This window comes from Mytilus trossulus, chromosome 4 (genome assembly GCF_036588685.1).
Source record: "Mytilus trossulus isolate FHL-02 chromosome 4, PNRI_Mtr1.1.1.hap1, whole genome shotgun sequence".
In the NCBI taxonomy this organism is placed as follows: domain Eukaryota; kingdom Metazoa; phylum Mollusca; class Bivalvia; order Mytilida; family Mytilidae; genus Mytilus; species Mytilus trossulus.
This window is the reverse complement of record NC_086376.1, coordinates 19,782,376-19,913,175: the sequence shown is the minus strand read 5'-3', so window position 1 is coordinate 19,913,175 and position 130,800 is coordinate 19,782,376. Positions and strand designations below refer to the sequence as shown.

Here is a 130,800-nt window from a genome sequence, read left to right as displayed (position 1 = left end):
ATATGTGTTTACATATTTAGACTTGACCCAGTATGACCCGTACCTTGTAGGTCGCCGCCGTCGTTTAAACACTTGACTACAGTCGTGTATAAGCTAGACAATAAAAAGCTTAAGCCTGTACTATTTGTGTGAAGTAAATGTGTTTGTTCTGTACATTTAAATTGTTTTACCTGATAGCAAGAACGTATATCTATCCGTTTCCTTCTCAATTCACTTTGTCAAATTCTTCGAGCTTCTTCAAAACATACGTATTACTGCGCGCGCCCGGAAGTGAAAAAAATATGAGAAATCCTCGTAAAATAATGCTATTTTCAATTTTGTGGAATCCATTTTGTTAAATTAATTATACAAAGATATAAAAAGTTACGATTAATTATGAATTTGCATATTATTATACGGAACGTTTATGGACTATTTTTTAAGTCGGTCATTTTGGCGGTAAATCATGTACACATACACACGTAGATTGGCTGGTACCCGATTGTAATGTTACACATCAAATATATCAAATAGCTAATACCCGGAACGTAGTACCGGGAACCAGGATAATACGTAGATAACATACATAACTAATACCGAAATTGAAAACGCTTTACGGTTTCTCGTTCATAAACCGAATTCCGCTTTGAATTATAGAAGATGCAATATTAATCATGTTCAGTCGACTTTTCATTGTTATATCAACGTCTGAACTAATTAAAGAATCTTTAGATGTCAGATAACACTTGAAATTGACCCGACCTCTTTCCACACGGAATATACAACTATTGATAGTTTGTAGTCAGGTTGACTGCTTATAATGCAAAATACACACTTATAACAAGTTCTATAAAACGAACAATACACACTGATCGTTTCTTTAGTCCCCAATGTAAATGAAAGAAACAAAAACCATATCATACCATAAAAAGAAGAGGAGAAATTCGAACATTTCCGGATCTATTTCTGGCCAAAAGACCCCCAGCATGGATTGCGTATGAAAAGATGAACCTCATGACTTAAAAGTCAGGCCTTAAAGCACTGCCTTTAAAAAAATGACTATGAAATTCAAATAAAATTCAAGTAATTAAGTTTACACCAAAACTTGAGCCTTGTATAAACTCCTGCAAGGCGAAGTTTAAATGGATTGTTATGCCCCTTACTGACGTAAATAGTTGTTTTTTTTCAGTTTCCGGATGACATTGATTTTACAGCTTGACCAATTCTTAGAAAATTGAACACTATAAATGTTTGACACTTGTGTTTAAAACACCTATCAATAGGTAGGGCATAGTAATTCTGTATTGGTAAAACGTTGTGGTTCACAAGTGTTTCTCGATTTCATAGATTGGACCGTTGGTTTTCCTGTTTGAATTGTTCTACACCACTCAATGCAGGGTCCTCTATATCGGCGTGAGCCAGTGCTCTGTGTTGAAGGCTGAACTTTGACCTAGTTTACTTTTCACACTGTGACATTTATGGAGAGTTGTCTCATTGGTACTCATACCACATCTTTTTTTATTTCTAACTTTTTGTAAACTATCTATAAATTTAACATGAGCTTTGTTTTGTCTTGAGTATGTACCTGTTTATAAATAAAGTCAACAGAAGTTTACCGCTGATCAAAAGTCATAAATCAATTAAGAAAAACAAATCTTACAAACTAAAACAAAGGGAAACACATCAACTATAAGAGAAAAACAACGGAACAACACAAACACTGAACTGCAACAAAAAGAAACACAAACATACATAGACTATTAGATAACAACTACCAAATTCCTGACTAGGTACAGGACATTTTAAGAAAATATGAAGGGCTGGACCTGGTTTTATGGCTAGACAAACCTCCTGCTTATAATTCACTGTTAAATTACATTTGATTTCCTTCTGTACAAGTGATTGTTTGTTCTGTATGCTAACATGTTTTCAACTCGGAAATAAAAGCCATAATTAATCTCTTCTGGTTTTCTCTCAAAATGGATCAGGTATTCCATCTTCTACTTGACAGACAATGGGACAATGAAGTATTAATAGATGCCTAACAAAGTATATATACATATACTGTTCAAATAAAGGATCGCATGGCTTGCAAAAACTCAAAGCAGAACAATACTTATACAAATCATTTAATAACTGATTAAACTGCATGGAATTCATTATATCACTTTATAAATCAATCATATATATAACTTTCAAAACAATATTACCCAAACCCTTAAACATATACCATTCTGTCTAAATTTAAGTAATACTACAAAAACACATCACTGTATTTTCTACATTAACATTAACAAATCTATTAAGCAGCAAGACATATTCCACTTATGTTCTCTTTGTCACTCAGCCTTGCATCTCAATTTCTCATGCATTGATTGCTATGCAAAATCTAGTTTACACTTGTAATTACACAAATCTATGTCCATTCATAATATGTCCAATATTGTTTATTAAAATAGCTGCAAAGTGTACTCTCAAGAAATTGCATACCATCACATCCTTTCTATTCACATTTAAAATCAAAAGCTGTGATTTGATTGAAGTGTTTACTGACAATCCTACACTTCAGTTTTATAACCTTTCCGAAATGAGGTTTTTAAAAAATCTTTTTGTAGGTCAACTAATTTTATATACAAAAACATGGATAATGTTCCAAGGAGTCTAAATCATTCAATTGGCATATTTGTGTTATAATAGTGTTTCTGTGAGAGCTTGTAGAATAATGTCAATGAATAGAGATTAGAGTTAACTGCAATAAAATAATTTCACCAAAACATCAACATAGAATATGTTGTGCATCTGTCTATCTGATATTCCTTCATCTACAAGCCTTTAATATTGTTTTATATTATAAGGTTAATGATACAGTCATATAATGTGTTAGTAATAAACATTATCAAATTAAAATTTATTAAAATATGTATATATGTGTGCGTGTTTGTGTGTGTATATATGTGTACAGTCATTCAAATGGCAAACAAATCAGACACATGCAAGCAGATAAATAAAAAAATCAAATCATCTTCAATAAAATGAGCAGCTATCAATGATACAAAATAAACAATTATACACTTAAGTCTCAAGAAATTAATACCTCTCATATGTCAGTCACTATGCATGTCTAACTTTAGATTTGTATATGGTATTCACAATGCAATCTTTTAAAGATACCGTACTTAGTCAAGTTCCTTAATAATACAATGATTAAAACAATGAAAACAAACAAATATGGCAAATTATACAAGTATTTAGTATACATCAATTTTGAGTTCAGGGTCTTCTTTTTTTTTTACCGAGATTGACCTCAATTTTGCACCAGTTGTCCTTAAGATGTAATAAAAAAATAACTGTTCATATGTAACATAAAATTATTTCTGTTGAGAAGCAAAAAAATATTTGGCAGAAGATTTAAATTGCATGCAATGGCAGGACACTTGTCCATTTGTCCAGTTCTGGAATATTGCTGATATCCTTCACCTTTGTGAAGACTGTTTCTAACTTGCAAAATATATAATACAGCAGCAACACAGTATAACAATTTAAATTGTAAGGTTTATACTTATCTACAATCTCAACTCTGGTAGTCTCAAAATTGTCTTCCTTTATTTAAGAAGCTAAGTTCAAATATATCAGCAAGGTTATAAGTTGTCTTCCGAATAGAAATTCACTTTAAAATAAATAAGGAAATAGAAGATTTTGAGCAATGAAAAAAGTGCAAGTTATATCTTTTAAAATTTTTCAAATTAGGTGAGTAGCCATACACTAATGAAAAATTTATAACTTGCATTTTAAAAATAGTACAAAGATTGCAAATTAGGCTTCTTCACAACAAAACTATAAATCAAACAACATGCGTCATATATTTCAATACGACAGCAACCCAGTGATACAAATAACCTAACAACACATAACTGGAGGTAAGGGAGTCAAAAACACCAATATTAAAATCATGTAATCCAACCATTAAATATAAAACCACAATGAACAACATAAGATTATAAAAACAAGGTTTTAAGTTAATGGTTGTCCCCATTACCTTTGAATTCTATTTCTAATTTAGGCAAGGCTTTTATAATTTCATGGTTTACAGATCATCTGACCCAACTACCTAACTTTAAGAAAAGATTTTTTCTTTAAATTTGATGATTTTGTTATTATTGCCAACATTTAATTCATTATCTCTAAAATATAAACAGAAACTTATCTTGGGGCGTACTGAAGCATGTACCAACAGATAAGGATAAAACTTAATACCCCTTCACTACATTACTCCTGTTTATACACAACACAATTCCGCTTCACAGGTGGAAGGGTTGTTTTAGTGCAGCGTATTTCAAATTTTTTACTCATGCTTTTCTGTTTGATGTTCATGTGCATATACATTAAAAGCTATGTGTACCTTTTTTTCATGCATTGTTTAACTAAAAATTAAGTAATAAAGTCAAAAGGTATGGGCACAACTATGGTAATTAAGCTTGAGTACACTGAAATTATATATATATCTATGTCATTTAAGATACTTTTTTTTATTTTTTATTGAACGACCAACCAACCAATCCAAATCTTCCAAATAAAAAATATGTAAACCTCCAAATAAAAATATTAAACCAACTGCAGCTTCTATCAAATCAGTATATATTTCCTACCAGTTATTTCCATTCTTAATTTTACCAAATGTAAACCAGATGCTCCGCAGGGCGAAGCTTTATACGACCGCAGAGGTTGAACCCTGAACGGTTGGGGCAAGTATGGACACAACATTCAAGCTGGATTCCGCTCTAAATTTGGATTGTGATTAAATAGTTGACACAGCATAGGTTTCTGACACAGAATGAATGTATTCAAATGAACTTAAAATTTTTGTTTTCTCTTAGAGCAATTCACTATGCTGTTGAATATTAATCCTCTCAAAAAAATGTTTGAAGAAATTTTCTTTTTATTTATGAAATTTCAAATGAGAAAAATTGAACCCAATTTTTTATTCAGATCCCCCTTTCCCTTATTCCAAAACTAATTTCAATTAAAATATTCTAATGGAGTTTGCAACAATTACTACTCATTTAAATACATCATAAAATATTAAGATGTAAAAAAACTGCTTGTTATCACTGAATGGTAAAGATGTTTAAATTTATCAGTTGGTAGTAAAAAATGAATATACATTGTATATTGTATATAACAAAGATTTAAGTTGATTCTGGACAAAGAAAGATAACTCCAATTAAAAAAAATTCTTGCAGATATTTCTTGCTTACTATACTGGACAAAGAAAGATAACTCTTAATTGAAAAAAAATTTGCTATTTCACAATATTGTGAATTTAGATATTTCTTGCCATTGCACAATACTGTGCAATTGAAAAGACTTGCTATTGCACAATACTTAATATAATAATTTTAGATCCTGATTTGGACCAACTTGAAAACTGGGCCCATAATCAAAAATCTAAGTACATGTTTAGATTCAGCATATCAAAGAGGCCCAAGAATTTAATTTTTGTTAAAATCAAACTTAGTTTAATTTTGGACCCTTTGCACTTTAATTTAGACCAATTTTAAAACTGGGCCAAAAATTAAGAATCTACATACACAGTTAGATTTGGCATATCAAAGAACCCCAATTATTCAATTTTTGATGAAATCAAACAATGTTTAATTTTGGACCTCGATTTGGGCCAACTTGAAAACTGGGCCAATAATCAAAAATCTAAGTACATTTTTAGATTCAGCATATCAAAGAACCCCAAGGTTTCAATTTTTGTTAAAATCAAACTAAGTTTAATTTTGGACCCTTTGGACCTTAATGTAGACCAATTTGAAAACGGGACCAAAAAATAAGAATCTACATACACAGTTAGATTCGGCATATTAAAGAACCCCAATTATTCAATTTTGATGAAATCAAACAAAGTTTAATTTTGGACCTTTTGGGCCCCTTTTTCCTTAACTGTTGGGACCAAAACTCCCAAAATCAATACCAACCTTCCTTTTATAGTCATAACCCTTATGTTTAAATTTCATAGATTTCTATTTACTTATACTAACGCTATGGTGCGAAAACCAAGACAAATGCTTATTTGGGTCTCTTTTTGGCCCCTAATTCCTAAACTGTTGGGACCGAAACTCCCAAAATCAATACCAACCTTCCTTTTGTGGTCATAAACATTGTGTTTAAATTTCATTGATTTCTATTCACTTTAACTAAAGTTATTGTGCGAAAACCAAGAATAATGCTTATTTGGGCCCTTTTTTGGCCCCTAATTCCTAAACTGTTGAAACCAAAACTCCCAAAATCAATCCCAACCTTTCTTTTGTGGTCATAAACCTTGTGTCAAAATTTCATAGATTTCTATTAACTTAAACTAAAGTTATAGTGCGAAAACCAAGAAAATGCTTATTTGGGCCCTTTTTGGCCCCTAATTCCTAAAATGTTGGGACCAAAACTCCCAAAATCAATACCAGCCTTCCTTTTATGGTCATAAACCTTGTGTTAAAATTTCATAGATTTCTATTCACTTTTACTAAAGTTAGAGTGCGAAAACTAAAAGTATTCGGACGACGACGACGACGACGACGCCAACGTGATAGCAATATACGACGAAAATTTTGAAGTCGTATAAAAACCTACCGTTACAAGACTAAAGTTACAATGACTTTTAGAACTATTAACACTTATTTATATAGTTAGGACATAATTATACAGTAACAAACATTTTTTAATATTGTAAACATAGATGACAATCATCCAGCACCAAACATTCGTATTGAACAATTTTCTGATATTATAGCACTAGATAAAACATACAATTTAGAATTTGAAGGCAATTGAAAGTAATTAAAAAACATAAGACTTTATACAAGATAGGCATCCATATAAGAAAGTCACAATATATTAACTATATAAACATTTGTAATACCATACTGTGGATTCATTTATTTTCGTGGGTACCAATTTTTTGTGGTTTGAGGAAAACTTGCATATTCGTCGATATTTAATTTCGTGGTTTTGGCAAAGTATACATACATTCCTTTAGAAAATTTGTAATTTGTTGAGTACTGAAATTCGTGGTTCCCCTGTATCCATGAAAGCCACGAAAATTGGTATCCAACGAATATTAATGAATTCACAGTAACTGACCACAGTGGATTCATTTTTATTTATTGGTTACCAATTGTTGTTGATTTTGTGAATACAGGTGAACAACTAAATTAAACTCAATGAATAACAAACTTTCAACAGGCTTGTATCCAGACTTTGGCAAAACAATGAAATCAAAATATCCATGAACATGTTAGTTTTCAATTATCCCAAAAATTGGTACCAACAAAAAGTAATTAAATTTACAGTATATCAAGTCTGGTTTTGTAGAATTGAAATGTCACCCAACTCCAGCAAAAAATAACCATTATTTTTTTTATTTTTCCTTCATACAAATAAAACAAATTAGGTTAAAAAACATGTAGTCCTATGTGAAAGTAAGGTATATAATATATCTGCTAAAAGCTATTTTATTGAATTGAGAAGTTACTCAGAAGCTCTATGAATGATATTTTAAAATACAACATTATTAGTGCATTGCCACAATATTAAACAAACATTTGATTTAACTAAAGTACCCCCCCCCCCCCCCTGCACTAAATTAGATCTTTTGAATAGTTTAAGGGAAGTTACCATAAATTGCCCCTTTTTTTTATCCATATTCTGCTACCCAAGTATTTTTAATAATTTCTACCTTATGTACAATTTCAATTATATATTTATCAACCTTATCATGACCTATTTCACAACTTGAAGAATTAATCAATGAACGTATTTCCCACCTTAAGTTTGGTTATTTTTCTTATATTAATTTGAACTGGATTTAAAAAATGTTATGGTTTTCCAAATTTTAATGAAAACCAAAATATTATGACTTGCATTTTTTCACAATTACAAAATCTTGTGGTAATATATAGTTAAAATCCACAATGATAACACTGAATCCAACTATAAAAACATTCAGATGAATCTTAAAACAAATGATGGTGAGTTGATCAGGACTATTCCAAAAGTGAGAAATGTTTCATATGTATTTATGTATGTAAAACATGACAAATTTGAGAAAATATGTCAACATATATATGTTTATGCCAAATTTGGAAAATAAATTTCTAAAATTACGATTTTTTAGAAGTAAATAAACTTAATGGAATAGCCCTGAGGAAAGTTGTAAATAATTTACAATGTCTGATTATTGACAGCTTGAGAAGTACAATGATATCAGTAAAATCGTTTTCTTGAATAATCTTGATTTTTATTAAATATGATAAATCCTACTATGGCACAAACACCTAATCCAATGATTGCTAAAATGATCACTGCTAATAGTTTCCATCCTGATAAACCAGCTCCTCTTTTTTCATCTGATATATGCTCTGAAAAAAAGATATAGTAGATCTTGTATTAGTTTATATTTCAAAATGTTGTTTAACTGAAGTTTTTTCCTTATGTATAAAACTTATAAACATAATATATACTTAAAAAAAATATGATAAAAGACAATTTTGTACAACATCAAAAAAGAACTGTGGTCAATTTCAAGCAAAGTATACTCCTATTTGCCATGTTTGCTGCATTTAAAAAAAAATTGACACAGAAATTCAAAGAATCTTTAAGCAACTGGACATTGCACAGCGATCTGAAATCAATTAAACTCAACATATTTAGTGACAAGTCAAATTAGAATATCATATTTTAAAATTAAAAAAAACCAGGCTATTATCTGAACTTGGAATTATTTTTAATTATGGAATTTGCATAATTTCTTGTGTTTGAAATTTTTAATAAATTCCATGTTTATTTGGTATTATTATCTTTTGAGCTGTTAATAAAACTTTCCATACAATGTACTTTGGTTAGATAGTGTTGTGCGTGGCACAGTACATTCTATTGAAAATATACTATTTTCTTTGTAAAGGAACGTGTTGTGCGCAGCACAGAACATTTCAGTACAGAATAAACATGGAATTTATAAAAAATTTCAATAACAAGAAATCAAGCAATTTCCATAATTAAAAATAATTCCAAGTTCAAATAATAGGCTGTTAAAAGCAGAATTATGTCTTGATTAACCCTTTCTATGCTACACAAAAAAATAGAAAAATGGCTGCTGCTGCTGCATTTTTTTTGTGTTCATTCATTAGAACAGTAAATTCCTTTTCAGACTGCTGTATCCTTTTTATTATAAGAGATACAGAGAAAGTTATTGCATGAAAAATGCTCAGGAGAGTATGAACTGTAATGTTATTTCCATAAAACTTTTATCAGGTTAACTGCATTTTCAGGTAATTAACAGGTAAAAGGTGTAATTTATTACATTTGTGTTGCATTTTGAATAAAAACTACTTTTAGTCTGCATCTATTTTGTTGTTTTATCTGCCATTTAATAAAGAGAACACCAATTGCTCGATTCCGTAACATATTGCACCATACACAACGTATAATGTAATTGTGGCACAAATCAGTGGCTCCGTCCTCAAAATTTTCAGTCAACCTCCGTTTTCCCCCCTTTTCTACATCTCGTAATGATCGATCAAATCATATTTCCCATACGAATTGAATGTAATAAACACATTCAGATAACCAAAAACCTTTTACCTAATCCTTGTTGTCAGTTTCACCATAAAAATGCTGAAATATTTCCATATTTACAGCTTTGTTTCCGATTTCTGCCATTTGCATTTGTCAAAATATTTGTTTTTATTTTCCATCAATTTCCTTTTACTGCATGATTTTACAATGAAAATTGCCAGGATTTCAAGCGCAAATGAGACCTTGTATATCCTCGTATTACACAAGAACAAATTAGAGAGGACCTGAATGAAAACTGTATGGTTTAAGAGTCCTTATGAAAAATCCGTTGTCATCGCGGCATATGCCGAGAATAGCAGTGGCGGACGGCGTATGTCATTGGGGCACTTCCGTGTATAGCGTTGAAAGGGTTAATGAAAGTTATGAATATACAGAGTGATTCCAGTACACTATCCACTGTGACTGGGGATACAAAATGTAGAGTTTATGGCTGTAAATTGGTTCTCCTAACATTCAAACCAATAACTAAATTATTAAACAGAAGTATGATATTTCCCTGTTTACAGATTTAAGTACAGCTCTTTGTAAGAACCAGGCAGCGTGCGATACATGAAGGTTTCAGATTTTTTCTATAATTGGTCTAGTAGAAGCATTAAATGAAAAATGCTCAAAAAATAATTTTGAGTGTGAAAATATGAGTGGTTGCCATGGTAACGGACACACAATTTTTTGGTTGTTAAGCATGATAAAATCTTTCAAAAATCAGCTAAATCACCTCATTTCAGAGCCTGATTATGAATCAAATCGTGCATTTTTCATTGATTTTCATATGAAACATTGATAGAACTTGGTTTAAGCTTCATTTTGGTGAAGATTGCATGTCAACCAAATTTGTAACTTTTTTGTAAAATTTTGTAAAAAAATGCATATTTTCAACTTTTCTGAAAATGGGATTTTTGCTGAATTACCACATTTTCTCTGGTGTTTTTCAGAAAAGTGCAAATGTGTACAGAATAGTTAGCACTGTAGTTATGAAGTTTGGATACTAATTTACCAAATTATTACTTGGGTTTAGCTCCAGAGGTTAGTTAAGGTATATTGCAGTTTGCTTGTCAGGGTTTTTGATTTTTTGTCAGATTTTCGGAAACCTCAGGTTTTATTCATTTGAATACCAAAAAAATGGCATTGACCCCCACTTATCTTTTTATAAATCTTTTACATGTATAATGATATTAAGCAATCTGTAAAAGTCTTATAAAATTCAAATTATTCTTTGATAGTTTTGAGAATGTAAACTTGCCAATGAAACAGCTATGAAAAGTCAAGAGAATATTTTCCAGCCAAAATTTCAATGGCTAATATCTGGAAATCAAGCACATTGATCTCTATATTTTTTTACTCTTTTGATTCCTTTATTAATCCCCTTATATTTAAATTGAAAGATTCAAAATAATGTCATACAATTGTGAAACTCCAAGTCAAATTTTTCTTTCTGCTTTAAAATGATTTTTTAATAAGGAAACATTTTTTTTTGAATCTCAGAATATGATCAAGATTCTTTGATAGAAAGTCATTGAATTTTCATTTCAATATAATGAAGTGTTTTTAAGATGCTTGGTTAGCAATTTAAATAGTGAGAACATAATTTTATTAATAAAACATCTCCATTCTTTATATATTTCTTGCCAACCTACTTTACACAAACAAGAGCTTACTTTGGTAGTATATTTATATTGGGTTATAGCTATATTAGCAGAGTTGATGTTTTGGTTTTCCGTATAACCGCAATTTACTCAATTTTCTTTGTAATATATTTATATACTAGTAGTAACAAGGATATCGTTTCTGGGGAGGGGGGGCTTTATAGTTTGTTGTTCATGCAGTGTAAGCTAATGCTCCGTGTTGAAAACCGTACTTTGGCCTATGATGGTTTACTTTTAGGAATAGTGACTTAGATAAAGAGTTTTCTTATTGGCATTCATACCACATTTTCTTATATTATTCTGCTCATTATTGAAGTCAATGATATATGATCTAATTATTCAATGATTTTATTTTGCAATGACTACAATAGTGATACATTTTGATATATACAGTCTCCTATATTAATAACAACTGTTTCCTTTGAATCTTAAATAAGAAATAAGATAAAACAAAGGTTTGCATTATTTTGCAAAGGTTTGCATTGTAATGCAAACATTGGAAGAAAAATGTTAAAAATGTGTGGCGCTTATATGTTTCCGTAGATTTTAAGAAAGGAAGTGCATATGTTAGTTAAGAATCAGTGCTCACCCATTACATTAAGAATTGAAAAATTGTAATGTACAGCTGATAGAGTTGAGGATGATTGTCGAATGCTCACTTCATAACAATTTGAGAGAGGAACTCTTTCAGCACATTTCTAGCACATCTCGATGTTAACACAAGAAAACTTGACTATTATGGGGGATACTGACGATTGTATTGTTAAAAAATAGTTCTTTTGAATTATGTAGTACATGTCTTCATACTGACTGTTATTTGAAAAAAACATGGTTGGGTTTTGTCCTATTTTGTTTTGGCTCAGATTGTGACTGAGGCTTATGGTGCTATTAAGATAATTATATCATATTATTATTGTTGTAAAGTCTTTATTTTGTTCCAATCATTATACCGCCGCTTCAAAAAAAGTGTGGCATACTGTTTTTCCTCTGTCTGTCTGTCCGTCCTTCCAACCGTCCAGTTCATCCCTCCGTTCCATGAATATTTTCGTTGAATTTTTTCATGAACTACATTACAAGGATTTCTGAAAGGTTTATTGAAGTCGGCAATATAGTGTGATAAGTTTTCAGATTCATCACTCAACCACTTCCTGTTTAACGAACACTTTTCACATGACAGCCAAGTTAAAAAAAATCGTCATATTTTTCAGAAGAACTACAATTTAATACAAAGATTTCTGAAAATTGGTTTCGGGGTTTATATTATTCAGCTATACTGTGTGACGCTTTTTTCAGATTCAAAACTCAACAACGAAATATTTGGGCGAAGTATCATCAGTAGTTTGCATCATCATTGGTTGTTTATATGCTATTTATAGACCCTTTAATTTGGAAAAATGAAATATTCTGTTCTGTTTTATTCTATATACAGATTTCGAATTGTGTATATAGAAAGTATTGGAACTACCTTAGCCTGATGTTATATATACGGAGTTATTTCTTTAAAAACATGTTTTTATATCTAATAATACAGACAGACATTTTTTTTATCCTGTTACCTGTATGCTTGACTTGATAAGTGTTGGACTTATGGATTGTGGGAGTATTGGGCTGTCGGAGCAATGGATTGTCGGACTATTGGGTAGTTGTACTAATGGGTTGTCAGACTAATGGATTGTCGGACCAATGGGCTGTCGGAATAATGGCATGTAACCTATACGGCCTGGTTAACTAAAGAAAATTATTAAAATTTACCATTTGATCTAAGGAGAACCTTTCTAGAGCCCTCTTTTCGTCATACATACACTACTATATTGTTCGACTTTCATATAGATTTTTTTTTTATCTTTTCTGTTAATTTAAAAAAGAAGATGTGGTATAATTGTTGATGAGACAGTTACATGCCATTATTCCGAAAAGATAAAAAAAAAATCCACATGAAAGTCGAAAAATATAGTAGTGTATGTAGAAATGTCTTTAGTTAACCAGGCCATATAAGGCAAATTATACAGTTAACAGTGACACCAATAACATTCAAACTTGATCTCTGTGTATACATGTTTCATAAGATTTGATTAAGGTAAACAAAAATTATAAAATAGAAACCAACTTTGTGACAACTATTAATGTACTTACAAACATGAGTTAAACCTACTACAACTCCTCCCCTAAAAAAATGCGGCACAAAAGTGTTTATTTTAGTTTTTGCCCTTGTACCTTGAATCGATCAAATGTGTGCATAGAGAGTGGGACATTGGAAATTTACTTTTTTTTTTTATTTCACATGGGACACGTAAGTCTTGTGTTCAAGAATGTTTACAACTTGTTGGGACTAGAAAACATTGATAATTACAAAGAACAATAAGAAATGTATGTACTGCGCTGTTTCTAGTGTTGCAGTTAATTGAATGTGTGGAATTTGTATTTAAATTATTACTGTTATTAATCTTGTATTTAGGCAGACATTGTCAGCTTAGTGGTTCCATTCCAAGTCTCGGGATTAATGCAGTCTTTTGTAAAGGTTACAGAGTCAAATACAGAAAATAAGGGCGTAATTCATGTAAAGGTTTAAAAAAACGTTGAGAATAGCAACAATTCCAACCTAGCAGATGTATTCTATTTGTATTTCTCGGAGATCATGAATTTCATTTGCGGGATAGTAGTACAACAAAGCAGTTATTAATGATATGTTAATAGCTACATGTATATATTCCATGAATGATTAAAATCTGTTCAAACTTTTGAGATTTTTGTAAAAAATGATAATAATATTTACCTCTAGGAGCCTCCATGTTATCTGCAGAAGGTAACCCTGAATATGCAGCTGGTTCATATTTCTAAAATAATAAACTTAAAATTAATTCAAACAGAATATAAACTCATTTATACTGAAAAGATAAAAACCTTTCATTTTAAATACATGTACACATTAATAAGTCAATTTGTGATGCCTTTTTCCCCATTCATCCTTATATAAGCCTGACATATAGCACCTTCTTCAATATTCCTATAGTATGCATAGACAAAGAGCTGATGTTTTAAATGTAGTTTTATATTATAAAATTTATAACTGATTTACTGCACTTTTCTTTAAATCTTTATACCTAGTGAGCTGTATTTTGGTTCCCTAGTTTATAAAGGGGCGTTTCAGGTCAGGTTTGCATTTCATACAGGATGACCTAATTGGTGAAGAAGTATTTATTCCTTTGTCTCTAGGCTGGCCATTCCTACTTCTCTGGTTGTTATCACAATAGAGCTTGAGTGTTGTAACCATCATATAATCCCCTTGCCTATTGCATTTCTAAAGCCATTAATCAAGGTCAATGTGACCTACTTCTATTATTGACATTCTTTATTTTACATGATGATGTAATTTCTATGATTTGCAGTTGCTCACACTCTAATTTAATGCAAAACTTAACCAATGCCATTCATACACAATTCAAGGTCAAATAATTAAGATCTTTAATTCTAAACAGGATGCATCAACTGACAAAATATCACTCATATATTATTTGCAATAGCTCATATCTGGACCTTAGCTTATAATAAACAAACTAAAATTATCCATCCATGTACATGATGTATCAATTGAATGTCAAGATCACCTAATTTAAGTGTGGACCTTTATGATCATCACTAAACAGAATAATAAATCAACTGAAAAATGTAATTGCTCTTATTATTTGATTTTAAGTATTGATTAGATCTGACCTTGCACTGACATGCAAATAAAGTTTATTGAGTTACAGATAACTAAAATTACTCATACTTAGGCAAAACATGGATGACAGATACATAAATGTTTAGTGTGATTTACAACAACATATGTTTATTCCCCCCTTTAAAACATGAAATAACCAGGTGCTCGGTAGGGTGCAGCTTTATACAACCGCAGTGGTAGAACCCTGACCTAGCAACTTTGGTCACAATTTTAAAGCTTAATACTATCTGAATTTGGATAATGCGAACAAATCTTTGACATAATATAAGTTTTTGTCACAAAATAAATGTAGTCAAATATCTAACAAATCTATTGCACAATGTTGTGCAATTGAGGATTTCTTCTTGAAACTTTTCAAAATTTGAAATTTAAAATTTAAAAAAAAAAGGTATCCCTAAAAAAATTGTAAACCCCCCCCCCCCCATTAATGACACCCTTGGGGGTAATAACCCATTAAACTCAATCCCATCCTTTCCTTTGAAGTATAGAACCTTGTTGTACAATTTCAGAGAGATCCCTACACTTGAACACTAGTTATTGTTTGGAAACTAGAAACATGTTTCTTTTTGGCCCCTCATTCCTACATATTTTGGGAATTTAACCCAAATGATAATCCCAGCATCCCCTTTGTTATATGAAACAATGTGGTACAATTTCAGAGAGATCCATACAAGTTATTGCCTGGAAACTAAAATATTTGATTGTTTTTTGCCCCTTAATTCCTAAACTTTGGCCCCATAACCCCTGTTATGAATCTAAACCATCTACTTGGTTTTTTAAACAGTGTGGTACAATTTCAGAGTAATCAAAAAAACTTATACACAAGTTATTATCCTGAAACTTGAAAAATGCTTGTTTTGGGCCCCTTTTGGAGACTTTGTTCCTTAAAGGTTGGGACCATCATCCCCAAATTGATCCCAATCTTCCTTTTTTGGTATTGAACCTTCAGAAAAAAAAATCATAAAGATCTATTCACTTGAACTTAAGTTATTGTCTGGAAACCAATGTGTCTTTGAACGACATCATACCATTATACTATCCCCCAATTTTTTTTGCAGTCGTATAAAATCAGATTATGTATATTATATGTTATTCAGGTCTCAGACAGGGTATATACTGTGACATTCCCGGCTTAGAGTTTATATCCCCTGAGCCGAAGGCAGGGGAACACAGTATATACCCTTTCTGAGACCTGAATTACACACATATTACGGATTACCCCTTACTTAATGTTATTTTCCACTGCAGGTATTTGTTGACAACACATATATTAGTTGGAAAACACAACCTGATATGTTCGGCATACGTGAAGGATTGTCTAATTTGCTGTGAACATGCTTTTATCGTGCATGTTATAATTTATAAAAACGCTTTTTACATTAAATTTAGTATTAAAAGTGTTAATTGCGTGATTTTGTATCAAAAATGTATTATTGACTGAAGCACACCATTTTTTCCCTCTGTGAGCCTCTGACAGTTTAATAGCTTTTGACTACGTCACATAGTAACCGTGTTATGATGACATTTTTTTGAGGTTCCAATTGGGGATAAAAACGTATATACCCCGGCAGTTTCCTGAATATACACTGACATCTCTGTGTTGTTATCCAATCACAAACCTTGACATTTTTGTAATCCGTAATATACAATATAATGAATATTTTATTGATTATATCATCTCTCATCATAATCATAATCATAAACTTTGACAAACAACTTACAGCTGGTGCATTTGTATCTAGCTGGTAAACCTTCATTGATATAATGTCATGATTATCTACAATTAAAATAATACTCATGTACATGTAGTTAATTCCCTCTGTTGAAAATATCATTCTCATCAACATATATTTACCATTAACTGATACAATCATTTAATAACTTATCATAAAACTAACAGAAATTTATTCCAAGATTATAATATTATCAAATAAATATTATAAAATAATTGTATTTTAGAAAAGTAGTTATACTATTTACCTGCCATGACTATATCAGGTGAAATATCTCAACTCACCCTAATAGGCTCGTCTAGATATTCCACATGATATATATACTGTAAATTCAGAAATTATTGCGAGGTTTTTATTATTGCGAAAAATGCAACAGAATTGTAAACGCATTAATTTAAACTCGCATTTTGAAATATTTTATATGAATTCAACAGAATTTTTCTCAAAATTGTAAAAAAAAAATTCGCATTTAAGTCTAAAATTACAAAATCGCAATAATAAATGCACGCAATAATTTCTGAATTTACAGTAGTCAGTATCAAAAACGAAACTACCTATAATTCTATATGTATGTGTAGGAATGAAAAGAGATAATGTGTACACATTTAACAATAACACTACTGCTTATACTTCTGCTTTCACGTAATCCAGAACTGATCAATACCTTTGAAGACAAACCAGAATGTTGGATGTTTTTTAGTATAGGTAAATAACAGCTATAAACACAGATCGAACAGGCCTCACGGTCATAAATCTTTCGAGCATGATTTTTGGACTCGAAAATCAACCAATCAAATTGCTGGATTTCATGTTTCGAACATGATTTTTGTGCTCAGAGCAGCTACTGAGCAAAGTTTTATGCCTTCAAGGCCAGATCTTGTTTGATTGCAAATGTATGGTCTAAACAGCACTGAATTTGTCACACTGAATTAGTCAGAAAATAAACTGAAAGAATGAACAAGAATGTATTGTTCAGTCTTTACATATCGAAATGGTCATTTTAGTTCAAAAATTGTAAAATAGTGACATGCTTATGCTTTGAAATTAACAAAAAAACATTCATACTTGTACAAATGCCATATCTACATGTGACTTGCATACATATACAAGTGAAAATCTTACCTGCTAGTTCACCTGTTGCTGCTGTGGCACCAAAGAAGTAACCCAATGGTAACTTAACACCATGAACAGAAAAACATTCTTTCCAAGCATTTTTACCATCAACGTCTAATGAAACCTAGAAATAGAGAATTGTTATTATAAAACTGATTAGTGTGTAATAAATCGGAGACAAATACACATTATCATGATTATATTGCTTTAAACTGATTAATCAAAATAAAAATGTTTAAAGACGACATAAATATCAAATACAAGAATTCTTTTTTTTTCTATTGTCTTTCAGTTGGAGTAAATTAACCCTACTTTTGCAAGCATTCAGGAACTATAATAAAGTTTGTTATTTTTTAACCTCCTCAAATCAACCTCCAACCGATCTTACAATGCTTTTCATCAAAATTTCTGGCAAGTCTTCAAACTCCACATAATGCATAAAAGGTCAGATATATAGACTTGAGTTTTATTGATATTCCTTTTTTTTTCTAAATCTCAAACCTCAAATCTTGTATAAAACAATCACTAACCTTAAGTTCATTATCTTGGTATCTGATCGCAATAAATGTATCGTAATCTTTATTTCTAAATTTAGCTTCACATCCTGAGACCATTGTATGTGTTCCGTCTCTGTCATGGTCATAATGTAACGTTCCATTGTTAACCATTGCTGATATGTAGGGATGTTCATGCTAAAATGGATAATTTACAATAGTCATGATCATCATGATAGTGAAGTTTATTTATTTTTTACATTTTTTTAATATTTCAAGTATGTAACTTAACAATAAATTTAACTACAGTGGAATCGGCCAAAATATTACCTCCGTGGAGAATTGATAGATGTTTAAATGTCAATGGCAATCAGCAACATTTGATACATAGTGGGGAAGTGGATTGCATTTGGCTATTATTAAGCTGATATTATTATTAAGCTGCTATTTCAAAGACATGTCCTTGGCTTTTTACTAGTACCTTTTTTCCAAAATGGAAAATCCAGGCAGATATGAGAATTTATTACCATTTTCTTGTTACCAAATTTAATATCTGTTTATTTGACATTACAAGTCCCATTATCAGTCAGGGGCATTACTCAAACAAGTAACATTTAAAATTACCTATACAAGTAATGTTGAAAACAAGGCTATTTTAAATATTACTTATACATGTATAAGTTACTTTTCTAAATATTATTTTTATAGGTGTCTGACTATACAGATCTTACTAGCTTTAACAAATTTTGGCAGTCATCTGGTTATTTTCCCCATGAAATAAGAAATCTAATCTTTCTGAAACACTAATTGACTTTCTGACCCACTTATCTTTCATATCAATGCTTTTGGGTCAAAGATTGGTATCTTGGAACTATTAAAAAAACTATTAACAAAATATCATTTTCTCAACAATCTTGAAGGTAGACAGATATAAATAGATAGAAACTTGTGAATTAATTTAGACTTGAAGTTATTTATAATTTGTAACCCAAAACAATTACAAATGTTCCTTGAATAAGTGTTATTACTTATTCTTTCAAAGATGTATAAAATAACTTATTCAAGTAATATTTTTGTAATTATTTTTAAAGTAACCCTTAATCTCTATACTCCTCTTAAATCTAATAAGTTTTTCATTTTATCATATAATATGCTTTAAAAATTCATAAAAAATACATTTAGTCCAGGCTTCTATTGAAATTTAAAATAACTCTATTGAGTTATTTTATATTTTTTTTAAACAAAAATTACCTATATAAGTAACTAAAAATAAATACTTGTTTAAGTAACGCCCCCGACTGATTATACTTTATAGTTCATTGTAAATCAGTTGTCATCAACTAACAAAATATTCTTACATTATGTGGTCCATTTTGATTTGCATATGTATCAAGGTAAATAGCCAATCCAGTGTAAAAATCCCTATTTCCAAATACTGGGCCTGTAAAATAAAAAACACAAATATTGAGGCATGATTAAATCATAAAATGGATCAAGTAAAACTTAATCAAGAGATGTTTAAAACATGGTAAATAACAAATAATGCAAATACTGAAAAATGCTTTATTTATGAAATTGTATCTTAATTTGTTTTTGCTAAAAAAAAATCTTGTTTACAAACAACCATCATGACCATAGATCATTTAAGGATGTATTCTTCTGACATTTCAGTCTCGTTCAGTCTCGTTGAAATCTCGTTCTGGAATTATGTCTAAAACATGAGATACAAGTTTAAAATATGAATGAATTTAAAAAATGTAATAATCAAACTCAACTCTGTAAAAAAATTGGGTATTTCCAATGAGTAGTTTTTGAGTAATACATTTTTCAAATTTTATTACCAATCGAGTCAGTCTTTTTAGCCAAAATATCGAGAAAATAGGTGAGGGATACAAAAAATGATTTTACCAGAAACATGTACATCCCACATCCCTTTTTTCTTTTCAAATTTCTTAGATATGTATGTTTTCAATCATTTATAACAAAGAAGTTGAAAAAATATGCAATTTGTACTTAAAACGGAGAAAAATCACAAATTTACAAAATTGACAACATGGTAAATTTGACACAAAAAAGCAAAAAAATATGATAAAACTTTCTTATATTAACACCTACCTATAATTTTTTTTCCTATTTTTTTGCATTTAAAATGATGTTGTGGAATGTACCAGATTATGATGTTTTAGATAATATTACCTAGCTGGTTTCTGTCTCTTGTATACCATATTGCAAATCCATCCCCAAATAAGTTTTTGCCTGAACCATGAACTTTGAACTGTACATGTATTTCCCAATTTTTCATGTGACATGGCTAAAATAATAAATTAACGATAGTAGTTAAATTATGTTGATTCAAAAATAAATGCAGTAGTCTTTCTGATATCGTTTAACATCTCGCCTTTTATTTATTTTATTTATTTTGTATTTACATTGTGTCACAGATCCAATTTATTTTTTCAGTGAATGTTGACTTGTTTGTGTTTTATGTATTTTGATTGAGTTAAGACATTTCAATTGATATTTTATATGTTTATAGTGTGTCTTTCTATGTTGTCACATTAAGTCATTTCAATTGATATTTTATAGTGTGTCTTTCTATGTTGTCACATTAAGTCATTTCAATTGATATTTTATAGTGTGTCTTTCTATGTTGTCACATTAAGTCATTTCAATTGATATTTTATAGTGTGTCTTTCTATGTTGTGATGTCACGTTAAGCCATTTCAATTGATATTTTATAGTGTGTCTTTCTATGTTGTGATGTCACGTTAAGTCATTTCAATTGATATTTTATAGTGTGTCTTTCTATGTTGTGAGGTTACACTACTGTTACAAGTGAGGGTGAAGGTTGGTTACCTATTTAAACTTTAAAACCTGCAGCATTTGTTTGCACTGGTCCTCGGTCAGGAACCTGATGTTAAGTGGATGTCATTCATTAATTTGGTTCATAAGTGTACTTGTTTTTTTTATGTAGATTAGACTGTTGATTTTCCTGTTTGAATGGTTTTACAATACTGGTAGTCAGTTTTGGGGCCGTTTACAGATTGCTGTTTTGTGCGAGACGAGGCTATGTGTTGAAGACAGTTCTTTGACCTATAATGGTTTACTTTAACTAATTGTGACTTGGATGGAGTGTTGTCTCGTTGGCACTCATACCACATCTTTATATATCTATGGTCTGTTGTACAAGGCATACATTTAGTATCACCACAATATACATGTATGGGTTTTCGCTGATGAAGCGTAAAGCAAACATCAATCAAACAATAAAATATAAACATTTAGTACACAAGGCTACTGTACACTGCATGTATCTAATATGTTAGATTTATTAACAACTTTATTGGATCTTCAAAATGAAGCTATAAGGGACTTTGAACTTGATATATCTATATAATATACATTTGTACATGTACATGATATATAGATGTTCAGGGATTTCTGTGTTGTTTTGTTTGTTTTTTCATTGATGATTACTCCACATGTACACCACTGTTCATTCATAAATACAGAAAATTTGACAAAATATCCATTTAATGCTAAATAGGCCAATAAATCACAATATGATCATATGATATTAACACTTTAGAAATTTTGATAAATAGTGACATGTGCTAATTGTAGAAGAATGAATTATTCCCAATACAATGTATGTGTTCTGTAGAATTTTATCAGTATTCATAAAACTCCTATATGTTTCATGCTTATACATGACGATGATAGGGATGTTATAGAAGTTGTATTATTATCCTACCTGTGTATTCCATATTCCTCCCTGTCTACTCTGGTGATCTGATGTAAGTCTAACGTAACTATTAGTTACCAATGTACTACCAACAAAATCCCATAATGGCATTGAAGCACCAGATCCTGCAGAAATAAAAGTATGGTCATAATTGTGTATAAGATTAAAAAAAATTGGATGATGCAAACTGAAGTTAGACAATGGGGGGAAAAAACAGCAATTTTTCCTTTGGCAAAGGAGCATAATTCTCCATCCAAATTTAAACTTTATATGTGCATTATGGTAAAGCTGGTTATAAGCATTATGTACAAATAATAAGCATTATGTTTTTAGCCTGGCTGATATTTATGCTGGCCTTGTAATTTGCAAAGTAAAAATATTCTACCAGACCCAGTACAACATGTACATGTATCATATAGTCATTCAGTTGATCCCTTATACATCATGTACATGTATTATAGCTTGTTAAAATGCCCAAATCGAGTTCCTTTTGGTTAATAAGAATTCATGAGAGTTGTGGTTGCATAATTCAAATGGTCCCTTGTTCATGTTGTTTAAAATTACCTAATCAGGAGAAGGTTCAAATTTTTTGAAAACTGTATCTATTAATTACAATGTACAAAAAATGTATCAGGAAATGAATCTGATAGGTTTTTCAGTTTAATATTGATATTACAAATGAAGGACTTACATGTAAACAACTTTTCGAGATTTATAGATTTGAAAGTAACATCTAACAGAAGAACTATTGGAACTGTTCAATAATTTAACCACATAATTCTAATTGTATAAGTGTCATTATAAAGCAGATATATTTTGTCTTGTAAAATGTCCAAAATATGTGTGGTTTATTTGATGTTACGTATTTTATAATGGTTTGGGAATTTCATTCTGTACACTTCTGTGATCTTGGTGATGAAATAAATGTGATTATACATTTGTAACATTTTTTAAGTGACAAGAGTCACAGCTTACATTTCCATAAAGTGGCATCATATTAAAACTCGGTTTGTTTGATCATATTGACTATTGTACACTGTTGCAGTTTTATTGTCAGATCTGACGATGAAATTGGCTACAATATAAATAGGTCGTATCAAGGCCCCTTAAAATATATGTTCCCAGTGTTCTCCCCAGGATTTTTTTAAGGCGCAAAATTCAAGGGCATCTAACTCTTTTTTTAGAGTGAACTTTTGTGATCTTAAGCAATAAGTCATAAATCATGACATGTGATATAAATTTTAATGCATTGTGTTATGTGTTTAATAATGCAGAGTACTAATGAATTACAAGAATATATGAAATGAATTGATTTTAAACACAAAAGTTATTTATATTCAGTCAATTAAAGAAGTCAAAATATAAATATTCATCTCTGTACTCTCTGCTCCTTTTAGGGTTATTGGTTCAAGATAGTGTTATTTTGTTGGACAATCTGTTCCTCAACATTGTCTTTATCCTCTTTAGGGTTGAAAACCTCCTCTCATAATAACTTTTGCTTATACCCCTTTTAACATTTCTAAGCCATGAAAACTCAGTGAGACACTTGTCACTGAAACCAGAAACATGGTGCTTGCTGTTATCACTTGCTAAAACTTAAGCTTGGTTGGGATTGGGAGAAGCAATTGCTATCTGCTTATAATACTGACGGTGTAAACGGAGCTGTATATGTATTCCCCTTTTCATTAGAAAAACAAAACTTTTACTTCCATCATCAGCCTTTTGCTTAGAAGTCACCCTTTGTTATTTGCAGAGAACATGTTTATTCAGAATTATTAAAATCGAATATGGTTTAGATATTTGGTATACAACTTTTTAAATAAAAAAGTTTTTATTAAAATATTTTAATGAACAGCTCACAGTTTCCGTAGTTTGACATTACCGTCTTCCGTGTGTATTATTGTTAAAACGAATTATAGTTATCCCGTACCATTGTAAACTCGTACCAACGTCAACTCGCACCACTTTACAAAAACTCGTACCATTGCAAACTCGTACCACTGCTAACTCGTACCAACTTATTTAAATGCATTTAAATGGTGTTTTATGATGTATGTAATTTACTTTCACTCAATACCTCTCAAGTCTGTAAAATGTATATAATTTGAAAGTACAATGACCAATTTGTAGCTAATGTTCCCTGTCTATAAAAATTTGGATAGAAAATACCATGGCAGATTTGCTTTGTTGTCTCTTATGAAAAGACTTTTTTAAACTTTTACTGATAATTATTGAGTTTAATTTTTAATCATTCCAAAGTAATTTTTCATGAATGAAATTCTTACTTTTTATAAATAGCAAGTTACAATGAAATGTAACCGTTTCCTGTTCCTGAATTTTCCCGCCAAAAAGCACATGGCTTTCAACAATTGTAAACAAAGCATTCAATGTGTGATCATGGATTACAGCATTAATTAATTTAATTTGGATATAGATATTCAACTTAAGGTACAGTTAAAGCAATTTTTTTTCTTTCTTCTGGATTATAACTACTTTGAAAGATCAGCTTAAAAAATAAAGCTTTTTAGAGAAAAAAAATCTTATTTTTGTCTATAAAATCCAGTATAAAATTCAAGTAATTCAACATTAGTTTTATTAAGTTTACAAAAAATATTCTTAATATTTTATATATTTTTGATGGTACGAGTTTGCAGTGGTACGACTTTCCTGTGTTACGAGTTAACTTTTTTGGTACGAGTTAACATGGTACGAGTTTCCGTTGGTACGAGTTAACTTGCTTCCGTTAAAACCTATCTTTGACAGGTAGACAATGGTAGATATAAACGAAACTTTACAAATTCGTTAAAGTTAAGACCATTGAAATTATTTACTTATGACATTAAACAGAAGCTGCGGCAATTCTACCCGTGTTGATTGGATTGTCACATATTTCCCGACGGACGGATTTGCGATCGATGTTCAATGATCATTTTATTTCTAAAAACATGACAGTTTGAGACGATTTGAGCTTGCAATCAACATTTTTTCACTTTCTATTAATTTAAATCACTCCTCTTTATTCAAAGTTTATTTTAATTTTTTCAACTACAAATACTCTCATTCATAATTTTCATCGTAAATATCTTTAGCAATGTGTATTCAAATTTATCACGTGTATTCAATACGTTCATTGATCATGTATAAATAGATTCTTCTTCTCGACCAATGAAAAAAATCATCATTTAAATGGTCAAGTAATCCCAAACACGATGTGTAATTACAATGTATTTGCGATCTATTTCTTCAATTTCTGCACTGAAGTTTTTAATTTTTTTAATTCTCTTCTGAAAATACCGATTTTCTTGATGATCATTTACGCTATTACATGATAACATAGTCCGTTAAGGCTGAGATAAGCGTGGCTCAGGTAAAACTAATTATCAGTTATTGCGTAACACTGACCGACCTCTCAGCGGTGATCAGCAACTTGACAATTTTAACCAACATTTATAATGAAAATGTGAAAATTAACATGCTGCGGGATCAAGTATTAAGGGACAGCGGCCAATTAAGACGCTGCGGGATCTACGAAAATATTATGAAGGCGCTGCGGCACCGCAGCGTCATATCGGCCTTGGGAGAACACTGGTTCCTGCTGAAAAGAACTATGATGCTGGTCTGTAATATTCTGTAAATTCTGAGCAAAATGAATGGATTTGCAATACAAACAAAATTACCCACTGTGGCCATGGTCATTCATCATGTTCATAGAAAAAAAGTTTAAAAAAAAACTGTTTCATATGGCCTTTATAAGAAAACATTATTTCTTGGAAATATATTCAATAACAGTTTGGCTTCAACTTCCTCATCATCATGACATCAACTCATTATTATTTAGAGTCATTTCCTGAAAATCTGTTCTGTACTGTTTATCGAAATTATTTACAGAATTTAGATGAAGATCCTATCAGTTAAGGCCTTATTGTTAAATATGATAGATGATCCCTAAATTTATTGGAGCAAGTGAAGAGTTACAACAAAGGAAATCCAGAGAACATGCAGACGAAAATTCTTTGAGGGCACATTTGACGCAGCAAACCCATGCGTTAACCATGCATGTCAAGAGCTCTGTCTCACCTTGATACGGTTTCACAAGGGTGTGTTCTCGCTTCAGGTAATCTTCTGTGTTCCATTCTCCTAGAACCTGCACGAAATTAATTAAATATACAAAGATAAATGCTGACCAACTGAACGCTGCCATTTTTCACACGAAGAACAACCACTTCCGGTTGGGAGAATCTATAAGGTAGATAACTCGAGTATATTTTTATTGAAACCTTGGAACAGTATATATATCTAAATGTCTTTTTAAAATAATGAAAAAAATACATACACATGTTTAGTTTAGTTCATTAGGGGGCCATGATTTGTCAAGACCAGTAAATTCGTTTCTTAGGAAAGGGAACAAATGCTGAATCCGGGTCCGTTCCCTCAAATCCCATTCGCCCCTATTCATGTTCGCCCCTTTCACTTTCACACATTGAGTCTTCTTCTTCTTTAGGTTTTCAGTAGTACTTCATTATTTGAAGATGGTATACTGTTTTGCGCCGCGTAGCCTATATATAGAATTTGAAATTCGTAAAAATAATAATTTTAAATTGTGATTAAAACAACATACACGTAATTATGTACATAGGCTAATAATGAGTTTAATCGGAATTTGTGGAGAACACTTGATGTAAACTGTTTTCTGGAAGTGTTGACTATGGTTACAGCCACTGTGTGGACTAGTTGTAAATTCCACTGAGTAATGGTGTACGGAAAAGTGAAAAATCATATGTTTTTTTTTGTAGAATGTGACTGAAAGTGAAACTATGCCGGATTTTTTAGGGTTCCACTGTTTGATCGTGATAAGTAAAGCAGATGGGATAGCTACGATTTGATGTACTATTTTGTGGAACATTATCAATCTTGTGCGTAATCTTCTCTCTTGAAGTGTGGGCCAGTTAAGTGAGTTTATCATGACTGTAGGACTACTGAGTCTGATGTCATGGTACCTGTTACAGACATATCTTGCAGCTCGTTTTTGGACCATCTTAAATTTGTGTGAGGGTCCATACTAAACATGAACATTCAAGGTCAGGACGAACTAGTGCTAGATATGCCACGATGTTCTGGCATGATGTTTTTAAATTTCTTTTTAAGAAGTCCAAAGATTTGTTTCCAAGTAGCTTTGATGTCAGTGTCTGCTTGTAGTGCCATGCCCAGATATTTCTTTTGTGATACTGTAAGGACTGTGCATTTGTTCTTTTTTGTCTTCATTATTTTCGCTTTTTTTTTTTATTGTAATACATCTAACATGTCTAAGACGTGAGACTATATATAAACATGATATAGTCTAATGCAGTGTACATGTGAGATGTATCAGTGACAAGTAACCTAGGATTTGAAAGTAAAAAGCAAGTTATTTGTAGAATACTCATGTTCGAATAATACAGAAAAAAAGGCGTAAGTAAATGAAATGATAGAACACACAAAAATTACGGATTTTGGAAAAAAAGTGGAGGGCAAAAAGAGTTGTCCCCCCATGTACCGATGGTTAGAAGTCTGTATAACTCATTCAAAGCCTCTTCTCACATGAGAAAGGTAAAGATAAACTTACAGAAGGTGTTATGAGATGATTGAAGCTGTTACTTTTCTCCTTGATATTTTTTTTGTACGTTGTTTTGGCATTAAAGTTTATCGACAAGCTGCACGTATTCAGATGGGCACCAAATGTACCTCTTTATAGCAGACTTGTTCCTGCACTGTTTTTAAACACAGTTTGTGATCATACTCAAAATAATCCGTCTTAATTGCATTCAGTTGATAAATTCAAAAACATACACCGTTTTCTTGATGATATTTCTTTGTACACTGTAACCAAAAGTATGGAATGATCTTCCTTATTCAATTGATCAACCGGACCGTGACGTCCACCAGCAGTGGCATCGACACAGTGTATGTCACAGATTTCCGGTGAAGCAGCTGCACCATATTGCCGTACCTATTATTTGTTTACAAATTTTTCTATCAAATTCAAATACATTGTTTTCTAAAACTATTATCAATAAATGTATTTATACAATGACTGGCTGAGCATTGACTTTGAAGTTTGATTTACTTGTCAAAACTGTCATAGGCTCGTTCAACAGCACTCAATAAAGCTTCTTGAGGTAGATTAGTAAACATCTGTGTTATATCATACGAAACTAAAAGGATAATTGCCATAGGTTTTAATTTCTCAATGATATTAATGAACAATGTAGTATCTTTTATATTATGCATGTAGACTGATTTTGAATAAGAAAATAGTCAACGTAATGACCTATAAGTTCAGTTACAGAATCACTGTCACTATGATATAATTAGTCTGCCAGGTGGAATTATGTTTAATTCATTTAATCATAGATTATAACATTCTGTGAAGTATGAAAAGTCAAAAGAAAACACTATCATTTGCGTGGTGATTCAACTCTTTTGACATTAGAGTTATCTCCCTTTTACTTAAAACAATCTGTTTTAAAGATATTCATTCATTGACTGTTTGTGCATATCAACTATTGGTTGATTGGTGACTGTTTAATGCCAGGCATCAAAAACTTGGTCTACATACATAGGCAGACACAACGTCCAGCATAGTAATGCATAGGCAGACACAACGCCCAGCATCAAATACTTAGTCTACATGCATAGGCAGACACAACGCCCTGCATCAAATACTTAGTTTACATGTATAGGCAGACACAACGCCCAGCATCAACTACTTAGTCTACATGCACAGGCAGAATGATAACATGCCAATGAAGTATGGAAATTGCATTCTTTGTACAAACCGTTTCGGTTACTCTGACGTTTAAAGTGCCAGCTCACAAGGTACATAATGTAACTGTCCATCTACCAAAGACACACATCACCCCACTTGGACGCAGTCTTCAAGTTGCTCTTAATCTAAAATATCCCGTACTTCGCAGAGAAGGAGGAACGACTTCTTTTTTTAGTCTTTCGATTGGCCTAGCCGGAAAACCGACTCATAACCTTCGACTCATGGTTCGAAACGAGCACACTACCAATAGACCATCGATAATTTCACAATGAGTGAGGTTTTTTTAAGCTTCAAAGAACACTTTTATTATTTTCCCATTTACAACTAATATTGGACTATTTTAGTATATATTAACTTTTCATGTATGACTTTTATCTAGATGTGTTTTATTTCTGTCTGCCATAATGCCCCATTAAGAGCAAATACATCTGTGTTTATGACGAAGCATAGACATATCAAACATGATAAGATTGATGATTTGTATACTTGATCTGATTTTTATTTCATAAAGTGCATATGTACTAGGATAACAATATCAATACCACTGTATCAAATCATCTTTCATAGTATTACAAAAACACTTATTTGCAAAAAACAGACTGATAATTGATCAAATTCATTACACAAATAGCCATAATCCATCTTAAATCAATATACCAAACCTAATTAAGAACAAAAAACGGAATTTAAACATATTAAACATCTGTTCTCAGTTTCTTAAAGGCCTACAGGTAAAATAGAATAGCTTATGTTCAGAATTAACGTTGATGTTCTGTCTCTTACATGATATAAAATAATCAATAAGTAGCATGCTATAACATAAGAAAATGGAACGAGGTGGTGGAAAAAGGAAGGCAACAGTATTTTACTTAAGTATAAATCTCATAAATGGATACAGAATATAACCAAGAAAGCAGAAAAAAATCCACTGACGAAATAGCACGAACTCACACAAGAGCGAGACCGGTGTGTCGATATGGTAACGTTACCTGCAACAATGCATATCCCGCCATGAGAATCTGATAAGTACAGATTAGATGACTATTCTGGTATTTAAACACACAAGCATAGGTGAAACACATGTCGGTAGTAAGACAAATATGTACAGTTGATAGCCCAAATAGGCATGCACAAGCCAGGTCCAACCGTGCAATACCCTCATGGATAGTCAAGGTCATTTAAAATACCCCCCCCCCCCCCTCGTCGATATACCGTATCGGTCAACCGATTCGTGATAGTGACCGGAAAACTAATAAATGAGTGCCGATTTTACTTGTCCTTTCTAGACAATAGGGGGTCAGTTATTGTGTAAGGAACACAGCCCTGCTAATGAAATTCCTATTAGTCTGAACATGCACGAGCGAAACGTATCAATTGAAGATATCATGAGATGGATAAAAAATATTGTTGCTGCTAAGAAAAAAGCAGTTGACAATTTGAAAATTGAAATCATCACGTTTGTCATAGAATATAATTTGGAGTCGTCCATCTGTGCTAATTTCGAGCGAAAGATCGATCGAGATCTAGTTTCGATAGTATCAGAATTATTTAGTTCGCTGGGATATATGAGATACAGGCGCTCGTCTTTTTGATTAAGTGACAGAACATCATAAAAATACCTAAAAATGAATAACAAAAAAACTTTGTAAGATTTTTTATTTTTTCTATGATGAGGATTTGCATAGTTTTTTTTCTGCTTCATATGACTTTTTATGTACAAACACGAACAAGTCGGTCAGTTGGGGTTCACGCTTAGGACACATTTAAATACAGAATGTCTGTTGAAGTATCAATCCATTGAACTCAACAAATGATATAGGATGGTCTTGAAGTATGCAATTTGGGTTCTGACGTTGTTTATCATCTTAATAACGTTTTATAATAGTATGATAATTCTTTTTTTTTCTTTTTTGTCTTGTGTTGGTGCTATCCGTTTGACGTGGCTCGGTACTTGTACATCACGTCATTGTATTATTGTCTTTCGTTTTTTACTTATTTGTTTTGTCTATCTGTCTTTTTGTGTTTCTATGTTGCATATTTTTTTTGTTTTAACAATGATTAAGATTGTAACACAATGTTGACTGTTGTGTCCCTATTTTGACATTTTGAACTATTACATCTGTGGAATTTTAAGAGTCTGACATACAAGTGAGAGGCTAAGATAGCTGTTAAAAAAACTTTAATCCACAATTTTCTACAGAAGAAAATATATGTACCAAGCAAGGAATATGACAGTTGTTATCCATTCGTTTGATGTATTCGAGCTTTTGATTTTGGACTTTCCGTTTTGAATTTTCCTCGGAGTTCGGTATTTTTTTTTAATTTTACTTTATATCTGCAAGTGTTTGAACAACATTTAGTGAGTTTTGTATTGATGGTAGTCCTTTGATTTTTTCTTTTACATTTATTCAAAACTTCTAAGTACTTAAAACTATCTACAGAGTGGCAAGTTGTATATATGGACTTAGTCTTATAGTAGATTTAATCGATTGATATTTTGATTGGTATAACGACACTTTCAGGACTTTTGGCTATATCTCGTGGCGGTCAGCTTTAAAATCTATTGGTGGAGGAAACTGGAGTGCCCGGAGAAACATAATAAATACCGAAATTTAGGATTGTAAGGATTTGTCGTGCACTTGCGTTGCTATATCTGATTGACGTAAAACCAATTACTTCCTCGTGTTCAAATGATCTATCGAAATTAAAAAATGTTAAGAAAAAGTTCCTTTCTAACAAATAAAAAAACTTAGCCAAAACACAGTGATTGCTCAAAGTAAAACCAATTAATCAGGCAAGATCCAATTAATCACAACAATTTACGGAACAACAGAAGAACGAATGACATGTGAAACTATTTATTAAATAAAAGCTGTTATTTGTAAACATCAAATCTATGGAAGGGCAAATCCCTCTATATCAAAACATGAGGTTAAATGAGTAAAATATTACAATGCTCAAATCTTTAAAAATAGAAAAATATATATGCTGAAAAGTATAAATAAAATTTGCTGATTCATCAGTAATTCAAGTGTGGTATCTTCCCAGAATAAAAAGATGGAAGGCAAAATGTAGAAAAATGTTGTTCAAACTTGGATGAAATGAGTGGTATTAAAACCCACACTCCCCCTGCCACTTAGTTAAAACTTTGTTTTCCTCTTATTCATGTGCTGTAGTCATTACGTCAAAACATAAAATTAAATACTAGTACTTAACATTCTCAACTAATTTCCCACATCAACTTTAGCCATTTTTAAATTGGTTTGTACTCTTTTGATAACACCAACTCATCGTCGTGCTTTATAAAATCCTGCCATTTCTGTTGCTGCTTTTTATAAAAAAGAAACACAAAAAAAAGGAGACGAAAAAAACAATGTGATACATTGACAATGAACTAAAACTGTACAGCTAGTAGTGGACTTCAAGTCTTGAGTGTAATAACTGCGCAATAATCAGAAACAGTGGCGATGATTTATGCATACAATTAGCTATCGTTTCGTTAATGAAATCAAATTTCTGAAATATATCTAATCTTAAATGTTTTTTTTTTTTTTTTTTTTTTTTTTTTTCTCTGTATCACGACTCTTAAAATTTTCAAAATGAAAACTTCGGAGTAAATGTAAAACAATTGTGATGTTCCGTGTGCTAGATATCGCTCTCTTCTAACGACTTACGTTTACAAAAAACGTAATACTAAAAATAAATTAAAGACTGAAAGTATATATACATAATATCTTAAATTATGTTATATGAATTTAAGGCGCAATTACAACATAATTAAATAACCCGCCTTCCAAAACCAATAACAACAATTTACGTTTACAAATCTTTGTAGGTGCATGCAATAACATAAGAAAATGAGAAAGAGTTGTAGGGGTGATCGGAAAACCTATGTAGTGTCAATTTAAATTGTTCTTCATCATAAATCTATGCGATCAGTTATTGTATAAGAAGCACAAGCATGGTATTAATCTGAACATGCACGAGCATAATGTATCGTCAGAAATGTGTAAACACTACGAAATGAATCAATTAGTATGCTGGTTACAATTACCGGATTTGTTAACATATAAGCAACACGACGGGTGCCGAATGTGGAGCAGCATCTGCTTACCCTTCCAGAGCACCTGAGATCACCCCTAGTTTTTGGTGGGGTTCTTGTTGTTTATTCTTTAGATTTCTATGTTGTGTCATGTGTACTATTGTTTGTCTGTTTGTCTTTTTCATTTTTAGCCATGGCGTTGTCAGTTTTTTTTCGATTCATGAGTTTGACTGCCCCTTTGGTATCTTTCTTCCCTCTTTTAAAGCTAAGAAATGAGATGTTGACAATTTGAAAGTTAAAATCATCACGTTTAAAGTAGGTTATAGTTAGGAGTCATATATCTGTGCAAATATCGAGAGGGAAGACCAATATAAGAAACAGACCTTCTACTTTCGGTAGTTTCCTTAATTTCAGTATCACTGGGTTATATACGAGATACAGGCGCTCATTCAATTGTGTTTTTTCAGTGACTAGACATCATCAATATATCTGAAAGTGAAATTTAAGATCTTTGTAAGGTGTTTTTGTCTTTATTTCTTTAAAAAGGATTTAAATGAGTTCTGTCTTAAATGCATACATACACGTACAAGTTCAAGTCTGCCAGGATTGATTGACACTTACCAAAAAAGTTTTGACATTACAAAAAAAAACCCAATTTGATTGGAATTTTGCAGATGATCTTTTAAAATTTTCTAAGAATCCACATGATTTACAACTCTTGTTGAATATACCTTATCACAATATTTCTTACGGTTATGGTATACGAAAGAATACTTAGTAACTATCAGAAAATTATAAAGATTTTGAGTACCTGGCTATACATCGTTCTTTTCTATGAGGATCTTATGAGAAGTTTCAGTATGTATAAGATGAGATATTTTTATCTGACAGACACTCTGGGTGTTGACAAAAACAAATCGTTTAGCTGACTAAATGCTATTTTATATTACAGCAGATTATGAATTTTCAAGTAGTGGTCGACGTGTATGATTTGTTTTGTGTTTTTGAAAGCAAATATGTATTAAGTGTTATACTTGTAGCGCAAGATAACAATTAAACGTAGTCAAGGACGTGGTTTACATTACCCTTACTTATGACAATACTATATATATTAATCGTATAGACGCTGATTTTGAATTAAGTAAATTGGTTTGCTCTACTGTTTAAAATTATTTGGTATGTCTGGAGGAGAAAGATTTGGGCTCTTATGTATACTATATAAGTCAGACAGTGCTTGTTCCACATTATAAACATATTATAAAATAAAGCATTTCTGCTGTAACCGGGATTTAATTACTATTCATATGAAAGTGTCTTGTGCTTGGTACAGCTTTATAAGCGTACCACATGATTGTCGACAAATAATGTCATTTTATACATGATTTCAATGCATCTTAAGGATGTTTGCTGCGCTGTTTCAATATAACAAGCTTTTTATGGACGATCAGACGTCGATAGTCTATAAGTAGAGGAACAAAACGCGCATACAAATTAAAAGGTCCATGTAAAAAGCCTTCGAAAATTTGGTGGGAAATGATTCTCTCTAGGTTCTTAATTAATTTAGCAGTTACACCGGTTTTGTTCTTTCAAACTTCGGAAAAACTAAAAAAGCATTTATGACATTTTCTAAAATGGCCCTTTATACTATATATATATATATATATACAATTATTAGTCATAAAGTTGAGAAGGGAAAGGTATGGGTTAGTGGACGAATACGTAAAATAACACGGAAAAAAATTGAGAATTCCGAATATCTGGAAAAAAAATCATAATCCCGATTAGCAAACATCCTTCCTTTTTTGGGACAAATTTATTAGGATAATTGTAAACAGCAACAGATGCGGTAGTAAGAATGTGCAAACAATTTCAAACAAAAAAATCCATACTTCTTTATCAGTAAGAAAACATTTAGAAATATTACATGTACTATAATGTACACAATGATGTAGTCATAAAAGAACATCAACAAGTTTTTGTTATCGTTACCAGATCAAACAGGAAAAGCGTTGTTCAGTTCAAACGATTCATTTCACGCACAAACGTAGTGCGTTTCAGTTTACAGTAGCGCATTATGTTATCCCATATGTCATGCATCTGTTTGCACATGAGTAGTATTGTGATGATTATGGTTCACTGAGTTGTTAAACTGACTCCTTTCTGTCATATTTATTACGCGATAATTTTGTTTTGGCAAACATCTGCAAAATATAGAAATAAAAGTTTTACGGAACTGTTTACTCATACTGCAGTATAGTAAAAAGTTAACAGAGTTATTAAAGAGTGCCAAGAGTTCATGGAATTCTCCAAGGTTGTCATATACTTTCGTCATCCATTCTGCTGGGGAAAACACTATCATTAAAGTTAATATTCCAAAAGGAAGTTCAACCAATAGGAACAGTATAACGACAGCTAACAGCATGCCAGTGGTTCTGTTGTGTTCGTGGTGACGCCGCGCGTCTTGATCATGACCTTGACTTAGTAATACTTTGCGCTTTTGATAAGCTTGATGCATTGCATATATCAAAAGAAATGTCAAAACTGTTAACAAGACACAAGGCACTAGTTTCGTGAATATTGCTTGAATATAAGTATTTGCTATAAATACGGGGTCCTTTTGATCAATCATATTAACTGTATATTTTGCATGACACATGATGTTTGAGCTGTTTAAATGAACTGGTGTTTTCTTATCTAAGAAGTTTGTGTAGTAATTTGGTATACATATTATTGCTATTGTCACATAAATCAAGGCAACTGTGAGTTTAGCTCTGGTCACTGTGCAAAATATTTGACCTCTCCCGGGAAACCATATGTATAAGAAACGAAATATTGCTAATGAGACGGTCAGCCATACTCCAATGTTATGACAAACTATAGCAAAACTGGCATGGAATTCCAAATATTTCCCTTTGTGGATATTATACGTGTTCATCAGAGCAAGATCAGGATCTTTCATTACATAAAAACCTATTGCAAAAATTAAATAATCTGTCATTTTGAGATTATCCGCGACAGCTAGCCACGTGAGTATGACATTGATTGACGTCATCATGTTTTTACGTGTTAGCACTACAATGTTTGCTGCGTTAAGAATAATTCCAAGAATACAAATAACAATGCAAATAGGTCCATGCATGTAGGCATACTGCGTTCGAAAATCACTCAAGGAACTACTTTGTGTATCGAACCGTACAACATCTTCATATACACACCGATTCATGTTGGTCAGTGTGTTTATCTATACGAGTCCTAACGGATAAAAGATCATCGTTTTCGTTCTATTGTCATTCATATCTGAAAATATAAGAAGAGAAAATTAACATCAGTATTATAACATAAGGTGAATAGTAAGTAGTATTGGTCGGTAGTTGTCTCATTGAGGTATGCAATGTAACAGTACCCCTAAAATCTCCTTTGATTGATATTAAGTTGTACATCAAATAAGCTCATCATAGATACCAGGATTGTAACTTTGTATTTGCACCAGACTCGCGTTTCATCTACAAAAGACTCAACAGTGATGATCGAAACGTCACAGTTAATTTATAACTGTGCCCATTTATCAATGATAGTTTATGTCAACACCGAAGTGCTGACTTCTTGGCTGGTGATAACCTCAGGGAATAAAAACTCCACCAGCAGTGGCATCGACCCAGTTGTTGTATTATCATCATAGATACAAAGATTTTAATTTTGTTTCTGCGTCAGAGACGTGTTTCATCGACCAAAAAAGTCATCGAATTTTAAAAAATTCAAAAGGCAAAAACAAGTACGAAGTTCAAGAGCATTGGGGACCAAACAATGCCTATATCTAAAGATTTGCTAACTGCATCTAATGTAATCTATTCTTTACGTAGAAAAACCTTAGTATTTCACAAACTCAAAGTTTTGTAAATAGTTAATTTAAAAATATGACCATATCAATGATAAGTTTGCAACACAGAAGTGCTGACTACTGGGTAAGTAATACTCTAATAGAATTATAAAAACCACCATCAGTGGTATCCACCCAGTGGTTGTAAATAAACTCATCATGATACCAGGATTGGAATTTTGTATTTGCGCCAGATGCACGTTACGTCTGCAAAAGACTCACCAGTTAAGCTCGAATATAAAATAGGTTAACATTTTCTCTTCTTAATTCGGCAATTATGTCTACTGCAATAAAAAATTGTGTACTAGTAATGTGACAATGTGTGTGTGTTTTGGTTTTGTCTATTCCTATTTTACAACAGTAACTATATAAAAGTTGTACGGTAAGTATTATTAAAAAAATCTATCTCGATACTTTTTTGTTATCACTTTGTGAATAATGATCCCTTGAACTGTAGGCTCATGAATGTCGTAGTCATAATTTATAACAGATACTTTCGAATGAAAATGATGATAAGAAACCAGTTAAATGTAGCTCTACTGAACACCTCTCGTGTAAGACATATTAAACTTATTAATTCTTCTTGGAGCCACGATTCCCTAATCCTCCAAATGGACTGAACCAAACTATCATGGAATTTTACACATTAAACAGCCAAACGGGCGACCCTTTCTGATTTATAGTTTCTGTTACGTGTAAATTGTTAAATTAAATTCGCAAATACTTTTAAAGGCGGCATGATGATTGTACTGAAAGAAGATGTTGAGGTTATTTTTTAAACTGCTATATCCAATTACCAATGACAGCTTTTGATCTTTTACAGATCTTATCTGTGTTGTCTTTATCTTTTTTCATTATTGATTGTCGAGCTTCCAAACAAAATGCAATTACTCTAACACAAAACATTACGTATTAATTTACAAAGTAATAACGTTTTTCTGTCAGCAACGATCTAAATGTTATTACATTATTCCGGTTTTTGGTTAAAAATGCACTTCTGATTCGGTTTTTATAAAAGTCTCTATTTCTTGTTATTTGTCAAAGTCTGATTATAAAAGCCTCTAAAGAGCTTTATAGCATAATTCATTCATTGATTTTCTAAATGTGACAAACAAGACATTTATAACCTACATTGAAACTAATTTGCCATGAATGTCTTTCTTGAGATGTCAAAAATGTGTAATAAGGAAGAATGGTGAATTCCTTTTATTCGTTCAAGGAATGTCTTCCTTAATTTTTGAAGATTTCATAGCTGCAATATCTTGAATTAAACACAATTGAGCGCTGTGATTCCGATCATTTTGTAGTTGAAACAAAACTAAAAACTTGAATGAAATGTTCTGCAATGAAGTATAAATTCAACAAGCGAGCATAGTATGTAGGGAAACTGGTAGTGTAAGAATAAAGAAATAATTAAAATTTTATAATTTACCTACATTTTTACCATAATAATGATAAATTATTATACATCAGTCAAGAATTGTACATATTCACAAGAAAAACAAAACACCTGTTACACGGGGTAACCATGTGTGAAACGTATGTTACATAATCTTAAAAGGGTTTTCTATTTTTTAATCAAGTAAGGACGCTGAATATCTGAACGATTGAAAACTACAAATCTTTACAAAAACATATCGGGTAATATAAAAATCGTAAACAGGGAAAAAAGGAAAAAAAACTTAGACAAAAGAGAAAGACAGCAAGATTATAATTAAAGCAGAACAAATAATTACATTTGAACAAGACAAAGAAAGCAAACTGATCCTTAAAAAAACTGGTTTCCCCAATAATACATGTCACTAAAGAATACTAGTAAGTCAGGGCCCTACGCCTCACATCCGTTAGTGAAAAAAATCATGAAAATAATGTTTTTGTTTATTTTACGGACTATTTTGCTTTGCCGAACAGATTTCTTTGCTGTACCTGCACATTGAAGCTCATCCTGATATACATGTATGATTAACTACACATTCCATCAATATTTGATTAGGATTGCTTGGATTTTTGTTCTTTATTAAGGACAAAGCAGCATGCAGTTTCTTGAAAAAATTGTTTTGTCTTTATTCCTTTTAAATTTAATTTAATGTATTCTGTAAAAAAAATTAAGTCGAACCTAAAATGGTCGGTCAGACAACCACCTACTCGGTCGTTTATATCTGTATTAGACCAGAATAACACATCTAAATATGCAAATCCCTTCTTATGAGGAAAACAAAATGATTGATGAGTAGATTTTCTGTTGGTTCCTTTGACAAGTTTCAATTAAGCCATTAATCTTACGATGAATATCTAATTAGATCTGGCTGAATCCCAAATTAAAAGATGGTCAATAGCGAGATAATCAAGAAATACTTTGTTATTATTACATCAAGTTTAAGATTTAATTTCCATTGATGAATGCAAATTGTACATATGAAATGTCACATGTGTCATATGTCATTTCATGTTCGTCTTTAATGAGGCTATTTTAAATAAACTCATCATATATACAGTGACTAGATTAAGTATATACGTCAGACGCGCGTTTCGTCTACAAAAGACACATCAGTGACGCTAGAATCCCAAAAAGTTAAAAAGGCCAAATAAAGTACGAAGTTGAAGAGCATTGAGAACCAAAATTCCTAAAAGTTTTGCCAAATACAACTAAGGTAATCTATGCCTGAGGTAGAAAAGCCTTTAAGTCAGTATTTCAAAAAATGTTCTTTTTGGTTGATTTAGTTCGGATATGCACATCGGTAATTCACTAAAAGCAATGTAAGACGACGAAGGTACCATCAACCCACTTGTCAGTGCCTCGGTACTTATATGACATTTATCAAGGTACCATCAACCCACTTGTCAGTGCCTCGGTACTTATATGACATTTAGCAAACCTTTCGTGAAATTTCCGTTAATTAAACAGGAAATGTGTAAGAAATTAAGGTTCTTACTATATTAGGTAATTTTTTCCTTGAATTTGGCTGTAATTTAGCTTCATTCCCCAAAATTCTGGTTTTAGCGTTCATTGTAAAAGTAAATTCAGAAAGAGCTCCATCAGAAAAAAATCAAGGTTATTTGTATTATTATTGCAGTTGTACTATTAATCCTCCAATACAATACTGCCACAAAGTATATACTTCGTTTCCGCAAAACTTTGTTTTACTAGCAATTTACGTTAAGGAAAGACTGCATATTAAACAAAATTCAAAAATTGATAAAATAGAATGATGTACATTGTACTCCCCACAGAAGACCACATAATGAGAATGTACATCTGATTGGTATAAAAAAATTATTGAAATGAATCCTATTTCCGAAATACGGATTTCAGGACTAACGTGTTATACTGAATACCATTGAAAATATTCCGGAAACTAAGTTAGATAAATATCTCTCGGAAAATGCATTTGTAATCTAACGGAAATGTTATATTAAATATTTTAAAATTGGGGAAAAACAACCTAAACAAACACGTTATGATTTTATGTTTTGTCAGTTTCTTTTGATTTGATAAAAACTGATGAGGAAAAAGATAAGGATAAAGTGATATCAATCGTAAAACTCAGGACAACAAAAAATCAAGGAATTATATAATCATCAGATCTCAAAAGTACTTTTACTTTCAAGTCGGAGGTAGGGTCGAAGTTATCAAACGTTAGTTTAAATAAGTTTATTCAACCGAATTAAATTCTAGTCGACCAACCTAGACTAGTCTATATATGCTCATAATTGCATTGAATACATTTATCAAGTTAAATGATGAAAACATCAATAAGGCATTCAATATTATGTTATTTTTCTAAATAGAATGCTACATTCATGACTGCACGTGCTCTACATGACAAAATGCATTGAAACGGTAAAAAGCTTGATCTAACTCGCAATTTCATGATTATTGCATTACATGTTATTATAAGTATTGATTGCTTCTTTATGTAATTTCATAGAGGTGTCAAAGTGTTGATCGTGCGCAAATTTTTAGTACGAAGAGCTTCCGTGTTTCATATTAAATTTGCTCCAGTTAACGCTTTACATCCCGATAGAATAACAAAAAGTAGCATTCATTCTTTTATCAATTGTTTGAACTTAACCTGAATTATACGAAACCGTAACATCTTACACTCTTATATTGGTTGGTATACATTATAGAGTATTTCTGTCACTTCTTTTAACCCTCTTTAAAATATTTATTATAGGAATTGGTTAATGTTTTGGAAATAGAAATTGAATATTAATTAGAATTGGACTTGGTCGAATAGTATCACCATTTCAGATCGTTAAGTCTATTCCAATATACAAAATAAGAAGACCACTATCAACCAGAATGCAGGCAAATGACGAACATAACATCAATTATAATTCAGCGCATAGCCTTCAACAATTATTTCAACCCAATATCGTATATTCAGCAATAAAAAGCTTCGACAAGAAAATATTGAAAAAATTCAAGTGGAGTCAAACATATTAAAATTTTGTGATTACTCAACACGGGAGAGTGGTGTAAGACCAAAGTTGGATGCAATTACAAGTTAAACTGTTGGTTATTAAGTACATGAAGAAAAGGCATTTACAATTAGGAAATATCGAATATAATATTTATCAGTTAAGAAGATTATTTAGAGTTGCGAACAAATTAAGGTAAATATTGGATTCAAATATGTCGAATTCTGGATTCATTTGAGTATATGTGTTCAATAAAGATACCAGGATTGAAATTTTGTATTTGCAACAGACGCGCGTTTCGTCTACAAAAGACTCATCAGTGTCGCTCAAATAAACAAAGTTAAAAAGACCAAGTAAAATACAAAGTTGAAAAGCGTTGAGGACCAAAATCCCTTTTTGTTTTGCCAAATACGGCCAATGTTATTTTTTCACGAGGTAGAATAGCCTTAGTATTTCAAAAGTTCAAAGTTTTGTAAACAGTTAATTTATAACTATGACCATATTAATAATAATACATGTCAACACAAAAGTGCTGATTACCGGGCTGTTGATACCCTTGGTGTATAAAAACTCCATCTGACATTGACATTGACTCAGTGGTTGTAAAGCAACTCATCAAAGATACGAATGTTAATCATGTAAGATGAAATTCAGCATGTCTTGTGAAAACTGAAGGACAAGCTTCTTGTATAATTTATATATTCTAGTAACCTTTGTAGACTTGTCTCCATAGCATTATATTACCTAAAAATCAGCAAAGATTGGAAAGATGGATAAGATATTAAGACTTCTGATCATTCTAGCAAATATGTATTTGAATAAAATAATTATAAAGGGATATGTATTGTATATTTCATCAATAAATGTCGCGAAATAATACTAGTTATGTTTTTTTTCAATGAAACGACATTGGGAGGAATTTAATATGTCTGCTTTTTAACCAACGTCATTTAGATTGTTTCCAGTTAGAATTTCAATGTATGGTGGAAAACAATCATGAATATCAGGAAAGTAAACCACAGTAGAATAAGGCCAAAAACGTAGAATTTGCATTTATTCAGTAAGAAGTTATATAAACCTTGTAAAGAAATACTAGAAAGTAACGACAGGACTGACAGATTTTCCATCAGAAATAATTTGAAACAAATGAAAATGCTAGTGCTTACATCCGGAATAATATACAAACTGTATGTGAAATACTCGGCGAACCACAGCTTTTCATCTTCTTCTACGGCAATTTTCTGAGTAATGTGGAAAGATTTGAGGCATATTCACTCATTTCAAGATTACTGTTGTTCTAACCCGACTTATATTATATATATTTTTTAGTTTTTTTTTATACAAACAGGACAGATTTGATCTTCTGTAAATACAGAAATTATTGGCGAGGTGTATGTTTAGATAATGCGAATAATACGACAGGGTGGCCATCGGAAATATGAACATGCATTATGAAATCTGTATGCAGCTTTTCCGGAAATCACAAATTTTAATATCACATATTTGTCTTGTTTCTAAAACTCGAAATCATTAAAAAATGCATCCACTGGATAATTTCTTGATTGAAAGTATTCTTATCGAAAAATATTAAAAACAACAAAAAATTCTTAACTCAAAGGAAAATTCAAATCGGGAAGTCCCTCGTCAAATGACAAAAATACAAAGCTCAACTACATCAAACGAATGGAAGACATTTTGTTTTGAGTTTTTCAAAAGTAACAGATACCAGTAACATATTACTTATAAAAATTCCAACACTCTATTTCATCATATGATCTCGCATCATTGAATTTGTAAAGGAGACTTCGGTGTCTGTATATATTTGTTTACAGATTAATCTATTTTATGAAATATGCTTTTGAAATACAGAAAAAAAATAGAAGTGTAACACAAAATCCTATACAATAACTGATACCACAGGGAAATTTATATAACAATTTGATATAGGATTACTGCAAAAAAAGAGTACCATTAATCATTGACTATAGTGAAATAAAAACGGTGAATTATTTAGTATAGTAATGACTTTATTTTTCAGTGATTTATTAGTGGGCTTTCTTTATTAAGCTGTTATTTAGCGACATTTCTAAGTTTTAGAGCATTTGACTGACATAAGTAATTACTCAGATGCATCTCGTTCTGATACTTATCCACAAAAGCTGTATTTATAGACAAAATGTTCTTTTCTATATCGGCCTTGGTATCATCTTGAGACTACTATATAAGCCATAGGGTTCATGCTGGCCTATGATTGACACAGGAGAAATTCGTTTCTAGCCAAACATTGACAGTTTGCGTCACAACCCAATTGCGAAAATAGTTTTCAAAATGCAAAGCATCAAATGCGCCAATATAAGAATACGGAAGTGGAAATTTGAAGAAAAAATATGTCTATTGTATACGGAATAGAGACACTTTGTTTAAACTGGCTAATTTATTTCACAGGTAAACTGGGCCAAATGAATTCTGTATATTGGCGCAATTAATACATTTTAAAAAGAATATGACTTGCATCCCCAACGTTGATATGGACAACAGATCACCAACAGAAGCATTTTCCTAAACGAAGTATAGATATTTTTTGAGGTCATGCGCGTTGCAAATGTTTTTTTTTATTGTAGTTTCATATATTTTAAATGATATACGATTTACATTGGTACATTTCTGCTGCTTCTTTTTGGAAAACATTTAAAGGAAAGAATCACACTTTATCTTAAGTTGAACCCCCTCAAAACCATTCAAAGTTTTAAAGTCTCAGAATCAGCATCATCTGGTCATATACAGATAGTGGTAGGCAAAGAAAGGACTTTAATTTTGACCGAGCTTATAATTTCTACATGATGCATATGTTGTTGTTCAGAAATACAAGAAAAAACTATATAAATGTCTTGTTAATGTTAAATTGGTAAAATGATACAACACGAAGTTCTACTTACTGCAATGTAAGTCAAAGCATTAACAAATGTTTTAATGCGTTTTCTAGATTAAACGTCACTCTGAACAAAGGGACAAAGTTGAGATAATCAAAGAGAATATAACCCCATGTGCGAACCTCTGTAACCCAAAAAAAAATTGACAAATTTGCATTATCAGCTTTTCATAGAATGTTGCAACATTGGTCAAACATATATTTTGGTTCCTTTCAAAATGTAAAGAGACTCATAAGATATTCACCTGACTTCTTTAACGATCATTGCGTTATCTAGAAAATTATCCTTTCAAACACTTTTCAAAGTGCAAAAGCTGTAATTAGATTTTAAAAAGTATACCCTCTTGCAAACAAAATCCATTGTAAAATGTATTTCCTTATTTCAACGATTAATTATAATTAGCTACCGTTTGTGTTTTACATACTAGTAAGTCTTAAGCAACATCGTTTATATTTCTCGTTGTTTTATTGATTTCGAATTGAAACCGATCTTTTCTATTTCACCCCCAAAAATATACATTGTTGCTGGATTAGAATGATTTTAAACTAGTTCGGAGTTTTTGCCGTCTTATAACTAAAAAATATGTATGTTCAGGAAATTCAAAGTCCAAAGCATCTTAACGTGACAGCCAACTTGATGTTGTTGCTTCCTTTTTTTTTTAAAAGTTATTTTAAATGTATTAAATGTAGGATTCTCATATCTGAGACGAAATCATCCTATTAACATAGAAGTGATAAAAAATTAAAAAAAATCGGTTCTTTCAAACAGAGCAACTAGTTTTAATAGAACAGAAATTATCTCAAATTTTCCAGATGCAGTAACACTTGTAAGAGATGTTTCATACGGTTATCGATTTGAAATGAAATCTTTGTTACGTCTGTTTTTTCCTGTCAACAATATCCTTGTGATTATACTTTTCATCATTGCTTTTGTATAGCAATATGCATTACTGTACTCTCTTTTCTCTTATGTTTTGCTGCCAAAAAAAAACCCCGAAACTTTTGGAGAAAAAATTATGACACTTTATGTAAGTATAGTCCTAGGTATAATTACTGTAGCATAATTAAAACTTGACTTCAGTTGAAGGAGTTTAATAATTTACTTTTCGAAAACTACGATGACAACAGAACGGAATAACAATTTAATACGACAACAAACAGATACCAATCACTAGAAGCTCAACTCTAACCACCTGCTTCAAAACAATGATCTATCATCCAAGGTCAAAGAAAAAATGTTTTTTTTTCCATTTTATAATTTCACACAAATAACAATTTAGTGCTTTTTAGATAACATGAGTATAAGCCGTACATCTTATGATTACATCCGAGACTGTTAAAGTAGGAAATTGCTTTCGCTCGTAAATTATTTGTCTGTTAGATGTCAATAAGAATACAACGAATTGAATGAAAATTATATCAGTGACGTTCAAGAAGGTGTTTACTTTCACTCTAGCTAGCTTTTCTCCGCTAGTTTGTTGATCAGCTCAGTTCAGAAAAGGTAAACACTTGATTCTGTTGGTCAAGAAGGTGTTAACTTTCACTCTAGCTAGCTTTTCTCCGCTAGTTTGTTGTTAAACTTAGTTCAGAAAAGGTAAACACTTGATTCAAGTGTTGGTTTAGAAAAGTTTACTTACACTCTACCTAGTTTTTCCTCGCTCATTTGTTGATAAGCTGATTTCATGTTTCAAAAGAGGAGTAAAAAGATATCAGCGTAACTTTCAAACTCGTACGTCAAAAACAAACAGACAACGCCGGGGCTAAAAAGAATAAGACCAATGGACAAACAATGGTTAACACAACACAACTAAGAAATCTTAAGATTGAGCAGCATTTACCTCACTCAAAACTAATGATGATTTCAGGTGCTTCGGAAGAGTAAGCAGATCCTGCACCACATGTGGCATACCCAACTATATCAGTCCTATTCAGGACCGATAACTCTGTCGGTAGATACTATCGGGTATACAATATTGTTAAAACCAGACCAATCGTATTATACGTCTCTGTTGGAATGTATACAATAACTCTTTTTTTTCACACAATTTAAACTTTATATCGATTCAATGCCGGGATTTAGCTTTAAATATTGAATTAAAAAATAAAAAACAATAAAATCATATTCAATGGTCGAAATTCATTTAAGAAACATATAAATATTTCTTAAAGAAATTTTCATAATATTCATATTTTCTTAAGTTAGGATGAAAACATTTTTTTTTGTTCTAAAAGGAATGTATAAATATATTTCTAAAGAAAGATAAAATATACAGAAAACTTGAAAAACATCTTTTCAAAAAGAAGAGATTTTTTTTTATTATAGATATAGTAAACTATTTTCTGGTAACAGTATCACCTGGATGAATATCTGTCAAAATAAATGTTCCCGTGTCACACTTAAAATATTTCTTTTTTATAAAGAAATTTTGAAATCAATGATATCGAAATATCACATATAAGGAAAATAACAGAAACACCAGAAATTCTTTATGAAAAATTAGATATAATCTAGGAAAGTCTTACTATAGAAATCATTGAATTGATGCAACATTTCCTAATGATACATCAGCCGCCATTTTGAAAAATCTCGGAAAATTCCCTTTTTTAAATCGATGTTTGATCGAATTTGCCCTGAAATGAAACTGTTTAAAGTAGTATTCATCGCCAGCTATATCTTTGAATATGCTTACTCGATTTGCAAAGTTTGTTTTTTATTTACAGAATTCTTTCAATTGTTGTAAAAGTGGACATGGGTATCGGTAATTTAGCATTGAGTCAACGGAGAAATGACGAGAAAAAGTGCATGTTTTACGATTCCGATTTGACCGAATTAAATCAAAAATTAAACTGTTAGGACCAACATTGTTTAATAGAAATATGTCTGAATATCAAGGATTGATTTGCAAAAGTAAAAAAACGGGTCAGGTTTAAGAGAAAATTAAACTTTATTGAAGCATATATGCATTTTATATGGGAAAATATAATACAAAATGGCGGCTTTTATACGTCACAAAAGTCACGTGATGTCCAACTTAGTTGGATATGCTACCGCAGTGTTACTCATATTATTACAAACCTTGTAATAAAACATTTGGTAGGTCAAATTCTGGAAAAGGGTACGGGATTGTGCACATATGTGTTGTTTAGAATATGTTTACTTACAAACAAACTAGTTTTACTAGTCCCATTTTGGTTTTACAAAAATGTGTATAACGATTTTTTTCCATTTTATTTTGTATATATGAATAGACATATGTAATAATTGTTGATGAATTGTTACATTTAATTCTGTTTATTTGCGCAATTTCTTTTATCATAATTTTTAATTAAGATGATTGGACTTTTCGGTATCAAAAATACAAAAACAAATTGGTTTTTTTTTTGTCAATAACCAGAGGAACTCCAAGTCGATGGCGAAATAAAAAAAAACTTCATTGAAATTTCCGTCAGTTGAGAAAATATTGTTTCTACAATTTCCTGATATATGATAATATGTCCCATAAGCATGGTTAATTACTAAAGTATTACATGTAATGTTAAATGTTGCGTAATAGTTCTTATTGTTGATCCACATGTAATGATTTTTTAGTCATTCAATTCTGATATAGAAACCTACAGAAAAGGAATTAGGGGAAGGTTAGGGCGGTAAAATGAGATCGATTCCTATTCTAAACGAATCTCATTTATGTATATAAGCAATGAGTTGTCATACGTATAGTTCTTAAGGTCTCAATATTAGGTTCTAAAACAAAAATATGCAAGACTTTCAGAGATCATTTTATGTCCTTCGTGAATATGCACAATCGATGAAACAGGTAATTTATAGTTTACACAGTCTTTATGTCTATTGGTCTTTTAGAGAGAGAAAAAATCATGAATTTTAAAGGATATAAAACGAAAGTTATCAAGTTGTTGAAATAGTAGGTGATTTGTTTGCTGAACGTTTTTTTTAATAAAATTCTATATTGAACTTTCAACATTTTTAGACTGTCTAATATGTTATAAAAATAGGGAATGATGCCATTTCACTGATCAATGAATGAATGATAACAACGTTGATCGTGTCTATTAAATTGAACATGGCTTGTAATAAAGTATACCAGAGTTATAGGTGTAATTCTACCTGTAGCCTGGGGTCCTAGCTCACTGATTGCTATCGCTTATGTATATCGACGTAGTATAAAAGATTGGGTCAGGATACCCGGCTTTTCATCCTGGACTTTCAAATGAAATTCGACCATGATCATCAGTTAAACATTAAATTTACAATAAAATTAGACTGTAATATTTTAGTTTCGTTTTCCGTGACCAGTTTTATTATGCAATATTCTAGCAGCATGACCAAAAAGGCATTTCCATTGTCACATATGACCAAGATATTTCTTAACTGTCAACCAACTGATAACGGCAATTGTATACTAATGTTGTCTTCTTAAGAGACTTACAAATGTATCACCGAATTCGTTTCTTCACCTTGGATTTTTAACTTGGCATGAACCTCAATACCGGGGTGCTCCAAGTGGAACGGAAACTGCATACTCTTTTGGAGTACACAAATTATTGGTGGAGCTTATGTTGCTCAATCTATTGTTTTCGTTATACACAAGCTATATTGACTGTATATACTGTTTATAAAAGTGATTTTTAACGGTACAATTTTATAGCATCTGATCTGAAAGTCACAAAGTACATTATTTCTGATATCGGCAACGTATTAAAAACGAATGCACAAAGTAATCTTTGAAAAAAGATCTTTCTAAATATGTTATTTCTGACATTTGTAGATACACAACATACATTTATAACCATATATAAGTTATCAATACAAACTGAGGCAGCATCACAGAATCATCTTATATATACCAATATTCTGATTGATGCAAAATGATAGCCTTTAATATTTTAAAAGATGCGGTCTTTCAGCATTTTGACCTTATTTCACTATAAATGCAAGATATATTTTACATTTGATGAAATCTTGGTATCTATTTTCATACAATTAATCTATCCAGACAATAATGCAGGAACATCTGGTATTTCTGTTTAAAGTATCCTATATTTTGTACTTAACTATTGAATTTAAATTGAAACGATTCTCATGGTCACTGTTGCCACTTGTATACGCCGAAGAAGCAGTGCTGGCTTCATTACAAATTCAGAAAAGATCCATGACATATTTATATATAATTTAATTGTGAATGTTACACGTCTTCTGATTGGCTGACGTTATTTTGTTATGAGCTCATAGACATAATTTAGTCATGTGACCGTGACGTCATCAACGTTTTTTCATGGTTTCCTACGGTTTAAAATGGAATTTAGAATCAAATTATAAGAAATGACTGTAATATTTTGTCTGTCTATTCGAAATAAACATAAAAAATGTGTTGCACACTGTTAAATAACCCGCTACGCACGTTATTCAGTGTGCACCAAATTTTGTATGTTATTTCTTCATAGACAAAACAAATATTACAGTCATTCCTTAAATATATATAACCGTTGACATAGATTTCGATGATAACAAAAATTGCGTGTAGATGTAGAGCATTGGAGAGGGCGTGCTGATAATTCGTTTAAATTATTACCTTTTTAAGTGCGGTCATCAATTATAAATTCGACAGATTTTCAAAAACCTGAATGAAATTATCAATTAAATGTTAATGATGCCAATAAAATGCCAATGCATCAGGAAGCTGCTCGAGATAGTTTGCATTAACCCACGTTCTAATGAACTGAGTACTCGAGACTGAGTATGATGTCCACTACAGGGTTTCATGATAACCTGTCTAGAAAATAAGTAGTGAAATGTGTTAAGCAACAAGATCTTGATAGAAGACAGACAAGCTGATCCGTACTTCTCATATGACAAGGAGTATAGAGGATAATGCTGTAGCCCGAACTTAGCCCTAAATTCAGTCATCGTATAGAATGGAAACAATCCTGGTTTCTTTCAAGATCTTTCAAATGTACTTCCAATTTTTATTCTACTTTAGTTCATACTGAATATTAAAGGTGCAACTAAATTCATTACAAACTTTCCAATGACACTCAGAGTGTTCATGTTTTTATGATCGTTTAATTCCTTTTATTTTGAGTAGCTAATAAAATAACAAATATTTAAAAGAAATTGTTTGAATAATTAAAATGACTACTCCCAAAGGAAATCACTTTTAAACAAATTCAGATTGTAAAAAATAACGTCTAAATTTTACATAAAACGTTTTTTTAAATCACTATTAAACCATCACTAATGTGATAAGTGCTTAACTTCTGGTAACTGAAGACAACTTTCAGGAGTATAACACAAATTATGTTGTAAAGTATTTTAAGTGCGGGTTAACTTACCAAGATGTGTATACATGTACGAAGAACCCATTGAAACCTTACGAAAATTTTGACCCCATGCGTTGCTCTTCACGTATTTTCTTTATTTGGTCTCTTTAACTTTTTTTTTATTCAGACGTCACTGATGAGATTTTGTACTCAAATCGTGCGTGTGGTGTACAACATTTTTTTTATGGTATCGGGGACGAGTTCATCGGCATCATCTTTCTTTGAAAATAAATACTAGACTAAGTACACGTTTTTTTCATTTCTAATTATTGCAAAAATAAAAATACCTTCTTTGTGCGAACAAACATTTACTCAAACTAGTGTGAGAAATCCGGTTGGAATTCCAATGTTTAAAAGAGTAGGTTTTGTGGTTTTGTGTTGGATGGATAAATACACAGATACATTCGGTTTGGCTGACTTTTACCTTTTGTAGGTATAGTATTACGCTCTCTGTACGTTAAATAATAGTTACAAGACCAAATATCTGCACTATCTAACATACCCTTTTCACGGTTGCCGTTTTAATTTTTCCTGCTTTTCAACCTATTTGAATCATTTCCCAGGTCCTACTTATAGATTCAGTGATAACTTGTTTTCGTTCTTATTATCAATGTAATACTTGACACTGGACATAACTACATATAAACCAATCTGATTTATATCTCACGTTAAATCATTTTTCGTTATATTGATTACTGCATAAGGAACCATAAATTCCACTCATCAACAATGACAGTTTTTTCTCATTTCGTCTTTAGAGTCCCTTTTTAATGACCATTATTTGACGTGATCGGTGTGAAGATATAAATGAAAATTGACAAAATATTTCACCCAAATGTATTACCGATTACCTCATATCGAAAGTTGAATAAAACAATTACTAATTTCTATAAAAATGAATAATTTTCAATGTTCTATTCTATCAAAAAAGTTGCTGAAACAGCTCCCTAAGGGAATCTCTTTTCACAAATTCAGATTGTAAAACCTTACTTGAACTTCTAGATATAACATCAAACATAAAAAGATACGGTGTATTTGTCAGCTATCAACAGACGACTGCAGAACAAAACAGATATATTCTAATGTCACTGTGCAGTATACTTTACTCGGTTGGGATCCATCATCATTCAGTTATGTAATAGGAAATGAATTCCTATACTACTATTATACAGCATACATAAATAATACCTAGCCTGTTCCAGTTCATATCATAACATATTTTCGTGCAACATGTGCATTTATAACTTTTCGCTGGACGTTAAATTAGCCACTAATCTATCAACCCAATTTAAACATCTACCCAGATTATTGTAAATAAATTCTGCTAACCATAAGGAAAATGTCACATTGTGAATGTTAAAAAATGTATATTAATACGAGAGCAAACTAATGTTGTCGATAATCAAAGAATTCCAATGAGATGAAGAACCGATGACCACTGATGACCATTGATGACCACTGATGTAGATAATTAGGCATATAAATTTCAGATTGGAAGAAATAATTAACGAAATTAATAATGTCTTAACTGCAGACCTCCCCGAGGGTAGTGTAATTCAACGGCTTGAACTAATAAGCGAGGCCAGCAAACCCGATGAGTTGGTTGACAAATGTATGATTATAATTATGTCATACATGGATCTTATTTATGGATTTACATTCTGATTTAACGTCAACGCTGGTCAAGTAAAAGGAACTGAAAATAATAAGTTTTGGAAATTTAACCTTTGACGAGCTCTGAACAATCGTATAGAGATACGAAATCGCTGATAATGTCTTGTACCGGCGCTAATTTTTACGTCAAAAAGCCTTTGCACTGTGGTTTTTGCCCTCTTTAAATAGAAATAGTTGTGCAGTCCGACTTTTGTTGATACACATTATTCGAAATATCTGCAAGAATTTATCTGTCCCACGGTAATTTTCAAAACTGAAAAACTACGTCCATATTTCTTAGGTTTAAGAATACATGAAAATATTTCGAAGTCAGAATTTAGTTTCGTTCAATGAAAAGCTAAGAGTAAGTGAACCTATCTTTTCTAGATAAGGGTTTCGATCCGACCAAAGGAAACAGGAAAAAACCTTAGTCTAGCAAAAAAAAAAAATATAGGACCATTCGTTGAAATAAATCGACTACGAATTGAAAAAAATAAATCTACCGATAATTCTATGAAAAAATAAATTAAACCCCATACACATAAAGAACTAATGTTGGTTACGTTTTACTTACTTTGCAATTATGGTGTCAGTTTCCTTTGATACATGTATATAATTTACATCCAAACTGGAATCGTAACAATCCTTTTGTCCTTCATAATAGATTACAAGCGAAAGAAAAAACAACTACAAACAATTTTCTCTCAATGCAAAAAAAAATATAACACTCCAAAAATAAAAATAAATAAATAAATAGATTTGATTATGTTTAAATTAAGAACGCCAATAACAACAACAAAAAAAACCAGCAAACAAATGCTTAATACATTTCAGAGAAAAAAGATAAATATTTATCATACCTTTAGCAAATCCACACAATGTTGAATTCCACTAGATAATGCATTCTTGTATTTGTCAACTGACTGAGAATAATTAAATCTTCAATTATTAATATTATAAGTAACGATAACTGATTGATCCTACCTTTTCATATAGGTGAACAATTCTCCAGCAGCTGTTAGCTTTAATTGTAGTAAAATAAAAAGTAATCAATTGCGACTACTTATTCAACACTGCTTTATTGATGACCCGTTTGATAGCTAATACTTACGTAGAAATGGTTTCTTCCACGACAAACCTTGAACGGAAATTAACGTGTGGGACATATGGCCACTCTTATAAAGATCGAAATAATCTCCACAATATGATGACAGACAATGTTCTGATTATTTCTATTTACATTAAAAGTGTTCCATTAACGACAAAGATTCCTGCCATCACTCTATATTGATTCTATCATCAGAATTATTTGTTAAATCAGTTATATATGCCGCAATTTACTATCATTGGCTCGTAAATTGAAGAGAAATTTTACAACATTAAAATCCTTTTACTTTCATTGAAATTGATTTATCTATATCTATTGTATCTTTAAAACTTTCAATTAAAAACAGATCCTGTTCCCAAGGTAAATGGCAAAAAACAATAATAATGTAGATGACTTATATTTGTATTAATGTACTACAGAAATTGGATTTAATTTGAATCATTAAATGAATAGAAAGATTATTGGACGGAAATTAGGATCATCCTTCACGCAATAGCAATCAAATTATTCGTCTTCGTAAACAATAAAACAAAAATAAAAGCTGTTAAAACGATTTGTACGAGCAGCGTTTGTGACACGTAAATCCAAATTACAATTTCGATACAAAAATAACTGCTCTTAGAATCCATGAAGTCTATTGAAATTACGATACAATAAGCCTTTCCTTTGAATAAGTCAGTAATAATTTGACAGGACAAGAGAGACGTTTCTTAGGTCTCAAGGTCTGTTAATGTAACAGAATTATAATAGTATGTCTTATAGAGAGTTTACAAAAAGCTACATCATATAGTTACAACTGTCACTCTCATATCAAGTCAAAACCGTTCGTCAGATTCAAAGAAAGATGTTGAGAAATATCTGATAAATGGTCTATTTTATCGCAAAAATGATCAACAAAATTGAAACAGAAAAAGCATTAAAGACCACAATTAACTTTTAAGACTCTACCACCGCTCTTGTTTGATATCATTTTTATTGACTGTATATACCGTATAAGGCCACGTACTATCCGTGTAATATAATAATTATTCAAACAAAACAGAAAATTTAAATATTTCGTACATCTTTTGTTTTCTACACAATTTGAAATTTCCTAGTCACGATACCATAATATTGTAAAGGAAATAAAAAAATGTGTATAACGTTATTCAACAATAGCAAATAGGAAACTAGTGATCGGATGACGTTACAATGTAAGATCCTAACTAATCCTAAATCTTGACATCATACCCTGTATTATTCCTCAGGAAGGATGAATCTTGCAATTTGATTGATTGACCACAGGGTTGAATAGTACCTCATCGAAGCAAAACTACATTAATTAAACCAGGGAATAAACAATAAAACCCATAAAAATCGCACACATGGCAAGCGACTCTTTTAATGGTAAAAAGGCATATACGTTTTGGCAAATACCACGACAGAGTGGTTAAACATGGCATATTCTTATAATGTCAAACTTTATCTAATGTGCAGTTTCATAGTACTAGTACATTCTATTAAAATGATAATTACAGTTATTCACTATAATAGCCCGGTAAAACAAAATATGTGAAAAAACGCTTTATAAGAAATACATTTGTAATCTTAGTGTTATCATGAGCGTACGGAAATTTTTTGCAAATTTCTTACAACTCTTATTACACAAAGATAACTAAAGATATCGGCGGGTGTACTATGCCGTCGATATTATACGACAGTCATGCAAATACTGGATGACACGATTAAGTGCATTACTGATAGTCAGAACAAAATTTTAATACAGAAAAAAACAATAGAAACATTTATTCTTGTTTTGATTTAGCCAATTGAAGTTACTAAAAAGGACCGTGGACCCTACGATTAAACAACGACTAAAGTGTATAATACTTCCTGTTGCTTTGACTCTATAAGTTTATAATTCAATTTGTAACACGCCTTCTGATTGACTGACAGTAATTTGTCTATCAGCACATAGACATATCTTTTCATGTGACTGTGACGTCATCATGGCTTTCTTAATGATTTACTCCAGTTGAAAATGGAATTTATAATTAAATTATGTTATTTCTTCATAGACCAAAACAAAATATTACAGTCGTTCCATAAAAGAAAGATACATTTTGATTATACAATACTGTAGCTGTATTTGACAAAACTTTAAGGAATTTTGGTCCTCGATGCTCTTCCACTTCGTTCTTTCATTGGTCGTTTTTACTTTTTGAATTCGAGCGTCAATGTTGAGTCTTTCGATACAAATCGGGCGTCTGGTGTAAATACAACATTTTATCCTGGTATCTGTGATGAGTTTATTTATATTCATTAATACTCTTCAGACTTAAGGGGGCTCGTGGGTATAAGTCATTTATTTTCTAATATAGGATTTCGCTTTATTTTGTTTATAAAAGAATTTTATCATATACTTAAAAGAAAAATGAAATAAAAAAATGGGGCCACCGTTCATTTAGGCTCACAATTTGCCTCCGAAAGAAGCATACATTGTTAATGTCCTTTTATTCTGTTGAACTAATAGGACAAATAGAGGTAATATCGAAATAAAAAAGAACTAAATTACAGAAATCGCTTAATTTTTACAATAATTAAGTTTATGTACAGCCTGTTTGAAAACAATAATAAAAAATTTAGGTCACCGATGAGTTAGAAAAGATCTTTTAATTTTAATGCCAAAATATGGCATTTTGTGCAGCAAAGGGAGATAATTTGGAGCTTTGTCAATGATATAACCATTTTTAAAGTCATTTAATTTTTAATTAATAATTTGTTAACGAAAAATTAAGAAATACATCTGAGAAAAAAACAAACTATCAACGTTTTATACTAATTCATAAATGAAATTTGCAAGAAAAATGTTTATACGGAACTTTTGGAAGATGAAGTGATATATAATTTTTTTATTTGAAATGTATTGAAAGCTGACGTATAGTTTTAGATGCTGTGTCATTCTATTGTTAATCAAATCCATTAAAACTTGCTATATGCTAATAGCTGCCTGTTATGCTATACTATTTGAATAGTTGTAATCGAAGAACCAAAAAAGTGGTGGCATTTAATGATGGCATCTTCATGCATTTATAATATATGTCATTAATGATAAATTGAAAATAGATGAATTTCTAATAAGAAAAAAATATTTTTTAAATTTTTTAAATGGACGAATTAGTAACATCAATATTTATCTTTTTTCAAATAAGAAAGGAGAATAAGGATCAGGTGGAAGTAAATATAATTCCTTTTAACTAATGGTTAAATCACATTAAAAAAAAGATATTATGACACTTGAATTATGGTGAGGAGAAAGGTATTCCCATTATCTCTTGCCATGATGCGTTATATTCTATTGAATTTATATTACATCATAACTAATGTATTCACAGTATTGATTTAAATATGACTATGTAGAAATAAGACTGTCACCCAAGATACTAAGTGCTATTTAGGTACTTGTAGGTTAATTTTCAAGAACCATTTAAGTGATGTCATTGTTTATAGCTTAGACAATACTTGGTCATGTTTTATGAAGATTAAGTGAAAAGTATTTTAAGAGTTATTTTGATAGAAATCTCTTGAACATTATCAAGCCGATTCACTAAATGAAAATCACACCTTACATAAGCCAGTGTCTTTTTCTTTTATCAAATACATAACGTTTATATTCCACTGCTGCAAGAGAATTTGCACACAGAAATGTCTTTTTACCTTGAAGTTCTTTGTCGTGGTATTTGCCATTTTTTTACCCTTGCTTATCATTTATCGTTTTATTTAATGTAATTGTTTTGCTTATAACTGTCTTCATAACCATAATACAATAAGATAAAATTGAATATATATTAACCATTCCTTTTGATGTGACGTGTTATTAAACACGTAAAGGCTGTTCATGAGGGGTTTGGGGAAAAGACTTATAGTCTTATTAGATTTGTGGAGTTGTAAGGTAAAGTATTGCATTAATTTTGTAGATTATGGTGTTAATAGATAAACTCATCATAGGTACTCGGATTACATTCTTATTTACGCCAGACGCTCGCTTCGTCTACAAAAGACTCATCAGTGACGTTCGAATAAAACAAAGTAAAAAAAATAAAATAAAGTACGAAGTTAAAGAGCATTGAGGTTTAAATTTCATTAAGGTTTTGCCAAATACACCTAAATTAATTTGTTCTTGAGCTGCCACTGCTGGTGGACGTTACGTCCCCGAGGGTATCACCAGCACAGTAGTCAATAATTCGGTGTTGACATGATTATCAATAATGTATTCATTTTTATAGATTTCATGTTTACAAAACTTTGAATTTTTAGAAAAACTAAGGATTTGCTTATCCCAGACATAGATTACCTTAGCCGTATTTGGCAGAACTTTTACGAATTTTGATATCTCAATGCTGTTCAACTTTGTACGTGTTTGGTTTTATAAATATTTGGATTTGAGCGTCACTGATGAGTCTTATGAAGACGAAACGCGCGTCTGGCGTACTAAATTATAATCCTGGTACCGTTGATAACTATTAGAAAAGACTTAGGATTTCAAATATTCAAAAGTTTTGAAAAATTATTAATGAGTCTACCATGCAGTGTCTTGTATAGTGTTTTTACTTATATTTTTCATAGTACTGTGGCCAACCTTATCTTGGAGCATACTTTCAGTGATTATGATGGAGGAGGGTTGTTATAGTTAATAGAGTATGAGGCCATTATCAATTGTGACATTTGAAAACGTTTTGTTATGGTATTTGAATTAAAAAAAAGAATAGAAGTTTGAGTGAATTTATCTTCAACATAAACTACACTTTATTGACTCCTTATCCTTATAACGGTTGCGATATAGATAAATGAACACACTATGTGTCAAAGCTTTGGTTCCTAAGAATTTAGTGGGAATGTAACCTACACAAACAAACTCTCTGAATAGGTTCATGTTAATATTCCTTCTGTCTCCAATATTATCAGCGCTATTAATCTTAATCCCGTTGTATGCGACACTGTTTTATCACGTTACGAGGTTGTTGACATTGCTGAGTTCTTGGAAAGAATTTGAAATGAGAGGATTGGTAATGTAAAAAAGTAACACTGATAATGGAATGAATAATATACTTATCTCAAGTATCAAATACTAGGTAAACAACCGCATGAAAAGCAACGATTCAATCAATACAGAAACAAGTCTATTGTAAACTAATTCTAACCATGAACAAGAATAGGTAGAAAAAAACATTCATATTTCTATAACAATAATTATATTGCAACAAAAATTCTTTACCAATATGCAAATATGTGTCCACGGAGGGAAAGTCTGTTATTACAGTCAATCAATTGTCGGTGGACAACATTCCTAATTATTGCCCTTCATGTCAAACAACCTGATATTTTTTCGAGGAAGTGACGACATAATCAATACATACAGTAAGAAAACAGAAAATGAATCTATCCAGGCATTTCGATTGAAATTAGTGACCATTCTGGCATGAGATTCGTGAGCTCAAGTCTGACTTTATTTGTATACGATTTATTTTCAATCACTGTCAATGATATTTGAAATTCATATAAATTGAGTTTCCAACATCGAAATTAAGTATTTATTGCAATTTGTTGACTTTACAATCAAACAACTAAAAGTGTATCTTTATCAGATAGAAATTAAATGGAGTTTGCTAATGGATTTGATGTGTTTGAGCTTTTGATTTTGCCATTTGCTTAGGGACTTTCCGTTTATAATTTTCTTCGGAGTTTGGGATTTTTGTTATTTTACTTTTGATTGGGAAAAGAGTTTTCACAGAGACACACGTGGAAACAATAAACAAGATATAATCTTTTTTTTTAGCAGATTTAGGTAAAAGATCTTATATATTATGGAAATTCATATTCTAAAGCAAGATGAATCAAGAAAAAAATATATTAGAAAACACGTTTTAACGTATTTTAGATTGACGATTCCATGCTTAATGTTACACTTCTATCAGTATATTGATCTTTATAGAGGTTTTCAGAATAGAAAACGATGGACAAATTAAAAAAAATTGACAAAGTAGACAAGAAATTAAATATAAAGAATAACGAGATGCTTTTCTATCCCAAATTCATGTATTTGGTTTTGATGTTATATTTGTTATTCTCATCGGATTTTGTCTAATGCTTAGTCCTTTTTTGTGTGTGTTACATTTTAATGTTGTGTCGTTGTTCTCTTCCTATATATTTAATGCGTTTCCCTCAGATTTAGTTTGTTACCCCAATTTTGTTTTTTGTCCATAGATTTACGAGTTGTGAACAGCGGCTTACTACTGTTGCCTTTATTTACATGAGAAAAAAGAATAATAGGCAAAAGTTAAAAAAATAAAGAAAAATGGAGTGAAAGTGAAAGAATATGGAAATACAGAACCAAAAGTGTTTTTAATAAAACCTATTAATTCAATCAGAAAAACACATTTACTTTTCATAAATAAGATATATTGTATTTGTTGCTTTGTGTTCTGATACTGATAGAATTTTATTGTCATTACATTAATAAAAGAAACACATTTGTTACTTTAGAGAACATTTTATTTCTTTGTCTAACTTTTACCTCAATGTTGTGTCAAAAGATAAGAGAAAAAATAATAGGTTTATAACTATTATATCAAACATTTGTAGGAAGAAAATCGATATTTTTACTTCTGTTCATAACTCAGTCTAATTAAAATGTGCCTCAAGAAATTAAATCTGAATTCTTTAAAGTCATGCATTGCACAGATATTATTCAGAATTGAAGTATATGAAAGTGAATTCTACTTCTATGGAGATTTACAAATATTGTCTGAGTACCACGAGATCATATATCATATATCATATACAAGGGGAAAAGATATTTTATTGGGAACAAAAAGAGTCTCAAATAAAGGTGTACTTCTGTTTCCGCGGTACACTGTAATGTATGCTTGTCTCCTATGTTGTTTTCTAAACGAGAGTTTTATATATAATGTCTAATGTCCTTTCTTGTGCTCATCTACCTGCATATATATATATGAAAATAAACTAGTGAAATCGCCAGTGGTTTATTGGGTTCGCGTTAATCATAACACAAAATTAACTGCTGTACCCTTATTTTATGACGATTTGACTTTTTATATCTTTGTTCACACATTGTTGTCATATAATTGAGAGGCTTAGCTAGCAATTTAACCAAGTTCAGCCAACCATTTTCTAAATAAGAAAATGATGTACCAAGTCAGGAATATGGCAGTTGTTATCCATTCGTTTAATGTGTTTGAGCTTTTGATTTTGCAATTTATTCAGGGACTCTCTGTTTTGATTTTACTTGGAATTTAAAAAAAAAATATATTTTACCTTTCTTATACTAGACAAATGATACTTTCGTGTTAGTTTAGAACACTCGTTAAGTTATAGCAAAAATAACCAGAGAATGTTTTTTCTAACGAGTTTCAATATCTAGAGTCTTTAACTGACATCTTTCATTACAGGATTTATTTCTCAAATATATTTATTCATATATATTCCGTTCTAAACACGGTTTCGGTAAATCAATGAATATTGAGTGATTGTAATTGGCTTGTTTTCACGCTTTAGACATCAGATTAATGGAATGAATATTTATAAACTGTACTATGTCTTGTGTAAATAATTACAAAGTCAGTGTATAATGCCTATGAAATGTCTTACCGTCTACCCAATACTATATCTCTATATAATGACATGAGCTACACGACGGAATTCAATTGATTGGCAGAGCTGTTAAGTTCTTAATGACATACATTTGCAGGTGATGAAAACTATTTAATATACGTAAGTAAAAGATGTTGCAAGGAAAAGGAAAAGCAAAGAACATGGCTGTAATCATAAAATAACGTTAAGGTTATTGGATTCTTTCTACAAATTGTCTCGGAAAGTTTCTATTATAGAATGAGATGTGGAATGAAGGCCAATGAGAAAATTCTCCACCAGAGACTAACATGACACAAACAATTATAGGTCAGCATAAAACTTTCGACAATGCACTAAACCAATACCGCATAACAAGATTTAAAAACCTTGACATAACAAATGTTGAACTATTCAAACACGAAACCTAACAGCCTTATTTATTTCCAAGACAAGACAAGACAAGACGAGACAATTTATTACAACTTTGGCATAGGTATGATGCTACAAGAGGATTACAATTATAAATTGACAATTACCAATTTCTAAATGATAAAGAAAAAAAAGTATGTACTGTTATTAACATCAACCACTGACAAACAGGCTCCTGACTTGGGAAATACAGAATAGAGCCTGGCAGCATATTTGGGGGAATCTATCACCTCTTTCCAACCTGGGACAGAGGTGTATCAGTATAACCTGAGAAAAAAGCTATACATAATAACACTTAATCCACTGGATGTTTGATACAGACTGATATATTAGTCTTAAATACTTAACTTGTTTTATAAGTTGCTTTCGGCTTTGAAATAGCTGCAAATGCGAGTTCTCTTAAATCTGTACTTTTTTTCTTTTTTGTTGTAAGGGATGTGCTTTACTGAATGTTTTTCTACTTTGTATCGATCTGATGTGTTAAGATTTTTTCAACTGAGTTTTCCAGTTTATCTTATGTTGTTCTGATACCTTAATATACCCGGTTTTGGGAAGGGTTGAGCGTCCAAAAAAATGTTTAACCCCACCACATTATGTGCCTGTTCAAAGTCCGGAGTTTGCAGGTCAGTTGTTGTCGTTGGTTTATGTCCTACTTTTTCAAATCAAGACACAATCACTGCACTAAACTCTATTCGATATGGCGTAAAACCATAGGTATATGCACTCGAAATGATAGGTACATTAGTACAATTGAGTAATTTTGAAATCCTGTTGCATCTGTTTACTTTGTATTAAAATTTCAAAATGAAATAACAGTGGATTTAAAACATTCATCTATTTGTATCAAAGAACCATCATCTTAATTATGTATTACTAAAAGGTTAACTGTTTGGAACATGATGAAATTCCTGTTTCTATAAGACCATACACAGTGTAATACTTGATAAGTATGTTAAAAATTTGTTTAGACAACCGTATCCTATTTAAATAGATGCATTCGTTCTTTATAAATAAGAATCATTCTTTATAAAATGTGTGCCTACTTACTTTAGCGAGAAAGCAGGGATGCAATAATGCACATATTCAAATACTGATGTTTATTATACACGATATATCTAAAAGTACATTTAAAAGTACTTATTTAACTCTTATCATAATTCGGCCCTCATATATAACGATGGGAAATTAAATATTAAATGCGTTTCTGTGTTATATCTTTTATAATTCAATATCAATTAAACAAAGGATTTTCATGGCCATTGACTAAATATATATTAAACAAATATTAAAATAAATACATTATTGCAAACATTAATAAGTGATACACTTAAAAATACTATATTTTCATCACATAGAAATTGGACGATTAATTTATTGATAATAAAGGCGATGATTTATGTTCACGCTTTGGATAAATGTTAAAACATAAATATAATTTCAGTCGGTTGATTTTATGAATTAGAATGAAATTATTTTCTTCTGAATTGTCTGCCCATATAGGTGTCGTTTAGGTTAAGTGGTTTGTGTGATTTGGCGGTTAAATCATTCGGCACGACAGGGTCTACTCGATAGGTCACGTTAATTTTTCTAGCTGTGTTAGTCGATTAGTACGTTCGAATTTAGTCTTGGATTATGAAGGTGAACTCGATATTCATTGAGAACTGTTTTAACTGCTTTAAATCAACAAAGTAGAGGTACTGAGTCGGCAATTATTGGTGGTAGAGAGAAATTTGGTGGACTTGGATAAGTTACAGTGTGCTAATCAGTTGATGGAGTACCAGGTGAAGAGAAAAGAAAATTGGAACATACTACTCTTGTGGGTCCTACACACACTTCTGGTCCAGCAGTCCGTATGTCAACAGTAGTAAATGACCCACCAAACCTGGCCTCAGTGAAATTTTGAAAGATGAGTATTTAAATTATCTATAAATTTTAGCTATAATAGATAATTGTATTGGTTATAATTTGACCAATGATTTTATTGAATATCAAGTAGGTCAACCTGATATTATTGTTAAGGATTGACTTAGCAGAAACATTCAATTTTAATTGGATATTGATACGCCTATATTTATTATAGATACTATAAGAGATGGTTGTATATTACCTTTCTATTCAAATACAATATCGATTATTGTTTGTCAAATACTTTATTATTTTTAAGATACCTCTTTTGTTAAATCAGCGATTACTAATTTATTAGCTATGATTTAATTGTAGAGATGTCAAATATTCACTTTGTTGTGAATCCTTTAACTGTTTCTGTTCAGTTAAACAACACGTTTAAAATCAGATTTGAGACAGAATATGACAGGTATTTGCGGAAGACAAGTGTAAACTTTGAAGATATGCGTATTGCAAAACATTACATTTATACCAATTCATATACGTTTAAGTATGTTATACATTAGTCTATATGTTTCCACCTCATGCTAAATATCTATGATTTGTATGGGACTTTAATGGTGTTTCTGCTTGTTATAGTTTTACTAGAATATCTCATTAAAATGGAGAGAAGAAAATAAGCAGATTATTATGTACTTATACGATGCATTCGGTGTACATGACGATGAGGAATTATGTAATACAACAAGTAGCGGTTTTATACCCAAGGCTGAGACGTCTGTGGACTACTATTAAAAACTTATAATTTCAGGGGCTAAGATAAAGGAGTTTTTACTATTCCTGACAATTGTACACACAAGATAATGAATGTCATTTCATACATTGATTTGTGTTTAGCAAAAACGGAAAGTATTTGATATAGCTTCTTTGGTAGCCAGGACAGCTTAATATATCATTTCTCAAGTTATAGGCAATATTGTATATTTATTGACAAAACATTTGTCTAATGATATAAATAGTGTTCATTCATACCGGAGCAGTAATATACATTTATCTGTAGACAGTATTGGTCTTATTAATAAACCGATTTAAGGTTTTAAATGCACATGAAGCCAATATTAAACCTTAAAAATCTGAAGTTCTTGGCAGACTATAGCGTACAGTGAAAACCCACGTAATATTGTTCACGATATGTGGTTTATAGAATGTGAGGTTTCTACAAGTTCCAAATGGAAGGAGTTCACAGTAGTGAAAAATGTATTTTTGTCGTTGATAAACTTTTTAGCTTGCAACAATATAAGATTACTAGTAACCACAATTAAAATGTTGTTAGTAAAAGGAGCACGACATCAGTATTGCAAAAGTTGATTTTAGTCATTTTAGCACATATATATTGCACAATGTTTATATTGACATGGTAGTGAGTCTACGTACTGAGGATAAGAGAGCAGATTATCTTAGTCGGATTGTTGAATAACATGATTGGCGACAGGCTAATTCTGAATTTGTATTTCAGATAGTTGAATCCCCCCATGGTGACAATTTTTAAATTGATAGTTTTTTATTCCAGATTTTGGAATGTGAATTCGTCAGGTATTGACGCTTTCACGGTTGATTGGCGAGGGATTAACGGGTTGTTCGTTTCACCTATTTCTTTGTTCCCACAAGAATTAATGTATTTTCGACAGTGAAAATTAAAATGTACTCTGTACTGGCTCTCTGCTGGTTTTTTGGCTAAAGCTTTTTCTATATGGTGATGGTTTTTCTATATGGTGATGGTTTCTTTTCTGAAGTGACAAATTTTATGGATCTTTCTACTTACAGACATGCTTATATAGCTGGTAGAGTAAAAAGACCATATTTGGCAATGTTGATTTAACATTTGCATATTTAATAGCATTAATGATGGAGTTTTCATCCAGTCATATATCACTTTGATGTGAGCATGTATTATAGATCACTTTGATGTGAGCATGTATATGATAGATCTCTCTTGATCTCTTGCATGTATATGATAGATCTCTCTTGATCTCTTGGTATAGATTACTAGCTTTACTAGATTTGAATCTCAGTTTTTGATTTGAGATTGCATATGAATTTTGTGGATAATTAGATGCATAGTACTTAGCTGATAGTTATAATTTTAGATTGCTTTTATAAGTTATGTTTTATTTTTTAATTACAAATATATTTTTGCAGGCACTCACCGGAAGATTTGCAGAATTAACCTGCTTCAGTAGTTAGCAAAGTGAATTTTCTCTCAGAACTAATGTAGGAATCTTAGCAGTTTCTACTATAAAGGATATTATCTGAGTATTTTACGCTGGAATAATTGGGCTGCATCAAACAGAATTGAAAATTGTTATACTGGACCAGCAAAAGCTTTTTACGTTGGTTTATATTTAGCTGTATTGACACATTCGAGAAATACTGTTAGTCCAGTTGAACAACCGATTTACTCTTTACAGTGGATACATTCTCTTATTGGATCATCATGTTTACCGACGAATTCGTCTTTAGTAATTAACCTACTAGAAGATGTGAGGCGTAGCTTGCCTACTCCTACGAATATAAAGGAGCCTGTTTCGTTAGAATTACTGCATGTAATGTGGGTTGTTATGTTTTCTTTTGGTGACTTGTATAATCAGCGTATTTGATATTTGTACGTGTTTTAGTGCTTTTGTGAGTTGAGTTGCTATCTATTCGACGAAGTGATTATTTTAAGTTATTTTAGATCATTATATGTCTATTGTCATTTAACGTTCAAAACAGGCGTATACAGATTGAGAGAAGGCGATTCAGTGTCATTCGTATAAGTGTCAGTGAAACATTTGATTTATTTCTGCATTGGGCGGATTTTTCTAGCTATTTTGATGGGGTTTCTTATTTATTTATTTTATTCTACTTTTTGTTTGGATTTTTTCCAAATGTTTAGATGTTGATGTTTTACGTAAAAGAATACGCCAGTGTCATACTATAGGATGCGCGAGCTCTTTATTGAAGTGTTCTGTCGTATGTTCTTGATATTAAGTGTTATGGGTTTCACAGTTTTAGGTCTGAAGGTGCTAGTGCTTGTGCTAATTTAGGTTTTAAGTTGATAGAGACACGGTAGATGGTGTTCCGAAACGGTAAACGATATTATCGTGAAGGATTCTTTGGTTAATTTCTAGCATTATTTTCAGATCTTTATTACATGATATCGATCACCTTTTTTAAATTTTCCCGTTCTTTGTGTTTTCGGCCCTCGGCTCTGTCGTGTGGTATTGCACTTTACTATTTTTTGTTATTTATTAGTATGATTATTATCAGTGGTTGTGGTATATGGGTGTTAACGGAAGAAGAAATATAATTTCAGTCGGTTGATTTTATGAATTAGAATGAAATTATTTTCTTCTGAATTGTCTGCCCATATAGGTGTCGTTTAGGTTAAGTGGTTTGTGTGATTTGGCGGTTAAATCATTCGGCACGACAGGGTCTACTCGATAGGTCACGTTAATTTTTACATGATGCTATTTGATATTTTGTATCATGCATTAAGAGATCGATTGTTTACAAATGTTTGTGTGTATTGAAAGACTAGTACATATAATATACATATATATATATATCTATATCTAGCGGGAAGGTTATAGTGCAGGCGATTTGGTGTCACGATATATCAGTGGCATAGGTTCGTATCCCGGCGAGGGAAGAACAAGAATTTGCGGAAGCAAATTTACAGATCTAATTTGGTTAATGTTTAGACGAGTTGTATATATATCTATATAAATGATGAATTTTCGTACTGATTCGAAATTTGTATACAATAAATATCATTTAATGGTTGTTATTAAACCAGCCCTCGGCTCTGTCGTGTGGTATTGCACTTTACTATTTTTTGTTATTTATTAGTATGATTATTATCAGTGGTTGTGGTATATGGGTGTTAACGGAAGAAGAACAAACAAATCGAGCGATAAATAAAAGGTAATTTCGTTAAAGCATTTTAAATCAACCTTACTGGTGCTTTCTTGATTTCAGTCCAATAAGCAGTACACGTGTTTCCAGAATGAACCTCATCCAGGGCCTATTTATCGGAGCAGTTTTAGGGAGCATCCATTTAACTTCAAGAGAAGTTTGTATTTGGTGTTTGTATTTTACCCTTCCGGAACACATGAGAGCATCCCCAGTTTTTGATCAGGTTTGTGTTGCTCAGTCTTAGTCTCTTAGTTTCCTATGTTGTGGTTATCTGTTTGCCTGTTTGTCGTTTTTGTTTTTTGATCATGGCGTTGCCAGTTTGTTTTCGGCTTATCAGTTTGAATATTTGTTTTGGCATATTTCGCCTATCTTTTAAATGACGTGATTAATCAGAGTATAGTAAAAGAGAATTTCTGATAAATTGAAATGATACGGACCAAACGTAAATGCATTCGACGTTCCTTAGACATTTCAAATATTCTATTTTGAACATTGTACTAGCCTATGTACACCATTAAACAAAAACAAATGTTGTATTTGGCGAACTTCATTTGTGTAACACCGTCAAATTGGCAAATGATTTGACGGTCGAAAATGCACGAACTTTTGTTCCTTCGTACTAATATTTTTAAATCTAATAAGTTAAGAGTCAAGGTCAAAGTAAAATTTTACAATAAAGAAAACGACATAAACGTTGATTGTGGTGCTAACAATGCGTATTGTAAATTATTAGTAATTTACGTTCTTTTATGCTGAAACAATTTATAAATAGAAGCTTTGATCTATTAGAGTAAGCTTTATCTATCAATAGTATGTTTCTATTGTAACAATGAAGTCAACGTCAGTGTCATTATATCTCATACTAAATCATACAATTAAACTCTTAAGAGTAATAAAAGTTATAAATCCATTCTCATTTATATCAATATTTTACTAATATTCTCTTCTCGCTGTCAAATCAATTTCAGTTAATGGAAACTATTAACCCAAATATGAATTAGCAAATATATATTACTTTAATATGACTTATTCGCGAAAGCGGGTTCTATCATTCATCTTGGCTTTTCTTATAACATTTTTTTTATTATGTCTGTGAATATAACTAAGAAATTAATTTTGAAAAAAATTATACCCCAAATATGAATCAACGAAAATATGACACACTCTATTGAAACGTTAACGGTTTCTATAATTCATCTTCAAGTTGACTTTTCTAATAATTATTTATTTTATGACGTCTGCAAATATGATTTAGACATGTAGTCTGAAAAAATTAATCAAACATTGAATATTGATAAAAATTGATGCTTGTTTTATGCCTATGACATAAAACTCAAATTAAAGTTATGAATATTTATTAATTTATACATTTATGGTTCTCTTAAAACAAGTAACAATAAGGCAGTTACTTGACCAATCTGTTTCGAAATTGCACTTCTTACCGGGTTTGTAAGTACATGAGCAACTCTTTCGAATTATGAGTATGACTATCCCTTTGATACCTTTCACGTGCTCTCAACTTTAAACACGTGAATAGATATCAAATGTACTCAATTGATTTAGTTATTGAAATACTTTCTTCTTCTGTGTATATTATTTAAGATTATACTATTACTGTTTTTTTGTTATTATTTTCTAATCTTATTTGGACGAATTTAAGTTGTGATGAATTCTAACTTGACTCACTATTTCATTCACATTGATATGATTTTGTGATGTAATCATTTCACTACAAAACATTAAGAAACTTTGATATGCAGGTATTTTCTGTAGAATACATTCTTAAAGAAAACGACTTTAATACCTTCAATTTATTCTGGTAAACTTATTCAGGCTATAATAAGACACAATTACCCATGCTTAGTTAGATAGGATGATAATAAGACGTATTGCTCAACTATTGAGATACTTAAGGAATTTACTTTCCTTTCATTACATAAACTTTCGTTAATGCTTTTAAAATCCACACGACTTTATAGCAACATAATCGAATAAATATCTGATATATCAAAAGTGTAAAGAATTGAAATAGCAATGAAGTCGGTATTTGCATATAGGAATGTTTATGTAGTACGCTCATAAGTAATTTTATTCAATTTTATATGCAAGTTTTCGAGGTTTGAAAGACCGATATGCAATCTCACGATTACTGTTTTTGTAACCTTTATAACAATTTTAAAAGTTCTTGATAAGATAAGTTCGCTGATTGGAAGTAGGACTTGGCATGACACGGATTTTGTTCTTCTCATTTAGTTAATAATAGTTTACTATTCAAACCGTAACGGGAGGGATTTTGTTTTTTCTACATGGTTAGAGGTATATGGGGAGGGTTGTGATCTCAAAAAACATATTGACCCGTCACATTTTTGCGCCTGTCCCTCTGATGTCCCAAGTCAGGATCCTCTGGTCTTTGTTAGTCTTGTATGATTTTTAATTTTATTTGCTTGTGTATAATTTTAGTATGACGTCAATTATCATTGAACTAGTATACATATTTGTTTAGGGGCCAGATAAAGGATACTCCGGGTGCGGGAGTTTCTCGCCTCATTGAAGACCAATTAGTGCCATTCGGTTGTTGTCTGCTCTATGGTCGGGCGGTTCCCACATTCCCCATTTCCGTTTTTAATTTTATAAGTGATTGATTCTTGCAAACTGAAAGATAATTGAAACATTCAAAATCTTATTGGCTGTCATGCATTTCAAAATCAACAGGTTAATAAAAAAAAAATATGCACCACCAAACGCAAATACTAAATTCATTAGCATATTTGCAGACATGAAACATTGTAATATTCCGAACGACATTGATACACTATTCAAATTCTTATTTTGGCAATCCACAAAACCAGGTTTTTCTCACCATTTTTTCTTAAAATGTTCTGTACCAAGTAAGGAAAACGGCAGTTGTTATCTTATAGTTCGTTTCTATGTGTGTTTCATTGTCGTTTGGTTTTTGTTGCACTTTAGTGTTTCTGTTGTTTCGTTGTTTTCCTCTTATACTTGATGTCTTTCCCTCGATTTTAGTTTGTAACCTGGATTTGTTTTCTCCCAATCGATATATGACTTTCGAACAGCGGTTTACTACTGTGACCTTTATTTTTTCTTCAATAAATGTTTGCAAGATATTAGAATTTATCAAGGACGCAAAACAAAAACAAAAAAACAAAAAACAAAAAAAAAACAACCTCAAGTTCAAAAAAATCTAGTAGTCTTTTTACAACCACGATAATTTAAAATATTCTAAAATTTAGGAAAATTACTGATATAAAATCATCTCCCCAATATAATAAAAAACAAAATTACTGCCTTTAATAGATCGATAAATCGATGTAAAATAGAATGCGGTAGAACAGTCCAATCTTCTGGTTTCATGATTGTTACATACTTACCTGACTAATTAAAAGCAGTTATGCAACTGAATTATCAAAAGAATAAAAACAAAAAAAGTAGTTCAACTTCTTTAGAATCATACATAAAAAGATGAATTATTTCTGATAAATAAAAGTAAGACATTATTTTCTTGTATGATAAATCTTCGTCTGCTGCTAACTAATCAAATGTATCATAGTTTCATTGTACTATAAAACCATGATGGTATGTTTTCTGTTTTTTTCTGAATACAATTGTAGCAACAAATTTCATCGGAATACTCCCTTTATATTATAGATATGAGTTTTTCTATCAGTCCATCTTAAACAAGTAAAAGATAATCAATTTTTAATTGCAAAAAATACTCTGCAAGTATAAGCATAACAAATAGACTCACTTAATTACTTGTGTTTCTTTTTATAATAAATGTCAAAAACAATAGTTGTTTCACCAATAAAAGTTACTCTGATTAATTTTAGGGAGATGAAATCATAGGATTATGCAATTCAGTCAAAAATGAAGAAATACATGGGACGAACTCAGTCGACATGTACCTGATGGTTTAAAGTGTGTTTTATATCTGAACCAGTATGATATCTAGCTTGATGTTCTGATCAGTCCAATCCAATTTTGAACCAACAGCCGCAAATCCGTTAAATTAAAACAGACAATTTTTCAAATGCCTATCTATGTTCTGTTTAGTTAATATTTTCGCTGTGAGTATATTTATGTTATTTTCATTTTATAAACAAAGGTATTATCAAAATAAGCTCTGTACTGGAGCGAAAGTTGTTGACGTTTATAGTATGCGCATGCGGAATTTCAGAGTAAAAATTCCCGCCGCAACGTGTGCGTTATAACAGGCTACAGCTACTTTTGTTCACTATGTTCAAAACTTTAAAACCTCCATCAAGAAGATGTGAATCATAGTAAAAAGGACACTGTGAGATTATCGAACTTGACCTCCTTTTTGTTAAAATAACAACATAAAAGAATAAGAACAAACATTGGTTACAGAGTGAAGAATTTATTGCACGTATATAATATAAATTTCGAACTACAATCAACGAAGGACCTATTATCAATATCAATATATTAAAATAAGGATTTTAAAATTGGTTGAAAGGTTAATAAGTTCAAATAACTTGGAAACAACTAGTGCTGCCGACTCGCCGTAAAACCCCTCAACAAAAACCAGATTATTTCGATAAATAGTAGTATACCGATGTTCAAAACTCATAAATCGATAAAAAAAAATCCGGGTTACAAACCAAAACCGAGGGAAACGCATTAAATATGAGAGGGAAAAACGACACAACATTAAAACGTAACACACACACAAACGAACTAAGCATTAGACAAAATCCGATGAAAATAACAAATATAACATCAAAACTAAATACATGAATTTGAGATAGAAAAGTACCGTGACACGTCTTATAATAATGTGAATTCACACTCAAATATAAAAGGAAGCAAACGACACACAAGCAACACAACGTTGAAATGTAACACATACAGACACGAACTATAATATAACAATGACCATATTCCTGACTTGGTACAGGACATTTTTAAAGAATGGTTTTTGTTTTAGTGGCATGTCAAACCTCTCTCTTTAATGGTCATGTTAAATATAACATTAAAATGGCAGCACAACATTACAGGACTTCAACTAATAAATAGGAGAACATATTTGTCAAAGAAACACACGAATAATAGCTAACAAAAGGCACCAGGTTTAAAATTTAATACGTCAGAAGTGCGCATTTTCCACACAAGACTTACTAGTGACGCCCAGATACAAAAGTTTGAAAATCAAAACAGGTAAAAAGATTTTTTTTAAGAATCACATTTACTCGAATAGGAATCAAACATAGTATGATGATAGGGTTACTACAGTATGTAATATTTGAAAAACGTTTATAAAAACAACCCAAAACCACGAGTCTATAGATATTAACATGGGGCTCTAAATCTCAGCAAACTTGTAAACGTTAGTTTAATCAGAAAGAAGCCCGTATATAGAAAAGATGTGATTGAGACTGCCCATCATCTTTCTACAACATGGAAGTTATAAATGGCCTAAGTATGTATACTGATTTAAAGAAATTTCTGTGATTGCACTTCCTTGTCCAAAAATAATTCAATAGTTGTTACTTACTTTACATATTAATGCAAGAATTGAGTTAGTGGTAATATTCGCATCTCGTATTTCGAATATCATAAAGTACAGGTCTTAACAGTTCTTCACAAAATATTCCATTTACTGTTTTAGTTCTTTCGTTTGCATATAAGTGCATTTAGAAAAAAAAGTATGAAGTAAAATATATTATAAAATTGAGAATGGAAATGGGGAATGTGTCAAAGAGACAACAACCCGACCAAATAAAAAACAAACAATAGCAGAAGGTCACCAACAGGTCTTCAATGTAGCGAGAAATTCCCGCACCTGGAGGCGTCCTTCAGCTGGCCCCTAAACAAATATATACTAGTTCAGTGATAATGAACGCCATACTAATTTCCAAATTGTACATAAGAAACTAAAATTAAAATAAAACAAGACTAACAAAGGCCAGAGGCTCCTGACTTGGGACAGGCGCAAAAATGCGGCGGGGTTAAACATGTTTGTGAGATCTCAACCCTCCCCCTATACCTCTAACCAATGTAGAAAAGTAAACGCATAACAATACGCACATTAAAATTCAGTTCAAGAGAAGTCTGAGTCTGATGTCAGAAGATGTAACCAAAGAAAATAAACAAAATGACAATAATACATAAATAACAACAGACTACTAGCAGTTAACTGACATGCCAGCTCCAGACTTCAATTAAACTGACTGAAAGATTATGATTTCATCATATGAACATCAGGCACAATCCTTCCCGTTAGGGGTTTAGTATCATACCATCATAACATATATGAGAAGAACATAACCCGTGTCATGCCAACAACTGTTTTTTTAGAATAAATGTGTTTAATTCCGACGCAAAGACCTTATCAGTGACTCAATATTAACGCCAAAATATGCAATCTTTAATGACTTGACAACAGTATCGTAATTATATCCCTTCTTAATAAGTCTAATCAAAGGTTTTGTAAGTTTCTGAGGTGAATACTGACACCTTTGTGCTTTATACAGAATATTTCCATAAAAAATTGGATGTGAAATACCTGAACGTATAAGAAGTCTGCATGTTGAGCTATATTTACGAATGATATCTTTATACCGATAGGAAATGAAAAATCATCCCTTTTATCATAAATTTTAGTATTCAGCTTTCCGTTAGTGATATAGATATCAAGATCGAGGAAAAGGCAGTGGTCATTGTTAGTATTAGCTTTATTTAAAGTAAGTTCAGCAGGATAAATTTCATTAATATACAAACTGAAGTCGTCATTATTGAGAGCCAAAATATCATCCAAATATCTAAAAGTATTATTAAATTTGTTTATCAGATGTTGTTTTGATGGGTCTTTGCTTATTTTTGTCATAAATTGTAACTCATAACAATACAAAAAGAGGTCCGCAATAAGTGGTGCACAGTTAGTCCCCAGTTGGAATTCCGATAATCTGACGATATACGGAATCCCCAAAGCGAACAAAAATGTTATCTAGTAAAAATTCAAGGGCATATATGGTATCAAAGCATGTCCAATTAACATAGTTTTTTTGTTTATTGCTACTAAAAAAAGACCTAAAAGAGTTTGAACATATATATTCACATTCTGATTTTTTGAATGCCCATTTAATTAGGTGTGTGAATTTTTTCTTAATGAAAATGTGAGGCAATGTGGTATACAGGGTAGAAAAATCAAAACTTTGAACAGATTCAAAATCACCAATATAAGCATGCAATTTATCAAGTACTTCCAACGAGTTCTTGACACTCCAAAAGTAATTTATTCCACTAATTTCGAAGGCCTTATTTGAACAATTTATTATAAGGTTTTTAATTGTACCAAGTGTGCTGGTAAAAAGAATAGACAATTTAGTATTTAAACAATGGCTTGAAGACGAAATAAATCTATATTTGTAAGGGGTTTTGGGTTTTTAGTCTGTTAGTAATATTTTACCATTTAAACCGTTTCTTTATCTTTATCTAATGAAATGCATTAGCAACACATATCTTTTAAAGCTTTTAGTCCGAAACGTTCACTTGAATTGTAATTAAGTAATTAGCATTGGGTAGGAAAATACAGAGGATCATATTCCCTAAATTGTCAATCTAAGATTGGCTCTAAACTGATCACCAATGCTCGATCATAAATCTTTTCCCAAGTGCTTCACTACAAATCATATCCTAAGGTTTTATATTTGCATGTATAATATAAATGACAAACATGGCGAGGGAATGGTGTCCATCTATATACATAGTACAATCATGTAAATTACTGTCAAAATAGTGCAGACATGCATGGTTGTAAAATCTGAATTATAAATTTTCATTAATAGAATATGGGGGGGGGGGGGATTTAAAAAAAGTAAGGTTTTCTACCAAATGACCAAAACCTTTCAGTAGTTTGGGTCATTAGTGTTCTTATTCTACGCACTATCTTTGGCCTTTTACATAATTTTTTATTCGAGTTTCAATGAGGAGTCTTTTATGTACGCAACGCGCGTCTGTCGAATCCAATTATAATCCTGGTATATATGATGAGTTTACTCAATGGTTATAATTGCCGAAACAATTGATACAAATAACAGGAACTATCAAAAATACCTTATTTTGCAATCAACCCAAAGGTATGTCAAAAGAAACCAAAATGAAACATCGAGAGTCAAATTATTGTCCTCCATTGTAAGTAAATTTTCTTTACGATAGTTCGAGGTATAAGTAGCCCGTATATAAGTTGTAAAGGAATTCAAAAGAGGCTACCAAATATTTCTTTCAATATACTACCTTAATATCTATATATTTTTTTCAGAACATTTTAACGCTGATTGCTTTATCTCCTTGTTAAATGAAAATCAAACTTTATAGTTGTTACTTAGTTGATATTGGAAACCAGTTATTGAACCATTGGTATTTCAATAACTGCATCTGCTGTACTGTTGTACATATCTAAACGCGTATTATTTAATATTTTGTAAAAGTTTATTTCTTTTTAATGTTTGAATTAGCATTTTACAAAGCAATTTTGGACAATTTTACCAAAATTGTCGATCTAAAATTGAATAGATCACCAATAGTCGACAAAAACATTATCCCAAGTAAAATGATATCAATCATACACCAAGCTTTTGCATATGCATGTATAATCTCAATGTCTACAATGGCAATAAAGAAGTGCCTCGATCTATATTCTTTGCATGCTTTCGTGTATACTTCTCTTAACATGGAGGGAGTTTAATATATATATTTGAATAATTCAGACCTACATTATTGTAACAACAATTGAAATAGCATGAAACGAATCGATATGAGACAAACTGTCACGATTTCGTGAGCATTCTCAAATAATTAATTCAATAGTTCATAAATGAGTCATGAAAACTATAGCAACGACCGTAAAGAGTACAATAGCAATTTTTTTCAGTCCAAAAACAGGCACTGTTTAATTTAACTGGATATTAAACATGTTAAATTGCCAATTTTGAAGCATTTGGTGTAATTTTTTTAGGTTTCAAATGACATTAAATTGTATCAACTTCATGCACCATGCGTGCGTTTCGACAACTACTGTTTGTTACTGTTTGTTAAGTAAATTGAATGCTCTTGGTCAGCTTTTTGACACCAAAACCTCATATTCAACATTTTCGAAAATCTTATTTCACAGACAGAGACAAAAGATAAATCAAACATTTCACCTATCGCTACAAGTATTGTTACGTATGCAAAAAAAAAGAACATTGTTAAAAGGTTCTAAAAATGTACGAGTCTTTTATATACATCAAAGATTTTCTAATAGTTTTAAAAATATTTTTTTTCAAATTATTGTTAAGGCAGCATAAATCTTAGCCAACTATAGTTAAGTTTGATGTTTCTCAAGAATAGAGAGCATGGTTCTTGTTCAGTCTATCAAAAAAACAAAATTATTCTACACAGAAACATGTTATACTGTTTTGTTTGACTGGTGTTCAACGCTACCTATTTCCCAATTGATATTATATATTTCATCAGTTAATGAAGACCGGACTAGTGGCATAGTGAAACAAATCAAAGATACAAAGCTGTATTCCGTTGTACTGTTTTAAACGTGTGGTATAATGATGACTGCATGTATGTATCCCAATGCACTTTAGAATAATAAAGGATACTTTGAACAGCTACAGTTAAATTTGCTTCATAACTGAACTAACACTTGGAAATTGACAACGAGAGGCAGTTGCAAACAGATTTCTCCATGAAAAATATATACTTTCGAATTCCTTATTTCGTAGAAATATTTCAGTAGCGACTGTATTTTGAGTAATATAAAATTGAGAATGGAAATGGGGAATGTGTCAAAGAGACAACAACCCGACCATATAAAAAAAACAGCAGAAGGTCACCAATAGGTCTTAAATGTAGCGCAAAAACTAACAAAGATCTATTGCATCAATGATTCTAAATCGTAAAGATCCGATCGGAAGCTTTATACGCAATCAAAATTTAGTTGATATTTATGTAATACCTGGGTCACAGATGACCACGATGTGGTTCATTTGTCTTAATTCCATCACTTCACGCAATTTATTGCCGTTATTGGTTTTACCTTAAATAAGTAGCACGACAGATTATCTTTGAAGGGTTGATACGCGTTTGTTACTAAGTTCGCGTGGCTTAATCGTTAGTTTCCTCTGTGTTTTGTTTTTGTTTTTTGGATTATTTTCCCCCGTTTGTTTATATATATGTAAATTGGTCTACATTGTATTGTGACATTACCAACTAATACTAACCTCAGGATTTGCATTGCATGAAAAAGACGACAGATGCCTGTGATACAAGAAAATATCAATGAATTTAAAAATTGTTATTATCAAACTTACCTCTGTGAAAAAATTGTGTATTTACCAAGATTATTTTTTGAGTAATACATTTTTCAAAGTCAGTCTTTTTATCCAAAATTTTGGAAAAAAAATGGTGAGGGGTACAACACACGATTTTACTAGAAACATGTACATCCCAAATCACTTTTTTCTTTTCTTAAATATGTATTTTTCAATCATTTATAACAACATAATTGACAGCATGGTAAATTTTACACGAAAAAGCATCAAAATATGATAAAACTAAAAGTTATTCATATGGGTACACTTTATCTATCTTAAAAGTATGAAAAAAAGTTAAATTATGGAACTGTGACTTTTTCGCGATAAAAGCCCAAATATGAATAAACAGTAACATGTATGAAAATGAGAAAATCCACGCAATTGAAAAAATGGCCGCAGCAATGGAAAAAAAGTGCATCACCATATGACTCTTTCTTCATCAGTTATTTTTTTTACAGTCAAATAAATCTAAAAATCATTTTAAGAAAAAAAAAATAATTACATTTTCATCTCCTCAGAAGTGTACATCCTTAAGGGATATGACAGCACTGCTACTATCTGTTTCTGTGTTTTATCGAATGCGCTGATTGAGTGTCTAAAAATATTTTAAGGTGGGTATCATCGCAGATATCAATCATCTCGTTATTGTCTTAGGACAATTTTCCAAGAGATGAATTTATCGTTTTGGTCTTTTCAAACCTTAATAAACGAGCGTCACTGACTGATGAGTTTTTTGTAGACAAAACAAGCGTCCAGCGTATAGAGCTTAAAAATCCTTGAATCTATAATGAATTTAGCATTAAAGAATATGATGGCTGTTTACCTATTTTGACAATTTCACCTTGTATGTCTATTTTTTTCACACACCGTTATAATTACAATGCGACTGTCATACAAGTGAGAGGTTAAGCGCTTTCATACCAGGTTCAATCCTCCATTTTCTACGTTTGAGAATGCCTGTACCAAGTCAGGAATATGACAGTTGTTGTCTATTCGTTTGATGTGTTCTGTCGTTTGATTTTGCCATTTTATTAGGAAATTGCCGTATTGAATTTTCGTCGTAGATCCGTATTTGTGTTATTTTACTTTTTTCGTATCAATTTAAAGATATACAATTGTGTTATATTTAATATTTTGTTCTGTTAGTAATGTTTAACCATTTACGCAGATCTATTGTAGACTGTTTATGTTTATCTCTTCGAAAAAGCATCATAATTATGTTATATAATCGAGCTTTACAATAAGCGTTGGTTAAAAAAAGTACATGCATTTCACACGTCAGGAGTCTCTGATTCAGTGATTGCCGTTTTATTCGGTAAGAGTTTTTCTCATTGTTAACGGTAAGACGGTGAAATATTAGTTTATAACTTCTCATACATTTGGTCTTTTGCGAAGAGTTGTTTAATTGGAAAATATACAACTTCTTTTAATTTTCAAACAAGGAATTATTTTCACTTAATGAGAAATATGCAACTTTACTAGATAATTCGTTACAAGTATGCTACTACAAAGATTGAAAGCAAGACTGAATGTGTACCTTAATGAAAGATAACTTTTCATTCATTATTCTGAAAACTCCAAACACATGAACAAAAGAGAAAGAGGAAACCATAGACATACGAAAAAGATTTGATCGCGTTCACCATTATATCAAATTATAGTTAAAAAAAATCAAAATATAGATAACACGTTAAGTATGGTGTTAAATTCATGACACTGATTAGCCACTCAAACTTGGTAAAAACCAACAAAGTAATATTCCTATTATTAATATTATTTATCTCAAAATCTGTTTTTCTTTTGTAGTTTTATTTGCACTTATTTGTCTTTTAATTTGCCATGATCCTGTCGGTTTATTTTCAATTTGATTAAGTTCTGTCTCCTTTGTTCTATTTAGAGAAAGTGACCATAATGTATTAGTAGAAAAGAAAATATACCTTAATATACATAGAGAAGAAAGATTATGCAAACAAATTGAGGATGAAATTCATTTCTTTTTATATTGTAATAGAAACAGTAATAAAAGAAAAAGTTTATTTTGATTTTTTTATTAATGAGAGTATCCACTTTTTAAATTCAAATGACATATATAAGATAACATATATACTCAACCCAATTTCACACATTCAGGTAAACACGCTAGGATCCTTTGTAAAACAGTCTATTGACCTGAGGACAGGGGACTCTTAAAATATTTCATTGTGTATATTAATGATCTTGTTGACATTTTTTATTTTCATTTTGTTATGGTATGTGACATACAATTAACATGTAGTTTTATGGCAATAAAGATTAGAAATGTTAAATTTAAGTTTGAATATATCAATTCAGACTATAAGAATAGCATTGATTATGGTTATAATGCAAATCTCGCCACAACCGACAAAACACTTTGTTTACGAGTTGTTTTTAGAGCTGCAATTCTGCCTAGGATTAACACAATCCTTAAATGTAATTTTCAGAATACAATCATAGGATCTAGAATCCATTATACTCAAATGGCAGGATTAGTCTCCAGGTATTTTAATTTGTGTCGTGTTTTAGAAATCACGTTTTACTTAACATAACAATGATTTCAATTACCCATACATTATCTCTATATCATCAAGTCCAAGGTATTATTGAGATATTCATTTTATTTAATTTTTTCCTCCATATTATGTAATGATTTAAAAATCATCGATAAAAGATTAAGTTGGCAGATTATGCAGTCATCATATCAAAACGGACATGGCATACAATTCGGATTTTAATCAACAGCACATATTGAACTCTTTCTATTTAATATAACGCGTCTCTCTCAGTATGATTTTGGTTTTTCATTTATGCACAACTGATAGCGCTTGTAATCTCTAGATATATTATTGGTAAGCTTTTATCATTTTCAATGTGTATATTTCTTTGCAATGGTACAGATAGGAACTTTAACACTTCATGGTAAATCAAATAAAAATATTTGTGTAGTATTATTTCCTATTTTAAGGCATGTCATCCAAGCACATCGATGCTTGCTTTATATATCATGATGATAATTTCATTGCTAGTCTAGTAAAAGCCTACAAAATGCTACAATGATTTGCAAAAAGAAACAAAAGATACCGGTACCAAGAGGACATTAAAAACGCATAAAATGAAGAGGAACAGATAAGGTATGTAAACACTGAATGGTGAATCAAAGACAAAATAATAAAAAAAATCACAACATAGACAACTAAAAGCTGAGCTTCACAAACCTTATCAAAACATTTGGACTGTTTGTGTGAATGCTGCTTTAAGGTATCATGAACTCTATCGAATCATTCTATATCGAACAATTATAAGTCATATGCATTTTTTTAGGTGCAATTTGTCGTGATGTGAATTCATTGTATTTACGTGATTTACTGTCAGAAGCTATCAATAAACTCATCAAAGATAAAAGGATTAAAGTTTTGTACACCAGACTCACGTTTTGTCTACAACAGATTTCAGATAGTAGATAACTACGATATATTGACAGTTTTATAGAACATTGTTAGACTTGTTGTAATCCCCTTTTCTTATAGTGTTGGCCAGATCAGTAGACGTGTCCATCTTTTCTAGAACAATTCGGCGCTACAACTTATATAGCTATTAGCTTTCTTATCTATACTTAAGCATGCTAAGATATCCACTTTTCTCTATTACACTTGTTTATGATTTCCACAAACCGTTGGCGTACAGGTTCTACACACGAATCCGATGCCCATTCATTTAACTAGCAATATAAACTTAACTTTGAATGTAAGAATATATAACTTTTATATTTCATAAGTATAGAAATCGGTTTCCATCTTTTTCTGTTAGATTTTTTCTCAACATCTTGTTATATGCTGTCTAAGAAATATAAATTTAGTCTACAGAAATCATTACCAAAATAAGATAAAGCAAATATCTTATTCTTTATGACAAATTTTATTAGAGTAGTTTACATCAATAACCTTAATTTTTCTAAAAACAAAATCTTGTCTTAATCTGTTAGTATATATGCTATTTTTGAGTAATTGAAGTGTTGATGAATTTTAACTTAACATACCTTTTAACTCAGGTAACAATTAAAGAACAATATTTATATATTTAAATGACTATTTGATACACATGCTTTTTTCTAACATACAAAGACACTAAGGAGTAACAGGTATTCCATCTACACTTTTGTGAATATGTTGCGTTTTTCTTTCAAACATTTTGTAAGTCTATGATAACTTTCTACAATAGATTCCAAAAGAGAAAAAACGATACTTAGAAATACCGGTTTTGAAAATAGTGTTATATCATATGACGTTATAAGTCATGATGAGACATAATGCAAATTAGAAATATTGATCAACTAGTAAAATCATATATCAATTTAATCTTTACACCTATCTGCGCTCATTACTGCTAAAAAATCAGCACGACTTGATTGCAGCCAAGGAAGTCAAAAGATACTAATCTATTATATAATAGAAGTGTAAAGAATTTAGCGATCAACGACGTCGACATTTGTTTATATGAATGATAATGATGTATAAATTTAAGTTATTTCATTATGATATCAAAGGTTTTGTAATTTGAAAGACTGATATAATTTACCCATCACTTATGGAGCCTTATCATCTCTATTCTATAATTTCTTTTTTTTGAAGTGGCGTAAATTATTTATACTATTAAACTGATTGATATTTGAAATATTTCATCAAGGTTATCGCTTTATTGACTTTCAAACATTATATATGATAACTGATGCTCCAGAAACATGTCATGTAAGCACTTTTGATGGAAATTTTGAAAAAGGTCAATAACGCGCATATTTGATATAAAGAAGATTGAAAACAAAGGTCTTTAATACATTTCATGATTCCGTCCGAGGTGTGACACTGACCATTTGTTAAAATATTGATGACCTATTGCAAGAATAAGAAATTTCTTTGAAATTTCACACACCAACAAAAACAAAAACCTACTAATCAAAAGACAGCATCTTGATTTCAAGTTATATCAAATGTTTTGTTAAAGACTGAAAGAAAAAGTCATTCTTTTCAATTAATGACTGTTTTCTCAACAGTGTAATATGAGAGAAAACATCAAATTCTTTTAAGGCAATAAACATCGGTTAAACCATAGATGCCATGCTTATTTTACAAGTGTTTATCTAGTCTCTATAGGATTTTGTCTCCTGTTTCGTTTTCTCTTTTCCTTTTTATAACTAAATGGTAAGGTAACCACTTTGGATTTAGGATCAATAAAACAAACAAGTACTACTGTACTACTGATATATCCAACAACTATGGGAGTAATACCTCAAATACTTTACTTTCAAACCATTAAAACATGCGGTTTCAATAAAACTATGATAAAAGATTGACAAATAATTGTTGTTTGCTCTACAACCAATCGCAAGTTAATCATTTATATTTTTGACGAGAACAAGTTAACAACAAATCAAAAACGTGGGTTTGCAAAGGTTGTTGACCGGATTAAGGCGGGATTGATTACTGACACTTTCATAGCATAACATTTAGGTTTTTTTTTTCACGAAAACAATTATTTTAGAAATTTATCGGTCGTCTTATCAAAATTCATTTTGAAAGTCATTTATCTTAGAAACTAAAAAAAATTACTATGCCTTAAAAGGAAAGTATGCTAGATATACTTACTGGAAATGTGAGGATATGATTGAAGCTTTAAACTTTCTGCTTGATAACATTTATGTACGTTTCGGCGATAAAGTGTATCGTCAGGTAGTAGGTATTCCTGTGGGCACCAACTGTGCCCCTTTAATAGCAGATTTATTTCTATATTGCTATGAATCTCAGTTTATGACCAAACTCAGTAAAGACCCATCATTGTTACATTTGGTTGATACATTCAAAAATACCTACCGTTATCTGGATGATATTTTTTCGTTGAATAATCCAGAGTTCTCTAAATATACTTCAGAAATTTACCCAAACGAACTTACTTTAACTAAATCTAACATAAACAGCAGCAGTTGTCCTTTTCTAGATTTATACATTTCAATTTCAAACGGGAAACTTCACACTAAAATTTACGACAAAAGAGACGATTTTTCATTTCCTATTGTTAATTTTCCTTTTTTAGACGGCGATGTGCCTTTGGCTCCATCATACGGTGTTTATATATCGCAACTCGTTCGGTTTGTCCGTGTGTGTTCTGATGTCATAGATTTTAACGAACGTAATCAATGCATCACTGGTAAATTGTTGTGTCAGGGATTTCGATACCATAAATTACTTAAAACTTTTACTAAATTCTTTCATAGATACAAAGATTTGATTAGTAAATTTGGCTATACCTGTAGAAAGCTTATTAAAAATGGTATTTCTCATCCTAAATTTTATGGTAATATTGTACTTAAAGCGAGGAAATCACTATGTGATCCTTGTAAACTCATCGAACCTTTGAACAAACTTATAAGTAAGGGTTATCGTACCAATATTGTAATTAGATCTCTGAATATAGTTCACATTGGCACTAATATTGATTTTGTCATTAGCAAATTAAAACATAACTAAATTTCATTATCTTTTGAGGCGAGATGTATAGGGGACACAGCCACGTTAACTTTTATTTCTATAGAAGTCGCTCTTCACTATACTACTACCTGTCGATACATTTATTTTTGGCATTGCACAAGTCATGTCTTCTTTGACTATTAATGACGTTAAAATACTAAATCCCTGTGATGTGTTTTAGTCGATTTTAGTCTCTGATGCATGATTTTTTACTATTAATTGGTTTTGGCTTTTAACTAGCTGTCAGTAACTGCGAGTACTCTCAAATCGTATTTTCTTGTTAATTCGACCTGTTGATACTGTTTATAATGCTTTTTTGTCATTTTTTATTTATATGGATCTTGGCTGTATACCAGCTTTGATTATTTGTAATATCTTCAATTTTTCACTTATTCTTACAACATTTGTATAAACTTCAAGATTATAAAAAAACGGTTTTTTTCTAAAGTGAACATTGATTGGTTAAATATTTCTCAGTGTGTTTGAATTTATTTGATAGCCTTTTGGTCATGACTGTTTGTCTCTAATATTTAATTAACTGTGCATTTGTATTCAGATATCGCAGATCAAATTTATTCGTTCTTTGTGTAATCATACGTTTTTTGATTGAGTTAAGTCTGCTAATTGATATTTTATCGTATGTTTTTATATGTTGTGATGTTATGCTATTGTTTCAGAAAAAGGGAGAAGGTTTGGGCCCATTAAAACGTTTAATCCCGCTGCAAATGTTTGCACCTGTCCTAAGTCAGGAATCTGATGTACAGTAGTTGTCGTTTGTTTATGTAATATATACGTGTTTCTCGTTTCTCGTTTTGTTTATATAGATTAGACCGTTGGTTTTCCCGTTTGAATGGTTTTACACTAGTAATTTTGGGGCCCTTTATAGCTTGTTGTTCGGTGTGAGCCAAGGCTCCGTGTTGAAGGCCGTACTTTAACCTATAATGGTTTAATTTTTAAATTGTTATTTGGATGGAGAGTTGTCTCATTGGCACTCACACCACATCTTCCTATATCTACTTAAGTTAAGACTATAAGTCTAATTAGTAATAATTTCTATTGAAGCATTTTGTTTATCTGTATCTTATGAAATGCATTAGAAACATATGTCTTTTGATGCTTACAAAGTTTTCCAAGTTAACTTGCAGTGTAATTGAGCAATTACCATGGGTTGGAAAACTTACATAGGATCATCTCTCTTAAAGTATCAACCTACGATTGGCTTTATAGTTGTCAACAATACTCTTCCTGAAATGTAGTCCAAGTACTTTAAAATAAATCATGTCTCACGCATCTCGTATCCGTGTTTGCTCTTTATGTCAACAATGAATAGGTGTCTATGTCTGATGTTACAATGTATATCTATTTGATGGTAATTTCTCTTAACATGGAGATAGAGTGTTATTACTGTTTAAATAATGCAGACCTACATTGTGATAAAATCATTTGAAATGGCATAAATCCAAACGGTTTGAGACCAACTGTCACGATTTCATGAGAACCTCAAATAAATTAAACAATACGTTATCAATTAATCATGTTCACTTAAGAACGACATCAAAGAGAACGGCATTCATTTCTTTAATTAGTTAATATAAGAAGATACTCGGTTTTAATTCAAAATTGAATCAATAATTGTTTTGCATTAAATGTTATTTGCCTTTTGTTTCAAATAATAATGAAAGTTACTAATATTAATGTATGTCACATTCTAACTTTGCAGCATACTGTAAGACTATTTGAAAATGACATTGGTGACAACAACGTTATTAATTTCATTCATGCTCACCTGCATTTACCTTCACTAGGAACACTCATAGCCAGATACATGAAAGCCAAAGATTGATTGATTGCTGGTTGCTTTACGCCGCATTACCACAAAAAGGCTGTATCGCGGCGATGAAAGCACGTATCTAAAACAAATTCATTAATTATCAACTTTGCTTGAGGAAGTTGAAACCTTACTTTTTTTTTCATTTCAAAATTTATAAACGACAATTTAAAAGGTTTCTTATGAATCATGTTAGTACCGAAGAGCAGCTTAATCTCTGTTAACTTACAAAATTCAAAACCAATGTTGAAATATGATGAAATGTGACTATACTACAATAGAAATAGCACTGTTGTAGTCTAAAAATCTGAATAAGCAAATATAACTAACATTGTTGTGTTAGCTGATGTACAAGTTTGTCTCATAAATTGACAAAATATGCTTCTCATATTAGTAAAATTTTTATCCATGAATATTCGTTTGCTAGTTATTTAAAAACCCTACGTGTTGTCAGGCTACTTTAAATGTAATTGGTTGAATTGAAGCTGTGACAACCATTTAATACATTGTATGTCTTATCGTATGATTAAGGGTAAAGACGTCATGTACATTTTTAGAAAAACATGATTTTGTGAAATGCTAAGATACAGGTTTCAACATATTGTAGAAACCACAATTGTACATCATATAGTCAGAATATGAAGAAAATATAATATATTCATTAAAAGCCTTGCCATTTGCTGCTTTTGCATTACCTCCATTTACAATAAAAATTAACACGTGTCACTTATTATACATTTTCGACTTGTTAATGAAAATATTTAATACAAGCAACAAATCTTCTACTTTAATTTCGACTGCACATGTAAAATGACAATTAATGACAAGTAAGCATTAAGTATATTGAATAAAATGTAAAAGTTCAATAGTGTTCATTTATATTTTGGGGGCTTCAGCTGATAGATAAAGATCAAACAAAAAACGTTACCACGATATACCTGTAGCCTTTTATGTGCTGAGGCGGCGTAAAGCAAACACAAATTAATCAGTTATCATAAAATAATACGACATATATTATCAATTTCCTTTCTTTCAAAATGTTTTTATTACTGCCAACTTATGCTAAAGACTGGGACTTATTCCATTTAAATTCTCAGATATAAATTTTTAGTCGTATCGTCTATTGTTGAAACACATGTACAAATCTGGTCAGAATCAGCAAAACACTTTGTTAACGTGTTATTTTATAAGGATATACAGCCGCAGTTCTGCCTAGGATTGACACAATCGGAAAATTATTTTTTCTTGGTATGACAAAAGTATCTGGAATCGGTAATTATTCAAATGATTGAATTAGTCTCTTGGTTTTTTTTTAAATTTTTGTTTGTTTTAGTAATCATGTCCATGTTAGAACACTATCAACTTAAATTACCATATTTTTGTCACAATCAAGTCTGAAGTATAATTGAGACAGTGTTTTTTCTTTCAGAATTATTGTACAATGTATTTACTGTGAATATAATCCTGTGTAGTTGGGAAAATCCCAATGCTGACAGAAGCTGGAGAAGTCTTCTCCTATCATTCTGCAGTTTTTCATAATGCATATACCGGTAAGGTATACGATATTTCTTTACTTGTTTTACTTTGCATGCAACAGCATTTTGAATGTCCGTAGAAAGAAAAGATAGTTTATTGTCACTTTTTCGAATTTTATATTGGGATTTTTCTCTAAACGTGCACAAAAATATTAATGTACATAATAAACCTTAAAATCTAATTAAAACCATTAATATGGTATCATTGCTCATTTCTAGACAAATATTAACAATCAACTAACTTTTATCTCTTTTATTGTATGATATCATATTCGTAGTTAGTCAAGTAATATCCTTCAAATGCATATGGCTACAATGATTTACTAATTATGCTACATTACAATCTTTCGTCGTTTTCACAAAAACATGCATTTAGTCTGACTTAATTTCCAGAGTATATGCGAACTACTTGTTCATACCCATGAAATTCATCAAAACTTGATTTCAAATTTAAATATGTTGAAGCTGTCTTAAAACAGCGCATTTGTATCAATTATTCTGTTCACAAAAAAGGCCCAGTTCCGGTAACTACATAAAAAGTGAAATAATTCGCTTTACAAACACAATGTTTAAGGTTTGATAACTGTTATGTACAAACACGATTTCTACTTTGCTCTTATGTTGTTTCTTTACCTTTGATTATATAACTGTTGGGCGATAATAAACAAGTCAAGCCCATATACATTCCTAACGTGTGTGTCGCCAGTCAAAAGTTTGTTATCAGTGGTTGTTATTGAGTTATAACCATGTTTTGTTACCTACTGTTTTTGCACACATGAACCGTTTTGTTATCTCGTTTCAATAGCTTCATCTTTTGTCAGGATCTTATGATGAATACTTCATTTTATCACTCAAATATATGAGTCCGACAAACCCTTATCATATAGAAAAAGAGCACTGCTTTCGCATGTAACATTTTTGAAAATGATATTTGAAGTTTTGTCAGAACTGACAGTCGCGCACTTCTTTTAATTATGAGCAAACAATTGGATCCATTTCAGTAGTTGACAAATTAGTAGAATAATTAAGACGTGTAATGGAGATAGCTGCGTATTAAAGTATTAAGAAGGTCAGCTCATTCAGATACATATTTCTTGAAATATAAGTGAATGATAAGAAAACGAGTTGGTTAGGTTTTTTTACCTTTAGGCTGTATACAAAACTATATAGACAAAACAAAGCAATTCGATATAACTATCTTTAACGATTTATTTTGGCAGTTAATCTTTAATGAAAAGAAATACAAACTCCGTATTGTTATAATCAAGTAAGATTTATACTCTTCAATTTTTGTTTAATTCACCAATCCAGATTAACAGATAACATGACTTGTTACTGTTATCAATTTATCTCTTGCCATATGTTGTTTCTTCATTAGAATAGTATGCAAATTTTTAAAGTAAAAAACATCACACACAAGGACATATGAATTTTAGTAAAATGTTACGTATTTTACATATCTTTACTTACGGGGCGCCGAATGGGACTCTTGTGGTTTTGTACTCGAAATTCAATTTTGTACGGACAAAAGTGACTTTTGTTCAACAAAAATGAGTTCAGTTTAACAAAATTTGTAGCATACTACAAATTTAAAATTTTGTCATACAAAATTATCTTTCAGTGGACAAAAGTCACTTTTGTCATGACAAAATTCATTTTTGTTACACAGACTTGACTTTTGTTCCCTAAATTGAAAAATTGGGCGACAAACGTCAATTTTGTATGCAAATTAGTTTAGTTCGGATTTTGTGAACTAATTTGCATATAAAATCGACTTTTTTTACACAAAATTGACTTTTGTGAGACAAAACTCACTTTTGTGAGACATGCAAAATTGACTTTTGTGAGACAAAATTGACTTTTGTGAGACAAAATTGACTTTTGTGAGACAAAATTGACTTGTGTGAGACAAAATTTACTTTTGTGAGACAAAATTGACTTTTGTGAGACAAATTTTGTCTCTCAAAAGTCAATTTTGTCTCTCAAAAGTCAATTTTGTCGCCTCAAAATTGATTTTTTTGTCATAAGAATGAATTTTGTCGTCACAATATTGGATTTTGTCGTCACAAAATTGCCTTTTGTGAGACAAAATTGACAAAATTGAATTTTGTCTCACAAAAGTCAAATTGTCTCACAACAGTCAATTTTGTGTCACAAAAGTCAATTTTGTCTCACGAAAGTCAATTTTGTCTCACAAAAGTCAATTTTGTCTCACGAAAGTCAATTTTGTCTCACAAAAGTCAATTTTGTCTCACAAAAGTGAACTGTGTCTCACAAGAGTGAACTTTGTCTCACAAAGGTAAATTTTGTCTCACAAAATTGAATCTTGTCTCACACAATGTTTTAATTTCCAATCAGGAAACAAAAGTCATTTTTGTAAGCAAATAAGTTTATATTGCATACCTTTATGACAAAATTGAATTTTGTCAATTTAGTCATGACAAAAATGAATTTTGTCTACAAAAATGAATTTTGTCTTCAAAAATGAATTTTGTCTACAAAAATGAATTTTGTCATCACAAAATTGAAGTTTTCATAAAACAAGTCTGTATCACATAGTTTTTTAAGACAAAAATGATTTTGATATGACAGAATTGAATTTTGTACAAAACCAAAAGAGTCCCATTCGGCGCCCCGTATTACTGTGCTTTAATTTTGTATTGCTTATATAATCGTAAAGTGTAAAGGGAATGAAATCAAAATACTGATATGACATTGAAAACGCTTGTATATTATAAATTAATATACTTTTCAGTGTAAAATTGGCTGTTTTATTTGATAAGATAATTACTGGAATCGTTAGTTACAATAACACGATCTCAATATGATATGACGTGCAGAAATTAGTTTTATGTTCTGTAAACTAATATACACAAATGAAAAACTAATGACAGAAATTACAATAAACCTTACCTTGGAGAATATCTGTATGATTCCACTTATTAGAGTATGTTTTAAAAGCAATGTTCTGATAGTATTCTATCTAGATAGGAATCTGATTAAAATACAAAATATGCAAATATTCCATTGATTTGCTCAGTTCTACTGTATAGAGATCTTCGGTTTGTGCTACGTTTTATGATGATTAACTAATACCCTTTATAAAAGTTCTATAACAAATGCTTTTCTCAACAATCAATGATTGCTCATATCTTTGTTATCAAATTTGTTCAAATTCTCCTTAACTCTGTCTACCGTTCTGTTTAATGTGTATTTTTTTCATTTGATCGAATTTGCAAACGTGATAGTGTGTCATCGCCTTTCACTTGGGAGCGTTAAGATACATACAGAGAACTTGTTAAATGTAACGGAATAGTTTAACACATATTGGCATGATCCTCGAACAAATGGGAGAAACACGCTAATTTTCATTATAATCCGTGAATAAACAGGACACGAGCGTCATGACAGGCATTATATATTAGAGAAATGGTTATTAGACATGTTATCAACTTGACTCTTATGCTGGTGATAAACATTATGGTTTACATAATACAAAATGCATTAATTGTGAAAATATATAATACAGTTAATTATCACAAATACGAATTTAATATAAAACTCCTTCTCAATTAGTGGTGGAACATTGCTTTTACTTCTTAACCATTATCATTTATTAAACAACGAAATCGGTTGGATAAATCTCAAACAACTTCACCAAAATAAAATTATATCACTATTTTGTTATATTTGTTAGATTGCAGAAAGAAAGCGACCATTCTGACCAATATTTTACTGTTACTTTGATCTTAAATGCTTTGATGGATACCACTTATTTCTGGAAGGCATGCCCATCAATGCTAGGACGAAAGAGCATCATAAACAAAATGCAAACAATTCTAATAAAAAAAAACTTCGTAAAGAACGCTTGTGAATTTAAAAAAGAAATTATCTATTGAAATGCTGCCATCGCCCATTATGTTATTTCAAACATGATTTTGTTTCGTCTAGTAATAAAGCTTGCAAAGGCCTTGTTATCACTAAAAATCAAATGTTAAAATCAAAAAGATAATATACAAAAGAGAATTTCAAAGTTCAAAGACTGAACAAAATGACAAGGAAGAATGAACTTCGGCTGATTCATTATGATTCGTTGGATACTAATTTGCATGGGTTTCGTGGGTACAGGTAAACCACGAATTCAAATGTTCAACGAATATCATATTTTCAAATGGCTTTGTATACAGAGATTGGCATAACCAAAAATATCCACGAATATGCATGTTTTCAGCAATCCACGAAAATGTATACCCACGAAAATAAATGTGTACACAGTATATCAGGGTCAATGATGATGGATCTGCAAAAAAAGTTTTTGATGGCATAACCTTGATAGGCAATGTTTTATCAATATTTATATATGTAGAGTCAGGCGGTTTACAACTAGTAATGTTTTGAAGACACATCTCTGTTTGTCATAGAAATAAGTTCTTTGGTAATGGCGGAAATATTCTGCAATAACATAATATTTTCACTAGAAGAAAACACGAGTATAGAGTGTGTTTACAGTAGATATATCATAGCTTTTTTGATGAATTTTCCATTGAAAAACACAGGGAAAGTCTGTCACGAGAAACAAAAATACACTGACATATGCTTGAAGATTGTGTATTGGCCTTTCAATTACATTATTAATTGGTTTTGGTAACGTGTTAACACCACCTCTTTTATCCGTATGGGACTGTCCCGCGTTGGCTTTGATTAAATCTGTTAATGATTGCCTTGTACTATGTAATATTGTTAATCAACTTTATTACCTTTTTTATGTTTCATTTATCTTCTACGAAGGCACAATTACATAATTTAACATATAGTTTTGAATGGATCTGTAAAAAAAGAATATGCAGACTCTTTGCATTGAATCATTTTGTGTTTAATACTCTTTTTTTGGAGGAAGGGGGAGAGAGGAAAGAATTGTTGATTTAGCGAGCGCATTCTTACCGACAATCAAAAGACAAATTTCAAGTTCGATACATCTCCGTCAAAAAGTTCGGTTTTAATGAATATCATTCCTGAGTTTAGGGGCGTCGTCACTTCCGTTCAAATGATGAGCGAATGGTTAGAACGCTATAAAGCTATATCTACAAAAATATTATTTTTAGTTTATCCTGCACAATGACGATCACTTAGACGCTTGATGAACGTTTATCGTGCAGGTATACAGGCGATCCCTTCTATCTGGTAAATGATGTCACAAAGGCGCGCATAATTGACGAGTTCTTGCCGGTGACTGACAAACTCGAAAGTGGTCTATTATTTAACTGAAAAAAAGGAAATATGTTCTAAAGATGTACTAAAACGTTAGTACAGCTAGGGCTCCTACTTATGGAATGGACATGCAATCGTAAATCTTTTTCATTAGATTACCATATTGCAGTAGACTGTGAGATTGAGAAACACAACTCTGTCATAAGGGATGAACATTTGATGTTTTGGTACAGGATTTAAAAAAATATGGTACGTTGAACCTAGTTTTGGGCTAGCTCAACCTCGCACTTTTGACAATATTACATGGCAGTACTAAAGTACAAATATATGCAAGAACATTCAGGACAGACAAAAACATATATAAACAATACAATAGAACATTTCGACATGCCAATAGTTATCAAAGGTTACATTTTCGTTTAACAAGTTTGCGGAAAAAAATTATTTTACTACTGTAACATATTGCTATTATTGTCACCGGTTCTAGTAAGGATTCAATGAATGAGCTATATTGATAACTGGAGACAAATAAGATGTATATGGAAAACGAAATACAATATAATGGAAAAATGGCTTTTTTAACTACATTATTATAAAGTGTTTGGGAAAATAATCAACTTACGTGACCTCTATTTTAACGATATTGTTCATACTTGCTGTATGGCTAGAGGTCTACAGCTCAAAATATGTCTGTTGCTCCAAAATGACCGTCGAGAAACAACCATCGTTTCTCAGAATTTAAAAAAAAACCATGCAAATCGTATTCTGCCATTGCAACGAGTATATAAACAGATTCAGAGAAATTTTCTACATTTTACATTCAAAATGAAAAGACCAATAAGATACGTAATTAGTATATACTAGAACACACCCGTAATATCGCGGGTCTGTGACTGAATTACAGTATATAACTGTGTGTTAGCCTTATTATAATATTGGTAGTTTCATCTGATAAAATCATTCCAATTGTAAGATGCACAGTTTACTCTGCCTTCAAAATCATTCTATATGACCCGTCGACTTGGAACTTATCAATTATTGGTCATATTATTTTTTGGAAAACAAAAGGCCTGTTATCGAGTACATTTTTTTTATTAAAGCATAGTCCTATATTAGTAATAAATAAAGTTGAATTCTTTGATTCGCTGTTTTGCGTCATGCCGGATAACAAATTGAAAAGTGTACCTATACGCCTCAATTTAAGTCCAGACTTTTAGTATTCGTATCGTCATCTTAGAAACTAATACTTGTGGTTAAGGCGGGTGTATATGGCAAAATCCTAAATACATCGTATGGTGGTGGGCCCGTCAGATGAGGAACGTACAGATAAGGTAATAGGTAACAGCTGAATATACTATTGGTATCGGTATCGGATTCGACCTGGAACTTGTTAGTTATTGGCGGACAACAAAAGGGTCTGGAGTGGTGTAATGTTAAATTAACACAATTTTCCTATATGAGCTATATATAAAGTTGAATTCTTTGATTTGTCGTTTTTACCCCATGACGGCAGACAAATTGGACATCGTTATTTTAGTACGATAGATGATAGAAATATTTGATTGATAGCTCTAATAGAAGTTGTTGCTTTTGGCTGTTGCTTTTTTATATTTATTGCACTTTTTGTTTTGGCAACATGTAGATAGAGACAATTCTCTGTAATAAATATATTCAGAAAAATAAGATCTACAAATAAGTCAACATAGACGAACAGATTACAGTGACTTGTTTTCACTTTTGACAACTGATAACCATGATAAATGGAACGTGACGGAATGGGTGATAGTGGTTTTTGCCCACCCACGTAGGTAATCTCTGTTGTTCGGTCGTCTGACGCGCATTGATAACTAAAATTATGAAAATTGGCTAAAGGAAAAAACAATTCAATAGTTGATCTTTTTCACTCAATATTTAGCAACAAGTATCAAGAAGAAGTTACATTTTAAAACCCGAGAAAACAGAAGAAGGTGTACTTTCTGACGATGATCCAGTTTAAAAATCCTCAAATTGTTCAACTTTTAACCAGGCCTCTTGTCCTTTTGTCATTTTGACAATTACACTTAGAGATCCTGTGGTGTATGTTTCAACAAACCATGAACTGGTTACATCATTACTATTACTAGCTATAGGTTTTTCATCAACTAAAAGCACACTGGAAAAGCCTTCATTTGTTGCCCATGAGAATGTATATATTCCATCTTCTTTACATGTAAACTTTCTTGTTGTACCATTGTAAGCACTGCCAATGTTAAGTGGAACAACATCAAATACAAGTATTGGGTCCTGACTAAAATTCCTCTTGTCATAAGACAAATATGAAAAAAATGCATGTTTAAATCTATCCTTCACTTCAAATTTCCGTTCGAATTCCTTAAGTTTTACATCAAATTTTGTCTCCATTTTCTTGTTATTGTCTTTGAATAATGTCAATATTTCAGCAGACTTGTTTTTTTATGGTCTGCGCCATCTGATCTGTCTGTATTGCTTGTCTTTCTTCGTTTTCTTTAAAAAATATCAATATTTCTTCAGTTTTGTTTTTTATGAGTTGTTCCATCTGATGTGTTTTTGCTGTTTGTCTTTTTGCCACCTCTTTAGACTTGACTGTTATGTCTTTATTTGTCTTTTCAGACATTGTCATACTTTCTGTTTTCATCTTTTCTGTTTCTTGTTTAATAAAGCGTTCCACTTGACCTGTTTTTGATATTTGAATTTCTTCCACCTCTTTAAACTTTGCTATTATTTCTGCATTCATTGTTTCGGTTTTGTGTTCTATCATTCGTTTCATCTGATTTTCCATTGCTGTCTTCACACCTATTTCAATCTCCTGTTTTATGTATGCCTTTAAATGCTTATTCATTTTAGATACATCCAAATTAGCGTTCAAGGTTGCTCTCATATCGTCCATTATTGGCATAGATATCATTTCACTACAATTATCTCCATCGCATGAGTCTGATTCAGATAAGGAAAACATTGTGTCAACTTGAATGAAATAAATAATGAAAGTCATAAATACACCTTTCATTCTGATCTTTTTTTATGTACTGCTTGATGTGTTTACTTAGATTATATATATGCCAAGCTTAACTATTAGTCTGCTTATTTTAAAGTAACTTCTTTATATGCCAGACCAAATGAATCCCTTTCTAAGTGACATATAAGTATATTGTTTTTGTAAAACACTTGCACAAAGTGTCAGAGAATTTTCAGAAGTTTTCTTACGTAATTTTGTTCAAATATTTGTTTTAAAACTCTTTGGTATGCTTTGTGTTTCGTTTTATCAAAAACTTGTATGCACTTACTTTAAGCACACCAACTACAAAAACTTGTATTATCAGTAAACAAAGGCAAAGTCCAAGGAAACCCATTGGGTAATGACAACTTTTGTTATTGTATCATTCTGAATGACCAAGATGTGTGGAGACAGATAACGGTAAAGATATGTGTTTGTCTGAAGATCTTTTCAAGTACCACTTTCTGTCAGAGGTCCGCATTCATGTCATTAAAATTCATCATAATCTTTTCGCAAATACGGCCGTATTAACACTACAAAATTCACTCTGAATACAGACAAACCTGTGCATCTCGAATTTTTTAAAGCTAGAACCTAGATTAATAAAATTTGTAAGTAAATTTTCATAATATTCAAGCTTTACTAGATTTTGTTATGTTGTTTTTTCTAATTTTTCGGTCCTACAGAAGGTGTCAAAATAGACTAAGTTAGGAATGAAATTTGAGAGCTCCCCTTATAAAAAACATGTTGTGAGTGGTGTTGATATAAATTGACAATAGATGGACAATAGATATCTGCCAAACATAGGTGATGTAAACTGAGTAACTGAGTGAACCGTGTCATATGAAACTCGTCTTTCTGTCTAATTTGATTTCTTCTGTAAATTAAAAAAATAATCACATCAAAACCCAGATATTTTTTAATTCCTACCAATGAATCTTACGAAGCATGTACTCTTGTGTTGATTCAATATTAAACCTATGAAAATTTTGAAGAAAATCAACAGCCTTTCCCCTTGAACTTTTAAATTTGGCAATTCGGTTCTTAATAAATAAAGGATAATTGACTGCAATGATTTCCTTAAAACAAGTTTATAAAAATAGATATTGGTGAAAACAAATATATGTATGTACCAGTTCATGTACATCTTATAGGGTGCGCTCGAGTTTAGTGACTCATCACGATGTGTTTTTTTTTAATTTAATGGTTATTTATGACTTTTGGTAAACAATAAATGCTAGCACATCATAAAAACTGGTGAGTAATCTATGTTTGAAATCTTATAACAACAAAAATCTTTTTTAAAGTCTTGGTTTTATTTGCCACAAAATCACCTTGTATTATTGCATGCAATAAAACAATAAACGATCATGCTTTGCATGAAGTTTTCCTTTGGTATATGAACAAAATGGCCTATTGTTTGTTATTTGGGTGCCATGTATGATTTAAAATTGAGAATGGAAATGTGAACAGTTCACTATGTGCTAAGGACTTTGCACATTGTTGAAGGCCGAACGGTGACTTATAGTTGTTAGTTGCTGTGTCATTTGGTCTCTGGTGAAGAGTTGGCTTTTAACACAATATACAGCAAAAGTTCACCGATGTTGAAATCCCGAAAAAATGATAACCATGAGACAAAATAATGTAACAAACAAAAGCTCAATGAATCACAGGAATTACGAAAGGAGTGAAACTAGGCAAGTATCTCATGCTTATTTTTTACAACAAATGTTACTATTGGACTTTTATGCTTTCCATATTTTAAATATCTAATAAAATATTTAATTTGGTAAAATTTTATGGACCATAATATCCTGATAATGTAAATCGAACGTTCTGGAAATTCGGGCCAATCAAATTTTACCGAGTTAAATATTTCTTACTCTACGGAAGTGACGTATTTTGGTAGTTCTTGGAATATATTTTGGAAACAAAATAAATAATTGTCCACCTCAAATGGAATCATATCTTATTTTATCCATTTTCTTTTTAGATATTTCTTGAAATATTTAGCATCAATAAGCTCAAAAAGTTAAGACTTTGTAACTACGTAAAAGTGTCAAACCGGCAATGAAATTTTCATGTCATTATTAGTTCACAAAGTTCTCCAAAACGTTCGCTCTCAAACGTCCAGATGTAAAAAAAGGGCTTTTAGCGTTATGCCGTCGTAGGAAGACATAAATAAAAAAGCAATAAAATAGCCTTGTCAGACGTCATAATGTATTTGAATTAATTAAACGTATTTTCAACTTGTAACTGCTAGTCTGACTTTATAAAACGTCATCAATGAACGTTTTTCGAAAAGCACAAACTTATTGGAAGATACCAAACCTTATTGATAAAACAAATTATTCCTGATGTATGGAATAAACTCATCATAGATACCAGGACTAAATTTAGTATATACGCCAGAGGCGCGTTTCGTCTATAAAAGACTCATCAGAGACGCTCGAATCCAAAATAGTTAAAAAGGCAAAAAAAAAGTACTTATTTGAAGAGCATTGAGGACCAAAATTCCTAAAAGTGATGCCAGATACAGCTAAGGTAATCTATGCCTGAGTTAGAAATTTTTTAGTATTTCAAAAAATTTAAAAGTTTGTAAACAGTAAATTTATAAATAAAACCATATCAATGACAATTCATGTCAGAACAAATTAAATTTATTTTGATACTGACGTTGATTTGCATCCTGAGGACGTGCCATACTGTTCTTTTTATTTGTATTTGTGAATTGTGACCTTAATATTGAGTTTATCTAATGGTAATAAATCATGGCTTGGCTTGGTATTTATACATTACGCCTTGGTTACCTATGAACTTTGTCTAAGGAGTGTTTATATGTTAAAATGATGATTGAGAGTTCCAAATGATGAAGTTGAAATCATGCCATCGTAAATTTTACGGACGCCATCACAAGTTGGTTGACCGTTATTGAATAACCGTTTAACAAATGATATCGCATATGTTCCTTATGTCGTAACTACAATCCCCTTCCAGTTCATGAATGTGACTTACCGAATTAAACTATTTACCGGATTTGTTATCACATAAGTAACACGACGGGTGCAACATGTGGAGCAGGATATGCGTACCTTTTCGGAGCACCTGAGATCACCCCTAGTTTTTGGTGGGGTTCGTGTAGTTTATTTTTTAGTTTTCTATGTTGTGTCATTTGTACTATTGTTTGTCTGTTTGTCTTTTTCATTTTTAGCCATGGCGTTGTCAGTTTATTTTGGATTGATGAGTTTGACTGTCCGTTTAGAATATTTCGTCCCTCTTTTATAGTGATTGGGATTAAAACACAATGTACACCACTCAACTCTTAATTTTGATATTTTACGTATTATGTCTTTTCATTTTGATCACCTTTTTTAGTCAATATCATGAAATTCTATGCAACTGTCAAAGAGGTGAGAGGAATGCAACAGTTGTTTTCCATTCATTTGATGTGGTTGGGTTTTTGAGTTTGCCATTTCATAAAAGTCTTTCCGTTTTTAATTTCCCTTATATTTGGGCATTTTTGTCACTTCTTAGATTTACTGATGCAGATTAATCATCGATAAGTATAGTATGATATAAAAATGATAGAGCTGCAAAATCTATCCAATCTACCAAAAAGAAATAAAAACTAATTATATTGCAGTTAATACTCGTTAAAATCCACGTTCCACCAGCAATTGAATACCATATAGATCCAGCGGTGCTGCAAAATTGATTTAATAATTTCATTTCTCCCCATTTTTTTTTCAAATCAAATGTTTAAAAACAGAAATGTCAACATAATTCCCAAAATAATATTGTTTGATCTAATTATTACAAACATAATTGCATTGACCTGCAGTATGGCTGCTGCTAAAGTATTGAATGAGATTCAAATTAAATTACTGAGATGTTTCTCCTCAAGGGAACAATCGAATGCAATCTATTTCAAGCTGACAAAAGTACACAGATTGCATTTCAAAACTTTTGATTGGATGTCAATTTATGTAAAGATTAACTGAAGGTTTTTGTTTCTAATCTATCACTTAAACCTGATTTTTTTATATTGATGATAGTTAGATCGTTATTTAGATTGATGACTTCATAAGAATCTTTATTGCATAACGTTGCTTTAGCAAGGTATTATAACACTGAGAATGGAAATGGGAAATTTGTCAAAGAGACAACAACATGAACAACCTTACCAATGAGCAGAAAACAGCCGGATGACACCAATGAGTATGCAACACAGCGAAAAAATAATACACCTAGAGGTGTATACATTTATATGACATTTGCTGTACATGTACATATAAATATAATTTTGAACCTCAATTATAACATGATTATATCAAGTATATTTCGGTAGCATAACCTTATTCTTTTTTTATATATAGAAATATAAACGGTAGTCTAAAACCTCTTGCAGATTAGCAGTAACTGTTATTATAACTAGATTGGAAGTCGCTTCGTTTAAATTCAATAAATTTCTGTATGACATAATCGATCTCCGCATGACTTAAACTATTGAGGTCAGTACTTTGAGTATGCTTTCAGCAGTATATCTATTCAATCCTTGCTATTGTTTGATATTGTATTACTTGTACCTGTTGTTTGCCATGTATTATATTGGTATCATAAATAAAGGGTTCTTTCTGAAGTAATTGTTTGATATTGTATTACTTGTACCTGTTGTTTGCCATGTATTATATTGGTATCATAAATAAAGGGTTCTTTCTGAAGTAATTGTTTGATTTAGCGCCAATGTACCTTCTAAAATTACATTGATCGTTTTTCAAAAATAACATTTAAGGGTAGACACACGTTTATTATGTATATAAATCTTTTCGTCCCAAGTCATGGAACATTAAGCCTGACGTTAGTAACATGTCAGTGCTATTATTATGTAGAAAAGTAATTTGGTGTTAATGTTTAAGTCTAAATAGCAGGAATTCATTCAATCTTGTGACGTTATTTGCGAACCGTTATGCTTGCTTTGTGCGTACGAACAAGGAACTTACCAACAGTTCTTAGAATTCTGATACAGTCCTTGAATGGTGTGAACTTCCCACTTAGACAATACACCATTACACCATACACCTTACACATTATATATACACCATCCGAAAATTTTCATAATGCAATATAATTTCAAGAAAGCTTGCGAATAAAAAAATAAATATTTATTTAAAAAAAAAAGCTAATTGGACAAAATATTGTAAATTAATGTATGAAATTAAAAATCAGTTGTTATCAATGTTTTTCATAGTTTTGAACTTGATAACCACATTTTCTATACATGTTATACAATCCCACCATTCCCCTTACAATATATACCATAGCCCCATACACCTTCTACCATTGCACCATATGCAATACATCATTACACCATACACGTTAATTTGGAAAGTTAACACCATCCAAGGGCTGTACGACGAAGTGTTGCGTTGGTTTATCGTGTCATTGACACATACCACACATCTCCATGTATTGATTAATACAAACGCTAATCAAAATTATTTCCATTCAAATTCCACGGAAAAAAAATTGCATATAAAATTAAAATCGTAGGTCTAAATTTTTGGCATGAATGTGTCCGAACAATGTTATTTCTACCAAATATGCAGTTTCTATGTGACTGTTAGTTATGGAAATAAGCAGAAGTTAAAAAGCATCTGCGCGTTCAAAAATAAGCCATATATTTATATATATTTACTAAACCTTCTTTCTTATTATAGTAGGTCAAATGTTGACGAAAAAAATGTGGGACTATACTGATACTTAATCATGTGAATAACACGCTCATTGGAATTGTAAATAACCATTGTTTACTTTAATCCAAAGCATCGTATACCGCATCTGAATCCCATGATGTCGCTTCCTTAATTAAAGCTGAGCGTTTGTTGCCATAAGTTCTTACAGTCAATAATATTTAAATTTGATAGCAATTTCAACAAATGTTTCATGAAATACTTCAAATCGGTTGATGTGAACTTCAAACGGTTTATAATTTTTATTAAAGCACGTTCTTTACCAGATAAGAACAAATAGATAACAATAAATTTCTGTCTTAAAGACAACCATCAACCAGCACTTGTACAGGCAAAGTTGGGTTTAGATATTTGTTGTCTTTTTTGGTTATAAATTCAACTGTTTCGGTTCTAATAGATCCTTGGCTTTCAAATATTTGTCTTTTTAAGTGTTCATGATAATGCTTATTCGAACGCATGAAATTTATAACGTTTGGTTTAATTTTTTTGTAGACTTGCAGTACTCAGTGAAAATTTAACGTGCAGTATTCACAATATTGGTGCTGGTTAAGACAAAAATTTAAGAATATTGATGTTAAAACAAATACCGTTTATTAAACACATAAAATGGTACGAGATCGAGTAATATTAAGATTATAATCACATACTTAGCTGTGTCGTTATTCACTGTGCACTGGAGAAATGTTTTTTTCTTAATTTAATTGGAATTAGATTGTCAGATAACATGTTATCAAGTTCACGTCCTCAATAAACTGTCGTTATGTTGTGCGAGACTTCAAAGAAAGCGTATTATTGCCGATGATTGCGGTGATTTCTTTGACTTATATAAGGTTGAATAATTCGAAATCATAGAAATAAAAAAACAATGTGTAGATGATTATAAAGATTCACTGCACTGTCGTGGCAGTTCATTTACTCTGCAACTTGTAAGGTTTCCAAATCATTGGAAATCGTTAAAACTAAATAAACACTTTTTTGGATTAAAAGATTGAAATCACTTTAAATTATGAAACATTATATTCATAAGTTTGTTTTACTAACATGACTGATTGTTATGCTTTTTTGTACGATTATACGATACAGATTGATTTGATTAGACTAGTTACATATTTATAGTGTATTAGTTTTATTAAAATATCTTTAAAGTTTCAGGATGATATACGTTGAATCATTTGGTAAATAACAAAAGTTATCGATAAATGAAATCTGTATAAATTTCAAAAAAAGGCAAAATCTGGTGTAGTTTCCCCAATTACAATTTTGTTTGAATCGTCAATTTATTTTATTTAATCACGTATTAAAAAGCTAACGTAATCCAGTTAAAGGTTAATCATTTAAATGCGGTGAATGATGTTGTTTTGGGTTTTTTTCTACAAAAAAAAACATTGAAAAAAATACTAAACCAAATACGAAGGTCTCATTTAGCTTATTATGTCTGCTTGTTTTTCTTACATAATGTAATCAATATAATGGAATGTTTTGCGGCTGTTATACAAGTAAGAGTTTTAAGTGGCTAAATAACACATTTTCATCCACCATTTCTGACATCAGAATATGTCTCTGCACCACGTTAGAAAGATGACAGTTGTTTTTTGTTCGTTTGATGCGTATGAGCTTTTGATTTTTTATTTGTTAAGGGGCTTAGAAATTTGTTATTTTACTTTTTTTCACAATAAGCCCGATGTGACAAATATTATGATCACTCTATTAAGAAAGAAAAACATAACCACAAAAGTGGTGCTTATCTAAAGTCCATTTGTAATATTCACTAATTTGTTTTGATTAAAACATGATGTTTAACAACGATGTTAAAAACGAGATATTAAAAATTCGACATCAAAGAATTGTATACTTTAGAAATAAAACTCATACAAATTATCAAACAGAGAAACACTATTAACTCATCTGATCGAAGATTTCTCTTTATTAAATTTACTTCTTATCTTGTTCCAGGGAAAATAACCGGTTTCACATTTTTGCAATTTCATAACGTCGTTATTTTCTCTCTTTACATCTTTAACTTTATTAGATAAAATAAGGTACTTGTAGCCCTAACTATAAGCTTGAACTCTGTCAATCACTATACAACCCATTAGTCGGTAAAGTAGATCAAGACGTTTTTGAAATACACAATTAAAAATAAATATGCCATGTAACTTTATGCAAAATTCTGATAAATGGATTAGAAAACGGAAATATATGAAAACGCTTAAATATTGATAGAAATAACAGTCATAGAAATTGTAAATATGAATTTTTGATTTATTAAACACAGTTCAATTAAAGGGATTAAAAATAATGAAAGCATACAAGACATTTTTACTTTAAATAGGTTACACAGTTAGAAATACAAATATAAAAATTCAAGATCCTATTATCTATTTTAATTCCAATCTAATAATATTACTCGAATATGTTGTATGCTAAAACGAAACATTTGAATTGTTACATTCATCCAAAATATTGTTTTTATAAGATTTTTAAAAATACTGCTTTTCAGATAAAGTTTTGAAAGAGTTCGAAAACGAAACGATACATATTCAATAACCTGTTATAATCTTGTTCCCTAAACTCAGCCACTATTTAGAATACTGCTGTCACAATATATATGTTTTCACAAGGTCTCAATGATAGACCATCAGGCATAAGAAGCCAATAACCCAAGATTGGTTAGCTTAATCGTTTTTAATATCATCAAAACATATTCTGTTAATTTTAATGAATGTGATACGAATAAGTAAAATATTTTGCCGATTGGGGTTTATACTATTTCAGGTCAAGACCTAGCTGCAATTCTTTACATGCAAACTGCAGAAGACTTTACATATCTCATTAATTCTAAGATAACTAATGGGTACATTTTACAGTAAAAGTCAATAATTCAGAAGTAGAATTCAATCTCAGTGCAAGTAAGTTATCATCAAAGCTGTTATACATGTGACTTTTTGGGATTATGTAGAAAATGTTGATATAAATGCTATATAGAACTATTCAATTATTTTTTCATGTCGTGATGATTTCCTATATTATTTACAGAGATAGACATCGACAGCAGTATAAAATTCACAGGAAAAGTTGTATTACATTATTATAATCTTATAATGGATTGTACTGTACATTCAAAATGTATCTTAAGTAATGTTTGACGATGTTTATCTGACTGATTCAATCTTTTAATTCTACCATTTTGGAAAATAAGTTTGCCTGCAGGAAATAATAAATATTATCAGATCTGATCCCCATTTAATAATACGCGATGTTCAACATGTTAAACACGAAAAATGCAAATTAACACCAATACTTTGTCAGATCTTAACCTAAGATACATGCTCTTAACTGATTCATACTGTCTTATTAAAACACTAGATGCATCAAACAACTCATAAATCTCATAATCAGATAACATATCTTATACAATGTTCAAAACATCTGGTTGCATACTAGTAACAAAAGATTGATAGCTGAAGTTATCATTCAATGTATATTTAACAATGTATTTTTTTTCTCTTTGCGTATAGTGTTCATCCTTGATAAATTAGATAGATCAATGCAAAAAAAATCCGATTTAAATTCAAATGGAAACAAAGTAAAATATCATCATGATAATAGTAGATCCTTAAAAATATCCAGATAAATCTGAAATACAACGATCACTGAAAAAATAAACATTTTTTTGTGTGACAGAAGCGTCAGTTGATTATTGTCATAACGAGTTTATTAGATACTAACAAATGCATCTAAACCATTTGATTTCAATCTAGTTTATTTGTATGTAAGACATGCAACCTTAACAAAAGACCATGTGTAATGATTTATTTTCATTAGCAACATAACAGATTACATTACATAATGAACGATCGTAGAATATGATTTAACGTGCAAAATGAGTGCAGTTAAGATTTCCTATAGAAATAAAAAAAAATTCAAACATGAAATAAACTGGACAACTGACACGTTTTTAAGACAAGTATCCAAGGGTGTATTCAAAACTGTAAATAGGAAATGTTCCTGAATATAATTTTGCAAAAGAAAAGACATTGCATAATGCTTTAATAATTTAGAGTATTTCCACCTCTTTTATTGTTTTCTTTTAATTATTTATTTTGGGGGATCACTTTTGGTCTATGTCCTGTTTCTTACCTGAATCATTGAGCTTTCTTCAGAGCGCCATTTATTATTCTAATAATACCGTACGAAATAAAGGCATACCGCTGTTCGAAATTTATAAATTCAAAAATATCGAATGACAAAAAAACAAATCCGGGTTACAAACAGAAACTGATGGAAACACATCAAATAAAGAGGAAAACCACGACAAAACAGAAACGCAACACTAAAATGTAACACACACAGAAACGCAACACTTAAATGTAACAAACACAGAGACGAACTATAATATAACGGCCATTTTTCTGACTTGGTACAGGACATTTTAAGAAAAAAATTTGGTGTGTTTAACCTATTTTTGTTGCTAGCCAAACCTCCCGCTTTTAATGGCAATGTTACATTCTGTATGTCATTTAAATGACAACATTTCATGACAGGACTTAAATAAAAAAATAAATGGGAGAACATATAGGACAGACAAACACACAAATAATAGCTATCAAAAGGTACATGTTTTATAATCTAATACGCCAGACGCACATTCCGTCTACACGATACTAATCAGTGATGCTCAGATAAAAAAAGTTCGAAATCCAAATAAAGTACAAAGTTGAAGAGCATTGAGGACCAACAGGTCCAAAACGGTGTGCCTAATACAGCTTAGGTTTTCTGCCTGGAATAAGAATATCCTTAGTATTAAGAATAATCTACACTTTTGAAACAGTAAATCTATCAAAATGACTATGAAATAGATATACATGATCACACCGAAGTGGTGAATAACTTCAACAAATACATAAAACATAAAACAATCTTAACCAGCACATAAAAAGTCAAAGCCGAATTAGCGGAAAGATCGACACATATAGTGACGTCACATTTGAATTCTCAACATTTACATAAGACAAGATAGATAAAGGCAAAAGTAGTATACCGCATTTCAAAATTCACACCATATATAAGAGAGGACTACGACACAACAGAAACATAACACTTAAACGTAACACACACACACACATGTTTTCAAAAATGAAACATAAAACAAAATAGAAAAACAAACATTCTACTGCGAAAGTGAGGCGAAAGATACAAGAGAACGAAAATAAACTGAAAACGCCATGACTTAACAGAAAAAAGACAAATCATCAACATAAAATAAGATATAATCTCGTTAAATGGGCTTTATTTTGTTTTTCATTTTATCTGAGAAATCACTGTCTTGTACTACATTAAACTAATGTTACACTTTTAATTGGCTTAACACCAAGGTTAAAACAAGTTTTAAATCTCTCTTGGTGTCAATTAAAAACCGTAATTATAAATCTTTATGTCTCAAAACCTGAATTTACAGTATAGACATGACAGGATTATATAAGAAACACGGTTGTAAAATATATAAAATTAAAAAAAACAACGTAAAATTGTGTTAATTACGTTGCAGACGCATACAGTTTTTATGACAGACTTTATAAAGAAATAAGCTCTTTGAAGATATCATTTACAATGTCTAAATATGTAATAAAAAGTTATTGCGCCATCTGCTGCTTAAAACATTAAATGTTTATAGCAATTAGGACTAAAACAAGTACATTGATGATACTAAAATTAGAGTAGGTTTGCATTTTGACAATAAATGACTATTCAGTGATACTCTAGCCCAAATAATTTGAAAATCAAAACATTATCAAAAATTAAAAAATATGATTAATGATCTTTCTTATATTAAAATATTAAAGTATAAATTGTTATTTGGATGGAGAGTTGTCTCATTGGCACTCACACCACATCTTCCTATGTCTATATATAAATTTGCATTATGGTGTTTTGTCACCACACTATCTTTCACGTTACGGTTGAGTACAGTAAATAGTGTCTATATTCCGTGTAATGCGATTATTAAATATTTTTTTTCTATCTTAACCTCATCAGACATAGCTACACATGTACATATGCATCTCTTTATTTGAACTTTAAAAGATACTTGTCGCACTCTTAATCGAACCACTTCACATTTATTTTTAAATTTGCCTTTTTCTAATCTAATGTTCATGTATGTTTGCTGTCGATCAATTGAAAATTGTTGAAAAACAAGCAGACATTTTTCATTGCCGAGCTTTCAATGGCTTACTATGCAGTATGAGTTTTACTCATTATTGATACCTATAAACGCTAACTTCAACACTATTTGTCGCCGGTTAAAAAATTTTCCCATCTTCTTATTTTTTAAACAAAAAAAGTTTTTGATCCCTATACAAGCTTGTTATTTGCCTCAAGATCACTTTGATGATCCGATTAGAACTCGGATGATAAGCAATTAGTTTAAGTTTGACATGAAAAAGGGTACAACATCTTTGGTCATATGACACAGATATTCGGCAAGAGTGAACGTTGTCCAAAGGCAGCGAAGAAAAAATCAAAATAATTTGCTAAATTGAAATTGAGATTGGAAAGGCATTCCTGTAAGATTCAATCAGTTCAAAAAACAGAAGAATAATTATAATTCAACATTTAACTAGCAATATCAAAAATACAAAATAACGAGACATCTTGTTGAATGTGCTATAAATTATTATTTAAAACGAGGAATTACTGTTTTCCTACTTTGGAACAGTACGTGCAACACTTAAAATTACCTTTATTAATTCCAAGGTTTAAACAAGGTGTAAATCTTGTCAGATGTCAAATTAAATTGTTATTTTACATCTAACTATCTCAAAACATAATTTCACAATATAAAGTTAGAGATAAAATACTGATGTAAAATGTAAAAGAGGAATAAAATATGATTATAACCTATTGTTAAGTACGTTATACGTGCATACCCTTTTCATGACAGACTTTATTAAGAGACTAGTTCTTAGGATACCATTAACGATGTCTCAAAATATGAAATAAAAGTCATTTCACCATCTGCTACTTATAATGCTAACAAAATTCATTTGCTTAGTTTTTATGTAACCTATTCAAACATCGGACTCGCTCCTTTTTAAAAGAAAACTGAGTTTCTATGTGCCTAATTCTGTGTTTGTTTATTCTACATTAGCTAGAGGTTTATTTGAGAGTTGAAATGTCAAATATTTTAAACCCCGTTGCATTTATGAACCTGTCCCAATTCAGGAGCCTCTGGCCTTTGTAAGTCATGTTTTTCTTTTAATTAGCTCGTTTATATGTTTCGAAGTTTAGTGTGACGTCTATTTTCGCTGAGCTAATACAAGTCTACTTCCGTTTATTCAACGACGATTATTTGTTGTCAATTAAACAAGAACAAAAAATTAATAACACCAAAAAATCCCCATAATCACTTTTCAGTTCAAACAACAAAATTAACCAACAACAGCCACTGTACAATAACGTAAACAACATAAAAACCATAACGCGATAAACAACAACAAACATCACCGCCCACGGTACTGTTCTTCAAAGAATGTTTAAAAGGTGTAACTTACCAGTCTGAAACATTAACAGTTGTATTTTCAATCTTAGGAAATTGTATGCGATTGTCCTACAAGTGAGAGGTTAAGATAGCTATCCAACCAGGTTAAATCTAACATTTGCTGCATAGGGAACGTTTTGTTTGAAACTTACTTATTCTTCGTTTCATTTAGTTTTTTTTTTATTTATTTTTTCTCCTTCACTTCAACGTTATTTCATTTAATCCACTAAGCAAGCTTAGTATCTCTTTCAAGCCATGTATATATATAGTTCTAATGACTTATAAAGGATATTTGGATGTTTCAAGGTTCTTGAATACATTATCAGTAATGGCCTATGAAATAAAATATACTTTACATTTAGTAAGTAACACTGTAAACATATATTTCATACCATACATGTTACTTTATATTGCATTATTGTAAATACAGTTGTTATAAATGAATTATGCCTTGTACATGTAATATGGAGAAGGTTGTATAGGCTGTGCCTGTTGCTCAATCCTTTTCATATCTTCAAATATAAAATAAGTTTAAAATCAACAACAAAAATAAGGAAATACCTATACAAAGTTAATTTTAGACGTTTGTTTTCCATTCGTTTAATGTATTTGAGCTTTTAATTTTTACATTTGATAAATGACTATCCGTTTTGAATTTTCTTTTAAGTACGGTATTTTTTACTATTTTATTTTGACTGTAAGCTAAATGTCTGATTTTAACAGTAACTGATTTATCAACAGCTAAAATAGTTTAAAATGAACAACAACATATACTAAAAAACAAAATGTGTTATGATTGTCAATGAGACGACTATCTACCAGAGTAAAAATAAAGATTTTTTTATAAACGTTAGAAATTTCAATTGATCTTATAAAGACAGACCCTGTCAAATCAGAGTATAACAAAAAGGCGAAAAATACTAAAAGTAAGTCATAGATACAAGGATTGAAATTTTATATTGTGCCAGACGCGCGTTTCTTCTACATAGACTCACCATTGACGCTTGATTGAAAAGAGGTTCAAGGCGTTATAAAGTACGGAGTTGAAGAACATTGAGAACCAAATATTCCGAAGCGTTTTCCCAAATACAAGGTTATCTATTCCTGAGGTAGAAAAGCCTTAGTATTTCAAAAATTGAAAATTTTGCTAACAATTAATTTATTAATGTGACCATATCAATGATATATCAGGTCAAAGGGACTTTCGAATTCATAATTGGAAAAAATAAACCGGCAACAACATCAAATATAAAAACCGTCCGTACACCAAACACAATTTAAAAAAAACTGAAGATAATTCGTGATAAAAAAATGAGAGTACATTATCGACGTCACATGGAAATCTAACACTTTGAATATAATAAGACAACTCTCCATTCAAGTCACAATAAGAAAAAGTATACAAAAATGGGTCAAAGTACTAATTTTTGACATATAAAAGGTTACAAAAAGACGTCACTTTTTTAACTGCATTTTATATCATCTCATGTCATGTAATTACTTTTATACTGCAACTAGTTGTGTAAAAACCTCGTCCTTCCCCAGGTTCTCAGCCTTATACAAAACAGGTTATATTTTCTGACATTGACCTAATAATGTATATTTATCAATTAAAATAGATAATCTGTTTCAGTTTGTATAACACTTGGTCTTTCAATCAAAGTACCCTTCTTGTACCTAATGTTTGTAAACAAATATTGTAAAACGGATATTGAAGTCTTTTTTCTTTGCTTGTTCTAGAAAACAATGATGAAATTAAATATGACCATATGTTTTATTATTTGCTGTTGTAAAGGGAAGACTGTAAGACGGGTTGTATAATGCAAACTTCATAAAAACAGAAAACAATTAATTTAAACACGCACTCATGAGTTGTTTGATCATAAATCGGTAACATTACAAAAATGGTTAACAGGTTGGTTTTAACCTTTCTTGACAAGTTGAACGATCTTTGGAAGTAGATACAAAGATAGAATCCATCAAAAGTCTAGGAAATAACTCCACACTTATGAAAAAAGAAAAGAAAATACCAATCGAAACCAAGGATTGAAGCCCTATAAGGTATTCTCATAATAGAGATAAACACACAAGGAGATAAGAATCAACATGAAATACGTTAGGGATTAAAAGTTCTCTCCTTTTCTAGATAAAATCTGATAATACAGTCGCGTATAAGACTTCTAATGAAACGTATAGACATTACGTAAGTTAGATTTCAAGAATTGTTAAATAAAATATTTTATTGTTTACGATGTACAAAATTAATGTGTGCACTCTTTCTAAGAAATACATATTAATAAAAAAAAAATCATCAAAGATACCTGACTTGAAAATTTGTATATCCAACGCGAGTCTCAACTACAATATACTAGTCCAAAGTGACTGAAATGCTTAATTAAGGACGACATTGAAAAAAAAGACCATTTTACCCAAAATTCCAAAAAGGTTTAACAAAAATACAGCTACGGTAATATTCTTCTGAGTTTGAAAATCCCATGTATTTTGAAAAATGCAAAGCTTTGTAAACAGTTAATGTATAATTATGAACTTATCATTGATCATTTAAAAGAACGAAGACACACATTCATACATTGACTTGAAAATAATGCAACAAATAGAATTGGTAGATTTTATAACATATTCATACATGGAAGCGCATAACTTAAAGTATTTTTCACCAAAATATATACTTTTATTCATGAATTTAGTTGTCGAATTGTGTTTTATTTGGTTTTTGCGTTGTATTCGCTAGCTAGAATCACGACAAATTACCCGCATAAAATTTCCGGAAGCCTTAAGTTTGTTACATATAGAGTTAATATATAAAGTTAATCACATGAAGTAGTCACTTGGCTATTCAGTACAAATTTCAATAAACGAATGTTCTTTAGGTCAACAGAGTTAGCCATTATTGTAGACCACGTTCTCTATATATCTTGACACCACAATGTACCAAACAATACACGACTTTACACGAGTACAAAATTCTTGTCTGTCATCCGACGGAATTAATTGAATTGACTTATATTACGCCAAAGATTGACAGGCAATCAAACGAAGTCAATAATAAACATTTTTTTTAGATGAATATCATTTTGTTTAAGGAACAGATGCATTGTGTCTTTCAGACAAAGAAACTAATACCCTTGCATGGTGTTCTGTTTCATTACTAATATTGCTTTGTGTTGCTATGACAAATGATTGATTAAGGTATCGACAATATTTTCCGACTGGGGAATCTGTAATGCAGTACTATGCTAATATAAATTTCCCTCTCTTTCAAAATTTGATGTAGAGTAGCTTTGCTTTAATAATGACATACTTGATTTAGATTGACTTAAATTTAAGAGTCTTGTGTATAATTCGAAGTTTAGTATGACGTCCATTATCACTGAACTAGTATACATATTTATTTAGAGGCCAGCTGAAGAACGCCTCCGGGGGAGGGAGTTTCTCGCTGCATTGATGACCCATGAGTGGCCTTCGACTGTTGTCTGCTCTGTGGTCGGGTTGTTGTCTCTTTGACACATTCCCAATTTCCATTCTCAATTTTACGTTGAAATAAACTTGTGCAGGAGCTGTCAATGTTATCTGATAATTATTGTCGCTTACAACAGTACTGGTCTTCCTGCAAAGTTGGTAATTTGTTTGGCCGAAATATAAAACAGACACGATACTAAACATAAAATTTAAACTGGAGAATATATGGAAGATAACTTTGTTTTTAAATATGATATGTTTTTGGTTTTTTTTTATTTAGAAAATTACTTACTTTTAGCTTTTTGCAACATGATATTGTCTTACTTGTTAAAGTTTAGGAGATAAAATTGAGAATGGAAATGGGGAATGTGTCAAAAAGACAACAACCTAACAAAATAGCAGACAGCAGTCAAAGACAACAAATGGGTCTTCATTGCAGCGAGAAACATAGCACATTTTTATCCTAGAATAACAAAATAGTGATCTCCATGGAGATACAAAATATCATGTATATTTACAATCGAAATCGTATGAAATTCAAACGACAAGCATTAAATAAACTCATCATAGATACCAGGACGTAATTTTGTATTTACAACAGACATGCATTTTGTCTACAAAAGACTCATCAGTGAAGTTCGAATCCAAAAAAGTTAAAAAGACCAAATAAAGTATGAAGTTAAAGAGCATTGAGGAACAAAATTCCTAAAAGTGTTGATAAATGCAGCTAAGGTAAAAAACCTTTTCGACTATATACACAAATGGCGTGGCACTTGTGTTTCTGGATAACATTTGTATCAGATACGCTCAAGACCAAACCTTAGATAGGCGAAATACATACCGTTTCAATCGGCATTCCTATGAGAACCAACGTTGCTCCTCTTCTCGTCGACTTTTTACTCTATTTAAACGACAGTGTTATATGGTAGGTCTCATTCGAGGTAAAGGAAACTGGATTGTGGTTAGGACATTTGGAACAAATCCACTATTATCTGTGAAATGAATTCAAAGTGAAAAGACTCGGTTGGATGCAGCTTTCCTTTCAAACTTTAAATAATCCTGTCTTCATTTTTTGATTGTGACATCACTTTTCACCTCCGATCATCAACACGGTAGGTACAACTTTTAGAGAAGTATTTGATAACCCTTTGCCGTTTTTCATTTGAACCTTAGTGTCGTTAATAATTCTTTGACATGAATTGACAAAACATTGTGTCAATCCACTTGCTATCTTCTGTTTATTCATTAGTTTTCTATGTTTTGCCGAAGATAAGAAAGTTATAAATATTAATAAAACGAAAAACATTTAAGGGACACCAAAATATTGTCTATGGTTATCAACCTCAGTTTCACTGACATTTCAAATTCATGAAATAAAAATTAAGCGACAAACTTATCATTTAAAAAAACAATTGAAAAGGAAGATTATATAAGCATGTAAATTTGATAATCCAATAGACACATTAAATTGAAACGATGAGTACACACAGATAAACCAGTCCACTAAATAAAGACATATATACGAACCGTAACACAACCAGACACTGCAGTAATCTCATGTTCTCCAGAACAAATACGATCATGACAACTAGTGGCGCCCGTCGTGCAATGCATGGTTAGTGCAAATTCGGTGATAAGTCTAGAAATTAATTGGAAACAGTTATTGTACATGTAGTTTATTGAGGTTAAAATCTCACACATCCATAGATAATATAAGAATCAAGATAGAGAAAACAATGGGAATAGCAGGCAATCGAAATCGAAACGAGACGAGACCGACTGTGTCTGATTCTCACTAGCCATGCGTTCCTCATTTAATAAAAACAAATGTCAAACTAGGTATAAGAAAAACTAAGAGCAGTGATTCTAATTAAAAAATAAAATGGTATGGTTTGTTGAGAAAGAAAGATACTATGTGATCAATAATTGTTTGCCAAAGTTGAATTTAAATTGCTATTCATTCTGATATTCTTTATCATAAAAAAATATATTTTTTTAATCAAGAACATCGTTTACCACTATTCATAAATGGAAAATCTGCAGAGCATTCCACCTTCCCAGTTGTGAACTTTCCAATTCTATGAAGCAACATTCCAGCAGCGCCTGCATACGGAGTATATATCTCCCAATTGATACGATGATCCCAGACTTTTATTTCCTATCATGATTTCCTTGATAGCGGATTTCTTCTCACAAGGAAGCTATTAAACCAAGAGTTCCATACGGTGATGTCAAAATCTTCCCTTCGTAACTTTTGCGGGCGCCATCACGAGTTGGTTGACCATTATGGAATAACTGTTTCACAAATGATATCGGATATGTTCTTTATGTCGTAACTACAGTACCCTTACATTTTCACGAAGTTGACTTACCAAATTAGCCTATTTACCAGATTAGTAATAACATAAGCAATACGATGGGTGCCACATACGACGGTCCACATGTGAGCACCTGTGATAACCCCCAGTACTTGGTGGGCTTCGTGTTGCTTAGTCTTTAGTTTTCTATGTGTCTTCTGTACTATTATTTGTCTGTTTGTCTTTTTATTTTTTAGCCATGGCGTTGTCAGATTATATTTTCTATCTATGAGTTTGACTTTCCCTCTAGTATCGGTCGTCCCTCTTCTGTGAGTAATCATTCCATTTAACACACCAATAACATCTAATAAAATGCATTTATCTCTATGATAAATATGAAAGTAAACGATCTTTTATAAAAAAAATTGACATAAGCCGATTAACAGATTCCGATACTAAGGAAGATAATAACGTTATAATAATTTTGGAGAATCCTCGCTGACACATTTCATCTCATCCCATTTTCTTAAATAGCATTTCAATATTATTAAACATTGTTTCTTAACTTTCAGTAGAAGAGTTATGTTATGAAAGAAAAGATGAAGATTCTTCAGCTCAAAATATCATAATTTAGAGCGCTTTCAAAATGGTATTTCATGCTTGGCATAATATTGCCATTTATGTTTATGTGATCAGCATGTAGATATGCTGCAAGCTTAGGTTGATGCCTACAAACTTTTTGTTACATATTTAATTTATTTTGGAATGTGATAAGATCATTATGTGTATGATAAATTCTATTGAAAGAGCAAAGTCTATACAAATTTACTTTTTTACAGTTCACTCTACAAAACCTATCTGCGGATGTTATAAACATTAGCTTCACGTATCTTATTCTTTTTTGTCGCAAAATTCTTTCCATTCGTCTTCTCTTAGCGTCATTTCATTGTTAAATTTATTTCTGGCAAAGAAGTTATAAATAGTTACATATATCTTAAGTGTAAAGTACAAAACTGCAGGGATAATAATGCATGGTTTCATTTTGCTTGTAGAATACATCAATTCTACGTCATGGCCAAAAAAAACATGGTAAACTCGACACTAATATTACAAAATTACCCTCTTTTTTGAAAGTAGATTTTATCAAAGTGATAATAATTTTAACCTTTAATATTCAAATTATCTTTCAAATTGTCTTTTTCATTTGTAACACGAAGGAGACACTAACTAAGCACAAAGTTGCTTATATTTCCGGTGCACATGATTTCAGGGAATTTTGTTTTTTTTATTTAAATTCGTGTTGTTTCATCTATAATTATTTCGGTTTTGTTTTGTCTGCTTGGTTTTTTTTTATCTTTTTTCCCTGCCGGATGTATTTTTTTTTCTTATTTTGTCCTTGTCACTCTGAAAAAAATATAGATTTATAAATCTACAAGTTTTTTTTGTTTAAATTGTAGACTTTGAAGCTTTCAGTCTTATGGCGGTCTTAACGGTGAATTTAAGGTAACGTGCATCTTATGTTTGTTTAACTGAACAATATCCCATAATTCTCTCATTCATTTGATCCTCACTCATGTGCAGTGTGGACAATGATTGATCTAGAATCCCTTTATATATACTTTTGCTGCATGCAAGGAAAACAGTTTAAAATATCAGAAATACTAGTGCAATCAATAAAATGCTAAAGACATGTTCAAAGAATAATAACTCATTTTAATTATTTAGAAAAAGACAGTTGCATAAATATGTAAAACATGAAATGGTTTTGTAAAACACGCAATGCTTTTGTAAAACATGCAAAGCTTTTGTAAAACATGCAATGCTTTTGTAAAACATGCAATGCTTTTTCAGTTTTTTTTCTTTTGGGCAATGTTATTCAGTTTAAAAACTTCAATCAAAAGAACATGAAGATATACAATGTATCTGTTTACAGTTTCTCTCAAGTTAAAGAAGGTATTTAATGCAGTTCGTAAAGTTAGATTGCAGAACTTATTCAATTTGGTTTAATTTCTTTGCAAATACCTTGAGATATATATAACAGTCTCTTTGTACTTTTTTTTTAAATTATAGAATTTTTGTTTTTCACCTATTGATTATCAAACACAAAACCACGAAACAAGCTAGTTGTTTGTTAAATTATGCATTATACCTATTATTGCCATATGTCAGTAAATTTTGTTTACTGTCTACATATGTTGCCTTTTAATTTCTTTGTTGAGTTACAAAAATTATATTGACTTGCATTTTTTTAAGTAAATCCTAAAATGTCGTAATTGTTAATTTCATTTCGTTTCTTGTGTGTTGGTCAAGTGTTTTTTGCTAGACTCATTTCATTGCTGGTTTTTTTTAGTTGCCTTTTATATCTGATTTGTTAAATTTTCCAATTGTCTGTTGTATTTTATCTGATTGATATATTTATAAACGATATACTCTTAGTATACAGTAAATACGACAGCAAAATGTACATTCATCATAGGTTTTCTAATTGAATTGCATGTCCCTGTTATAGAATAAACTTTGGCAAATCAAAGTATAGATATGTATCTCTGTCTGCATTTATAACCTGAATAAGAGGAACTAATGATGGTTACTAGCCCACTAAAATAATTTACTTCACGCCTTTTTATTTATGCTACGCTATATTGTGTGGATTTTGTTTTTAATTGAATAACGAAGTTAGTCCAAATATGGTTTATGCTATTTAGACAGCAACTTAAAATAAAACTAGCTACCATAATTTAAAAATAGAATGTACCATCGTGTGGTGTGTTTTCGTACTAATAACACTTTTCACTGCTTACGGTTTTCACTGTTGTGTTTTTATTCAGGTGTTTAATCGAATTTAAAAAGCATGTCTTGTAGATGGATTTAAGGTATCTAGTTTTTTTGTCAAGGTTTACTACGATTCGATTACTTTGCGATTTTTGTATGTCAAAAAACGGCGTCATATGTTTTCGTATGAAATAAAAAATCAAATCAAAATGAAATATCATAAATAAAGTTATTTAATATTTCTCAATACTAAATATTACTACTAGATAGCTTTAGGTTGGTGTTTAATGTGCTGAAATTGTTAGATTTTGATTAATTTCAGATAAGCACCTGGTGTGTACAAACTACATTATTTTTTCTCTAAAAGTTAAGACTGTATTCATCTTCATGTATCAAGGAGTGTTTTTCAGTTAAAATATCACCGGAGGATGGTCACCAGCGATCGAGTAGCCCGATATGAAAATTATTAGATAAATAAACGTTCAACTGTAAAATACACAAAACATCGATATTGTATAGCATAATCTTGATAATCAAGTGGACAATCAATGTATTCTGAATTGACGTTCACTTTTAGTCGGTTTGATTTAGTCACGTCACATAAGTAGCTTTATATTTTAATTTTAAAATTATGATTTTTATCATTTGCTTTAAACGTAATGCGGTTTCTTTAACGTTATCGTGAATGCTATATGCATACAGATGTTTCATCGAAGTACACCCAACATTCATATTACTCATCTGATACTCCGTTTCATATTTGCGGGATTATAGTGTTGTAAATTATTCATCACTTGGGGTAAAGTAAATTAGTTTTTATAACAAAATACTTTATGCTGAACCTGATATTAACCTTGCAAATAACCTTGTTTAGAGTTGAAAACCCTGGTACCTTTGATAACTATTTAGAGTTGAAATCCCTTAATACCGAATTAAACTGTATTTAAATAAAATTGTAAAAAAGATTATGTATTTTCTGAGTGTTTTTGACATTGTTATGCTAAATCCATTGAATATTGGATGTGTGCTGAGTGACTATTTAGTCTTAGATGCATTTTTTAAAATTAGTTTTTATTGACTTTGAACTACAAGTTGCTGTCAGTAACTACAAGTACTCTCAGAACTGTACTTACTCTCTTTTTGTTGTTGAGATGTACAGGTACCCAGTACTTCTATGTGTATCCATCTAATCAGTTAAGCCTTTTACAACGAATGTTTATATTTAGTTAGTATATCCAAGGAGGTATATATAACCTCCTTGGTATATCGTACTGTTACAACATTATCCCAGGTTATGAAGAGGGTTGGGTATCGCTAACAGGTTTAACCCAGCCATATTCTGTGTGTATGTGCCTGTCCCAAATCAGGAGCTTCTAATTCTGTGGTAGTCGCTTCCTGGTGTGTAACATATTTTTTCGTTCATTTTTTTTGTACAATAATACGGCCGTTAATTTTTTCTAGATTGAATTGTCTTACATTTGTGATTTCGGGTTCGTATATGCCTGACTATGCAGTCTGGGCTATGCTCATTTCTGGTGATAAAAACTGGTAATTCCTGTGTCACTCGGTCTCTTGACAATCATACCACATCTTATTTTTTATACTGTTTGTTAAGAATCAGATAACGCAATGACCAGGTTCAAAGAACGGTAACTCAAATCAATTATTTAGAAAATGAAATCAAAGATGGCATAACCGTAGAATGTTTACTCATTTAATTTTTTTATTTGCTTTTTTTAATAAAAAAAACCATATATGCTAGAATACGATATGAAATTATTGCTTTGGGCTACCACACGGCATTTTTTGTCCACAGTTAACAAACAGGTAAAAACTGCTTTACAGAGAGACAAGTGATCAATATATGCTGGAGTTTCTTGTTGAAACATATTTGTTGATTTTGGAGGTAGACTTTGTTTCAACAAACTGTAAGCATTATATTGGAACGAAGTATGCGACTATCCTTGCCGTCCTCTTCTAATGTGTACGTTAGTCGGAGTTCCTTCACACACAACACGACAGATCCTTCATACTCACATTCACATATATTGCTGTTGTTCTTAACAATCATTTTTTCTAATTGAGTTCGAGTAATATGTCATCTTCTCGCCATTTGATTATGGACTTTCTGTTTTGAATTTTCCTTCGGGGTTCAGGATTTTTGTGATTTTACCTTTTATCAATACTTCTACATATCTTAAAAAAAACCAGTCGAACTATTATTGACATAGCCCTATTCGTCATATTCTGCACAAACACTGGTAATTTGAATTAACAGTATAATGAAACAAATATTGTGTATCATATATCTATAAAAAGCTGTCAAAGGACTGTTCTGTTCTTAATATCTTGTATAGAACACAACCAGGGTAGATATTTTGCAGTCTATCTAAAAGTTCACTTAAAAAAACATCTCCATAATTTACACATGCACTAGCTCTGTACGTACAAGGATAATGCTTTAATTTGTTAGGTGTTTTATAATCCTTATCAGTTCTTGCAAAAGTGATATCTTTAACCCTTTTAGGACTTGGGTTTCTATCCATAGTTCTTTGACGGTCCCAATGGCAAGCCTCCCTGATACATGAATTTGTTTTTGTATTTTATAAAAAGTTTATAAAAAAAGAGCCCCTACATGTGCACAAAATCCGTCTCATACTTTGCAGTCAAAAACTCCTGATAATATACATCTGGTCTTAGATTAAGAAGTCTTAATTATACTTTTGTCCAAAATAAATGTAAAAAGACAATTGTCATGGCAAAAACTTAACAACGATATGTAATTTGAGTATCCATTAGAGTGGAGGAGGATCTATATCTTAAACGTGGTAGCGAAAGTTTTATTGATCATTGAATGGGTTTAACTGACATAAAATAGTTATTCAATTGAATGGCTTTTTTGGGTAATTTCCAGATAGTCGGCAATACGAAATAGCTGTTTTAAATTTGTTTCAGCAAGTATATTATATAAGCTTGTTATGCCATGTTTAGTGTTCACATATTTGAAACCGTTCTTTTGCATTGATTTCTGGTTTTGTAGAAATATTCCTATCTCTATTATGGTTATTTGTGTTGCATTGACGTTTGTTTTTGTTGCACTTCAATGATTCTGATGTTTCATTGTTTTGCTCTTATGGTTGATGTGTTTACTTCAGTTTTATTTTAAAATCCGGATTTTTTTTTCTCTCAACAGATAGATGACTTTGAACAGCAGTATTAATTTGTTATTGCTCGGTGTTATTGCAGTGCAAGATGCTTATATCTTCTCATTTTACTTATTGGTGCATATATACATAACCGTATTTTAATTTAATGTAAATTCTAAATTTTTTACGTTCTTTTAGTTCACATATTTGCTCCATCACCATATGTACTGTCAGTCTAATGGAATCACATGTATTGATTACTTATGTATTGGCCAAATATGCACTCAACTTCCATTAGGTTTCTTGTATTTTATCATTTCGTTTTAAAAATGTGTATATAACACCTTGTAAATTATTGTTTTAGTAGATATTTGAATTGATATTTACTCAAAACCTTTTAAGATAGGCGACACATGTTATACAATTAATACTAATTTGTAAAATATGAGTTTGCGATTTATAACTAAAACATTGATAAACTTCAATCCTAGTGTCTGCATTCCTTGTTTATGTGTGAAAATGAGACTTTTGGTAAATTATTTATCAAAGTAGAATGCAGCATATAACAAAAACAACTTTTTCGTTGGTTATTAATTTTATAAGATTCAACAACCGAAATACATAATATAATAAGCAATAAAGGGCAGAAACTGGTCCAATATTTTGTCAACAAAATCATACAATTTCTGACATTTTCACATCAGCAAAATGGAAATTGTTAATAAGAGTAACACCAAAAGCCAAATGAAATGTAGCCGAGTTCTTATAAGGACATTTTTTTCCTGAAGGAGTTGGAACCTTAGTAATTTTGTAATTTATCAACTTGTTATTTTACAAATGAATGTTATAAATGATGGGAGTGCAGAAACACAGATTACTAACTTGAAGATTCCCTCTTGGAACAATTAGTCCGATACACAGGAAGCGACTCAGTAATGCGATAGTAAAAGAAGAGAGGATACTTTATTTTAAGTCCATGCGTCCGTAACTTTTTTGTTTTTGTTTAACTGCGTCAGAAACATTGCCTTAAATGTATGAATACGTATAAATTTACGAGCAACATGACTTAAGGGAGCTCGCGGGTCTTAATCATTTTTTTTTTATTTGATATAAGATTTTTCTATATTTTTCTATAAATCAACTTTATCTTATAGTGAATAGAAAAGTAAAATGCAAAAATGGGGTCACCGTTCATTTCAGCTCACAATCTGCCTTCGAAAGAAGCATACATTTTGATAAAGGTGCTTTATTTCTGTTGAACTAATAGGAGAAATAAAGATAATATCGAAATAAAAAAAAGAAATTTATTCCAGAAATCGCTTCTATCTTACAATAGTTTAGTTTAAGTACAGCTTATTAACTACTAAAGGTAATAAATAGAATATGTAATGAAACAAAATGTTTATTTTTTTCTGAATTTTTTATATCCTCGAGCCTCCATAAATTGACTTTTAAAAACGCAAAATCTAAACAAAGATGGTTAGAATCTAAGTTTATTAGTAATTGCTTAATTGATCAACGGATAATTTAAAAAAAAATATATGCTTTGAACCGTATCCATATACTGATATTAACGTCCATACATTGATAGCCACGATGGCTAAAATAGTCATCAATTAGAGGTATCGACTTGGTGCTGGTTTCAGGAATAAATTTATTTTATTAATTTTTGAAATTTATTTTTTTAATTTTTTTAATTTATTTTATAAATTTTTTGAAATTTATTATATAATTTTTTGAAATTTATTATATAAATTTTTTGAAATTTATTTTATAGATTTATTGATTTAGCATTTTGTAAGCGCTTAAACCAAATCATTTGAAAGCAATTTATTTTCAAAGGCGTTATTAGATTATGTGCTAATACCCGTAATTCCAAAATTTTCATATTGTATATGAACAAAGGCAACAGTAGTATATCGCTGTTCGGAAGTCATAAATCCATTGAGAGAAAACTAATCAGGGTTACACACTAAAACCAAGGGAAACACATCAACTATACAGGGAAAACTAACGAAACACCAGAAACGAACTATAAGATAACAACTGCCATTTCTTGACTTGGTACAGGACATTTTATGAAAATGTAGGTTAAATTAAATCCTCCCGTACAGTATAGTATACAGTACAAATAAACGCAAGAACATTCAGGACTGAGAAATACATAAATAAACAAAACAATAGTTTATATCGACATGCTAACCACATAATAAATACGAACATGTAAAACAACCTCTCACAAAGATAGCACAACAGAACCATGAACTGATCGTCACTCGACGGAATCAACGCAACAACAATGACGTCACAAATAAATAAAAAAAAAATGATATAATTCAAGATAAGGTTATTTATCATTGGTGTTTGGTGTATTTCACAACAATTACAATAATATAGCGTTTTGTAAGTAATTAATTGTTTTATCTAGCTATGTCGATCTTTCTTCTAAATTAAAATGTAAAACAAATAAATCATGTGATACAAAAAAAAACACATTTTATTATATGATTATGCGATTTTACGTTAAGCTTTACGCTACCCCTGTTTCCATCCTCTAGAAAAAGAATGCACAACAGCGTTCAATTACAAATTAGCGATTCCAGTTGTAGAAATTGTGAATTAAAAAGCAATATCAGACCCAAGACGGAAATAATGAAAGAACATTAAAATTCTAAGTTGACAAAACAACTAAAATGACACCATAATGATTGACAATTATTTCAATTTTCTCTGCGGTTATACTTCCTGATCCGGTTTTATTGGAATAATTATTTTTCAAGTTCAGGATTTTTAACTGTTTAACTATCCAAAACAATGGGTCACAAATACTAATATTACTATTGTATTTCAGTAATAAACAGCGTCATTATTATTTTCTGTGCATTTTCATTTCTTTTTTCTGTTGTTTGAATTTGTTTTTCTAAATAAACATATATACCAGGATTGAAATTTTATATTTTTTCCAGACTTTATAAAATATATTATAGATAACACTCTAAAATTCAAAGTAAAACAAATTATATATTTCAAGTTTTAAAAAAAATTGTACTTCTGAAGAGATAGCACCAAATGTTATTAGAATAAAATGCATTTATTGTTTTATTGATAAATTAAGTTTGTAAATGGACGTTTTTTTCAACTGATTTCAACAGTAGTATTGTTGATTGATATTTTTCTCCCTTAATAATTACCTTTATCCGGTGAAGAATTATGTTGACCTGATATATAAATATAATGAATATATGTAGGACTCTGTGTGGTCTAAATTAATTAAACATCAACCCAAAGTTTCAAAAAAGGAAAAAAGCCGCCTGGAAGTCCACATACAGCTCAACAAAACAAATTTCGAAATATGCATCAACGTGCGGGAGCATAGAACAAATTGTAAATAGATTTAACAGAGACTTTCTGGAGTACCTGATATCAATTCTATTTGTTGATGGGATTCAATTTGCTTAGTCTTCGTTTTCTATGTTGTTTTTTGTGTACTGTTGTTTGGCGGGTTTTTTTAGCCATGGTGTTGTCATTTAATTTTTGATTTATGCGTTCTTTCAAAAATTGTCACTCAGCGCCATTTTTGTTAAATGAACACATATTGAAGTTTGACTAAAGACAACAATTGATTACGATCATGATATTGAACAAAAAGGATACACTTGTAAATGAATTGAATAAAATCTGCCAAAAAGTTCTCTGATCCTTTAAATCGACATATAAAGCACACCCCGTATAACCCCCGATACAGATGAAACCGGACGTCGACGCGTTCGAATCGAACACACCGTGTACCACTGAGTTCTGACAATAAAAAATAATACTTTTAAAGAAAATACAATATCTATTCTTCGGATATTTTGCTCCAATATATTCTTTGCCATAAAACTCATTAGATATTTAAAGGTTTTTCAAATATGTGACATCTTTATATACAAACATTAAAAAACGCACGACGATATCAGTGATAAAACGTGCAAGGTATTTTTAAATCTTAAAAAATTAATGTTTCTCGTACCTCATAGCTTTTTAAACATACATTTGTGAAAATTTCATATTTGAAATTATAAAACTTATTAAGATCGTATCTTTATGATGTGTCAAGAAAAAGAAAAGTACACGTTTTAAATTGTCTTTATTTTCATGTTGTGTACGCTTCGTTGTCATTGCACCTTTTTGTACTGTACGCTTCGTTGACAAAATATTGCGTTTGTCAATGAATTTTGCATGTATCAAATTATACACTTTGGTATGATTATAACCAATATGCATGTTAGAATTTTTTTTTTACCAACGTTTCATGCAGACAGCAACCCATAATAACCGTTGTATTGTTGGAACACTCGTAGAGACATTTTGTGCATGTAAAAAAATCCTTATGTATACGAAAGTGTAAATTGGTAGCAATGAGTAAAATCACAAAATTATTGAACTCAGAGGAAAAACAAATCTAAAAGTCCCTAATCACATCGGAAAATCAAATGACAAAACACATAAAAAAACGAACGGACAACAACTGTCGTATTCCTGACTTGGTACAGGCATTTTCAAATGTAAAAATTGGTGGATTAAACCTTGTTTCATAGCGCTAAACCTCTCACTTCGTACGACAGTCCCATCAAATTCCGTTATATTGACAATAATGCGTGATCTAAACAGACATAATAAATAAAATAGTCCAAATATGGGAACAATAGTCGTGTTCGTGTTACTATTTCAAAAAGAAACAATTTAAGAGAACACAAAAGCATATATCAAATTAAAAACACATTCAAAATTGAAAATACAATAACTCGACGGATGCATAATATGGCTTAGCAGACATGTACACACGTCCGATTTCTAATTGGATACAATTTTTGAAAGTATTTACGTGACAGTCAATGTACGGTTAGGGTGGTGGGTTGGGTGCCCGCTAACATGTTTAGTCCCGTCATGTTCTGTATGTGCCTGTCTAAAACCAGGAGTGTGTAATTCAGTAGTTATATATATTTGTTTTTCACTATTTTGTGCATAAATTAGGCCGTTAGTTTTCTCGTATGAATTGTTTTTAACTTGTAAGTTCTGTGAGAACTAGTGGGTCATAGATTACAATAGAGTTACATTAAGGCTACATAATATGTGTATTCAATGACCATGTAACTTATAGCCACCAATAGTAATACAGTTTCTTTTATGTGAAGATGTAAAGATTAAGAGAGATTTTTTGATATTCAACTGGTTTGCTTTCTTCAATAATGTTTTTTGTTTGTTTAATTTTTAAGGTTTAAATATTGTGCTTAACTTGCTCGAACATTACAGTCTTTCTACTGTGATGACAAAATCTAAACGATTCGTTATTCTTGTTACTTTTAACACCTTAATATTTACCCGCCCATATGCATTTCATTCAAATTTTGACTTATTTTGGAGAAGACAGAAGTGACCGTATTTATATTCCCAAGTTACCCTTTGTGTCATCGGTAAATTATGCGGTATAGCTTAGCATCAATCATCAACTTAAACCTTAGTCATTTGCTTTGTTTCTTCTTTCATGTCTTAAAAGTTATATAAAAAAAATGAAACGTTTCACAGATGGTACTGACCAATTTCTGCACCCCATTATTTGTTAATGACACGCGTACGTAATGGCTTTAGATGAAGAAAATAAATAAATTAAAAATTAAAAAAAAAGCAATTGGAAGGCAATGTAATTCATTCGGTAAACTAAGTTCAACGAGATCCTATATCTGCTTTCGTCTAGGCGAATTTGGACAAACATCGGTATTTGGAAGAGCCTAATAATGTACTATACTTTCTCTGGAATATATTTTTTAACTGTTCATTTCATCTGGAATAACTTTGAAAGTCCCAATTTTCAATAGAAACATTCCTATCTAATGTTAGTTAGTTAAACATTGAAATTTTGGCTTTGTATGACTGATATTTTGAGTTCAACTAATTTGACTAAGTAAACAGATAAAAATTTACAATAAAATACAGAAAAAGAGTCGTCGAAACCATCTCGAATACCTTGACAAGAAAGTGATTTGTGAAGGTTTTTGTCAACGAACTGTACAGTGATTATTTAAAAACGCACAACGAACGCGACACATTTGATGGAACGAAACATACAGTTAAAGAAAACTTATTTAGTATGATATTTCGTTTATTCTAAGTTCTACGGAACATTTGAAGGCACGCAGTAATGCAATGTATAGTTATTTATTATTGCCTAAGGTATTAATGCGCAAATGTGTATGTACGAAAAGATATTCAGCATAGTTTATCTCATAAAACGTATGAAATTGCACCATGTCTGTGCGTTTTGCATCGAGCAGTTTTATCAAACGTTCTATGCATTATCTAAAAACTTACAACAACTGTATAATTGAATAAATAAACAATCATGCACACTGACATGTTTATATTGCATCGTATAAGTTCTAGAGAGGCAATCGAAGTGCTTGTCATCTCAAATGTTGTCCTGATTATCGCTTCGAACGCGTCAACGTCCGGATTCATTTGTATCGGGGTTATACGGGGTGAAGCAACACACATACGAGTAAACAATTTTAAATAGTGTTACGTGTAAAATAGTGTTCGCAGTTTTTGTTGGTTTTTTGTATTGTTTTGTTTCTATGTTCTATTGGTCATGTCATTGGCTGTAGTTCTTCAAATTAATTATTTTACTGTCGTTTTAGAATATTTGTATATTCAAAATCCAGTTGCGGAAATTTCATGAAATAAAAACATTACTTTGCCGACGTCTTTTAACGAGTTGAATGACGTTAACACGATTCGGTAGATCATAAGTATATATTATTTTGACAGAATTTTCTTATAATTTGCCAAAATGAAGATTTCACTATGCTGTTTTCTAATATTTAATAAAAAGTGTGGGTCACCGTGCTATTTTTCAAGCTATGAGTCGTTGAAAATTGCCAAAATTTGGTTAGTTTGTTCATGAAAAAACACATTATTGTGCATAAAAAATGTTTCCATGTGATAGAATTTTGAAATAAATTGTGAGAAGATATGTGTCATCATATGTTTTAAGAAAATAAAAAGGAATCATGGTGTCACCAAACTTGTTTTCTTTCTACAAGTAAAAATTCAAAAAAATCCCAATTAGCCCAGTATAAATTTTGTACTAAAAGAGTTATTTCCCCTGAAATGGCTCATTTAAAAAAAAAAGATTTAAAAAAAAATGATTATTGTTAAAATATTTTGTATAATACAAATTTTCTTTATTAAGAGAAACAGTATAACCATTGAATTGCAAACCTGTCTCCAAATTTGCAGATTTAGGCAAATAACTAGACCGATTTGGTACTGTGATTGTACAATCCAAGATCCCGATATACCATGAATTTACCTTAATTAACCTAAGGCACAAAATGTTATTTTGTTTGTTTTTAAAAATTCGTTTAAGTTTTGTTTTGTTTAGAAAAATTAATTATTTAAAAATAATGTGTACTCGCTTCGTACTCTGATATCAATCCATTATTGGATGGAAATGCTAAACATAAAACGGCACGATAAAGTACTCAGAAGACTTCTTTTTCGATATTCAATTTATTTTCATTTATTTAAACGACTGTGGCTCATGTATATTCAGAATATATTTTTTTTCAATATTCCCATTTCTGCGATTTTATTAGTTTTTCTAGATTATGTGTTGTGCCTAACGCGAAGTTACTTAAGGCAGGAGTAAACATTCACCACTTTAGAAACAATAGAAAGAATGTAAACTTCATTTATATGGAAACCAATCCTGTTTTACTTTATTAAAACTTAGACGCCTAGCCACTTTGTAAAATATATTTTTTAATGACAAATTGTCTGTTTGTTAGTTTTATATTTGGATTATTCGGACATTAATGACAGAACTGTATTGCAATATCCCTATAAAAACGCTTAAAAATTGACATTTCCTGCTTATGTGGTAGTGAAAATAATATACATAACGTTGCACGCAAATGTGTGTCCCGTTCTTTTTTCCATAAGTGTAAATCGGTTTTTTTTGTACATAAATTGACATGTTTCTCTCCGAAACGGAGTATAACCATATGACTATATGGTGATGTTTTGAATGTTACAGAAGTGCTTTGTAATCTTGATATTTGCATATACTTTGATGCTTTTGAGGTTCGATTATACCTTCCCCTAAATAGCGAATGTGCATGTTTCAATCTGCTGTAAAGTTAGCAATCGATTGTTTTTTTTTATCTTGCAGACTAATACATGTGTGCGCGAACAAGCAATAAAAACTCATGTATCCGTAATCATGACAATCAAAACTTTAAACACAAATAAATGATAAACATCGCCTCGTCAATTCATATTGTCGAATTGAAAGAGTTCAGTTAAGTTAAAATAATACTTAACTTAACTGGTGTTGGTTATTACTGGTTAAATCCACGATTTTATTGTGACACTTTTAAGGAATAACACACGACCACGTTAACACGAGATAATGCCATTGTATTGCGCACAACTCTGTTCCAATAGACGTTTTCAGATAAGTTGGAATACATAAAAACTTTAAATATTGATACCATATATAAAGTTGTTTGTAAGAAATACACTTACTAATTTTCTCCTTAAATTTAAGATTAGGAAGACAATGATAAACTGCTAAATTCTGTTTTTATGAAATAACTTGAAATAGCGGTAAAGTATGCATTAGATTTTTGAATACTGTTTGTACGGTTATCAATATTGATAAACGTCTTTTACTCGAAATTCATTGGATGTCTGATAATTTAGTCTTAGATCCATGATTTGTTTATCAATTATTGGAAGCTTTGAATTAGCTGTCAGGAACTGCGAGTACTTTCAAATCTGTTTCAGTGGTTCTTTTGGAGGAATGTACAAGTTCCCGGCCACACCAACTCTGTGTTTTGTTGGATATGTTTACAAGAGTTAAACAATTTTCAACTAAATTTTAGAGGGTTTTTTATGTTGTATTACACCACTGTCCAAGTTAAGGTGGCGAACGCTTACATGTTTTAACTCTACCACATTCTGTATGTGCCTGTTTAAGTCAGTTATATTAAATGAGATGTTTATTATACATCTCTGAGATGGCATCTCTATAACACAAAACAAACCACAAGACACGTATACATCAATATAGATCAGTACAACGGTGGTCATACAAAAAAAAAGACCTGCTAATAAATATGACATAAAACAATCGTAAAAATAAACATTAGACACGAATATTGACGAGATTCCTGACTTGGAACTGGCACGAGAACATAGGGAAAGGTTACATATCCAGAACGAATTTAAGATTTATGTTTAGATATGAAGTTTTCGCTTCATACTGACTTAGGCACGCTTTTATTTTTACTAAACGAGACTTAAGTATTCTTGTTTAAATTGTTTACCAATTTTCATTTCGGTCCCATTAATAGTTGACTTTTCGGTATTGGTCATTGTGTTTAAATCACAGACGAAGGCCGTAGAGTGACCTATAGTTGTTGATATAGTTATCAAAAGTACCAGGATTATAATTTCATACGCCAGACGCGCGTTTCGTCTACATAAGACTCATCAGTGACGCTCACATCAAAATAGTTAAAAAGCCAAAATAAATACAAAGTTGAAGTGCATTGAGGATCCACTATTCCAAAAAGTTGTGCCAAATACGGCTAAGGTAATCTACTCCTGGGGTAAGAAAATCCTTAGTTATATGTGTCATTTAGGTATCTTGTCGACAGTTGTCGCATTGGAAACCATGCCACATCTTCATTTATTCATATTATATCGAATATTAAAAATATAGAATAATGATCACTATTTAATTTTCTGTTTTAATGTGGTTTACATAAATTTTAGAAAATTTCTATGTTTCGAATATAAATGGTTTTAAGGTCTTCCTTTAACTGATGTAATAAGACATGTTTTCTAAAAGTTATACAGAAAAAGTATATTCAATGAACATTTTGGCAAACATAGTTTAATTGAATAATACAAAATTTTAAACACAAGTTCCACTTAAAATGCAAACCAGTAGATAATCACATGTGAGGTTCTTACTGAATGTTATTTCTTAACAGTCATTTTTCTTGTGAGAGTTGTCTTATTGGTAATCATACCACATCTTCTTTTAATATTAATTGAAATGTTTATTATACATCAATGAGATGGCATCTCTTTAACACAAAAGAGACCACATATATAATACATAAGTCTATGTATTAGTCTTTTAAACCATTCCTCAAATTTTGTAGATAAATATTCTTAGTTAATTAATATATTTGATTTATAAA

The 130,800-nt window shown here is 30.9% G+C and overlaps 3 protein-coding genes across 6 annotated transcripts; all 3 read right to left on the bottom strand.

Annotated features, from left to right (window-relative positions):
* Positions 1-2,090: 2,090 nt before the first annotated feature.
* LOC134714838 (vesicular integral-membrane protein VIP36-like) lies at positions 2,091-26,292 on the bottom strand. The gene is made up of 9 exons (XM_063576469.1): positions 26,136-26,292; positions 22,068-22,183; positions 20,510-20,624; positions 19,672-19,754; positions 18,350-18,511; positions 17,829-17,943; positions 16,695-16,750; positions 14,026-14,086; positions 2,091-8,393 (listed from the first exon to the last, which is right to left on the bottom strand). The coding sequence occupies exons 1-9, from the start codon at positions 26,257-26,259 to the stop codon at positions 8,239-8,241; spliced, it is 987 nt and encodes a 328-aa protein (XP_063432539.1). The 5' UTR covers positions 26,260-26,292; the 3' UTR covers positions 2,091-8,238.
* Positions 26,293-34,708: 8,416 nt separating this feature from the next.
* Positions 34,709-90,378, bottom strand: LOC134713795 (sex peptide receptor-like). 4 transcript variants are annotated; one of them, XM_063575076.1, is made up of 2 exons: positions 90,252-90,378; positions 34,709-36,202 (listed from the first exon to the last, which is right to left on the bottom strand). In XM_063575076.1, exon 2 carries the CDS (start codon positions 36,126-36,128, stop codon positions 34,995-34,997), a length of 1,134 nt encoding a protein of 377 aa, XP_063431146.1. In that variant the 5' UTR covers positions 36,129-36,202; positions 90,252-90,378; the 3' UTR covers positions 34,709-34,994. The 4 variants fall into 4 exon arrangements, with proteins under 4 accessions (XP_063431146.1, XP_063431144.1, XP_063431147.1 ...); XM_063575074.1 differs by lacking the exon at positions 90,252-90,378 and adding an exon at positions 53,237-53,411; XM_063575077.1 differs by lacking the exon at positions 90,252-90,378 and adding an exon at positions 53,110-53,220.
* A 4,160-nt stretch (positions 90,379-94,538) lies between these two features.
* On the bottom strand, positions 94,539-95,520 carry LOC134716472 (uncharacterized). The gene is made up of 2 exons (XM_063579474.1): positions 95,134-95,520; positions 94,539-94,844 (listed from the first exon to the last, which is right to left on the bottom strand). The coding sequence occupies exons 1-2, from the start codon at positions 95,518-95,520 to the stop codon at positions 94,539-94,541; spliced, it is 693 nt and encodes a 230-aa protein (XP_063435544.1).
* Between the last annotated feature and the right edge of the window lie 35,280 nt (positions 95,521-130,800).

Bases quoted from the DNA above. Each gene is read 5' to 3' on its own strand.
- LOC134714838 (XM_063576469.1), bottom strand. From the start codon at position 26,259: ATGGCAGCGTTCAGTTGGTCAGCATTTATCTTTGTATATTTAATTAAT. The intron at 22,184-26,135 runs GTGAGACAGAGC...TTATTTCTGCAG, and splicing joins CCTTGTGAAACCGTATCAAG to GATCTGGTGCTTCAATGCCA. The intron at 20,625-22,067 runs GTAGGATAATAA...TTATTATTTTAG, and splicing joins GAGGAATATGGAATACACAG to CCATGTCACATGAAAAATTG.
- LOC134713795 (XM_063575076.1), bottom strand. From the start codon at position 36,128: ATGAATCGGTGTGTATATGAAGATGTTGTACGGTTCGATACACAAAGT.
- LOC134716472 (XM_063579474.1), bottom strand. From the start codon at position 95,520: ATGTTTTCCTTATCTGAATCAGACTCATGCGATGGAGATAATTGTAGT. The intron at 94,845-95,133 runs GTGGCAAAAAGA...TCTTATGACAAG, and splicing joins TAACAGTCAAGTCTAAAGAG to AGGAATTTTAGTCAGGACCC.